The sequence below is a fragment of the Sylvia atricapilla genome, chromosome 5, assembly GCF_009819655.1.
Source record: "Sylvia atricapilla isolate bSylAtr1 chromosome 5, bSylAtr1.pri, whole genome shotgun sequence".
NCBI classification, from domain to species: domain Eukaryota; kingdom Metazoa; phylum Chordata; class Aves; order Passeriformes; family Sylviidae; genus Sylvia; species Sylvia atricapilla.
Window position 1 is genome coordinate 50,679,517 of NC_089144.1, and position 130,482 is coordinate 50,809,998.

General features: G+C 41.5%; 1 protein-coding gene across 1 annotated transcript; it reads right to left on the bottom strand.

The window, feature by feature from the left end:
• Positions 1-22,946: 22,946 nt before the first annotated feature.
• Positions 22,947-120,849, bottom strand: ST8SIA1 (ST8 alpha-N-acetyl-neuraminide alpha-2,8-sialyltransferase 1). The gene is made up of 5 exons (XM_066319518.1): positions 120,574-120,849; positions 95,342-95,486; positions 66,121-66,230; positions 62,056-62,148; positions 22,947-25,116 (listed from the first exon to the last, which is right to left on the bottom strand). Exons 1-5 carry the CDS (start codon positions 120,816-120,818, stop codon positions 24,627-24,629), a joined length of 1,083 nt encoding a protein of 360 aa, XP_066175615.1. The 5' UTR covers positions 120,819-120,849; the 3' UTR covers positions 22,947-24,626.
• Between the last annotated feature and the right edge of the window lie 9,633 nt (positions 120,850-130,482).

A 130,482-nucleotide genomic window follows, 5' to 3' on the forward strand; every position in this document is an offset into this window, starting at 1 on the left:
CTCTGAAGCCCTCTTAAAATATTAAAGGGGAGTACACAGTATATAAAATATAGAGAAAGTAAGGTGCTCAAGTTCTTAACTTGTCATTTAATTCTGAAAAATAGCTTAGATTGATACACTGATTGAATCATAGTTCCTGAGACAGAGCATCTGTAAGATATTTTTTACAAGTAAACATAAATTCCAAGTTATCCTGTCACTAGAGTTATAAAAAAAGAAACATTTCTGCAAGCTTCCTTGTTGATCTACAGCCCCATATTTTGTACACAGCCCTCTGCTTATTAGATTTCTGATTTAATTGAAATGTATTAGTTTAATCTATTTCTCAGTATTACCTGATGATACCGACAGTCAGGATTTACAACCTTAACTATTATTTGAGCATTCAGAAATCCCCAGAGGAGAGAAATCCATCTCTTCTGCTATTTACAGATACAGCAAAGAAACCCAATAACTGTAAAATGAACTATAAAATTTTCTTTGTGGATTTCTGGGACAGAATAATGTAATACTTTACCAAATCCAGAATTCTCTCTGTGCAGAGAGTGTAGAAGGAATCAGGAAGACTGGGACCACAAAGGGACCCACTGGTGTAGCCACACAGGAGTGTGCAGGCTGAAAGCAGCAGATTTTGTCACTGGCAGTGGGAAAAGAGGAGATGCCACTCCCCTGTGGAACAAACTGTGAGGCTAGAAAAATGTCACTTGGCATAACTATGGCAACTATTTATTAATTGCTGTAAGGAGCAAAAAGGGAGTCCAGACTTCATACATCCCAGCAAAACATTGACAGTAGAAATGGTGTAGATCTGCTGGAGAAAATCCTCTATACCAATGCCTGAATTTCAGGATGAGAGTCAGGGGACTGACTTTTTTCCTCAGACTTCTTTCCAAAGAGCACACAATGAGTAAGAAGAGATTCAAGCACCTGTGTGGGAGATTGTCTTATCATACAAGATAAAATGCATGTGTCAAATTAGTCTGGAAATGAAACCAACTCCTCTCCATCTTAGGTCTCAAGGCAGAAAAAGAAGTGAGGAATAAGGAGGGGCATGGGCAGAGGCGGTGGCAGGGAGTAAAGAGATGAATGTCAAGGCTCTAGGGAGCTGTAAAAAATTATCCTCTTGAAAGTTGTCTCTTGGCTACAGAACAGAGCATGTGGAGGTAGGGCATGTAACCAGTAATACCTATCCCTGTTTCTTAGAAACTAAGAACTAGGTGCTTCTCTGATCCTACCAGTCCACAGCAGAGGTAGAAATGATCTCTAAACGTCCCTTTCCACCCAGGCCATTCCATGATTCTCTTTGCCTATATGTTCTGCTTACCACACATATGCAACCTGAGGAGGACACCAAATACCTTCCTGTTCATGGAAAGCCCACAGAGCAAGCCCTGGAATCCCTGACTGCGTTCAGAAAGCTCCTCTATGGCCACTGTGACATATTTAGAACCACTTTTAGGGAGGAGAGTAGAAGAAATTCTTCAGAGAGAGAAAATTTCAGTCTCATCAGAGTAACCTTGCAATAGCCAACAGTAACCAAAAGCAAGCTGGACATGGGGGTAATTTTGATTTCACTCATCTGTATTGAGGCTACACCAAAACAAAGCTTATACCATTGTTTTCTCTCCTTCTGCCAGCCCAGCTGTAAACAAGGAAGAAATCACAACGGCTTAATTGTCCTTTTAAAGAACAGACCCCTGCCACTCACACACATGCATTTCAGGACTCCTTCAGAACAAAGGCAGGTTGCTCCAAGTCACTGTTTTCTGTACCTACAGTCCCGTGTGAGGTGTTTTTCCCTGGCAGAAGATGCTGATGTTGGCAAATGCTCCCCTCAAAGCTCTGTTCACCCTGGCAAAGATCACCACTGCTCTGGTGTGGGAGCAGGGTGGCTGACACATCCTGGGAGCCGTGACAGGGCTTGCCAGCTTGGAACAAAATCTGGACACTTGGAACCCAGTCTGTGCTCTAAACAGCTGAAAAGAAATAAATAAAAAGACCTGGCTGAGCACAACAGCCACGTTGGGCTTCAGATCAGCAAAACTCATCCCATTTGCAACGTGGGAGGACAGTGTTTCCTTGTGAGCATCGGGGCTGCGGGGAAATCCAGCTGCAGATAACCTGGAGGTGAGGACATGTGGAGATATTTTATTTTTATGCTAGGAACCATTTAACTTCATTAAAGGTAGCAACTAATTTAGGAACTGGAAGGAGGCAAATTGCAACTTTGGTCACAAAATAAATCATCTCAGTAGTGTCCACTGAGCTGAGCAGTCATGATGTGGATGTTATGAACAGAACAGCAGTGGACAAACTCAGCTTCTCAGCTGCCTTTGGACCAGCACTCCAGGGCTGCTATCCTGGCATTTTAACAGAAGGGAGGGAAAAAAAAAGTTACAAATATAAGCTGCATCTGGAGGAGATAAAAAGAGGAAAAAAATAGTAAGCCAAAAATTACAGAGAGGTATATACAAGAAAGATAAGCTGCAAAGTGCCAAACTGAAACAAAGATAGATAAAGACAGATCATCTTGGCTGCACAGCACTGTGACTTTAAGAGAGAAAATGAGTGCAGAGGTTTCAGCTTTTCTTTCACTTCCTTAAAAGTTAGTTTAAATCAAGCCAAATAATTCACTAATTCACTTCCATGGATTTTCCCCTCATTTTCTCATGGGAATAGAACATTCTACTACATATTTTACTCTGTTCTGCAAAAAGTATCTCAGAGGAACTCAAATTTATGTGTTGTTTTCAACAGTTTGACATTTCCAAGCCAGTCACTAGGAAACAATCCCCGGCTCAAGAGCTTCTCTGTCTTGAGCCAGTCCCAAGCTGCAGTTCCTGTCCTATCCTGGAGTAGGGTGTTTAAAAGCTGCTAAAATCTCTTGTTTTCTCACATGGGTAAGGCAGGGGGATGTGGGTAAGCTCTGACTGACTCACTTCAAACCAAGTGCTGTTCTTCAAGCTGAGTCTTGGCTGTCTGAGGGAGAAGAGCAGGAAGCCCTGAAGGATCTCTCCACCTTGTCTCTAATTCCCCTGGAGCTACCAATGGGCTGACTGCAAAGGGCCAAGGGGGGCTGAGCCTGCTGCAGTGCACCCAGGTCTCAGCAAGGCATCTTCCTGCACTTTGTCAGCTCCAACACTGCTATTGAGAGACCTGTCAAAATCAGAGTGACCTAACTGTGGCCTTCCAGTGCCTGAAAGGAGCTTCAAGAAAGATGGAGAGAGGCTAGTTACAGGTTCTGGAGTGACAGGACAAGGGGAATGGCTTCAAAATGATAGTATATTTGGACTGGATATTAGGAAGAAATTCTTCCTTGTGAGGGTGATGGGTCACTGGAACATGTTGCCCAGAGAAGTTGTGGATATCGCACCCCTGGAAGTGTTCAAGGGCAGGTTGGATGGGGGTCTGAGCAACCTGGGATAATGGAAGATATCCCTGCCTATGTCAGGGGGTTGGAACAAAATTATCTTTTAGGTCCCTTCCAACTCAACCCGTTCTATGATTCTGTGATCCTATGATACAGACCAAAGTACAAATGGGTCTTTTGAATATTTGAGAAGAAAGAAAGAGATATTCTTCATCTTCTATAAAGAGAAAGCCCACAAGCCATGAGAAGCTAATGCTTGGGAGTCAGGGTTTCCACCTGTGCAAATCCTGAGTCAGTCCTCGTGGCTGATAATTGTGGTGGTCCACATCTTATCATGGAGATGTCAAAAGTCCATCTTAGAAACTAAAACCAAGAAAGCTCCAGCAAGTCTATTGCTTCCTCCTCCCACACAGACCCCAAACTACTTCACCTCATTTTAAAAATGGCCTTGTTCCCAAGTCCTAATTAGAACACTGTGAGAGATTTGCAGATGCTTCTGGTTCACTTTGTCTATCACAGCTACTGACAACAAGTTTCTTCACATTTACAAAGCGAAAGGTATTATCCATTTCCAAAACCTTCTTTCAACAGATGGATCCAGAGACTCCACCTATAGCAATAAATTATGCCCAGTGATTCCCTTGAGCCAGTTTTGCCCACATGCATAATTAATATAAACTTTTGTCCAAAACAAGCCTGGCACACAAAGTGCTTTTAAGAATGGTGCCTGGATTACCCTAACTTCTACACTGTGCCTGGAAAACATTTGGGAGACCCCCAGCTGGCAAAGGCATGGGAACCATGCTGACAGCTTCCCTGTGTAAGTGGTTGTGTTTCTGTGCTGGGAGGCAGCCCAGGCACTGAGGAGTTTACTGGAAGGGATGTGGGCCATAAAATCTCTGGCAGTGACAAATCGTGGATCATAACTCATCCTCACTTCTCCAGCACGGGAATCCACAGAGGACAACCCAAAAGAGCAGGAGTGTTACACTACACTCAGAGCCATCTCCTCCTGCTGAAGTGATGCTCTTGCTGCTACAGTCAAGTCACTATCAGACACAAAAGAGGTGATTAGACAAAAAAGCTTTGTGCATGGCCCTCTCAGTGCTATACAAATGCCCCCATACCAGTGTTCAGATGTCAGCCAGAGTTAATAGCTGGTGAATGATGGTTCCATTAAACACTTCCATGGGATTTGCCCTCCTGGGCCCCTGTGTTTGCTGGTTCCATCTCCCCCAGAACCACACGAGAGCTCTGCAAGGGATGTTTACTCCTTTCAGGAAATCAAAACCAAAAGTCATCTCCAGAGCCAGCTGTATTTTCAGTAAGCTTGAAAGGATCAATTTTTGCAAGTTTAGGAGCCTGTCCAAGAGCAGGTCTATTCTCAAAAAGTGTAAAGCAGGCAACTTTACAACTTTTCCTGCAGAAAACCAGGACCCACAAATGCACCAGGCTGAATTTAGGAACTTCCCAGAATTTAGCTAAACTATCACTGGTTGCATTTGAAAATCCAGACCATAATATTTGGTTGTCATAACAAAAAGCCAGGATTAAGTATTTAGCATTCAGATTCTCACATGTGGAAAAGGAGATGTCTAGAGAGTATCAGTAATTTCCAGCTCTAAACTCTCCTAAGGATTTCTATTTCACATGTGCTTCCCCAATGCTGCTCAGGTAGCACTTGAGTACAATTTAATCTTCCTCTGGAAGTCTGTCTTTGAATGGGTGAATATATATTAACCCTTTATGAACAATAATCTGAGTCTGACAGGAATTTTAAAGGCTTGGAGGGACATTGATGATTCCCAACAATTTTACCAGAAATGTATCCTGCTAGCAAGATTTTTCAATATTTATTTCTGGGCAATTTTATTTCTGTCAAACTGAAATAGAGTTTCTAATTCTTTCTCCTTGAGATTTTTAGTGAACTGAGCTTGATTTGTCTTAAATGTTTGTTAATCCTGTGTAATTTTTCTGGAAATCCTGCTACTATTCCCTTAAAATTCAGATCATCTGCCCACAAGTTTCTTTAACACACAATTGAACTTTTCCCCTTACACATCCATCTGAAATCAGATAAGTCTGGTTCATATTCTGTTTCGTTAATTGCATGGCAAAAGGCTTATGAACTATTGAAAATGGATTAAAACATGAACACATTCCTTGTAATCACATTATATCTTGAGACAGACTTCAACAATAATTTCTTAATGAGAAGCAGAAGGGAAGAGAAAATATTTTCTGGCACATTATTAAATAGTAAACACCCTGCTCTGTAACCTAGAAAAAGAGGAGCCTGTTCCTTCATGTTAGGAACATTTCCACCAACATAGCTGGTCCTATATTAGTCCATTATTAAGGAAAAATATATGTGCAGATCCACATATAGCAGGCAGGTTTGATAAAATATTTTTAAAAGAGGATAAAAAGAAAACAAAAAGAAGAACAGAAACATAATCTAAATTATGCCTGAATTGTTTCCATCCTGCCAGAGCACTGCTGATGCAATGTCCACACAAGGCTCTTGTTCTGTGGAATGGACCAGTGACACAAACCTGTCCGAGCAAGCCCCATCACTGGTTACTCAGTCATTCAACAAATGAAAAAGGAATTATTACCTAGTTTGAACTTGAACCAGAGTACTCTAATCTAGAAAACCAGCCAGCTGAGACAAGAAAAAAAAAAAAAAAAAAAAAGGATACAGAAGTCAATCAGCTTTAGTTACTGGACTTGCAGAGCTCTTTTCTATTTACATCCTCTCTGACTCAATTCCCTGCAGTGCAGATACCTTCCCAAACTTTACCTACTAATCAGATCTATCCCACTAGCAATTTTATGCTGGATCTTGGTGGAAAACAACCCAAAAAAGCCAACCAATAAGGTGGAGAGTCCCTCTTTACCAGGAGTCACATGTAAAAGATGAGGGGCAATGAGGATAAGTTACATGTATGGAGATTCCTATCAGACACAAGAGGAAACTTTTTCACAGTTAGATCAATCAGCCATTGGAGTTATGTCCCCAGGTGGTGGATTCATCAACACTGAACATGTATCAGACTCACCAGGACAGGGGCTGGCCCAGCTTGTCTAAGCCTTGCTTTTACCAAGAAAAACTGGACCAGATGATCTTTGACACACACCAGATCACAGGCATCACCTGTGATACCAAACAACAACAACAATTTTAATTTACAGTGCTTCTTTTTCTGCACAGAGATTTTAGATCAGCAATCCCACCGTGTTCCACAGGTTTGTGTTGCTGTCAGTAAACCCTGAACATGGGCAGCCTGTGGCAGATATTTGTGGAAGAGTTTGCATAATACTTGTTTCCATTTTCTAGGCACATCTGTTCTGAGCCGTGCTGGTGCCAGCAGGGTTTGCAGAATTAAGCCATGGGGATCTATGAACTCAGAATTGCACATGCTTTTATGAAGATTAAGTTTCATAACAGGCTTAGGCAGTAGGTAATACCCATTTGAATTATGGATGGATACCGGTATTTGTCAGAAAGATGATGTTGGCATCATCTTCAAAAGCACTTTTTCAGCAGTATTGGTTTTTCTGTACTCCTTTTCCTCTTTTGAACTTTTTTTTTTTTGTCAAACAGGAACCTCTTCTTTTTACACTGAATAAATAGTTATTTATATCTCTTTTATATTCAGTGAGGTTGCCATGAGCTTGCTAGAGTTCAGAGCATCAAAATATGCACTGATGAAAAAGCATTTGCTTCCTCCAGGCTACTTTTGTGGAATATTTCTCTATAGCATCTGCCTTGGTCTGTCAAATGTCTTTAATGTGGAGCAGCAGCTTTAGCAATCCCTCTGGGGATCTGAGTGGGAACAAGTTTGGGGCTTAGAGGGTTCCCCAGAGCAGGGGGGAGTGGGTAGGGAACACCACAAACAGCAGGGCCCTAAAGGGAAGTGGAAGTTTGGGGACTAGAAAAGGAGCAAAAGTTAAGAGATTAAATGGAAGAAAAGAAATGTGAAGCACTAAAAAAACTGGGAAAGGGGAAAGCTCTGAGAGGGCTTGGCCAGAGCAGGTGGGAGCAGGAAGGGATCTGGAAGGCAAAGGGAAACCAGCCCTCACCCACCATGACCCAATCCCACAGAAACACGAAGGGAGATGCTCCAGCTTCCCATTTTCAGCTACCCTCCCACTGTCCCCCCAGCTGAGGACACAACACACCTTAACACTTCCTGGTTGTCCTCCTCTGTGTCAGTCAGAACACTGGGATTTGGAAAAGCCAACAGTGAGGTCCTTGGGCTCACTGAACAGCCCCAGTGAAGAAACAGCAGCAGTCTCACCATGTGACTTGTTGCCAAGCTGGCAGGGCAATGGGATCAAAGGAAGTAACCCTAGTTTGAAGAATCATAGCTGGAAAAATCATCGTTTTGGTTGGAAGGGACTTTTAAAGGCCATCTGGCCCAACCCCAGCATCAGATGTAGCATTCCAGATGCTGATTCACTCACTCAATTATATGGGACAATGCCCTGTCTCAGCCTCTTGGCCACGCCACACGATCACTGGCCATGGCCACATAATGGACTCAATACCCAGTCTGCTGCCCTCCCAAGCCCTCTTGCCACAAGCACTGTCCCTCATAAAAAACCTTTGCACTTGCCATTTTCCTGTTACACATGAGCTCTGAGGACACCTGGTAACTCTAACAACCATCCATCCCAACAGCTGGTAATTCCAAGAGCTAAACCACAACTGACAGGCCACGTCCAGTCTAAGCCCAAAGTGGAGTGTCAGTTAATGGGCCTAAGGCCATGGTGCTGTCACTCGTGATTTCCTTTTGTTGTCATGTTTTTGTCACATCTTCCCCACCCCCAGACATGTCTGGTGTGCCACCAAAGCTGCTTTCTCTCACTTAGCATTTGCCAGCAGCTAGCTGGAGTCCCAGTGGCAATGAGATTTGGAGTTGGGGAGTGTGAGGAAAGCAAAACACCTGATCCACCATGGATGGGTTATAAAGTTTGTTAAACTACTTTTCTGAACTGCTGAAGCCTTCAAATGAAATCTTAGTTTTAATAACTTGAGTGAAACAACTTTTGGGCAATCTAGATTCTAAATGAGACTCTGAAAAACACATTAAATCAAGATAAAAATGCTCTGTTATGGCACAGGGTTGTTACAAGAGAATGTATCTGAACTATTTTGAACTTTGTCTTCTCTCTCACAGGCATATTTTCAGTTTCATCTCCTTACTGGAAAAACTCACACTCACTTGATTTTCAAGTACTTAGTTTTATTTTAGAATACTTACTTTTAAATTTAAACACCACACAGAGTCTGATGGTAATTCAGCATATACAGTTGTATTTTATTTTTAGTATCATGGCAGATAATTTTTAAAACAGGAATTCTGAATAGTTTTTCCTCATTGTCTACGTTTTTCGGTAGTAAGCCTGCATAACACAGTATAAAAACATTCCCTTTTTGGGAAAGTACTCTTATGTCTTATGAAATATTTTTGCATTATAACACGGGTATAGATTAATTTCAACAGGTAGGTCTGCAAATATCACCACTTGTAATTCTAAATAGTGAATATAAAGCTTCAAGAAGCAGATGCATAAATCCTGCCTAAAAGTTATCTAGAATATTTTTTTAGTGTTATTGACTTCTTCTTTGGCAGTATATACAGGTACTTGATTTTTTAAACCATTTTGTAAGATCTATGCATTGCTGGTACTGGTTAAGAAAACCCTGGTTTTTTGCTCAGTTATGGGTATATAATATAGGAAAAATACAAAGTGGATTTCAATCAAAAAATTGAAAACACTACAGTGATCTTTTTGAGAGCTGGATCAAAATTTTTGAGACAAGGACAGAGTCTAAACCACATTACAATCTTACCCCTGTTAAATGCCTACTAAATAAAAGGAGTCTGTGGCAGAGTGGACCAGAGCAAATGATTCTGCTTCCCAGAATCTTTCAAGATAATTAAATTAGTTCTTTTTGTTCTTTACAAAAGGGGCCCCTGCACACTTTTTCATGGAAAGTAGTTGAGTCCTAACACTCTTTCTTAAAAATATCCAGATATCCAAAGGGGTTGCATTTAAATCCCTCTTTAATCAGAAGTCAATTTTAGAAATCTGAAGCCGCCTCACCAAACCCCAGGATACATATGTGTGTGTGTATATATATAGACACACAGACATATATATATATATATATTTATATATATATATATATATATATATACACAGAGAAATTAAATAGAGCAATTAGATTAAAGAAAATGCAAGAATGTTCTACTTTTAAATTTTAATGTCAGCTGCTTAGCCCACCAGACTTGCACATCTTGAGGCTCTCAGGGAAGAGGCTAAAAGGTGGAGATGAGTACGGCCTGACTTGACAACCACTGAGAACAGTGAAAAGAAACCTTGTAATTGAGATTCTATGGAATTCTAAGCCTTTTATCCCAAAAAGAAAGAAGTAGGACCAGACAAGACTGCAAGGAAGAGCAAAGAGCAGCAGGGATAATAATCACAGCTGCTGGATGGCTTTCACCAAAAGCAGTAAGTAAAGAGGGAGTCCTGTCTGGAGGAGAGAAGACTCAAGGCCTTTGTATTGACAGATGGAGGAAAAGCCACACTACATGAGGGGGAGTTTAATTACCCACCTGACTGGACAATAGAGGAGGATATTTTATGAAGTAGCAGTTTAATTGAGATGGACATAATGCAGTATCTCATGGTTGTGGCACACTTAAAATACTGTCTAAGCAGATATGGCAGCACAAAATGTCACGGTGACCTGGGACTAGTGTTCAGCTGAAGGAACTTCTGGGCAGGGTGGTTTGTTTCTCTGGAGTCTCCAATGCTCTCTGCCAGAATTTTTGAAGTACATTAATATTTTACCTTAGTATCTGAGAGACTGCGAAGAATTGGTCCTCATCAACAAACAGCAGCAACTTGACACAAAGTGGCTGATCAATTTGAGGGGTTAAGGAGGGAATCTGCAGCAGTAATCACAAATTAAAGTTTTTGTACCAAGTCCCACATGTCTTCTCCTGAAAATCTTCTGCTTGAAGTCGTTACTCATGTTACAAATGATTTCTGTGGTCATTAGAAAGGCAGAAGGTGGTACCTGATGGAGGCTGAAATCTCACTGTTGCTGAATGGGCTCAAGCAAAATGTCCCAGCCACCTAACAGATCCTGGTATGCCTGATGCATCAACTCCACAAAACCTCTGAACAGAGTCAGGCAAAACTGCACCAGATGGGAATATCTCCATTAACTCATCCTCATCAATACTGCAGCTGTCTCTGCCAGCTGACCTCTGCATTTAGGAGTGCATTTTCTACCAGACACCCAGATCAAACAATAGAAGATGTGCAACACTTCTGCTAAAATGCCACGAATGGACGAACTGGAAAAGCACACCAGCAAAACAGATACTCAGAAGCCAAAAATGCAACAGCCATACCAGGCTGTCCAAGCTGGGTATGTCATTGTGGGCTGGAAATCTGGGTGGAAAAGGATTTAAAGTGAGATACCAAGAGAATTTCCTGCATTGGATGTGCTTCTCTTGTCCTTCCCTATGACATTCAAGCATCTCTTGTCAAAGCTAGACAGAGGGAGTTCTAAGGCCCTGATACTGACAACATTTTGCGTTTCACAGAACATTTTTATAAAAGGAATGAATGTCAGTGCATCAAGGTTAAAGGGTTAGGAAGAAGAGGTACAGGGCTAAACAAAAATACGTGGGATCAGTGGCGTAACTAAGGAAGGATTCCTTTCCAGAAGGAAAAACTGCAAGACATCATTTTCAAGCAGCACTTCACCAGCTCAAAATGCAATGTACCTTCAAGGACTTGGGTATTTGACCGAGTTTCCCACATTCCAGGGCAATTTTGCTTCCACAAGAAAGCACCCACAGAGAGAACCTGCACAGAAGTTTCCACCCATAGAGAGCTCCCCTGGCAGAAGTTGTCAGAGGTAGGGAGCTCTCATTTTCTGAGCCCTCTCTCACATGTGACTCTCCTTGCAAGAGGAAGCAATCTAGAGACTGACCTTGATAGAGAAGGTATATTAAAAAATAATAAGGAGTCTTAACTGAGAGAAATGAGGAACTGTCATTAAATCATAGTGTAGGAACATGCATTTAGAGAAAAGGAAGTGAATGTGTGAGAGAGCCAAGGAAAGTCGAGGCATAATCTGAGGATTTCTAGCATAAACATAATTGCTCGGATATTATCCTTGACTGGCTTCAGCAATTAATATCTGCCCACACCTGAGTAAACTGGGTTAAATGGTCTCTGACCCATCTTGAAACTCAGGTTTTTGAAAAAGAACCATTGGCTAAAGGAGAGGGAATGTCTGTCTCTCACCCTCTTACCTCAGCAGAGACCACCTTTGCTATGGATAATCCTTCCAATAAAATGAAGACAGAGGTATTTGCTTGCTGGTACCTCCCAAGCTGAGGAATCCTGCTCCAACTGTCCCTGCAGTGGCCTGGATCATCTGACCCTTTATCCTCATTGTTTTTAAAGGGGGCTGAGGTGGGGAGGTTTAAAAGGTAAAGAGGAATGGGAAATTACCTCGACCATTTGGACATACTGAGTTAGAGAGCGAGGAATAGAGAAGAAAAAGAAGCCCCGCAAATACTCTTTTCATTTCTTTAAAACGGCGATATTTATTTGTTAAGATAATTAATTTCAAATAATGAGTAACATAATAGTTGACTTTGAAAAACTTCATCAAAATTAAATGAAACAATGAGCCTGTCCCTTCTGATCATGCTCATTAAGACTCTGCAGCTATGAAAAAAGGCATGGCTACTATAAAATCATTATTTGTTTCCATCCACTTGCACAAACATTATAAATAAGACTTTCCTTATAAAAATCACATAAGATGCTTGTGGCACATTTTGTAAAATGCAACTAGAAAAAGACAAGATACTGTTAATAAATAATACATTCAATAACAAAGCAATTTTTGCTACTGAGAGACATCTAGACATCTTGGGGTACGGTCACCATGAAACCACCTGAAAAAGGGACATTCTTCAAAGAAGCACTGCACAGTACTTGAAAAAAAGAACAAATTCTACTGACATAATCATAGAAAATACATTATTGCAGGGCAAAGAAAGAGATTCCCTTAGTCCTTGTAAAAGTGTTGGCTGACAGCAAACATTTGCTACATTGGAGAGTGAATTAGATCGAAGCCCTAATCACAAGACTCAGAACAATACCACACTTTGGGATGTTTAACACACTCCACACAAGTATCTTTGCCCCTGAGTGTGCCAAAAAACCAAGGATTTGAGATGTTCACCCAAGTGCTCCTGTCATTTGGACACAACATCCAGCCCGTAAAGCTTAGACACATCTGTGATGAGACAATGAGTATTACATGCTGGGCACTGGAGGTAAAAAAAATTAATGGAATTATGCAATCTCAGAGGCATAACGATTTGCTTATCTACTTTAAAATCACCTCAAGACATCAAACTACCACGTTACCATCACATTTTTTCAACACACTGGGCAAGAGAAGAAGGAATGCAAATAAAAGTACTAGAATTTAACAGCTAACACTGACATCCCCACATCACATGACTCCTTTGGGAATATTGTGTGAGAGAGAGCAAAAATGGCAAGTGTGCCCAGTCCCTAAAGAGCCAGGAGAAACCTTGTGTCTATCCTACCAGGGCTTTGAATAGCAGCATTCCTGTAAATCACAGACTGATCCCAAACCAGCTTGTTTTATCCAAACTCTGAGGCCCTTCTCAACACCTGTGTAAGTTTTGGTAGCACCACTGATCCAAGCACCACTTCCTTGAGCACTGCCCCAGGAGGCCTTGCCTCTTCTCACAGCCAGTCAGCTACAGAGCAGGAGGTCTGAGATATACAGGTGGTAGGTCAGGGAAGGTGACAGCTAGGACCTGGCAACTACAGGGACAAGCAAACAGAAGCTTTCAGGCAGTGTTTCCTGGGCTGCTTGCCTTCAGATAGTCTGTTCCCAAAGTAAAACACCAGAGAGCTGGGATAACCCCAGTGATATTCCCTGGTCCCCTGGCTGGGCAGATATTCAGGATAGCTGCAACTCCAATGACAAATATTAGTGCCATGTGAAATCACTGACTTCTTGTAACTACCTCAATGAGGTAAATGCAAAATTAACAATTTTGAAAAACCTTTGCCCAGTCCACTTCTGAGTTGGTCAAGCACAAAACTTCCCCAAGCTGTGGCTGTGCCTACAAGAGGTGGAAGGGAATTCACAGAGTTTTAGTTTGCACTTCAGCTTCTAGCCGTAAGCAGCAGAATTTAGCAAACCACAGCCACTTATCTCCTGGCACAGGCACGGATATTGGATGCAGGATTTGGGATGTGGGCAGGGAACACGTGGCATGGCATCACCAGTGAGCCTGACTGATCTCCCAGCCAGTGCAGCCCCGTGAGCCCGTGCCTGGGAATAAATCAAATGTGCTGGAAATACAAACAGATTGTCCCTTACAGTGCTGGAAAGAAGCAGATTTAACTTTAGGAACAAAGCAGCTTGTTTATTACCATCCTAATGGTAAGGGCCACGTTAGTAAATCTGAGTCTGAGAGGAAATATAGTCAAAAGGGGATGTGGTTCACAGCAAAACCTGCCAGAAGTATCTTCCCATTTCTCTTCCCCTCTCTTTTCAGTATTTTTACACTACAGAGCTCATACTAATAATCCATCTCAGGGACACAACATTCAAATAAAAACACATGCATGTTTTTACATTCATCATCATCCACATGCTACATTTCACAGTTCATTATCAGAGCAATGTACTGCTCTAGAAAAACATCACAGCAAGGCACCTTTCATTTCCTTGGTGTCTTTGTTTGCTTGCTTTTTTTCTGGAGCTTTGAGAAATAGCCAGATAGGAAAACAGCATTACCACAGGTTAAAGACAGGTGTCTGGTATGTGTAAGAAACAAAAGAGTTTAGAAATCCTTGTAACTTCCACAAGACATAAAATGAAAATAAAGAATATTTGTATTGATGCAGAATTGTTTTAGCATTTGGGGTTAGGGTTAGCTTTAAGCTGCACTTTGCAGAAGGGTCCAGAGATTCACCATGTTACCCACACCAACAGGACTGGACCCATCTGCCCATCCATTGCAGTCTGGAGACTGGGTCTATGTGAAATGGTGAGACAGTTCCCCTTGCAGACTAAGTGGAGAGGACCATCCAAAGTCCTGGCTACCCTCGCTCATGCCAGGGTTGAGACCCCTGAATTCACTGCTCCAAAGTTGAGACCTCTCTCCTGAAACAACCAGAAAACAGAGACTGATGCAGATCAGGATTATGGGATTTAAATGGTTCTTTTGTGCCTGTTATATGCACAGTTGGTAACCATGGCTCAGATTTGGTCCCAAAATTTGCACTGAGTTTTTGTCCAAAATGTATCCAAAAGCTCTTCATCAGAACAACTTGTCAGGGTGGTATTGGATATGTGAAAACGAGGCCTCATAAGTTTTGCCCCTAGATAAAGATTGTGCCTGTGCCCATGGGGTAATTCCAAACATAATATTTGATCACATTAAGGATTTTTGAACATATTGAACAGCAAATTTCAGATGCAATTTTGGCCTTACAAGTAGAAGTCCATCATTTGTCTGGTATAGTTTTACAAAACAGAATGACTCTCAATTTCCTACTAGCTGCAAAATCATTAACACGACTTGTTCTTATGTAGATCAGAGTGAAAGAATTATTAAGGATTTGGTTGAAATTTGAAAGCAAATTCAAATTCTACATCAGGTAGCTTTCAAAAGGCGCACTGAACTTTGAATATATCTTTGACATTCTCACCTCATGGTTACTGAACTGGGCCTGGATAAAAGGAACTGTTCATACTACTTATATCTGTAGCTTTTAGTAGTATTTAAATAATAGAATAATATTCTTTAAATAATTGCTGTATGATACAGCGTGTGGTTAAATATGGAGTAGAGACTAGACAAGGCAGAGTCTTGTTAGTCTATAACAGGGGGAAATGATGCTGAATTGATTTTTGCCTTTTTCCTTTTATATATATTCTCCATGTTCTTTACACATCTATTTGTAGTTCTGTGGCCTTTTATTGTATTCTAGATAGTTTCCCCAGTACTCTTCCCTGCCCTGATAAGCAGAAAGACAAAACACATTCCAAGATATCCCATCTTGGTTCTCTCTAGGAACCAAGGTTGAGACCAGCTCTTTGAGATGTATTTTTATAAATAACGTTTAGCTTCCATCTAAGAGAGTGAGGGAGGATTCAGAGAGAACTGAATTGAGGGAAATTGCCTTACCACTTATGTCTCTAATTGGTGATTTTTGTCAATTATGCTAATTTGCAAAACTTATTAAATTGTATTCACCCTGTAGGGGGATGTGGGCATTTTGTGGACATTTTCCGTGTCTATCCTGGAGGCCTCCAAAAAAGACCAGCCTTTTTATTATTACCTCCAAAACTAACATTATCTCAAAAGTGTGTTGTTTTCTTTCTAGATTCTTTAAGGCATCCATATCACCAAGGAAGTTACAAGCCTTTATTAAGGAAAAAACTCGTGTTTTTAACTGAAGCTGAAAGCTATTTCAGTAATTAATTTCTATTGTATTGACAACTCATCGAGTATGAGTGTATTAAGATATACTGAAGATTCAAAATGTGACTAATTTAGGATAAAACCCTAAACCATAAACTGGGGTTTATGAAAGCCAGAGAATCTTTCAGTTTTTAAAGAGGAAGATAATTTGTTGAGATTTCATTACTGAAAACATAAGTACTGTTAGGAAAAAAAGTATTGTGCACAAAACAGAAAAAAGCATAAGACCAACTTTTTTAAGAAAAACAGCATTTGAGATTAGAACAATGCCTTAGACATAAATTGTCATTTAAAAAACCAAGAGAGAAGAAAGAAGGATTTCTTCCTTGCAGATTCTATCAGAAAAGACGAATTGCAGTTGAAAAGCAGGGGGAAAAGATCATCCCATTCCATCAATAAAATCTAACAAAATTATCTGATGAGTGGAAACACTCGCAGACACCAGATCCATCAAGAATAATAAATTACTTGGGGATATCCAATTCCTAGTTACAGTGAATGGTGAAGCCTCCCAGCGTAGAAAAATCCTTTTTTCATTTTCACTTGGCTCATCCAACACATTTGACAGATAGAGCAGCTCATGGATCACTTCCATGAAACAAGGATGTGACACAGATCATGATTTGATTTCAATCTGTGACACCTTCATGGGCCAGAAGTTTGAAATGCAGTGAGATACTTGCCTTACAAAAGCAATCAACAAACAGTATCATAATCTGGCAGTGCTTTAAAATAATTCAAAATTTTCACAAGATGAATTCCCTCAGGTTTGAGAACAGTCAACTAGTTAAAATCCAGGCAATTCTATTGATTTGATTGAGTCAGAACAGTGAAAGACAGCAGAGAATCTGGTTTATAAAATGAGGACAGAGATGAGAAAGCCTTTCCTCAGTAAGAATGCACAGCTTTTCCCTCTCCTGCAATCCAGGTGTTCCCTGGACATAATGTTCCTATTGTACTTCCTAACAATGGGGGAGGATTTTAACACAAAAGCATAAATTCACTCAGATAAAAAGGGTAGTTCATTTACTTGTTTACACTGTTCAAAACAGATAACCTTAATAAAATTTCTGGGTTTTTTTTTTCACTTCAGTTCCCAAGCATGAGTTAATTAATTCTCACGACATCTGAGCTGAAAGTAATCTCCAATTACCTAACAGAGAAATTACCACAGGAAGAAAGACTTCAAAACTCTGGGATGAGTAGTAGTTTCCACTACTTCATTTAATTATGAGTTAATGGAGTAACTAGTACCAGGAAGATGTAAAATGCTGCATACAAATATTGATAAACCTGAAGCAGTTTTTGTCTCTGTTAATTCTTTAGGTTTCGAGCCAGAGAAAGGTTCAATGTAGTGCAGGGAAAACTTCAGGCAACTTCTGAACACAGCAAGTTTGACCCCAGTACAACAAGAACGGAGAGAAAGAGAAGCAAAAGAATAAAGACCTGACATCTATTAACAACTTTGGGTTCCAAGCATTTAAACCTATCCTTCCATCCCTTTATCTGTACCAGAAATACTGTGTCCTTTTGTGCATTTTTCTCCTTTCTGATATTTGTCTACTTCTTTGGCCATCACTACTAAATGGCAGCACAGAAACAGTCACAGATTTCAGAAAAGCTGAACCTCCGTCCTGAACTTGGTTTTTTTTCTTTTTTTTTCTACTACATTTGAGTATAATTTTTTTTTTAGTCTAGGGACATCACATGGGACAATCTAGAGTTGGAAGCTTTGCAGAAGTATGGACTTGAATACAAAGGAATACAAAGCTAGAGGTCAGAATAAGCTGGAAACCAGGGAAAATGTACAGATTTTTTAACATGGATTCTTTAGTCATTAGTGCATTTCAGGAGAAAAAAAATAAGGGATATTTTTAATGTGTAAAATTTTTGCAATTTTTTTTCCTCTAAATGATTTGAAAGTAATTCTTCAAGATACTAACCAGCATCAGAGCTGTAAACTTCAGGCTATTTTGTTTATATTTATGTAATGTGTGCCTATCTATTATTTAGGGAGTCTCCAGACACCTCTGAAAAGGGTAAGAGCTCTGATTGACCTTTTGTTCCATTTCAATGCAAGGTGACATACATGAACAAGGAAAAAAAATCTCCTGTTTCTGCTTTTGCATGGAACAAGTTTTGGAAATGCTTATGAAGTGGGAGTTTCAAGAGCACTGCAAGCTGACCTAATCCAATATTACCTCAATGGGGATTTCATTATTGACAGAAATAAAACCACATGGTTTTTGCACTCTGCAGCATCAGTCAGTCACCTTCCAGTGACCTCCTCCTATATGCAAGTCTCATACTCACGTAAGATGGCTTTTGGACACTCAGATAAAATGATTTTTATGCCTGTGTTTTGTAACAGGCCAAACCATGCAGTGACCAAATGATAATACACTACAGGACAACATTTCCAGGCATTTTCACGCTCCTTGTAGTTTTCAGTACAAAGTCCAGGCCTTAAAAACCAGTCAGCACATGATTGATCTGTAGGATCAGAGTCCTTGAAGGGCCCTCACACAATGAAGAAATATCACTCAGCAGTGAGAGACATCAAACAGGCAGAGGCTGTAGCTAAAACATCTTTTTTTTTTCCTGTCAGTGCAGCACACTCTGTACCACCTGCCCAAACTCTACAGCTCAAGAGGCAGCAATCAACTCACATGGCTCAAAGGAGTCCTGCCAGACTACTCCAAACCAGCATTTTCCTGAAAACTGGACATCTTCTGGCACTTTTACTCTGCATACAATGGGTACCCAAAAAGAAACTTGTGCTCCTGAAGAAGGAGTGTTTATTTTTCAGCACACAGGGGGTTATTAAAAAAAAATATTAAGCATTTCCTATAAAAACACATGCACAGAAGAAAAAGCAAGATTTGATTATGGCACTTTTGCAGAACACCAAAATCTTTGTTGGAGATATCTGAGTAGAGACTCGAATTGGTGTCTCCGTACTCCAGATTATGCATTTATTTTCAGTGAAGGATTTTCATTTACTATCAAGATAATAACACAATAACAAAGCTTCCTCCAGAAGGAAGATTCCTTAAGTTGTTGGTAAGAATTCAGCTTCAAATGTAATACAATTCTGTGATTGTTTTCTTCCAGCAAACAGAAGATGATGCAACTCATCTCTGCTATGGGTCTGACTGAAACAGTTCATTGGATATATATATATCCAATATATATATATATTGGATATATATATATAAATCAGAATAAACTGTCCAAAAGGTACTCCAGTGTTTTATTGAACACCATCTTATTCATAAACCCAGAGAACAATTACTAGTGGTGCTGCTTTCTTAAAATCACTCTGGATTCACTCACAGGAGTTAAATCCAGGATAAAGGGGAGGGGGAAAAGGGTTTGTTTTTTTACTTGGAAGGTGAAGACATCAAATAACACAGTAAATTGCGCATGGTCAGAGTGCTCAAGGTTCCCTTGCCTTAGAGGGTCCCAGACAGAATACACACTCAGCTCAGCAGAAAGCTGACCCCTCCACAGCAGAGGGAGTACATGATCAATAATTTAGGATGCAGCTTTAACAGGCCTTTCTGAGACTTGCCAGGGATTTCAAGTGCTGCTAGAAGCAGGCTGATCTCCTAAGGGATGAGCTACCATCATTTCCAGGGAGGAAAGGACTGTGAGGCAGGACAGGGTCCACCATGCCATGGGGAATTGCCTGGGATCACGAGCTGCTCATGGAGCTGCTCTCCTGCTCCTGAGCCCAGTCAGGGTGGCATTGGTGGGCACTGGGAAAAGCCACAAGGAACAATCAGCCTTTTCCACCAGGGAAAAAGCTGCAGCTCCTGCTCTGCTGGAGTGTTTTCACAGTCCTGCAGTGAACTCAGAATAGCCAGAAGAAGCCTGAATCTGGCAGTGCCTCTCTCCTGGTTGTATCCAACCAAGCATTTTCAATGAGCAATTCTCTTTCTGCCCCCACTGTAACAGCTGAAAAGCAGAGTGGAATTCATTCTAAAGCACATGCATTAAGCTGAAGAGGCTGAATACACCAGGGCTCAGCCTGCTGCAATAAAAACTGATGAAAATGAATAATCAGGGAGGAATGAATAGCTGTTTAAGTTCTCACTGCTGCCAAAAAATATCAGCTGTGGAGGACAGGTTAAGCCTCCTGTTGGCTCTTTGCATTCCCCTTATGGAAATGAGTTTGTTAATATTTAATAAAAGAACTCTAAGTTTTTTACTAATTGTTCTGTTCAAAAACTACAAAAAAGTCAAACATATGATAGATTCTAAGAGATAAAATACGGGAATTCAAAGAAACAGGTATTATTTTACAACAACTACCTTGAAAAATCCATCCTCCTTCTACCTTCTTTCTCTTCTCCAGTGAGGGAATTACCAACACCTGGCTGAAGCTGTATTTTTTTTTTTTTTTTTTTTTTTGGAGCTATTTTGAACTCTCGGTGGATATGGCAACAGTTTAAAAGAAAAGCTTGTTCAGACAACAAAACATACGAGCTGCCTTATGGCTGGATTTTAAAAAATCATATCTCTATCCCCAAAGGGAATGGTCATCTGAAGGACAGGGAAGAGAGATCCTTTAGGATGATGGTTTGGGGCAGAAATAGAAGTCAATGTTAAGAGGAAGACTCTGCACACTAGGACAGCTACAGTACCCAAAATACCCCTCAAACAATCACGGAGATGGGAAAAGGGCATTTCTGGACAATGCCTGATGAATTCTGCTCACTTGGAAGTATCAGCTAATGGAAACTCCACCATATGAGTTTTTGAAGGGGGCCATGATTCAAGACAGCAGCTGGTTAGTCCATTTTATATGTGTTGTGATGGGAGGGGCAGAAAAGAACAGCTTGTCCTTCCTATAACCTGGACTCCTTCCAATACTTACTAATCTATTAAACTGAAGAAGAGTCAGAGAGGCAGGAAATGGTGAGATTGCTGTCACCTCCTTCATTTTCCTCACTTCTAGATCAAAAGTTCCCTTAAGCTTTAATTACAGGCAAGGGTGAGCCTGATACTAAGTCAGTATTCAGGAAGCTGCTTTCAGGAATGGTTTTCCATAACTACCACATTTCAGGACACTGAGTTTCAACAGGCAGATGCTTAGCTTAGTTTCAGCTCTCACAGAGGTAACAATATGAATTTTCAGCTGCCTAGATAACAATATAAATTTTGAGGAAAATAACAAAAATACTAAAGTAGTCAAAAAATCATCCAATATTTCCATATTCTGTAAAACTTCAGCTGTAACAGAGGCTTAGACATTTGACTTTAGTAGCTGCCTCACACCACACTTGTTATCTTCCAGCAAAAATAAAAAAATACAGCATTCATGAGCAAGAGTTCTTAGCACTGTCACAAAGTCTGTGCCAAAATTAGAGATGTTTTTATTCTCATGAGCACACCTCCCACTCCCTTCTCTAGGATTTTGCTTTGCTGGTTTCTGTTTTGCTCGTCTGATCTAGAAAGAGCTCCAAGAGGCTTCCTAATCAACAAGGAGGGGAAGTTTTACATAGTTTTGTCACAAGTTCAAAAATTGTTCTTGGTTTCCCCAAGAACATACACAGCCCCAGAGAGATTGTATCAAGAGGGATTTCAGTGCATACCTTTCCTGCAAAGGTATTCAATTTATTCCTCTTACAAACATGGGACAATGATTCCTATGCAGGCAGAGCAATATTCCAGCACTCCTGTCCCTTGTCAGGTCTATGATAAAATGAATAACTATGAGTATTAACAAATAATTTGGCAAGCCTGAACCAGTTTTTATTGAAGATGAACTTTCAACCTGTCAGATTTGTGCAGCTTTAGCTACATCAGGGAAATCCAGAGACTGGCAGTACAAATAGAGGGAATTTCACTAACAAACATCAAGATTTCAAAAGACTTCACTAAAAATAGAGCAACACAAGCAATGACATCCCTCCTGAATGTGGATAAATTCTCAGGCCCTTCCATACAGTGCCATATTTCATATCAGTGATCCTACACATGGATTGCTCTCCTCCGAGACATCCACAAGGCAAGCTCCACACTCTACATGGATGGAGAGCCTCCACTCCAACATTTCTGTCAGGTAACAGCCACTCTTATGTTCCCAGCTGCTTGGTTTGGTCTTTTTGACTGCTCTGGCCACAGAAGACTTGCAGGGCTCTCCTGCATCCCTTTTAACCTGCTGGGCAGAAGGCTGATTGCTGGCTGGTGTTTCCATGGACTGGCAAGTCAGCTAAAACACATTTTGCCTCTCAAAAGCAGCATTTATTTTTGTTTCTCTCCTTTTCTCAACTCCCAGTTTTCTAGAGCTTATAGAGAATTGTTTACCTTTGAAGCCATTACTTCCTCATCAAACGTGGTTACCTTTGTGCTGTGTGTCCCAGTTATACTCATTGTATGTAAATGTGAACAGAACCAGAGTTATAGATTTCTCCAATATTAGCCACATATCACACACAGCCTGGGTCTCTCCTGCCCCCATAATTCCTTGGAAGCATCTCCTAGCAAACATCAGGACTGCAGACACCGGAATGGACTCACAAAGGTCTCAGGTTCAGCCTTAGAGAGGGGGGAACACAACAAGCAGCAAGGAAAATAATTTACTTTCAAATCCTTCCTCACTGAGTCCCCACATCATAGATAATGCACTAATGAAATGGAATCAATTATCAAGTGATGTTCCATCATTGTGCTGACTGTACTTTAATGAAAAAATGGACAAAGATAACATGGGCTATGAGGTACATTCAGATTCTATCGGAACAGTAACTAGAACACTCCAAAATCTCCACATTACCCTTTAGCATTGCCCTGTAATCCTATGAAACAGTGCCCACTTTATGCCTGGAATATCCATATTCCAAAACAAAATTTTTATTATGAAACATAGACTTAAAAAGAAAAACATGATTGTTTTTTCCCCAGTTTCCTACACAGAAAATTGAACTATTTGTACCTAAAGAAGAGCCATGGATTTCATTTTTGTTTTTTTCTTTAAATTATATCTATAGAATTTGCAGCTGGTAGTCTACAAGGAGAGACATTATCAACACTTGAGAAGACACATCCTCCAAAATACTACAACTTTGGAGCTAGAACAGCACAAGAAGTTGTGGAAAATTGATGACAGTTTTGTTGTTCCAACACCTTGACTAGATTTTCCGTAATAAGATAATAAGAAAGAGAACATTGATCTGGATTTTCCAAGTTAATGGTGGTAACATCTTGCAGCCTAAATTGCACTGCAGACTGAGCAGGGATTCTCCTCTTGTCCTCCAGTGCTAAACCAAAGCAAACAAATAAAATGATTTCTCATTTCCATGGTGAGAGGACCATCTGCTGCCCAAGTGATAACCCAAAATAAAACATTCCTTCAGGCACCGTGCACACTGACAGAATTCACCACTGCGAGCAGCGAGCAGGGCTGCCTTACATCAGGCATGCCCTTCTCTTTTTTCCTTTTTCTTGCTGGCTGTGCAGCTTTTCAGTGTTCCCAAAGGCTGTTTTATTTCCCAGACTCTCTTTAAGCAGAGACAATCTCATGTGAGAAGTACAAGTCTTTAAGGCTAACGTTACAATCCAAGCAGAAGAGCAAGTCACACACAGAGAAACGATTTTCAAAGCTTCGACTAATTTTAAATGACACTTACATTCATTTCTGCAATTTTCCTGCTATGAGCACATGAAGAACCTCATTCTGCATTCTACTGAACCCCCCAAATACCCTCAACAATCCATGAACATCTGGAGTCCAAATGAATACAGAATTAATCCCTAAGGCTGGACAGCAAAACAGGTCAGGAACCATCCCTGCTATAAAAGTCACTGTGGAAAATCTTGCAGGGTCACTGAAATCAGGCTGCACTTCACTGCTGGTTTTGTAACATGCTTTCTTTCCAGACCAATTTGCCTTAACCAGCTCTTGCCCACAGTACAGCACTGGCATAGCTGTGAGTGCAACGACCTGAACTATCCTGATAAAACCTACAACACATAGGTCTATCCATCCCCAGCAGCAAGGCATTCCTATGACATTCTAACCAGATTCTTAGCACCTTCACTCTCCCCAAGAGTCTTCAGAGGAGCTGACGTTACTCAGCTCCTTGGGCATTCAAGCCCTTCCTTTTCCTTCCTTTGGAAGAAGAGAGGGGAGTGGGGGGGGATGAGACATCAAAAAAAAAAAAAAAAGGAATAAAAAGAAACAAAGAGTCAATGACACACACATGCTGTCCTACACATACACACCCCCAAATAGAGGAAAAAAGCAAGGAAAAAAAGAAAGTAATACAGGGTGCTGATCTGGAATGAAATGGAATTTGGAACAGATAGTCATGTTTGGCACTGTCAGCAAAAGCTTATGAGTGACCTGGTGACTCTCTGAGCCTTAATGCCCTTTTTACTCTTGTCACTTAAAAACGTCCCTAGAAAGTTCAGCTGTGCTGCTTCTGACTTTTTTTTCCCCACTGCTGCTGAATGGACTTGATGGAGAGATACATTTCATCCCCTCCCAGTTCCATAAAGCACTAAACAATAAGGACATATTCCACTTGGCCTTCAAGTAGCATTTCTATGGTCCATGCAGATCCCTTTAAAAACAACCAACATAAAACAGAACTCTCTGCTGGAGAGCATGGAAATTAAAAAAACTATTGGATCTCCCAAATTGACTCCCATGATCCTCAGGCTGAAGGCTGGATTAGAGGAGGGTCCTCACACGGTTCTAGCTGCATTCTCAGTACCCCACTTTTATGAAGAAACCAGAGCTGTAGAAACTCCTCTGGCATGGCGTGGAACCCGGAGTCGGGCAGGACATTGTCATAGTAATGATGGCTGATAAACTTCCCGTGCAGGTCCACCGAGAAGGGCCAGAAGCCATAAATTGTCACCTCCTCACACAGCCCCAGGGCAGCGCTGACCAGGAAAAGCCCTGTGGAAAGGCGCTTGGCGTGGATGCCTTTGCTCTTCCAGAACTTGCTGATGTCCCTCAGGAAGTTGGGGTTGGCAAAAAGCACCTCCTGCTTGGCACCGAAATCTGCCAGGGTGTAGTAGACACGGAGGGAGGGCCCCGTCCCTGTTTTCATGGAGAAGGCTGGCATGTAGATGTAGCTGTGGTTGTAGACCTTCACACTGTCCACAAAGGCTTTTCGGGACCACAGCAGATTCTGGAACCTGGGAAATCACAAGGGAAAAATGAGCTAGTCACACATAGATTTTCCCAGATGTTTCATAATCCACCTAAGGGCTGCTCCTCATACCCATGTTTACGATTCACTGCACACCTCTTCTGAGCCCAGAGAAAGTCCAGACAAATTTCTGGCCGTTTGACACTGCCTCTCTTTTGAAAACAAACATCTGAATGGACAGTTGAAAACAATCTGGTATCCCGCTAACTACAAAACCTTTCTGATTTCACGTTTTTAAAAAAACCTAAAGGAACACTGACAACATTCCACAAGACTCAATCCTTTTTAGCAATGTTTTTCATCTGCCCAAAAACCAACTTAGACTTTTCAGGTACAGGAATCTATGAAAGAAATTTTCAAATCTGTGTTCTTGTTTGTTAATGGTAGACTAAAACAAGAACCTAAGTTAGATCAGGAGGGCAAGGTATATGTACAGATTATTTCTTTGATATGAAAACAGCACATTACACTTTGTTTAATTTTCAATAGCTATTTGCTGATGGCTGTTTTATTCCCGATGTTTGACTGACAAACTACTCCACAACCAGTATCATGGACTGTAAGCCTTCCTTGCCATAGGTTTCCTTCCTCACCTTTATCACTTGACAATATCCAAAGCCTTCCGAGTGTGAAGCGTACTACACTGAAAACGACTTTTGCACAAGCCTCACACACTCCTTTCACTGCATCTAGGCTACTCCCCTGCATGTGATCTCTAATTTTTTCCTCAGCTCTCAAATGCCTGTGTTGCTGCCTCCTCTCCTTGTTTCCTGCAGCCAAGGCAGATGTGTCATGACTAATTCCCTAGTCACACACCAGAACAATCAGAACAAGAAAGTTAAGTCAGCAGCACTGGATTTTTTTTTTCCTTTCTGTTGTGGAGGCAGAAGCAGGTGTAAAAATATGTTTTTAAATGGTTATAAAGAGATCAATTTTATGCATAAACTTCTTTGAAAGCATAACAAGAATGACATAAACAGGTTTAAATAGAAGGCCAGATGACCTTAAGAAGCATTAAACAAAATTTCAGCTGAAATGACTGGAAACAAACAAAACAAAACCAAGTAGCTTCAACAGCATTGAAATGTCTCATAATATATGCTAGGTCTTTTTGTAGTCTTTGCTTTGGCAAAAAAAGGCCCTTGAAATATTCTTGATAAATTGAAAGATTTTATTGACATTTTTAATATGAAATATTTGGTATCTTGATTTGCTACAAGATTCTTGAAAATCTTCCTGCACATGGTGTTAGAATGAAGCTGGTTTGAAAACTGAAGTCTGTCAGAGTCTTCACTGCTTCTTTGCTCCGCAGGTCTGCTCCTACTGCATGGTGTTATTTGCTAATGGAGACAGAGCCACTGGCTTCCAAGCAAGACATCAATTCAACCCCAACCTACAAAACAAACCCCAATAATTTCATAACTTATTGTATTTGGCATTCTTTTCTGTAGAACCAGCCAAGTCACAGCTTAGTGTAGAAGGCCAGCCAAGACCAAGGTGCCTTGGCAGAAATTCATTGTCTGCCTGTACCTCTTCACATGGGCTTCTCCTTCCATTATGATCAGACCTATGACTGTTCTCCAAAATAAGCTCTACCAGCCTCTCTTCCCAAGGGGTAGCAGGACAACCTGCAGATTACCAGGTACATGAGTTGGCTCCATCCTACCAAGCTTATTTTGTTTCCATCAGGACCCTGTCACTGAGGGGGGAAAAAAATTTAAAAAATAAACTTCAAGCTTAATACTTTCAATATTCACCTAAGTGCTCTCAGAACCTCAGCACCCAAACATTGTTCTAATATCCCTAAAAGTCCAAAATAGGATTTTTAAAAGGTCCTAAGGTCAACAGCAGGCTTTCAGTTTCCATTCAGTCATTGGGCATTGCAGGCTCAAACTTCCTTCCACAGTCAAGGGGCGTTGAGCAAACAGCTTGATGTTGTGGGGTCCTTGCACCTTGGCTGAGGAGAGGCCAGAGGCATGTTCACTCCTGAAGCACCATATTCTTTCCCACTTAAAACTAGTCCACAAATTTTACTTCAGAGGGCAAAAAGTTGTGGGTATTCTATACCTGCACTTTCCAGCGAATTTACCATTCTTAGAAACACCCCACGCAGCTCAGGATGAGCACATTAAAATTCCTCAGTCTCAGAGGGCCAGAGACTGAATATTCATTTGCTGTCATTGCCACAGCATTTGCAATTCTTCTGGATAAATCTTCCCAAATGCCTTGAAGTAACAAGAAGTAAACAGCAGTGCCATGAGACCAGTGCGTGGGAGGGACTCCATGCAGAAGGGACAGCAGCATTTGTCACCCTACTGCAAACTGTCCTTCAGGAGCATCATCACCTCCTGGGAACCCATGCCACATTCCAATGACCTGGATGACAGTGCTGGTAGGCAACCCACCCAGTTCAGCAGATGGACATTATACATGCTGGAGAGAAGCTGAGAAATCTGGGAACAAATGCTGTGCATAAGCAAGTTTCTAAGAGATGGTGCTGGAAGCTCAGGTGTGTTTTCCTGTGACTCCCAATCCAGACAGGGAGTCCTGCAGGCTTTGAAGGTACCACACCACAGCCATCCCAGCAGTTAGGGAGAAGGCTACAAGGCTTTTCCCTTGAAGCCTTGTACAGCCCACAGGAGCGTGACAGTGTTTGTCTCCTGCATGTCCTGGCACTGACACTGCCAGCTTGGTGCAGCCCTTGCACCCACAGGGACACAAACCCCTTTCCTTGTGCAATCCTCACCCAGAATGAGGAGCTGCTGGCTCCTGGCTAGTGCTGGCCTCTGCTGAGCATTCAGTCCTCCCAGTGGCACAGCCCAGAAGCTGTTCAGCTCCACCACACACACACAGTTTCCAAAGAAATGCATCAAATGATCGAGTGCTTTGCACAAGAGTGCATCTCAGGCAAAGTTACCTCCCCAGTGGAGCCTGGAGCAAGAATCAGCTGAATTGCTTTCAGGGTCCTCCCCTGACCTTCTGCAGTCAAGCTCACCCAGACATGTGATGAGTTGCTAGCATTTGGATAAAACTGGAGCTGGAATCTTCCAAGCCCTGAGCAGCACCTGGAAACTCCACAAGCAGCTTGGGAATTTACAGTGATGTGTTCCAGCTGCTCTGCAGCCCAGAGAGGCATGAGTGACTGTGAACCCACGTGAAAACAGATCACAGCAGGTCCAGCCCAGACAATTCTATTTCCACTGCACTCATCAGTGGACAGTGAACAACTCAAATCGTCAACACCACATTTTTCTGTCAGGTTCCTAGGAAAGATCAACTTAAATCCAGCAACTTTCAGCAGCATGTGGAGGCAGAGCTGCAGAGGTATCAAAGAAATAATTTCCTCTCTACCAGCTGGAGGATTCCCTCAAATGCTCTGCTTTTCCAGAGAGAAATATTCGTCCAAGAGAAAACTGCCATGGCACATTGTTATAGCAGACCAATCAAAGACTTAAGAGCATTAAGTGTTTTAGGTTTTGTTTTTAATCTGTTTTTAATGTTCTTATTGATGTTCTTTAGCAGATATTCAGGACAGGGCAGCTCTCTGGTGCTGAGAGAGTTCTCAGAGACCACAAGGAATTTGCTGCAGTGACATTGAGCTCACCCTCTTGCAGATAATTATGGCAGCATTCTCTTGCATCTTGGTTTCTTTTTGATCTCCCCAGAGAGTCACTATCTCATGCCTGTGACGATATCCCAGGCACTGATTCTGTTGGCATCTGCAAAGTCACAAGTTCAGCATTCTGGATTAATTGGGAGTTGACTTACCAGAGGGGAAAAAATAAAACTACATAATGAGGGGAACAGCTCAGATGCCAAAGAAATAGTGTATTATTTTAAAATTACAGCAGATAGAGCTCAAGGGAATAGAGCAGAAGGTGTAAATACTTATGTTTGTCATGTCCCTATTACAAACAATAACCTCACAAAAACTATTTAGATAATTTGATGCCAGCATTATCCAAGAATGATTTAGCAATTTGCTGCAGATGTTGGACTCTGCTTAGAGCTGGGATCATAAGAAGTCAGCTTGCAAACACACATCTGAGCCTCCTCTGCTGTGTCAGAGGGGTTGTACTGCACTCATTTCTCAGAGAGCTTTTCAAACAGCAGTGCCCTCCTCATGCCCTGTGCTCCCTCAGATTGGTCTCCTCTTGAAGATGTGCCCCTCTGGGGCTTGTGCAGACAATCTTACTGACACACACACTGCGTCTCAATTAACAAATTGTTTCTATGTGCTCATTCCACATGTGGCCACTTCTAGCTTCTATGTTTTAGGTGCAAGATAGACTTTATACTTGTCCACGCCGGGTGCCAGAATTGAGCACTTAAAGGACTATAAATGGACCCTCTTTCTTATCTTATCCTAGCTTCCCCAACTACACAAGCCACTGTTTACTCACCTTAAGGATCTCTACCTGACTTAAGAATCAATTATAATCCCATTAAAGTCAATGGCAAAATCAACTCTGATCCCCAGTGCTCTGTCCAACCTCATTTCAAACACCTTCAGCAGGAGGGATTCTCTCCTGTTCTCTCTGTGGGTCCCTCCACAGGCATCATGATCACCCAGCTGAAAGCTCGTGGCATGAGTGGGGTGATGCTATTCCAGTATTTCCCTTCCTCTTTGCCCTTCTTCCCTGCTGGCTCTTTGTGGGCCAGATGCTTGGTCCTCTCAGGGGGTGACTGCCCCCAGACTCACTCCAGCTCATCCTTTCCATGCATCCTGCAGCCTGCTGAGACCCTGTCTTATGGACAGGGGTGTCCAACCTCAAAGAGCCTGAGTTCTTCCCTGTCCTCTCTGACACCAGTAATTAAAGAAAAATTTGCCTCATTCTCCTTTTTATAAACCTTTTGAATGGTGTTCTCCAGTGCAGGGATTTTTGGGTACTTCCACCATCATCTTTAAATACCCAAAAGCAGGGAACATCACTCTTTCCAGTGACAGTCTGGGCCAGTCTCTTTCTTAATGAAACACTGTCCTTAGTGCGTGATCTTCAGAATAATCTGTTGCATTCAGAAAGTCCAGAGAGACATGGCAGAGGTATGTTGTAATCCCCATGAAGAAGTAGGCTCCTTTTCTGACTGAATTAAGCATTAATTAGAGCTTTTTTAAAACCTCTACCTCATTACTGCTCTGGAAGTACTATATATAGTGCCAATGGAAAGCTGACTTTTTCAATGGAACACAGAGCTATCCTGTACAGCAAAACAGTGAAATATTAAAATCAGTGTTCACTGGTATTTTGGGACTGTGTGTGATCCTTATTCTGCCAACTCAAATTAAAATGTGCTTTTAATAACTACTCTTTCCAAAACCAGCAGAGGTAAATGTCAACCCATTCTGTTATCTGACAACTTGGATCTTAGCCTTCAGAAGATGAGCTGCTCATCTTAGCCTCACACTTTGAAAATTGTGGCTGCTGCAGTCACACACAAGTGGAAATAATAAAAAAGGACAGGCAGAACAGCTTGGATGTAAATTATTTGTGCTGTTAAAATTGCTGCCTGGTATTTCTAAGCCTTCTGAATACTTCCAAACCCTTACAGCTGGAAATCAGGAAGATGGGAAAGTAGGAAAAGCCATGAAATCAGCTAGGAAAAACCCCAAACAACACAGAACTAAGTCTGATATCTTTGGCACTGAATTTCACTGGACTGCGTGCCGGAGAGAGCTGAAAAGAAACACAACCAGATCACACATTTCCTCAGGTTTTAATGGAAAAAGAATCACAACAAATCCCAGAGAGAGACTTTAGGAGATTTACTTTAGATTAAGACAGTGTCCCTAAGACTGTCTGCTGTGTCTTTGGGACAGCAATAAAACAGGAAGAGAACAGAGAATCATCTCCTGGATCTTTCACTCAAATACATTCCAGACACAGATCCCTGTGGATCACTGCCTACAAGAGCACTGCAGAAACACAAGGCTAATAACATTATGCCTTCTTGATTGTGCTGGCCTCCTGTGCTTTGCAACCCAAACATAAAATCTACCAAATGACTGCAGTTATGAAAGACCTATTCATAGCCGAGAACACTTTTGCTGAGTCTTTGAGTTCTCTCTTTAATGTCATGACATCCTTCACTCATTAATCATTTGCAAATATCAGTGAAGGTGACATTCAACTACATCCTCTCTTCAGACTCTTGGAGCTCTCTCCAGAAAAACTGGGAAGAGAGGAAAACAGCCATGTCTTGAATGTGTATTCTTTTTAAAGGTGCTCTCTGCTACAAAATTACAGACTGAAGGAAATTATTTAAAACAGTAAATGTTTCAACAGGCATTATGGCAAGAACTGTTAACTAGGATGGGCTCTCTTCTGAGTATATAAGCACCCTTTCTAAACTTTAGTATATGAATCATGCCACAGCTGCAGCACAAATCCCTCTTAAACACTTGGTAAGAAAAGAAGCTTGGTAAGAAAATCAGAAGTACAGGGCCCACAGGAATATGTGGTGAATCTAAACTATTTAAAATGGGGTAAAATAAATTCACATAACTCTAAAAATACATAAAAGAAAACCTCTGTATTTTTTTCTGTTAGCTGCTCCCACTGGGCAGCCTCACCTGTGCTCCTAAAGGGACAAGAATTGCAATTAAGCAATGAATGAGTGGCCACCTGAGTATAAACAGAGCAGGTGACAAATTCCTCTTGATCCAAACATGAGGCTGAAATGATAGAAAAAAGAGAGAAACAAACACCTATTCAACAGACAAGGAAGTCCCTTCCAGTCGTTGGCACACAAGCTCAGGCCATTAGTAAAATTCCTGGAAATAAACCAGGAGAATTCATACCAGCCCAAGGACTGCAGCTTCCTCCTTCCATCTAATATCAATTTACAGCAATCTTGGTGCTGTTCAGTCATGGCTGGAAGCACTAGATGCTCCTCAAGGCTTCCAGCAGGGTCTGAGGTGTGTTGATTGCTGCATACTGGGTCTTGGAAAGAGCCTTCCTTCTCTTCTGCAACTCATACACAAAGCCTTAAGGAAGACTGAAAACAAAGCCAGTATATTTCCAACTGCACATCCAAGTATTTTCAGCTCAGATTTATTGATACTGGTGGTTAATCAATGCAGTAACCCCAGTGAATGTTACTTCCAAACACTGGCCTACTGGCCTAGTCTGTTATCCTCAGCATCATCTTAACCTATTATTTTACCAATACTTTCCCTCTTACTTCATGACTGCCTCAATCCCTTTGTCCAAAGACTTTTAAAAATTCAAATGTACTCTATCCACCGGATATCCACATGGACCTGTTCAAAGAACCTCCCAAGTTTTACAAGACCATATATATTTATCCAGCTGTTCACTAATATTATCTTCTACTGTAGTCTCCACCAAATCAGCTGGAAGAGATGTCAGGCTTACAGATACACTTGAGCTATTTTTAATTTGGACTGTTTTTAAACACTGATCCCATTTCTAACACCCTCCATTCTTCAAGCACCAAGACAGTTTTCAGTGAGGATGTACACACACTACTCTTCTTTCATGAGTGAGCCCAGTTGGGCCTATAAATTCATATCCATCCTGTAGCTATACCATAAATATTAAAATTATCTCAGTCTCAGCCTGATAAGTCTCTCCATGGGCACAGGGGCTGGATCTCAGTGTCTTACACAGTGAGCAAAGATGCAAATAACTCATACATCCTCCCTTTTGTACCCGTTTTTTATAGCTGGCCATTAAGTAACCATACACACACAGCAGGTGGAGGTGTTTTCTGCTCCTTTCTGGCATATGTGGTTTCTGGAAAGAGGTTGTAGCACTAGGCCTTCGTCCCTCTGATTAGTTGTTCTTGGAAACTTTTTCTACCTCCCATGTTGATAAAATATTTAATCAGCCAGAGTTTATTATAGATTTAATTTCCTTTGCAAACAGTTCCAGCTTTTGGTAGGCTGTTCCTCTGTTTCCATTAATCTCCTTTTTCTCTGTCCTTTAGTGATATCAGCTTCCTGTTGCCTTTCCTTAAGGCTTGACAGATGCTCCTGGCACTCTGTCCAGTGTGATACCCTTAGGAGAGTCCATTATTCTGGGTAGCTCATCCAGATGAATTTTTTAAGATGCTTCTTGGTGTTTAAGGCTGAGAATGCCACTTAAACTTCTTTTCAATGCAATCAAACTGCCAAGGTTTCCCCTCAACTCTCAGTAGAGCCTGTACTCAATTTAAATTGCTAGAGCTACAACAATCTCGACCAAAATAATAGAACAGAATCAAAGTACAGATAGCTGAAATATGCTGGAGCTTTTTCTAATATCTTCAACTATTTTGATATCTGCGCAAGTTCTAGTTCCCACACACCTTTTTACTCTTCATTAACTCCATTTAAAGGAGATAAAATGCAAAAGAAGTAAAAAGCAAACTTTTTTTATAAGGTAGCAGGAAAGAAGTGCTATTTGCTAGGATAGCAAAATGATACTTTTGAAAGCCACTGAGTACTTTAGAGCCCTCTATGCATTGCCTGAGGAAAGTGGAGCAGAACATTCAATTCCCAATTTCTCTTAGTTTCCAAAAGCCAGTGAAGATTCTCTGGCAGAGATATTTATAGTATTTAGGAGCAACTTGATAATTGTGGTTGGTGGTTTACCCTGTCACACATCTAAAGATGCTATGGCTGGTTTTTTTAATATAATATGCCACAATTCAGATGTGGCCCCACCTTCTCACAATCTGGAATACCATGCAAAAATATCTTTTTCCTTTTTGCTCTCTACCTCAGGGAATGGTCAATCCCAAAGAATTGTCAGAACTGGATGGAGCTTGACTCCAGAAGAGAGCATTGGCACTTCTTTCAGATTCAGGCAGCACAAAAATAAGCTCCTTTTCTTTAATGCTCAGGGCATTAAACCCTGAATTACAGCAGAAATTCTATCAAAGGACTTCCGAGAGGCACATAAATACTAAATAAGTTCACATGCTTTACGTGATTACAATAAACATCGAAGATACAAACACAGATTAGGCCACTACTTTAAAGTGTTACTGACTAATCAAAGGAACAAAAGCTACCATTAGTGCCTTGGCTCCTGCAGCAGCAGTAACATATTACCTAAAAAACCCCATAGATGTGGATCTAAAAACCAGGCTGAGGATATTTTGAGGGAGGTATGGTCTAGGGTGTACAGCACAACTCAGACAGAGGAAAAGAGAATACCTTAAGGGCACCTGTTAGAGAAGGCCACAGTATTTTTCAGACAAGTCCAAATTATAGGTTTGAAAATAGCTATTAATATCAGCAGCTGTCTGTCAGCAGCTCCAAAAAAACCTGAGGTTGGCCATGAATCACTGGAACAGTCACAGCCATGAACTCCCCCTTGAGGAATCAGTCACACTCCCAGAAGGCTTCCAGATATTGGAATGATCATTCAGGGATGATGCCTGACAGACCTTTATCTCCCCAGCAGCTCATATTCCTAAAGCAGCAACTCAAGCAGCACAAGTGGTGAAATCCAGCTCCACATTTTCACAGACCGGGACCAGAATAATTTGTGTGGTGATGTGCAACACTGGGAAGCTCTTGCTGAGGCTTCTTCTATCCACAGGCTTTACCCAGATAATGATTTGGAAAACAAATACAGTTTCTAACAAGTGACATATCTTTATCTGAATTTGTCTCAAGGCCATAATTTCCCTTCCTTAATCTGCTGCTCCAGCAAGCCACAGTGCACAGTGCTGCTCTGCTTCACCAGGCTAGGCAGTAACCTTACATACTCCAGTAAATCCAGCACTTTGCTTGCAACACCAAGTCCTCTTTAGACTGGTCTTGTTTGTTCTAAAAGCCAGACCATTTTTTCCTACTTTCCTCCACATCTGCATTTCTCTGTTAAAAATGGCCAACCTAAGGAGCACTGTCAAGTATGACAAATCCTTTACTTTGAATATACTTTGAGATGGGAGTAAAAATACAATCATAAAGATCCTGTCTGGAGTCTTTAAATTGACACAATTCCCCCAGTGTCAGTGGATTTACACCAACTTCCATCACATTAGGATACAGCTCAGTCTTGATGATATCATATGCCACATAATTAAAGTTTCAGGGACCACCAGCACACTGCATTATTCAAGAAGCACACTGTGAACATACAAGTAAAGACAATGAAATCATCTGGATGCACAAGGCTGTGGAGATGGATTCATTCAGCATAATCATTTGCATTCCTGAACCAGGTTTAATGTACCAGGAAAAAGGAGGGATGGCAGCAACTATGCTGGAGCATGAAGTGAGAAAAATAAACAGAGCACCAATGCACTGGCAAAAACAGCTCTGTGTGTTGGGCTCCAGAAGCCATTCCCAGTTCCATTTCTAGCTTAATGGGCCTAGGAGCATACAGTAAAAAGCAAAACAATTTGCACCACAGCATGTTAGTGTGCCCAAGGAATTTCCTTTCCCAAAGCCAGTCTGCAAAAGCACTTCAGCCAATACACATCATCCCATTCCTGGCTTGTTTCTCCCAGTGCCTCCTCTGCATTCCCAAGTGCTGGGCCACCAGGCAGGCAGGGGGCAGATGATGGCCTAGTTCAGCTGCATAAACCAGCACCTCCCCAGGTCCCCTGGGTAAGCCCAGCAGTTGGATCAAGCTTTTTCAGCACAATCTAACTCCCATTGTTTGGGAACAGCTCATTTGCATGTAGCAGCAACACGTACAGATTTCCCCAACAGCCAGGGAACAAAGGACCTGGGTTAGGGTTTCTGCTAGGGCTGGGTCAGGGGCAGACATTCTGCCAGAGCTGAGATGCCACAAGGGAACCCAAGGAGGGACAGAGAAGATGCAAAAAAGCTCCTTGGAAATCCTGCAGTGTCAGCACTGTAAGAGATGCTGACTTCAGAAGGTTCTTTGTGAGCTCCCAGCAGTCCTGAAATGCTTCGTAATGTCCTGTAACTACCACAAAATCTGAGATAAAAAAATCAAATGCTTGACTGTCAGATGCTAAAAAAAAAAAAAAAAAAAAAAAGAGTGGAAGAAATCAGGGATACTACCAGTGTCCTCTTTCCTCTAAACTATGATATTTGCTATACTAAAAGCTCGCAGATGATTTTAAGCAGCTATCTGTGACTATACTGCAAAATCTGAGTAGATTCACAATTCACATTCCTGACATGGAAAAAGACTTCTTGCTCAGCCCAGATGCAGAGAGCATTTTTTTTTTTTTCCAAGTCAGATGTCCAGACAACTGAGTGCCACACCTGAGCCACACCACCTTCACTCTTAAATCTTGCTCTAAAAATTCTTCCTGAGAGAACAGCAAGAACTTGTGCAAGTTCTCATTTTCAGGACAATGGTTTTGTGCAGCCTTCCCATACCACAGCTAGAGACACACTGCTGTGACACTGCTGAGAAACTGATTGTCCCCTCTCCATTCAAAAGGACCTTGAAGCCAGCAGAAGAGCTGGATTCCCAATTGCTCCGGGTACTGCCTGCAGGAAAAAAGGCCTGGGGATGGGGCAGAGCAGCGCTGTGCCTAGCTGTCAGCTCAGGGAGACAGGACCCAAGGAGGGGCAGTGACTCAGAGTCTCCCTGTGAAGGATCACAGTAAAGTATTCCTCACGCTCACAGGAGGGGATGGAGTATTGTGTAATACTTTTTACAGCGCAATCTGTGCACCGTCCACAGTTTTTTACTTTATTTTTACATTTATGCTGACTGTAGTGCTGTAGGCTTTCACATGCTTTCAACTTCCATACGCATACAAATTTCCTCTTAAAATATCCTGCTTGTCATCCTCCTGAATCTTGTTTCCTTTGGGAAAACTCCTGCAAGATTCAAGCAGCCACCTTCTGATTTACTGTCCTGAACTGGGAAAAAAGCCCTCAACTTTCTTCTGCAACATTCTGACACTTGGGAGCATATATATATTTTCAGATATAAATGTGATAAACTAGCAGCCCATTCCCTCCACATAAAAACCTCATTAAAAAAACATTGCCATGTTTGAAAACTAATGGTGATAAAGAATAAAATTCTAGGATCACGATATCCAAACACACATATAAAATAGTTACGTTACCAGTTCAACATTTCTAAATATACAACAATATTTTAAATAAAGCTCTCAAATAACTTAAAAACCAATTTGCAATAAAAAGCTCCCTGTTTACATTTCTTTAAAATTTTCCCTGAGTATTCACAGCTAAGCTGTAATGTAACAAGAAATCCAGTATGTAAGAATAGCTTATCACAATCATAATGGAAGAAGTTACTTCCTCATTTTCCTTCCACAAATCCTCATGTTTCAGTGCCATAAAACTTTTTACCATGCTGTTTGCATGCTTGATGCAAGGTTAGTGACTGTCATTAGTGAATTACCTGTTAGCTAAAAAGTCAATGAAAGCTGAAGAGAGAATTTTGCTAAGGGTTTTCACCTCGAAAAATTCTCTGTGTGACCCACATGTCAGGAATTGGCTACAGAAGAAAAAAAAAAACCTCTCTAATCTATTTTTCCATCTTCATCTATTCTCAAAGTTCCTTGAAAATCAAAGTTCCTTGATTCTTGTAATTCTTTAATTGCTACTAAAACGAGACGCAGAGATTGAGGTTCTACGTTTTATTCATTCTGGGGCAATTTTTCTGCCTTGGGAGCCACTTTATTCTCTGCCCTGTTGAATTGCACTGTACATCCTGACAGCTCAATTTGCCCCGCCCTGCTTTAATTTTTCAGCAGTACCATGTGGTTCTCGTTCAGCACAATGACAGCTTTTGGCAGGTTTCTGTTTCCCCTTCCAACAAACCAGCTATTGTGGAAAAAGGATGAAACCAAGATGAAGAATTCCAGTGGATCAGCTTTAACCTACCAAATTGCTCCTCTACCTTGAAAACCACTGTCCTTTCACCATTTACTCTTTCAAATCAGGAATTCAAAAGGTATCCTTACCAGAGGCAACCCACCACCACCAAAAAAAAAAAAAAAAAAAAAAAAAAAAAAAAAAAAAAAAAAAAAAAAAAGGCAAGAGAGCGAGTAGAAATTAAGTATTAAGGTGGCATATTTATCACTTAATTAACTAATTTTGTAGAAGTTCTTGCCTGTAGTATATTCCAGCCCTGATGGCAGAAAATTGGCATGAAAAACAGATTAAAACAAACTTCCTCAAAAAGAGAGGAAGTGGCTGAACTTAAGGAAAGTCTGTGCCATTTACTATGATATCCAAATAAACCAGCCCAAACTAATTTCAGTCATTCAACTTTTCACCAAATACTACATCCCAGAGAGGGCTCTTGCCATGTTCTACTATAAAAACATCACTTGCTGATCTGGGATCTGGCTGACACACGTTTTTGGTGTTTATACTTGGACTTTTTTATGTTTGCTTCTGGACTTTCAGTTATCACCTAATTTCAGTTATCACCTAATTACAGTTATCAAATAATTTTTCAATTGAAAAAATACTATCCTGAGAAGAACTTGTAAACTGCTTTTGAAAACGCAAAACCTGTAAATCTTTTTTTTCAGCGAATGATTATTCTTCTGAAAAACGTACCCCAACACTCAAAACACCTATAAAAATGGATTTTGCTGTATTAATAACTGTGGCTGGAGCAAATTGCACACACATCTGTGATGATCAGTGTGTTAATAGGAAATGTTAATGAGCTAACAGTCCTGGTAACCCTTGAACTGCTGAACCCAGCTGGAAACTCCCCCATTCTGACTCAATGTCAGGGCACACACAGCGAGGTACATCCTCCCAAGTATGATGTATCTCCAATGTATTTTCAAAATGAAAAACCACTGCATAAACTCCTTGTCTCATCAGCCCAATTGGGGCTCCAAAAAAGCTCTAATGAGAGCAAGGGAAAACAGCCAGAAGCAGTCATTAAAATGCAAATAGAAATAAACAGCTCAGAGGTGGTGAAACAGGGAAAATGCCAATGTAGTCTAGAAACAAATGTTATCAAAGAAAAGAGACTTTTTTCAAACAAAAGGGTATGATCCCACTTGGACAGAGCCCCAAAAGAAACTCCTGTTGACTTCAGCATACAGGAACATACAGCACAAATCAAACGGGATAAGAATTTCCTGGAAGGGAAGCTGCTATTTGATGAAAGAGGACTTAAAATACAGCTGCGTTATTATAGCAAGAAACTCACTGGGATGAAGTTATCTAAACCTAACAAAGATTAATTCAGTATCACCCTGATATAGATCCCAGATGCATTTTTGAAATGACATATATCACCTTAGTGTGAGGGATTGCATTTATCCTTGTAAATTCAAGGCATGACAGATGGGTCTATTAGGCACCAGCAGTGCACCCTGAACGTGTTATGACAAGTAATGTGCTTGCAAGCAAGGAATAATCTCTTCTCTAATGCTAGGATCTTACACTGAACGTGCTGCTTAGACAACAAAACCATCGACAACAAAGAAGTCCGCTCTGTTTCTGCAAGTGCAAACACTGACCACATCCAAATCCCTGGAGTGCTGAGGCTGCACCTTTCCTGTCGAAAGATGGTGATCACTGGATGTGGTTACACACCCCATTTGGGGCTAGGGAAGTGCGTGTGGCACAGGAACAATGGATGGAACTCGCTGCCTGGGCAACGCTGCTGATGTCATGTCTGACTCCAGTGGAGTCGCTCCAGGACTTTCCTCAATTAGGGCACAATTATCCCAGCAGCAGCACTTTGAAACGTGCTCTCTCAGGGGAAGGAGTAAAGGAAAGGAAGAGGGACTTATTTCAAGCCTTTTGGAGTCAACAACAGTCCACCAGCCTCAGCTAAACCCTGTGCAAGAAACAAGCCACAATCCCTGAAGGATGACCACTCAAAAAACTCCCTTGACCTTTAAATGCTGAGGCCTGAAAATAAATAATGAAAGGACATGTGTGGAGATGTCTATCATGCAGGAAGACACTGGAATGACGAAAACAATTTCCCCACAGTTCAGGGAAAGGACTGCAGCTGCGATTGTGGATAAAAACAAAGCTCCATCAGCAGCACAGCCTGAAAGTCTGCTTGTACAGCACAAGTGCAGGTGGCCAAAGGAGTATAGGATAAGAATGTCTGACCATTTTTTAACTCTCCAAGGCTATGTCTTGCCTAGCAGATGGCTCAGCCTTTTGCCTTTTCATAGTTAACACACTTCTTGAGCTAACTTCCCTCACTCTGCAGAAGAAAAATTAAATTAAAAATTGCACTGTGCAAAATCATCTTTACCTTGGAGTACTTTGAGAAAGTTATGAAATGAGGTGGCTGTATGGATTTACATTAGCCAGCAGATGCTGGCTATTCACACTGTTCATCATGCCTTCGTTGCAAAGCTGGGGTTGCAAAACAGTAAGACAAGCAAAAGGCAGGGACAAAAACAATGCAAAGGCTACTCAGATCACCCAGGAACAGCTCTGAGATCAGAGCTTTGAGAGGTCCTGCCTAAAAACAGAGGTAGGAAATTCCCAATAAAACATTTAAATACAATTATGTGGAAATAAATTATTAGACCTAGCAATGTGCAAACCACAAGGGAGTCACAGATTGAGTTCACAGTTTATGAGAGGGTAAGAAAGACAAAGGTGACCTAAAGTGACATAGGTTTATACAGAAATATAAGCACCTTTCAAAAATCTCTCCATTGCCTTCTCCAGGCTATGATTCCTGCCCAGAGGAATAGGGTTTTTCATGCTTTGCTAACATCTGTTAGCAAAATCTTTTCTCTCTCTTCTTAATGAACATTAATCATTAATTAAGGAACATAGACCCCAGAGATCACCACTGTCCCTAGCAGCCACCTGCTGACCCAACATGGCACAGTCAGCTCCATCATCCACCTGCCTCCTATTTCCACGATCCCACACTACTCAGCTGACAGCTTCATTAAGAAAAAGACATGCTGGTGCCTGTATTTCGACAAAATTGTTAATGGAGAATTATGACATTCCTTGTTTTCTAGCTTTATCACTATTGCCATGCTCAGTAAAGGTGTTTGGAATGGTTGGCACAGTATGGCCCCAGTACAGGCTCTGCAAGGAAAAGTTTACAGTTTAGGAAGGGAAATAAAGCAAATAAACACTGTTGAGACACCAAATAATATCAAAGAAGCATACCTCACAGAATATGAGGCAGCTCACATATATTTATGCTCTTTTATGACCCAGCACAAACAGAAGCCAAGGGAGTAGCTACACTCTAAACCCTATAAAATACTGCAACTACAGAGACATGTGAAAAAAACCACATTTTCAGGAGACTTTGCAAAGAACTTTTCATACCAGAGCTTTTCCAACAGGTCAGGTGTGTAGCAGGACAGTTTTAACCCAGGTGTGTCTCTGCTGTGTTTGTGTATGTGATGTGATAATGTGGTTTAATCACTACAGATGAGGACCTGGCCCAGCCTGTGTTTTTGCACATTCTCTACTCCCATTAATCTCCTGCAAATTCCTGCATGGATGGCCAGAAGAAAAAAGACAGATGAGGAGGAAGGAAATGTATGGCTTGTTCTGGGGTGTGCTCAGCTGCCCAGAGGAGGGGCCCATTTAGTCACAGGGAAGAGATGCCAAAGGAAATGCCAAAGGGAATGAAGCCTCTTGAGGAAGGGCACTGTGTTTAAACACAGCATGTGGAAAAGGAAAAGATTAATCAGGAAGAGGTAATGAGTGACTGACAGGTCATCACCAAAAACAAGGACAGGGCAACTGGAACAGCAAACAAAAGGAAGGAGCAGCAGAGGTCGCAGGCTCATTGCCTTGTTGTTAAATGATTTAAAAGGTAGAAACAAGGAGAAGAAAAATCAGTCTGTTTCTTACAGGCAATGAGTGGGACTCACTGGCATCTAAACACAATTTATCATCCAACATCCATGCTGTTCTCCACGGAACCACGTGGTTCCTACTAAGAGCAGAGTTTAGCAAGGAGTAAAAACGTCCTTTGGAGAACCCTGGAGTCCCTTTACCACATCAGTGAGATGGCCTGGTCTGTCCTGCAGAGCTTTCCTGAACAGTTTTAATGGCACAGTAGCAATTCATCACCCCTTTGATTCAGCCACTATCTTCCACACCACAAAACCTCTCAAGACCTTCACTGTGACTGACTACAAGGGCTTCTCCTCATCAAAGGCCAGGCAGGCCCAGGACATCCTCTATCATTAGGCTGATGAGAACAACATTTCTGTAGCTAGGTTGATGAGGACACTGATTTTTTTGGTGGTTTGCTAGAAGTTTCAGGTTTTGATGAGTGAACAGCAGTGAATCCACACAAGCTGCTTCCATTTCCCATTTCAAATCTTTTGGATTAATCTGCAGAGTGCTGAAACTCGCACCTGCGTCCATGTTCAAACAGATGATGGAGCTTGTGAAGGTTCAAATTCTGCAACATCCATTGCAGAGGAAAGTTCTGGGGAAGAAAAAGTAAGCCTAGCCATTATCTCAGATGCCTAATTCTGCAAGACTTGGATTTATAAATACATAAATGAATACTCTGATTTAATTTCTCACATTTCATTCAGTGGTAAATAGAAGTTGCAACCATGACAGCAAGAGCATTTATTTTGCTTATGGGAACATAAGCAGAGTAATAATTAAACTGAGGCAGCTCAGTAACATGCTTCCTTCCGCACAAACCTCTCCAAAGGACCCTTGTCAACTGACTTATAGCATAAAGTAAAATCTCATAATGTTTCCTGATAAATTATTTTGTAACAAGTTGTGTTGGTTTTTCAGGGCCTGGTGTTTGGTAGCAGGGGGCCCACAGAGGTGGCTTCTGTGAGAAGCTGCTGGAAACTTCCACCACGTCAGGCAGAGCCAATCCCTGATGGCTCTGAAGATGGACATGCTGCTGGCCAAGGCTGGGCCAGTTAGAGATGATGGTAATGCCTCTCTGGTAACAGATTTAAGAAGAAAACCAAAACAAAGACAGTGGGGCTATTTAAATTGCAGATGGAGAAGAGAAGGAGGGAGAATGTGTGAGGGGAACAACACGGAGACACCAAGGTCAGTGCAGAAGGAGGGGCAGGAGGTGCTCCAGGTGCCGGAGCCGAGATTCCTCTGCAGCCCATGGTGAGACCGTGGTGGAGCAGCTCTGCCCCTGCAGCCCCTGGGGATCCACAGGGATGCAGAGATCCACCCACAGCCCCTGGGGATCCACAGGGATGCAGAGATCCACCCACAGCCCCTGGGGATCCACAGGGATGCAGAGATCCACTCACAGCCCCTGGGGATCCACAGGGATGCAGAGATGCACCCACAGCCCCTGGGGATCCACAGGGATGCAGAGATCCACCCACAGCCCCTGGGGATCCATGGGGATGCAGAGATCCACCCACAGCCCCTGGGGATCCACAGGGATGCAGAGATTCACCCACAGCCCCTGGGGATCCATAGGGATGCAGAGATGCACCCACAGCCCGTGGGGAGGTGCCCAGGCTGGAGCAGGTGATGCCTGGAGGAGGCTGTGATCCAGTGGGAGACCCTGTGGAGAGAGGGGATCCTGCTTCCAGGCTGGAGCAGCCTGTCCCTGGAGGACTGCACCCCGTGGGACAGTGACCCACCCTGCAGCAGCTTTGGGAGGATTGTTTGCCCATGGGAGGGACTCACGTTGCAGCAGTTTTGGGAGGGCTGCTGCTCGTGAGAGTGGAACCACGGTGGAGAAGTTCACAGAGAACTGTCTCCTGTAGGAAAGGACCCCACGGGCTCCCAGGGGAAGGGCTCCTCTCCCTGAGCAGCAGAAGAACTTGGGAAATGAACTGACCAAAACCTCCACCCTCTGTCTCCCTGTGCTGTCAGTGGGGTGGAGGGAGGAGCTGGGAGGAAGAAAAGGTGTTTTTAAGGGCTTATTTTACTTCTCATTATCTTCCTCTGATTTTGTTAGTAATAAATTCACTTTGTACTTCTAAGCTGAGCCTGCGTTGCCCTTGGAGTGTTTTCTCTCAGTCCTTATCTCAACTCATGAACCCTTCATTAAATTTTCCTCTCCTCTGCCCAGTTTGGCAGGGGAGGGTGAGTGAGTGACTTTCAAGGGTGCCTGGGGTTTGGCCAGTGTCAAACCACGACACAAGTACCTACATGGCACAGCATTTCTCCCTATTTCCCTCCCTTTTAATCTCCTATTGCCTTTCCTTCTCACTTCCCAACAGTCACATGAGCTCTCAGATGTCACCACAAGACCATTGCCCAAGACTTCCTCTGTTATTTTTGACATCCCCCACAGTAGAGTAACAGACAGATGGCTTTTACCACAAAAATAATGCACAGCAACATGCACAGTGTTTGCATCAAGTGATTTTGCTGCCTGGATGGAAACAAGACCTCAATGAACATGAAGGAGCTGCCTTATTCCCTGTGGAGCCAAGGGTATTTCTATCTTTGCTTCCCAGGAAGTAATGCCTGACAGGAACTAAAATCTACTATTGTAACTGAGTCCAAACTCAGTGAGGAAATAAGCTTTAATCATCTCTGGGATTTCAAACCACAGCTTTTGCTCTCAGACCTCTTGAGCACTCATTTATAAACTTCTTTCATTTAATGTGTGCTGGGAACAAGAAGCGAGTGCAGAACAGCATGTAAAAGGCCAAGCAGCTCTTATGCTTTTCACCTTCATCATTGAAATATCACAGAAAATATTTCTTTCCTGGAGGTAGATCTACACCAGAAGCAAAGCAGACACACCATCCCTTTCTTTGTGACTCTTCTAAATGCACCAGACTTCTTACTTGGGCCTAGGGCTGGGGGAAAAAAGGGCTGCTTGTAACAGAGGAAGAAATCAGCCAGGACCTTGAGCCCTCTTTCAGTGCTGGAGCACACTGAATCATGTGTTTGTCCCAGCTTAGCAGGGCAATAAAAAAAAATTACATTTTCTTTTTTGTGAATGAGAGAACATTTTTGGTTATCTGGAGAGCAAGCTCTTGATATTGAAAACAGCTTTTTCCAATCCATTTTTAGCTGGCATGGCTGTTGTGTAATTCAGGGATCAACTTCCCCTTTTTGCTGATTTAAAAAAAGCTTTACTGTAAGCCCTCCCTCTCACTCCATGCCAGAGAACTCCTAGAACTATCATCTGAGCTTTTGCAGTGCTGAGGCAAACAGGCTGATGCCACTTTACTGAAAAACTTATCCTCTCTGTGGAGCATTCAGAATTTGGACTGTGTTCCCTCCAGAAATCACAGCGTGTCCCAATCCATCTGTCCTTCTAGCACTCTCTGACCCACTTGAATTTCCCTGCACCTGTGGGGTTTTTTCCCACAAATCACTGCTGATTTCTCACTCTTAAATGCACTTCAGGGGTGATTCTTTTTAAAATCCAGGGGTTATGATATTAAGAGACACTGATGCTGGCAGATGTGACAGACTCACAGCTCCACAAGAACAACCCTCCCAGGTCTGATGTGTGACTGCAAGGACAAGACAAAAGGATGTCTCTTCAAAAGGGGTTACAACTGACAGTGGAAAACTAAACAGAAACAGCTGGAGGGATCTTCAGAATTGCTAGAGACTCTGACTCACATTCATTTTAAGATGGTTTAAAATGGAATGACCTGTTCTCCCAAGTGTTTGTTCTCACCTCCTGCTAGGGGTTACTAACTCCAAGGAAAAATCAGGAAAATGAAACTTGTGGAGGCTGGATCAATCCAAAGCTCTGCAACTTTGGTAAAGCCACACCTGGGGATGAATTGAGCTATGGAACATGCACCAAAACCCACAAATTCTATCTCAAATCAGTAGCAAGCAGCTAGGAATGAGGCACTTAAATCAATCCACAGCATTGGGTAAATAAATACATACATAAGACCCTAGTGTGTCTATGGAAAGGGGGCAGAAATTAAAAGTTTACCTGAAGAACAATCATTCTGAGAGATTTCACTAACTAGAGAAAAAATACTTTTTCTGAGACAATGATTAATCACTCCTAAATTAGTTAATTATCTTTTTAATCAGATTTTTTTAAAACATCAGAAGTTAAAGACGTAAAAGTTTACTCATTAGCCTAATTTTAAATTGTTAAAACAGTAACTAAACAGGAAAAACTATTTTCTTATTTCAGCCAGAAGTCAACAACCAGCAGGTAGAGATTAGGATCTCCTAATGTCCTACAGGGAGGATACAAACTCTTGTTTCACTTCTGCTAGAACAGGATCAGAGTAGGTAGGCACTGCTGTCACACATGAGCTGTCTGTCTGACTGTCTAACTCAGCCACCAGCCCTTGGGCTTCACATGGTTGCTCTGTCCGAGCCTACAATTACCAGGTGCTATTTTCAGTTCTCAGTGCTCAGCTAAAAGATTTGTATTTCTCACCTCACATTTTGACCAGGTAAAATTCTTCTCACTAACAGTGAAGCTGTGAAACTGCACCCATGCAGGACATTTACATCCAAGGAAAGGTTAAGGAGCTTTTTCTCCTGCTCAAACTGCTCCAAGCATCCCCTGGCAAAAGCAAAATGAAGCAGCAGGAAATTGAAAATGTGGTAACAGAATCCTTTTTTAAATAATAAGCTGCCACACATGTTACTGACTGGCTAATCTGTAGAAAAACAAATGTTAGTGTTTTGGGGGCCAAAAGCACATTGCTGGTTTATGGATAGTCATCATAACTTCAGGTTGCAAAGTATGAGGCAGCCTGCCCTGCCACCCAGCATAAAAATATCCAATCACACTCTAAAGAAATCACATGAATTTAAAGGAATAGACATTGGAAAATATATAGCAACTGGCAGTGGGATGATTTTGGAAACATTAAGGTTTCTACCAATGTTAATCATTGCCAGAAGGGCTGTCTTAGTCATTCTGTAGTTGAATAAAACCAATAAAATCATTGAATAAAACCAAGAAATTACATTTTCAGCTATTAACCAGTAGCTTCTGGTTCCTAATAATTGAGGTTTCCTACAAAACAAACCCAAATCCTGCTTTTAATTACATAATTGCAAATCCAGAGTAACTGATTTTGGAGACAGAACACTATAATGAGAGAGAATAAAAGGCTACCAAGAGATTGATTCAGAGTTTTTCTGCTCGCTGACCTCAAGTGATGGGAATTAGGCAACATTTTTCATGAGCCTTTCCATCCAAAACGTCGAGATGCAGATATAGTTAGCAAAGATGATACAGAAAAGTGCAATACAGCAGGCTGCAAACATTGTTAACCAGGTAAAGCAGCTTCTCCTGCCTTTGAGTGACAGGAGAGGATTGGTTTTGGAGGAGAGCTAAGACAATTCAGGCTACTCCTTTTAATACATTTGGCCGAAACCACAAATAATGCTGGAGTGCAGGATTGGTTTTTGCAATTACAATTTTCCCAAGGACTAGGGAAAGACACTTGTTTTTCTGAAAAATAGTCAGAAATTACTGACCTGCATTTTTAAGAACTACAGGCTTGTTTATGTAATAGATTTCTGTAATAATTTGTATTTCGCTATATTTGACCGTGGACAGCTGGAAAGCAGACACAAGCACAAATAATTTAAATGGTAAAAGAAATGGTGAATCTGCCTGTAATTAAGGGCTATGGTATGAAATGGGCTTATAAATTGCTAATTTAAATAACCAGCCTAAGTTCAATGCTACCTCCATCACAAATGAAGGGTATAATGAAAAATACAATTACCTCACATGTGACTTAAATCTGCTCCTCCAGAAGTGCTGCACACCCCCCAATTTTGAGGAAAGGCAAAGGCAGCTCCCAACACTAACACTCATGGATTCAAAACAAAGCCTGTTGTTTATAGAGTGCTCTGGCCCATTCAGGCACAAGGAGGGATATAATTCAGTTCTGCTGGAGGAGCACAAAGGCACAAACATAAGCTTTGGCAGTTGAGAGAAAGAGAGCAATTGCAGGAACTGTAGCTGCTCAGATGGTGAGAATTAGTGTAGCTCCCATGGCTTCCCTAGAATTATATGGAAATAATACACCAGCTGAGGATGTTATCCATTATCTGTAACTCCAGCTGTGCCTGCATGGCTAATCCAGCCAGATCTTTGAGTCAAGGCTTATATGGCATGAAGCATGCTGCTTAATATAATATAATTTATCAACAAGATAGGCAATTGCTGCATCAACTCATGACTCAGAGCTAAGTGAATGTGGCAGAGCAAATAAACCAAGATCAGAGTGATTAGGAGAGCTGCTGAGTGATCCAGAGCCCACTGAGTGATCCACGTGCGCATCAAAAAGTCATTGAAATTATTTGATTGTTGAAATGACCCATGTTGTGCAATTTGTAAGTAGTTTGTTATGAGCACTGAACACTCCATATTCAAGCTGTTCTCATTCATAAATCCACAGCTGCTGCAAGATGGGAGATAGTTGATGAATTCCTACCTTATAAAGAGTTTACTCTTAAAATTCTTTATTCAGCCACTCTTTGTTCCCCCCTCTCCTTAATTTGCCCTAGAATTCAGGGCAAATTTACAGCAAATATTTTAAAAAGAAATCTTCTCATCTCTTGTGAGCAAGCGTACAAAGGGAGGGAAAATCTAGGTTTGAATGGATTTTTTCTCACCAAATGAAACAATATGCACACAAAAACAGTGACAACATACTGGCTCTTTTAGTGAGCCACCCTTCTGAAAGCTTATCCCTTCATCATGTCCTGGGATGTCCTCTTTTTGGAGGCTGCTGCTGTCAGAGCTACCTGAACAGCTTGCACTCACTGATCACAGTGTAGGCATGCAATCCCTGTGTCACTTTGCATGGCTCAAAACTTCTGGCAAACTGCACTAAAAGAAATGGCAAAGCATCTCATGAGCAATTCAGAGATGAGTCCTTGTCCAGAGGCTGCAGAAGGATGTTCATGGCTGGTCTGTCTGCAGTACAGAGGGAATATGTGCCTTCTTAAGGGCACACATTACCCCTACATCAGTCCCATACTTTATCCTGGCCAACTGTCCTGAAGCACTGACATAGTCTGCCTTCCCTCCACACAGATCTGGTGTTACACCTTCAGTGAGGAAAAGGGAAAACACGATGCAAGAAAGAGAAGAAGCAGATCTGGGTTTAAATCTTTGTTATCTGCCAAAATCCACTCCTCAAACTCTTCCTGTGCCTTGTCTGTGCCTGCCAGTCCACCCCATTCCTCCCTGGTCTCAGCAGCAGCAATTTTCACTCTGTTGGGCTGGGAAGGAGTCACTTGGCTCCTCAGACTTTGGTGATGGACCAGCTAACCCCCATCCCCTCCACTGAAAGTGAGACCGGACAGAAGGTTTCCAAAGGCTGGATTCAGCCCCCATGCACATTCTCAGTTAGACAATGTTACTTTACACTGAAAGCCAGAATAAAGCATAAACCAGAAAATGGGAATCAGATTACCTAATATTCCAGCTCATCTTAGGGACTTCACCCTGTTTACAAAGGCAAAAGGAGTCTCCCTTCAGTTCTAAGTAGAGGATGTTTCTGAGTTCTAACTGAGGTCATCAGGAAGTCCATCCACACCTAAAAACCGACCTCCTTCCTCGCTAGTAACATTACAGCCAATTTCTCAAACAAATGTTCTAAAGCAAAAGATCTTTCCTGACATCTGAAAATTAGCACACAACATAAACCTTGCTTCCCAGTTTCTGCCCTGACCACTGGAATGTTGCTGCCACTATGAGCACTGAGTGTCCTTCAGGGAATGAGAAACCTTTCTGAATAAGTGCAAGAAAAGTAAAATTAATATGGAAAATTCTGGTTCAGGGCTTCAGCTCTCACACTTCTGTGATCTAAATATTGCCAGCAGAGCCTCGGTAGAGCCGCCTGAAGACAAAACCCCAGAATTTGGAAGCTGTCAAACATGAATTCTCTTCATGTGAAGAAGAAATCAGTCCCTTAAAAGGCAGTTCACTCTATAGGACATAATTTCCCTTTGCAACTGCTAAGTACAGGGGGAAAAAATTGATATCTCACACCCACTTTATTCCAAGTAAATAATTTTAAGCAATTAATCACTACCACTATTATTTTGTTGGGTTTTTTTCCTTGGGATATCAGGACTGTTTCTAGTGGTGATTATCTAAGGCTTCATGTCACAGAGACATATTTTCATGCAAGGCTGCAAAGGGCAAAATGAGAGGAAGGACAAACCACTGCAGAGCTTAGCAACATCCAGGAACACTGACAAAAATAAAAGGAGGATGTTGAAGGTCCTTCTCTGCTGTGGCTCCTCAGTGATTGTGGAAAACTAACAGAAAGAGACACGTAACTGATGGGCATCATTTATTCCTAGGAAAGTAGGATGCTCAGGGTCCTGCCGCTCCATGCCAGAGGAAAATTTCTTAGACAGTAAGTTTGTCACTTGATGTGCACTTGAGGAAGAAGCATCAGAGATGAGAGCCAAACACTGCAATATCCTGACAGTGTGTGAACAGCAATTAGCAGCTCTGGGGACAGAAACAGATTTTCTGGCAGGTCTCATTAATCTCTTTATGCAGATTTAATACTCATGAAAGAAACTCTGTGAGTGGCCAAGAACATTAAGTCTTCTTCACATGAGGTACCTCAGCAAACACCTGTGATCAAAGGATGGGGAAAGAACCAGGGATATGCTGCTCTGGCCTTCACCGACTCGCTGCTGGACTCTGATGGCTCCCCTGTATTTCTGTCTGAAAATGAGAGATGGGTATTTTGTCCACCTTCCTACATGTGTCTGCACCAGTCTGTAAACAGCAGCTTGACTTAAAACTTACAAAAAACACACCTTCTAAAGGTGGGAGGGAGATCAAATCTTTTCAATCATGCCCCACAAACAAACCTTTTGGTCCCTGCTCTCCATTACAGAACCAGCAGTCAGAAGCCCTTCCCAAAGGCCAGCTCAAACCCTGCCTCTTGCTGTCAAACATGCCTCCATCCCAAAAGCTCCACAGCTTTCCTGAAGATTCCTTCCGGCCTGACACAGAAGGATGAGGTTCAGTTGTCATTCCCTGGGAGGCTGACTGGGGCAAGGTGGGAGTGGATTTCAGCCAGGAGACAACCTGTGAAGGAGCTGCATTTCTGAGCTGCCTCTAGTTTTCCTTAGTGGTATCCAGGCCCCTTTGTGCCACTATGAACACCTGGATTTAGTGTTTTTCTATCTCCAAGAACAATTTAGTATTGTTTTACCTCCATGCCTGGGTCCCATGGGTGGATGACCTGAGGGCAGAACACAACTAGGGCTCCTGGGATACCATCTGTTTGGCACATTCCTGCTAAAGCTCCAGCTGGGCCACCCCAGAGTAAACTGAGCTTACCTGATCCTTTTAGGGTTGATGGGAAGAGCCTGAGCAGATGATAAGCCGCCCATCTCCTGGAATGAACCATTTAGAGAACAAGGAGCTTGGCTGGCTAACACGGCTGTGCTTTACATACATGAAAGCACTTGGATCTGTGCATGCAGCATGATCATATTCTGATCAGCACAGAAGCTCCACCTTTGACTCACATTGACAAGGCTTTCCCCTGGCTATTCATCCTTCCTGTCTTCCACAAATAACAGAAGCCTACAACAAACCTGGCACTGATGCCTGGCCTTCACTGTATTTAACTGGCAACCTCTGATCTATATCTGAGTAAATCTATTTCTTGTGTTGCAAAGCCCAGGCCTTACAAAATTCATCACTGCAACTGCTGTAACAGAATGGTGTTTGGTTGCAGGGCTTTTTTGTTTGTTTTATAAGTCAGTTGCTTTCTTAAAAAAGGAAGCTTAACTCTTACTGTTTTCTTCCCATTACTACTGCTCAACAAGCCCACTTGTTGAGGATATGTATCTGGCTACTTCTTGGATTGCCTTCTTCCCCAAACATTAGTCTAGCACAACCATAATGGAAGGTAGGACAGATTGGTCAGAAATATCTGGAAAGCAACCCTTTACCATATCAAGAGCAAGTTTAATTAGCCTAATGAATCTAAGCATCACACCCTCTTGCCTCGTAGAGTGTAAGTAGATCTTTCAGTTACTGAGCTGACCTTTATGAAAACAAAAGATAACTGTGTCATGTTTCATCATTTTATCTGATTACTCTGTTTTGCCTTTTATTATTTTCGAAAGTCTTTAGTATTGTCATTGGGAGTGAGTAGAAAGGTGCTATGAGTATGTCTACAGACCAGATTTCAAGTTTTTTCTAAAAATCTCTAAAGGAATATACTTGGGCTGGCAGGACTAGGTGGCCTTGCTTGAGCAGAGGCTGATCCCCAGGGGTCCCTCACAATTTATGCCATTCCATGATTTTGTGAATCCTCCTCAAGCTCAGATTTAAAAAAAGATTTCAACCCAAACCTGCCAAGGTGGCAGCTGCTTTCACTGGGTATTTGCAGCGCTGCCAAGACTTGGATAAGTCATCTCAGCAATGCAAATCTCCAGAGAGTAAGAAGAATTTTACAAATTACATGGTTAGATGTGGGGATTTAGAACTCTACCTACAGTGTTTAGCCAGTCTCTGCCTGGAATGGGGTTGGAAAAGGTAACATTAGATGACTCCCTCTTAGATGGATAGTAAATACAACCATCTGGTGTAAGTCTGCATTACTGATTTACAGTACTTCATTACTGATAGTAGAAGAGAGCAGAGACACAAACTGATAAGAGATCAGGATGAGGAAGGAAATCTTGACTGAAGTTTTAAATGAGCCACAATCTTTTAAACCACAGGATGAACTTTTGCCATGGAAACAGTGACAGGCTCAGCTCTCTGTTCTGTACTGTGCCTCTTATCAGTGCTACTCAATGCCAGCCTGCTGTATGAAACAGGCAGGCCACTGAAAAATTCAGCTGAGAGTGTTCTGAGGACAAATTCACCACTGCTACTAATTAGAAATGCTGCTCTGGGCATAAACCCAGGCAGAAACACTCTCTTGTTTGTAAGTAAGGCCTGCCAATAGTAGCAGAAATAGTAATTACCACACAATCAACACCCTCCCACAATATAACAGAATAAATTAATTAGAAATGTAATAATAATGTATTTTTAGAGAATCACAGAATGGTTTGAATTGGAAGGGACCTTAAAGTCATCTGTTAACCCCACTGCAATGGGCAGGGATACCTTCCACTAGCCCAGGTTGTCATTTTGCACATTGTTTGCTGTCCTTGTAGAAAAAGCAGAAAAGGTAGGAAAGTCACAGTGGAACATTCTAATCTGAAAAATTAATCTCTTTTTCCCTCTAAATACAAAGAATCCATACCCCTATAGGCAAGTCAGTTATAGAGGGTGGCACAAATGAAATTAAAAACAATGGTAGGATTTCCTTGTACAAAAATTTCATAAAGTAGCTAAAATTTCTTGTTTTAAGACACTTGAGAAATCTCTTGTGCATTGTTTCAAAACTCATGTGAAATAGACCCTTAATTCTAGTGTGCAATTTGACTTAAGGAATCAGAACCTTAAGGGTCTGATTTTAGCACCCATCCTGCCTCAGTGAGAAGTGCACTAGTGATCCAAATGCATAGACAACTGCCAAAATCAGCAATGCCAAATCTTACAACTGTATGTGCACGTACTCAAGGGAAAGTGTTAAAATTACTGTATTGGAGACCTTTTATAGTCCCACTTTACAACTCCATCTTTTATAAGCTGTTAATAACACAGTTCAACATTACAAGCTGTCTACACACTCTGATCTAGCTTTGTATTCTCATTTTTCAAATTTTAACTCATGGAAACCTGAGCTTATTTTATGATTATTCCCTCGATATTCAGGCTTTAATTAATGGAAGTAAATGCACTGGAAACTTTCAGTCTCACAGGGATGACAAAACTGACCGGTGGTAATGCTCAAATCAACCCACCATCCCTTGATATGCCCTGGGTCCTGATGGAATTCATGAGAAGCCTTTGTGGTTCTTCTTAGTCAGAAAACAGAAGCAGAAATTGAAATAACAATCTTGTTCACAAATAATCACAACAGCCTCTGACATCCCATCCTGAAATGCAGACATCTCTACTTAGTGTTTTCTCCATTTTCATTTGGGACAATTGAAACACACCAGGAGCATCACAGATAGGATTTCTTTCTGCACTAAACTGTCTCCCCTGACACCACCTTCCACATCTGAGGTCCTCTTGCCCTGTTGCAGAGGAATTCCTGCTCTTAAGCTCTCTGGTGGAAGATGCAGATGAATTGATGCCCCTTTAAGCCACATATTACACATTTATTTGAATCCCTCTACATGAAAAAATCCCACCTGAGGCCCAGGGAAACCATTAGAGGAACACCCTGCAATCACAACTCACTGTCTTGGCTGCTCAGAGACCACTTCAAAAATTCAACTAACTCAGAAGAGAAAAACAAAGATTTGGGGTAAAAAAACTCCAAAACTTGTTTTTTTCTCCCTGTTGTGTCATTTTGAAGTGCTGGCTTCCATAAATATTCTATCCATTTTGCATTTACATAGATACCTAATTGTTCATTCTGCCAACCTGCATACAAGTGAAACAGAGACATCTGTAGAACAAAAATCAGAGTATTTCCTCCTGAAACCTTTTAATGAACAACAATGAGCTTGTGCGTAGAGCTGCTCAAAACTTTTTTCTCCCACTTGCCCGTAAGTTTAAAAACACATTCTAGAATGGTCAGAACTAAGGTGTTTATAAGGATTCTTATGGAATATAAATCAATCAGGATCAGCAACTCACAGCTTTTTGAGACAGACTTGGAAATTTTGTTTTCATATCTTGCACAGCTTGGCTTGGCAATACTTCTCTCTCAATGATGATGCCATTTAACTTCTCTGTTGCCTCCTAGGAAGGGCCTTCTGAGTATGGAGATATTTCTTCAACATTTAACCATTTCCACTCTCTTTCTATGGACTAAACTAAGTCAGAATAACTAAGTCAGATTTCTTCTGCCCTTGATTTCAACCACCCCCTGCCCCTGACAGAATCATAGAATTGTTAAGGTTTGAAAAGACCTCTCAGATAATCAAGTCCAGCCATCAACCACCACCCTTTTCACCATTAAACCATGTCCTCAAGTGTCATATCCACACATTTATTTAACACTTTCAGGGATGGTGACTCCCCGTGGCTATCTGTTCCAATGTTTTAAAACCCTTTCAGTGAAGAAAAAAATCTTTCCTAGCATCTTCTCTAAGCCTCTCCTAAGGCACTACTTTGCTTCTTTTACCATCTCCTAAAAACATGTGGAGAAAAGTCCATGAATTTCTTCCTTAGTGGTGCTGATATTGCTCGGGCTATTTATTTATAAACTCCTGAAAAAACATTTCTCAAGATCCATTTACCTTCTGGTTTACCTAAAAATGCCTTAAGTTTGTGAACCACTGCAGTGATTTACACAGGAGAGAGTCTATTCCCCTAAAGGACTCCAGATGAGAGTTTCTCTCTCCATTCATCCTTTCCTTCAGCTACTGACTCAGCCTTCTCAGGTGGTTATCTCATTCTCAGCAATCCCCAGCTGCTTAATGAGAAAACAAACCCTAATTAATCCCTCTGCCTCTGACATCTATGCTTTAACCTAAAGCTTTTGGCCTGTTATCCATAAGGATAATTTCTACTCTCCTGTGCCCATCTCCTGAATTTGCAGCTTTCCTTTGAAGTTTATGGGACCACATGGCTGCAGATGCTGCAAACCATGGAAGTTATTTCGAGACAGGAACAAAAGAAAAAAGTGGGAATGTCACAATCTGGCAGACTACAGAGAAGTAGCAGTTTTCTGTGTTCTCATTATCTGCAGTCATTCAGATTGTAGGATGCCTTGTATCTTCATTTAAAAGATACATATATGTATATATATATGTTTGCCTTCCAATCAGTATCTGAAAATATCCAAGAGATGCAATACTGGTAAAAAAATCCAGGTTAACATTAAAGACTGTAAAGAAAGACTGTTTATCTAAACATGGATTAGGCACTTAAAAATCTTTGGAGATAACACTCTGAAAAAACTTGGGTTGTCCATACAAGACATTAAAGTGTTCCACTGACTTTGAAGATACTAGTCACATACTCAAATATAAGGCACTTAATTAACTATTCCATATATTGGTAGTAGGATTCAGAAGCTCTCATATCAAGTCCTACTGTAGGTAAAAAAGGATTAAAAAAAACAAACCTTCACCTTAATTAAAAGCATTATTTGCTCAAGGACATATATAGCTTTCCCATTTCACAGACCTAATAATAAAAAATCAGACATCTGGTTGTCTCTCTGTTTGGTAGTGCTAGCAGACTATTGGATACAGTGGTCTGAAGAAGACACCAGGAGGTGGGAGAGGGGGGAGGAATGAAAAGGAACAGTCTTCCTGCCATAGCTTGCCAAGAAAATGAAAATGTGTGAGACAATCTGTTAATGAATATCCCCACAGATGAGCAAGCACTGGTGATTTTGGTAATGCAGAGATTTTGCAATTAAAATGTCATTCACAGTGGAGATAAGGATGATTATTATCAAAATCCCAGACAAGAAACCTACAAATGTGTGTGTAAAGTAATAAATACATCCTATTCCTCTCCAATCCTACAATAAATGCACAGTAGCACTGAAATTTGAGGATATTTCAATTACAAATCCAAATGGATTCTTTTAATCCTGGTATCTTCTACCTCTACTTTATGACAACTACTAATGAAACATTTATTTTTATGAAAAAGCATCAAAGCATGATTCCACGAGATCTCATTTATAATTTCCCATTTCATCCCCACATCAATTTGTCCTTTAAATTACTCAAAGATGGAGACTTCTGTAGGTCCTCTGGGAAGTTCTTCCTAACATCTAACAATTGCTTTCACTGATGAGGTATCACCCTAAATGTATACGCAAAACTCTTACTGTTCTCCTCAGTCTTTCCTTCTCCCTTCTTTTCTCCTCCCTGATTAAGTAACTTTTCCTCCAAGTTCCCATTTCCCTAACCCAAAATTTCACCCCATTGTTTTTTACCTCAGCACCAGCACCTGACCTTTCTCTTTGGTGCATTTTGAGACACCCCTAAACCAAACAGTCCTTTCCTTAAGGCTGAGGGTTCCTGGATCTCCTTCTTCCTGCTCATTGCTGGATCTTGTGGTTAAGAGGAGGTGGGTAAGAGATTAAAAGCCACTTATTCAAGTGGGGTCAACGATGACTATAATTGCAACAAACTGTTCCAATCACAGCAAGACTTTTTTCCTACTCCATGTATTTCTGTTCATCAGCTATGAAAACACAAAAGCAAACCAGAAATTCTGGAATTTTTATTTCCTGGCTCGGCCTTTGGCCTGGTGGTAGCACAGGGCCAGTCCTGTCCATCCCCTCAATTTTCTTCCTTTTCTGTTCAAACAAGGACAAAAACAGATGTTCCACACAAAGAGAAAGTAAGGCATCATTCATAAATGGAAAGGTTTTTAAAGGAACTTTGTATTAGAGGAGGGAAAAAATTGATTACCAACAAATGGGGCTTCAAGCAACCTCCATACACAGAAAAGTTTATCATAATCTTGCCTCTTAAGAAGTACCTCCCAGAAATATTATCTTATCCCCTTCCTGTTGGCACAGATGTTCAGAGACTCTTGCAGAAGAACATAAAATGTGAATTTAAAGAATTATTCTTATCACTTTGGACTTCTTATCAATGAAATATTCTGAAATCTATTTAGACATCAGGAATGAAAAAAGAACCTCTATATGAAGTATTTAAAATCTGGTGAGTAATTGACTTTACAGGGGAAGATCTTCCCATCTCTTCACTTATACAGAAAAAACAAGAAAACCATGAAGGGTTTTCCTTCAAGAACATATTTTATGGGTGGTTTCTACCTTTCTTTTTCTGATCTTTTGCAATTACCAAATAATAATGTAACTACTTAGGAACTGAGTATGTAGTTTTTACATGGAGACACACTGAAGAGGAATTCTCATGAAACATTTTCATGAATGTAAGCAACAGGCATAACACTGTACATTTGTTTAATCAAAGATGAAGGAAGCTTTTATCAAATTAAATTATTGCTTCAATTCCATCTTTTTATTCCTAGTAGTCTAAGTCAGTTGGATTCAAAGATGTCTTCAGGACTGAATCCAGGAAAGAATATTAGTTGCCTCTAAAATGTAAGGTGTAGGAGTATCCGTGGACGGCAGGGAGATTTGTAGGCTTTTCCTGTCTCACCTTTCCCAACAGTAAGGGACACTGGAAAGCAAATTTAAGCCCACTCAAAATCCATGGGAACCTAATAAACAGCAGTGATATTTAACTGGCATTTCCAAGCTGAGAGGCAGAATCATTGCATGTGTTCGTCTTTAGTCTCATTCCTTCATCATGATTTAGTGCAAGACACTGGATGCAGCAAAAGCTTGTCAAATATCACAGAGATCAAAAAGGTGAATTAATTTACTGAAAGGAAAACATTCCCATTCAGTGACGGAAGTTCAAACTTCCACACAGGCCATAAACACAAAGCTCATGGATAAAATACTCACCAAAAGAACATCAGCTGGTCTAAATCTCCCTGAATGCTGGGAAACATCTATTTGGAGTATTATGTCCATGTTGTAGGTGATGTAAGTGTGCATAGGTTAGACAGATAAGCAGCCAAGGCATTAGTAAGGAACATTGCTTCAAACAGCATCTGTTTGCAGATTTAATTAGAAGTTTAGACAAATTATTATTGTTTGACATTTGCCAGAGTTGTTGAAGATGATAAGAAATTCACAAAATTTGCTTCTCCTCAACAGCCCAGATGCAGTGACTTTAGAAACAGATAATAATCTACATACTCTTTGTGTTTCTTAGTTAAAAATCTCATTCCATTGGTCAAAAGTCATCATTGCCTCTTGAGAATTTTTATGTTCACTGACTCACCCCTCTCCACAGCTGGAGACAAGGGCTCAGAATATGGAAACAACCTCTGTAAGTGACATAACCTTGTTGATTTTTCCCAGAGTCTTAAGAATGGCTGTAGGCACATCACAGGTCTGGCTACTGCACTGCCTCTTTCCTAGGAGGGGCTTACAGCAGCTACTCTTGGAAAAGAAATAAAACCCAGGACAAATATAAAATACCCTTCTGCCTACCAAGAGGTTCCCTGCAGATGAAGCCAGGCTGAGTAGGCTGGTAGGAGAATGAACTGGAAACATCAAAGATGTGGGATTGCAGTCCCACAACAATACTCGGGGGTAGAGGGTGGGAAAGGTCACCTTGGCCCCAGGAGCTTTAGGCAACATTTCAATCCCAACTGCAACCTTAACACAGGCTTTGACAGAAAAGTTAAGTTTTGAATGCAAAGTGGAAAAAGGAGTTTCACTCAGGAGTGAAAGACTGTGAGTTCCAATAATAACTGAAGTCTGTGAAAAATTTCAGACAGAAAAAGAAACTGGGACAGTCTACACACATCCTCTTAGACTGGAACATTTCTACCACAGTACATCTATCGTCAGTTTCCTGTATTATACTAACTGAAGTTAAGGTAGGGCATTCAAATCCAAATGAGAAAAGAGCAAAATATTTCACAAGTGAAAAGTGTACTACCTGCACAGTTACATTTCCTGCTGAAATCAGAGTAGGAATTTGTTCTCTAAGTTTTGCAAAAAGCAATGTTTACAAGTGCTAAATCGAGAGGGAAATGGTGGTATCTCTGCAATAACTACTGCCAACAATTTGATTTTCTAAAGGCACTAATTCTGGTTTTAGAACCACACAGAAAATTGCTTTCACATCTCTGGTATGAAAACTTTGCCCTGCTCAACATGTGTCACCATAAATTATCTGGGATAAGGGTAAATCTTTCAGAAACCATGAATGATGTTGCAGGACCAATTCACTAAACGTGCCATAAGACACTTGAGAGATAATTGAGATGTCAAGAGTCATCAATATCAACATACTTCAAGTAAGGACAAGAGGAGAGGGGAAGAATGACAATGAATAATCCCATTAGGTGATGCTAGCTAACTCACAGCTTAGAAACAGATACATCAATCACAAATCTGAATGTCTTTGAATGTCATGAAATCTGGATTTACAAGCAACCTTAATTCCTAAAAAAGCTTCTTTCCATAGGACTGATGACGGAGTTGTAGTCTTTTTTTTTCTGTTTTAACTTTCAAGATATAACCTTTTCTCTCCACTCTAGCTTAACACACAGGAGATAAAATAATTACTTTGGGCAGCACACAGGAAACATCAGTCAATTCATTTAAAAAAATTAAAAATTAAAACATTTCTTCCTGACCAGGCAGAGGAAGCAAAGCCTCAAAGGAGATTTCTGCCAATTTTCAGTGCTATGAATTTGTTCCCTGTGTCATTCTTAGTTTTTGGCCGTGTATCTCCCCCTAATTAATACACATGAACATACATTTCACAATACTCTCTCATCCAAGGTCTTGCATCACAGTTACTGTCCACTCCCTTTGAAAGCTGACATTAATCACAATCCTGTTTCCTTCCCCTCTTTTTTTCCCATGTCCCACCCCCCTCCACTCCTCCTTGTGATCCACCCCTCACAAAGTAGCACCTCACTCTCTCCGTCTGCTTCTTCAACCATCTCCTCATTCCATCCTTCCCCTCTTGCTGGAAAACTCCATAGTCTCTCCAGTGTGGCTCCACAGTCTCCTCGAAGCATCACTAAAACTCTCTGCCTTTTCTGTTCCAAAATAGTAACCACAGTCAGCTTTCTACTCCAGACTCTGATGGAGGGAAAGGCGCGAAACAAATACGCCTGAGTTAAATAATACTCTGTCCTGAAAACTGCAAAACCCTCTGAAAGGTTGTGTTTCACACTGCTCCTCTTCATCTCATCCCAAATGCCATGGCCAAACTGATCCCTCATTGATGGGATGTTCTGGCCGTTTCATTCCACTTCAGAAATCAATTAGCCATCTACATACCACAGGATTTTCAGATTCCCTGTCTTCAGATACACTGCCCTGAGTAACTCCCTGATTTTTCTCCTGGTGCCATCCCCTGCCAGTTCTGCTTGGTTTGCTTTGATCTCATCCCACAAGCATTTCTGTGCCTTCTCCTGCTCAAGCACTCTCTGCCTGCAAGCAGCTCTTGAAGCTCACTATTACTCCATTTCCCTCTTGCTCACCCTCTCTTGTTCTACTCTGTCAAAGACTGTCATCTCTTCCACACACACAACTAGAGAACCCTTCAACTCCTGTAAGAGAGGAAAAATATTACATTTAAATACCATCAAATATCCAGTTCCAAGCCAGTGCCTTTCTTTTCAAAACACCTGGCTTTCTACTGTGTATTTAATTTCCCTGCTTTGCTTCCTTTCACAAACCTTCACCTCCCAGTACTCACATTTCTTTATGCCTAATCATTTCCTGCTCATCCCCTTGGTTCATATTTTGTCTCTTATGTTTTTCAGTGAATATGGCAGGTTTCTACTAGGTCTTTTTCTATCTCAGAACAACCTGAGATAGAAATCTAGATCTACTAGATCTACTAGATAGATCTAGTAGAAAATCTACTATAAAATCTACTAGATCTTTTTCTATCTCAGAACATTCCAGATGATAAACAAAGAACATGGCAATTAAAATTCAGGAGGACAAAATGAGAGAGATAGCACTGACCTTTTTTCTCCCCACTTCCTCTTCCCCACTCTCATCAGTGACTGACATTTGGAAAATTTCAACCAACTCTAATAAGCAACACAAATTTGTCCCAGTTTCCTAAGAAAGCAAAGCTTGTATGATCACACCCTGCCAATTCCATCCCAACCCCTTTTATACTCTGTAAGTCAGTATCAAACAAATAAAGCAAAGGCAGTGAGGACTCAGAGGCTATCTCTGCTAAGCAAAGAGAAACCCAAATTAGCATATTCCTGAACTGTGGGATGCAGCAGCCAGCTGGCCTGACCAGCAGAGTAGTTTGGGGTACCCATCAACCTCCCTGAGCTTCCCTGCTTATACTGAAAGGATCAGAGGTTTAGCCTTTATTATTTCACCTAACACCAAACCATTGCCTATTTCACCTTTTCCAGATCCCCATTCAGGATCAGATTATTAAGAACACAACTCTGATGCACCAATTTTTCTATAACACTGGTGAAACGTTTTTCTTTTTGTCTCCCCCCAACCAGAAAAAGAAAAAAAATCTAGTCTCTACCTTTTCTGAATTATACTGGGATTTGCAGTCACCAGCTGGGTTTTGGATCCAACGTCCTTGCTGTATTCACTGGATAGAGGAGGAAGGTTGCACCTGCACACAAACACAGTCAAGATTTTAAATGACATTCAGGACTGATAGGCTTCAGAAAATGTAAAAATGCTGTATTACTGGACCAGGCTACAACTGTTCCCTACTGTACCACACCTATAAGCATTTTTGTACCAGATTGTGGGGAAATAAGACTTTTTGCAGAGATGAGATCTGTGTAGCTGCTAAGCAAAACCAATGGCATACACCTGAAATTTCTGACAGGCTGAAAGGCTGTGGAAGAGACTATTACTATCTATAGAAGAACTTTTTTTTTTAATCCAAACTCTTTTAGAAGTTCTGGTTTTCATTGTGTTTTGTCTTGTTTACCAGTATCAGGCTCCAGATTGATAGTACCACTCTGTAGTATTACAGGCATTATAACTGGCCTTTTTAATACTACGCTGTGGGGTACCATCATCTTATAGAATTTACTGAGAAAACAGAGAGAAAAAAAAAATAGGTGGCTTTTAAAATATGTGTGTCTCAGTTCTGCTCACAATCTTATTCTGGTGGGCAGGGTGATAATGGAATAAAGCCAAAGCAATTGAGCAAATTTACTCTGGGAAGCAGAGAATCAAGCCTCAAAAAACCCCAGAAGGAGAGGGAAACATCCACACAGTGAACAGTCCTAAAAGCTCCCTTGTAAAGACCTAGGAGAAGGAGGAAAGTGCAGGAGACAAAGATGAAGACACATTCAAACAGTAGCCAAACTTATGCACTGCCTCAAAAATTAGTCAGGAGAAATCTACTTAAAACATGGAAATTACACTAAAAACTGGTTTCCAAACATTTTTCGTTTCAAATTTCTCCTTTAAAACAAAGACATGAACAGTATTTGTAATGCTTAAAAGGCAAAAATGAAACCATGATTCTCAAAGACGAGCAGAATTTGGAAATATTTTTCAGAAAAAGGCTTTTAGGTGTTTATGTTGTTGGGGTTGGAGGTTTTCTCTCTGCAGTTTATGTTAACTCAATCAAACAAACAAACCAAACCCCAACCAAACAAACCAGAACCAACAAAACAACAACAAAAACCCAACCAAAATCACAGTGGTACTGTATCAGCCTCTATCTATATCTAAATACCAGCTCTCAAAACCTTGAATTCTCATCACCAAGAAATGCCAAGGAAAAGGACAGCAATGTCCTACCTACATGGAACACGGATGAATTAAATCACATTCACCAAGAAATACAAAATTTCCAGGAACATGACTTTGCATGACTGTATTTGTCAAGATTTGTACATTTGTACAATGTATTGAGATTTCAGTCAAGGAACAGCTTCAAAAATAATCAAAAGAAGAGGTTTCAGAAACTGCAATCATTGAGGGAAGGGAAAGGGAAAGGAGCAAACCTAGAAGCATAGGGAAGTTTTAATTATCAGACATAACAGATGATAAAATCTTGACAAGAAAGTTCTTTAAAATGAAGTAAAATAAAATAATAGTCAAACAAATATTTGTGAATGAAGATTTATAGCTGATTTGCTTTAAGATAGAGAGGTGGATAAATACCTCTGGCATATCACAATTTAATGCTCTCTGCTCTGAATAAACACAAGCTCATAGGGCATGCTTTTAAAAAAAACATTTTTGGTTAAAGTTGATTTAAAAGTACTACGAAGGACTAAGACATCCTAGTTTTTATCATCTCAGCACCTAAATAATGACAGTTCTTTCATAAGCCAGTCACAGATGCATTATTTAAAGACATCTAACTCCTTTATTCTGTAAGTCTGACTCCCACCTAACTGTGCAGGAAACATTAAGAAATGGCCTGAGTATCCATAGGAAACTGCAGGGAAATCTGTTGCTTGACCTTCCCAATTATTTTCTTGGATAGGTCAGCAGAGTGCTGAGTGTTCTGTAGGTGAGGAACACACTGAAGCACAAGACTCACACTAAGAAACTCTATTTTTAATTCTCTTACTGTTACATCTGGTACTGAGAACTAAGTACATGTTAAAATCATGGCTTAGGACTACTACCCAACATTTCTCTCTTAGAATAAGCATTAGAAGGTAGGGAGGGGTGAAATAATTTTTTTTCTTAGACATAAGAATTACCAACTTGAAAATCAGAAGGAGAGCCCATTATAACCACAATACCTAAACATGTAAACCATATGCACCTTTCTCATTGCATATGCAGCTTGCTATGCCTTAGGGGCTGAAAATTGCTGCTCTTTTCATCTCAGTGCTGGAATAACTGTGTTTGTAGAAGATACTTAGCAACCAGATGAGTTAAAATTCATTAAATAACCTTAGCAATTACAACATATGACTGCAGCCATCTTCTCTCACATGACAAAGCTTATGGAAATACACATAAGTGAAATTAAAACTCACGTGAAGGGAATTAACAAACAAGGGCAAAAACCAGGCAGGCCATTTCACACTGCAGAAATACTTTGAAGATATTACACAAATTTCTTTTCAAGACAATGAAAAGTGTTATGGAAGTCACCATTGTGTTTTTTCTCTCTCAGATTATAGAAATGAGATCTAGAAAATATCAACTAACTTTTCCACAAATATGATTTCATATCACTAATACAACAGAGCCTGCAGATAGCAACTGGAATTTTTGCAGGATTCTCCCGATCACTTATTTTTAAACCAAAACAAGCTCTGTACATATAATGGTTGCTTTACCCTCCCTGCAGAGAAATGAGGTTTTATGATCAAGCTAAAATAGCTGCTGTTTTGTTGTGGGTGTTTTTTTAGTTCTGTTGGGGGGTTTTTATTTTGGTGGGGGGGTTGGGGTTTTATTTTGGTGGGTTTCTTTGTTGCTGTTGTTTCGGATTTTTGGGGTGTATTTTTGTTGTTATTGTTGTTTTTTAACTTCTGTTGTTTTTTGTAATTGATTGCTCCTGCAGCATTTTAATTTCTAGAAAATATAACCGCGGTATATACTCTGCAGTTTCTTGTATTTAGTCTATGGAACACCTAAGGAGATTTGCAGTAATGGCAATCAGAGTGCTGCTCTCTCCCCCTGTGCTTTACATCTTCTCTTCTGTAAATGCTCAAAGTATGTATTTCCCTTTGCCTTTAGTTTGTTCTATTTCTTTGCGTTAACAGGCATTTAATAATGAAGGCGTTTTTGGTCTTTGAGATGCAAACCCAAAATTACAGTAATGGTTTAGAGCAAATTTGTATGGCTTTATAATAAGCCATCAGGATCTAATAAGGAGACTTGCAATAGTGGGTGTTCTTTATGCATCCATCAGAAACCCAAAGAAACTCCAATTCTCATCGCTTTTGGAGCATTCCTCCAGTTTCTCCCACACAATGTTTCTCTTGTTCGTGTTTATCAGGGAGGAACTAATGTCTGTCTTTCTTCCTTAAGGATCACAGACCTAGAAAGTGCCAAATTTAATCACAAAAGCAGTAGCTGGTTCAACATCCTTCTTGACAGCTTCTTATAAATTAAGGAAGGCTGGAGGGAAAGGAAATGTGAAGAATCACAAAAACCTCACATGAAGGGAAAGAGGTTTGGCCTTTCCTCAGACAGTCAGCCATAGTTCAGTCTCGAGGTAAGATAAACAAAGGAAGATTTTAGCTTGTACCAACTCAAGCCTTCCCTCATAAATCAGCCCCCACTCATTCTGAGTTCCAAAGGTTGCACAGGTGGCATTTAGTTTCAGAGGACAGAGCACTCTGTGCAGGATGAAGCACTCTGGCTATCACTGCATAAATGATGAGAAGCAGCTCCTCAGTACCTCCCTGAGACACTGCACAAGCTGTCACAACTTTACTGACCAGCAGACTGTCCCTCTGCAGAACCAAGCCAAAACTCCCTTTTTGCCTCTCATCATACTTTGACCCAAATTGCTTGTGTAAAGCATCCTGCAAAGGCTGGGCAACAAGGCAAACTACCATGGATTAATCCCAACTGAACAGCTTTGAAAAGCCTGAGGCTTAGCAGGTGGAAGGCGGGGGACAACATGTCTTTAGGGTTTCTGTCTTACCGCATGACAAAATCTGCTTGATCTATTTGTTTGCCGCAGCCACTCTTTTTCAGGATCCCACCGTTTCCCACCACGGAACATCTCTTCAGTGGCAGCTGGAAGGGAGTAGCCTAGCAACACAAAACAAGACCAGTTTTACAGGGGAGAACACAAACATCTTCGTAGCAGCCACACCCGGAGAACCCAGGGAGCTGTTTAGGGCTAAAAGTGACAGAAAGAAAAAGGAGAATTAGGAATGAAGAAAGAAAAAGTACAGAAATTAGCTGGTAAGTAAATGTAGAAGCAGTCTGATTCCCACTTCCCAAACCAGGATGCAACAAACATGATACAGAAGATGACTTTCTGCAAAACCAGAACTGCCTGAAGTCCTGGTGCAGGCACTGACCAATGTCAGGAAGTTCACAAGCCTTCCAGGCAAGCTGCAAGGGCACAGAGGAAACAAGACAACCAGGAAAACAAGAAAAAAATAATCCATGAGAGTGATCTTCCTGAGCTGATATACAAAAGACACCTCTGGGGAAAAAAGGAAGGAAGGAACACAGGGAATGCTGTGATGACAGAAATGTACTGGGAATCTGGAGTCATCCTGGCTCTTTCCATGGTTGTGTTGATGGGACAGGTCAATCCAAAGATATTTGGAGCTTGACAGCAGCTCCTTAAACAGCCAGTTGCCCAGACACATTACAAATTAGTATTTGCATAAATTAAAATTAGAATGGGATCATTTTAGCTGGGGAGCTCTTGTAGCTGCTTAAGAGGGCATGAAAGTACAAAGTCAAATGATCATGGGATCCTGTGCACCAAACACAGTAATGTATTAGATCTGTATAATCCTCTTTCCAGAGGATCTCAAAACTATGGATGGGACACATTCCTGTCAGCCTCCTGTCAGTTTGTGAGCTTGGAGCAGTCCTGTAAGCAGCACACAGCACCTCAGAGCAGCCCAGAGCCCAGCATATGAGAGAGGAGGGAAAAAAAAAAAAAAAAAAAAGTCTGGTGAAGAGACATGTGAATTTAAAGCAGTGTGATTTAGTTACAGAACGTGATTTGTCTACAATACAAGAGTTAATATTCTCCTCAAGCAAAATAAAAAAAACGTGCAGGGATTTTTATTTATCAAACCTGTCAAAGCCTGACTTTGCAGCAGAGACAGGAGTACTGCACAGGACTCAGAGAATACAGATGCCAGGGACAGAGGATGCAGCATCACAGAACAATTCTCTCTGGGTGGCCTCACTTGCATATACAAAGCAACATCTGACATTGCATCATGTATTCACTAGGCATTGCAATACAGGACATGGTCCAGAAAACAGACCCAGGATTACAGCACAGACTCTGCATTTTTTAGAACTTATTCCTGCGGTCTTATTTCTCTTTTTTCCTACATTTCCTTGCTTTGTCTACCTTTCTCTGCAAACTAGACACCATTCAGCTTGTAAAACGTCACAAACTGCTTTTTAAGGAAAACACTAACTCTGGATTAAGATGTGCTTAAGCAGAAAAGAAAATTTTAGTGTCCTGAGACCCAGCCATGGTTAGTAATGTACTGATAGCACAGCAGAGCAATACTGAATATGCAGCGGCATTTTTGCCCTGCATCTGCCTTCTCAAGAACATTTTTTAATTTACAGTTATTGAACCAGGAGCATATCTTGAGATTCAAAGGACATCTCATCTCTGAGGTGACCCTGATCAAATGAGAACTCACATTCTCTGTAAAGGGGTGGGGGTGGGATGCGGAGGAAATGTAGACTAGATATGTTCCATAAATAACAGTACCTTTCTTAAAGATACATCAAAGCTCCTTTCAAGACGGTTATTCAGAGGCAGTGCCAAATCACAAAGGCAGCATACATTAACTCTTGCCTTTAAGAGTAGTGGGCACTGTTACATAAATTCTGTGCCTTTAAGACTCCCCCAAATAGACATTTAGCAGTTACTAAATGCTTCCAAATTCTGTGAGTTGCAAGCAGCATTTAATATTGCTTGAGATGACTTGCTGTCCTTCAAGTGAGGTTTATTTCCTGTTCTGTTTAGAGACGATAATACCAGCTCTTGATTGCATACATACTTTGGTTTCCAAAAGCTGATGAAGTTTTAGAACTCCTATCCTTCTGTTATCCTGAAGACAGGCTTGCTACCTGGTGTGTACAGAAAACTCCCACACCAAGGTGAGGTAGTTCCATTTTTTTTTAGTTTGTGCAAAGTAGGGAGCATGGTGGGAATCCACAATCTGTGTAAATAGACACAATTTCCACATTCTAACAAACAGTGCTATCACACACATTGGTTCCAAATTACACTCATTTTTCCTTAATCAAATCCTTATTTGCTACCTATATCTAGCTTATCATTCTAATTCTTCTTCCTCCCATTTACTCCTTAGTCCTGTTGACTTAACTCCTGGTGGCTCTTGTCCAAACACTCTGTTCATATCAAAATAACACCCTCTTTCCCTAAAAACAAAGGATTAGCCAAGTCTATAAATTTCCACAAGTTTTCACAATGCAACTACTTAATCACACCTGCCAAGCTGTAGCTACTGATTAAGGACAAAATAATTCCCAAGTCTGCATCACATCATGGACTAGGTATCACTTCAGAGAGTCTAAGAAGCAAAAGAACATGATCAGGGCTGACAAGGTGATGTGAAGAAGCCAAAGGAAAGTGGAAGGAGCAGATTATATCATCATGGTGGTTGTCTCTCTGCCTAATCTGTGAAGATCCACTTGCTCTATGGACACAGGAGGAAAAACAGGCTGGACACAGCTCTTTGTGGAAAGCCAACCCACCCACCATGCTCACAGACACTTTTACCTCCCCCAGAAAAGCACTGAAGATTCAGGACATGGCACAGATATGAAAGTCTACACACCACCCTTTAGCTTAAAATGTTCAATGGCCTGTTTTTCAGAAGACCACACTTTTAAACTTTCTACAGACATTAAGCAATAGACATAATTACGGTGCCATTGCCAGCACATAGGGGGTTGCCAAGTCTGAAAGATTAACTGCCTCTGTTGCTTGGTGCCATTTCAGGTGCTTTGAGCTTAGTGAAGAGCAATTAGGACGACCTGGGAGAAACCTGCATTTGTTATCTTGCACATAACTTTTTTTCAGAAGCTCAAACCACGGATCTGTGTTACTGCTCAGATTGCAGAGACATTCCAGGAACCTTTTGTACAAACAAACACAAAACTGTCCAGTCACACAAAACTTACACAAGTCCTAGACTCAAGTGTTGCCCATAAGCAATTACGAAACATATGGCATTTTATTCTCTCTCTAGAAAACCTTCTAATGTTTCCTTCTTTACTTTCTACATCACAACACTTTGCTAGGCAAATTATCAGTTCATAGTTGACAGTGTGTAAATTCTCACATTAAAGGCATCCAGCTGTCATTTATGCTAAATGGTCACAAAACTCAGCTTAGTTCTTCCCCTTAGAATTCGAAGCTAGCCTAACAAATGCTGGCTTTAGGCAGCATATTTATAACAAAAGCATTTTCACTAATATCAGCTTCCTGAAACTCATATTCACACTAATATTCAACTTCCTGAAAATTATTTTCATTGTCGACACATATGCTATTTTCTTCATTCATAAAATTTTTATCAGTGGCCAGAGTCTTGTGGGTGGACTGGAAAAAAACAGCCTCAGTTTGTTTAGTCTGATAGAGAAAATGTATCAGAAAATGACCAACTTATCCCCATTATTAAGCAATAATTACCACGGAATTTACAAATACTTGTAAATAGTTTGGGTATTGGAAATAAGCAGGATGAATTCTCTTGTAAACATAAGTCAGGTAATTTATTACATTAATGGCGTAAACCAATTTTTTTTAAGGTATTTGCCAAAAAAACCAAAGACAGGAAGCCTCATTTTCTCATTTTCCCCTTTTTAAACAATGAAACTCTACTGACAATCAGTGAAGGTGTGAAGGTTCATGTTCATGTAAACAAAAGAAACTGCACATCCCCCTGCAAATCCAATGACAAAGAAGCACACAGAGCAATAGATTAAAGACTCCCAATTGAATAGGAGACTAATTTAACAAAGCATCTCTCAAGCAATTCACTGATTAGTTTCATCATTCATCTAAGTAGAAATAAACCATTGTCATCAGTTAAAAGAACATTACACATACTAACAAAAATAATTTTAGATAATGCTACTCTAAATCACTTTGATTTCATTGTTAGGTTGTTAATGCACTAATTGTTTGCCCACTCACTGCCAAAGACTTTAATCAGAAACCAAGTTCTTACTGGAAAAACAGGGGAAAAAAATACAGTATTCAGCCTCTGATTTAATGCTGAAGATACAAAAATCATTGAAAACACTGGGAACATAAATTAGAATAATTTATCTTTTAAATAAGCATTTTGAATTTGAAAGAGATGTCATGATTTTGCTGTTCTTTTTTTAGAAGGCAGCATCCTGATGAGAAGGGTGAAGTTCTACAGAATTTTCTAAGGAGCCAACAAAACCCTGAGAGCTCACGGTGATTTTTCACACTGCCAGATGCTGCAGGGTGGCACAAGCTCCTTCTTCATTGTTTACAAATCGTGTTCGGTCTGCTGCCCCCCTTTGTTCTGCCCACAGAGCTGTCAAGACGTGACAGCTTGACGACAAAAACCCATCAATGTCAGGGCAGGCGTAGTCCCAATAGGGAAATGTGGGGGCTGAGTTTCTTTCCATTGTATTCACTCCTCTCCAGCCAGTTACCAACTATATCCTAACCGGGTGCAGGAGCCCAGGGTAAGGAGTGACCCAGTGACAGCGAGGTAACACAATCACAGAGTGGTTTGGGTTGGGAGATCTTGTTCTAACACCTCTGGTGTTCCAACACCTTCCACTAGACCAGGTTGTTCAGGGCCCCATAAACCTACCTGGCCTTGAACACTTCCAGGGATGGGGCACCCACAACTTCTCTGGGCAGTTTGTTCCACTGCCTCACCACCCTCACAGAAATAAATCTCATATTCCACATATCTAGTCTAAACCTACTCTCGCTCTCTCGCTGGAACAGGTGAGACTGATTAAAATGTGACGATTTCAAGAAGAAATGGTGGCAGAGACTATGAAATTAGATAAGGAAGAGATCCTACACTGGACCTCCAGCTACCTTCTTCTGTTTATTTTGGCGCTGCCAACTAGTGCATGTTGATACCTGAAGCTCATAGTTTGTACTAAAGAGTTGTCCAGGTGCAACAGGCTCCTCTGTAGGTCCTCATGTCTCAGCCATGACAGCAGTGTCTTTATTCAGCCCTTAACTGGAATTCAGCATTCAAACTTATGCAAACTTTATGTTCATCATAAATATGTACTTTAAGCAGTATTGTTTTTCATGACATTAGAAACCTCAGGAACTATTTACACAGGGACACAGGGCTACAAAAGACACTTGGAAGACTGAACACGTTGCTGTGCTGCTGCAGGGAAAGCTCTGCTATCCAAAAGGATCCATGAACTGCAGAGCAGCTACACACTAAAGAGAGAACAATTTGCGATATTATTCACATAAACCAGGGAGCAGCGGTGACTAAGCTGGCAGTCACTTTCAGTTCCAGCTGCACTTTAAGTAGGAACTTCAAAATGTGTGATCTTTAAGAGCTTTCTACCCAGCATGATGTCACTGCAAGGGAGCACCTGCTTGGAATTAAAAAAAACCTTTCAAATTGCTGATGTGACATTCAATTCAATAGAGTCAGCCTCCATACAGCCAGGACAGCAGAGTGTGGGGATTATGGAAAAAATAAACCAAAAAAAGCACATTTGTAGACTGGAACAGACTATTGACTGTATATCATAGACAAAATACTCTGGAAAATATCAAGGGTATTCTTCCTGACAAGACAAAAAGAATAGTTGAGAAATTCCAAAGATCTGCAAAATTTCTGGATCCAAACTTCACAACCTGCTATGCATTAGGACCCCAAATTTTGGGTTAAAAATTATAAAAAGAAAATATTGTTTGGTGATGATGTGGGTGTGGGGAAGATGTCTCTTATTCCAGGAAATGTTACTGTTTCCAACATTTCCACAACTGGGAAGCCTCAAGAAGAACTTAAGTTTCCTCCTAAACAGCTGCATTTAAATGTTCTGTGGAGTCACTTAGTCCACATAAATGGTAGAAAACAGAAAAATAGTGTAAAAATTCCTTGAGGAACAGCATGACCAGAATCCATGAACAACTGCCTCTGCTGGCTTCCCTCACCATCTTCTCGTAATCTTGAGTGGCTCCTTTGATTTCTGCTTTTTAAATCCTATGTGGTAAGGCTAAACCTCGAGTCATAGGACAAAGCACTAAACTCTTCCAACATCCACAGGAACACTCAGCAGATCCTTCCTTTTCCCTAATCTCCTGACAACAGCAGATGCCATGAGGCCTGGAGGACAACATCATCCTCTATGTGGGATTGTCAGTCCTGCTGTGCTTTGCCAGCACCTTTGGAGGCAGGTACACAACATTTATATACACAACTCTTACATTTCAGCTGATTCAGGTTAAATTTGGGCTCTGTCCAGCATTTACACAACCTCCCAGATCGCTGGCATTAGATGGCAGAAAGACATGTGGGAACAGCAGGTATTCCAGCACTTATTTCCCTGTTTCTTAATCTGCTCTAAGTCTGAGCAGAAGAGAAAAAGCTGTTTATCAACCTGTAAACACCAGGTTGCATTAATAAAAAGTTCTAAATTTAAGTAAAAAAAAAAAAATGCACCGAAACCTTTTCAAGTTTTGACTGTGTGTTTCGTGGAAACAAGGATGAACACAAATCATCACTTCTGGGGTGGGAAACTACTTTTTTAAGGTCATGCAAATCTATTAAACAACACAGTAGTTATGACAGTTTAACAAGTTTTTCTGCAGGTCTGGGAAAATGCAGTATAAACTTCAAGGCAGTTAATTTCCTGCCTTGCAGTGCTGCCCTGGCTGAGGAAAATTACTCTCTGTAGGCACACACTAACTCTCATGTCCAAAAGCCTTTGTTAAAGTAAATAACTGTGACATTCCAGGTGGAGAAACAAAGACAAAACCAAGTAGTATGACTGCCAAGTGACGAAGGCCTCCAGCTCTGCCTGTACTTTCTCCCTCAGAGATTCCACGATGCACAGTTTGAGCAGCAAGCAAAAACCAAAAGAGAATAGGGAAAATCACAGGGTATCTGCTTGCTTGTGTCTGATGTAGGAATAAATAAAAAACGTTGAATTGTTCTCTTGTGGCAGTGTGGGACAACACACAGTCAGCAAGGAAGATATCTGGAAGTTTTGCAAGACCAACTACTGCTCAGTAAGGGGTAGTGTCTAGTTTTCTCAGTTTTACAAAGAGTTTATCAATAATTTCATGTTCTTTGAAATCTTATTAGCAAGACACAGTATATGCAATAAATAAGGCTAGTTTCAGCTCATAAAATTAAAAAGGGCTTCCAATCCTACTTGTAGAAAGGACAATAACACTTATACAAAGGAATGGATCTCTGAATTCCTGATCCCATTGATATGAATAAGCAGCTACAGCAAAGGTAATCAATCAACTTATATAGGCATCAAAATATGGGTTTAGTTATCATGGAAAGTATCAAAGTAGCAACACACTTCCATTTTGACAGTACCTCAGACAATAAACCTCTACAAGGAAAAGATCCTCTTATTAATAAGTGATCCTTGCCTTTCCATTACCTCTGAATATTTCAGAGAAATCACTGATGTCTTTTGAGATCCACTGGTTAAAAAGGCATCAAAGACAAGTAATAAGGACTGAGCTCTCCAGGAAATTTGCAATTAGAGTTTGAGCAGAGTTTAAACACTGAGACTGGTCTCTCAGCAGTGTGGAAAGACTGCTTATGTTAATATTCGCACACTTCCATTTTTTTCTCCCCTATTAATGAGAAAAATTAAGCATCTTAAGAAAGTTTCATTTACCTTATAGATCAGGAAGTAAAACATAACTTTTAAAACAAATTTCAGACTTTGAAAACTCCAAATTTTACAACACATATGGAGATACATTTACCAATGTATCAATCTGCGTCTTACACCTTTAGTCTATCTATCCTTCATGCAAAAAACTATATGACACATGACCTGGCTCATGTAACAAGACATGAAAAGTTGACATGTAAGACTTCAGAAGCAAATAACACCACACAGAAAAAAAACCACAAAGAATTTCAAGGACTGCACATTAAGCAATGGTACAGGTCTACATTAGAACACTTTCTTCAGGGCAGTCTTTCTGCAGAAAATAGAGCCCAGGTTAAAAAGCCCTTGCTGGAAAGTCAGAAGGAGGTCAGCAGCATCAAAGGATTTACATATAATGAGTGACTACAACGTGTGTAAAAAGCCATGTTTACCAAATAAGGAAGCAATTAGAGGGAAGTGCAGTGCCATTGTAATGTCATGTCTAAAGATTATGAAAACAGACGTTTAGAAGGCCAAGGAGGTAAAGAGGAGTAACTACTGCAATTACAGAACCAATGAAGTTTCCATTAGCTATTTATTTTTTCTAGTAATGAAAACAAAACTCCTTTAAATGTATTTTCACACAGAGGCTTGAGAATAATTCATGAATAACTTATCGTGACTGATTTGAATAAACAACAGTCACTTCTACATCAATAATAAAACACTTAGCAACCAAAGATTAAAATGGAGAAAAGTGTAATTTCATTATATAAGAGTATAGCTTCCCTAAAAAGTAATCAGGAAATGTCATTTGTTGCAAGCTTACATGAAGCCTTGTCCAGAGAAGAGCAACAGAGTTGGGGAAGGGTCTGGAGCACAAGTCCTGTGAGGAACAGCTGAGGGAGCTGGGGGTGTTTAGCCTGGAGAAAAGGAGGCTCAGGGGAGACCTTATCACTCTCTGCAAGTCCCTGAAAACAGGATGCAGCCAGGTGGAGGTCGGGCTCTTCTCCCAGGTAATAAGCAACAAGACAAGGGGAAGTGGCCTCAAGGTTGCCAGGGAAGGTTCAGGTTGGACGTCAAGATGGATTTCTTCACTGAAGGATTTGTCAGGCACTAGAATGAGCTGCCCAGGCAGGTGGTGGAACCACCATCCTTAGAAGTGTTCAACAAACACCTGGATGTGGCATTCTGGTCTAGTCAACAAGGCGGAAATCATTCAAAGATTGGAATCGATGCTCCAGGAGGTCTTTTCCAACCTAAATGATTCTGTGATTCTGTGAAAGTACTTTTGGGGCTCACTCCTCTAGTGAGAGTGCAGCCAGCCAGGTCTCAGGGACACAATTCAACCTAGAGACCAAGATAGCACAATTACGCTTTAGAATCTGAAAACTAACTTCACACAAAGGCCTTTGCTTACTGACTCAGTGCTTCCCTTGCTGTTAGCATCCTAGAATTCACATAATCCACCTCCTGCTCTAGCCAGGGCCACCTTGTCACTCACAACATGCAGTTCCTTACGTGTCAGAACCATGGACAGCTCTGGAACTGGAGCTTTCCCTGCCATCCTCTGCCAGGTGTAATTACATCCCCTGAGGGAAGAGGCTAAAACAAAGGATGTTTGATTAAAAGAACCTCTGTTCAAGGTTGCAATTTGCAGATGACAATGACAAGGTTCAACAAACTGCAACTCTCTTCTGCCAGCTGAACAAACAACCATGGAAATGAAGTTTCAGAAAGAATTTCTCCACGGAAAGGTGGTTAAGTCGTGGAATGGGCTGTCCATTGAGGTGGTGGAGTCACTATCCCTGGAGGTGTTCAAGAAATTACTGGACACAGCACTCGGTAGTGACCGCTCAAAGATTGGACTTGATGACCTTGGAAGTATTTTCCAACCTTAATGATTCTATGATTCTGTGACATCACAGTACCTGCTAGGACATCCTATTATTTTGCTATTTTTTAAGATATTGTCAGACCCAGCAAGTAGGGTTTGAGCTTCCTATCAAGCTAAAACAAATTTTATTTTTCACTTAAACCAATTCCCAAACATAATGCAAATCCAGGGCAAACTAATGAACGTCCAGAGCAGCAGGAAGCTGTTAACACAATAGGAATGCACTGGATTGAATACTCCCTGAGTTATAAGCACTACACAACAGCAAGTGACTTGAGTCTAGAGCTCCTCCCTCCACTTTGTTTTTGGGGCATGCTTCAGCCCCAGTTTAATGGCTAGGCTGAGGAGGGACAGTTTCCCATCAGCAAATATTCCAGCTTTGTGACCTGGAAGAGGATGAAGTAAAAACAGCAAACAACTTGGAGTGTAGCAGCAGGGAATATCTGCATCCCCAGTAGGGATGAGAGGTCATTAATGTACCCACTCTCAGAATTTGCTAACATATAACAGTAACACTGGGACGTGATTACTGCAGTTTCCAGGCAGCATTTCCAAAGACATATCCTTGGGCCGATCTGTTTCTCTGGCAAAGAAAATTACTCCATTCTGTCTCTTATACTCACTCTGCTGCTTTAGTTTTCATCCTTTTATCAAGACTTGTCATGCAAGAATTGTCATGATCTTTCACCTTTTGAAAATTGAGTTGCCTGATTTTTACAGTCCCCAAAATTAAGCTTGAAATTTTCCTTTATCTTTCTTTATTCACACAATGAATCTCATGGAAGACATCACAGGTTGGTTGTCAGCTTTTTGATAAGAGATATATAAAATCAGAGAATGGCCTGGGCTGGAAGACACCTTAAAGGTCATCTTGTTTTAACAACTTTCACTGCTCTAGTTTGCTCAGAGCCTCAACCAACCTGGCTTTGAACACTTCCAGGGATGGGGCATACAGAGTGTCTCTGGGCAACCAGAGCTTTCCCCCTCTCAGAGTGAAGATTTTCTTCATAATATCCTATGTAAACCTACTCTTAGTTTGCAGCTATTCCCTCCTACCTATGTCACTACATATAACTGTGCCCTCTGGTTTCATCTTCCCAAAGTATCTCTACTTTTTTTTATGAGCTCTCTAAGTCAATTAAAAAGAGATGTTCAAGTGGTGTTGCTTTCCACATGTCCAGATAGCCTTTAAAGGGCAGACAAAAAGGATTGCAAAATGATTTTTGAATGTTGCACAATATATTCTTTCTCAATTGTGTCCAGCAAAAAAAAGTCACATTTACAGAAAATGCTTTTTCCCCTAGGTATAAAATTGCTTATAATATGACCTGTAATTAAAAAATCAGATTAGATTATTTTCTCTTTTACTAGTATCACTAGAAAAGATTCTACACATGTGGACCACCTAGACCTTCCATTTTTGTCCTGGTCCTCTAACAATGCCATTCACAACACCTGGAAGCAGTAGATATTAGACCATCCCACTGCTAACAACCAAGTTAGCAATAATTTAGTGCCCTTTTTCCCCCAGTAAATAATTTTTATTATTTTAGTGACTCTAAGTAAGAAGTTTTAGTGACTCTAGAATATGCAGAGAACAAATAGATTAAACAGATTCCTTTTAACAGCATCCCTAAGGTCTTACTTACTTTTTCATACCTTTCACATAGATCTGTACTCTTTTCACCACAAATAAATGTGACTCTGTCTCGGACTGCCAGAGCCTATATATCCTCATCTTTTTGATTCAGTTTCTCCTTTTTGTCAGCAAAGCAATGGTATATTTGGGTGTTTCATTTCAGAGTTAAATCCCAAAGAGAAACCTTACCAGAACTACTGAGTTTCATTTAGCTTTTGTATGAAAATCTTGGAGGCCTGCAAAGTTTGTAATCTTTCATACATCAAATCAAGATTGAACGAAAAATTTATGGATATTAATAAAATAACGGCCCGCATTTTTCATTCATGAAATAGTTTGGTGGCAAAGCTTCCACTTAAGCAGTGAGAATTTTCACCAAGGTTTCATTAAGCCTGAAGAGGACATTTGTAGATAAAACTGACTGGCAGACTCTGCACTCCAAATATTCCAGTGAAGAGGAGGTTGTTTTACAACACTCTGCTAAAGATAAATTAGCAATGATTCCACATCAGAATTCAAAATGGGCAAGTCTTTCACAGTGAGTTTGGCAAAGTGGTGGGTCACAGGCTACACTATTTTGTTTAAATCACTTCTCCCACTCCTACTTAAAATTCAGACATCCAAATTCAATACATCAAAGAAATGCAAGAGCTCCACTGAACTTGCAATAATTCATATGTAACAGGACTCCACACAGAGCTCATCCCAGTAGAGAACAAGCACAAACCCCATGTTTTTCAGAGCAGGAGCTCTGCTCTGTCAGGTCGGCCAGGGGTAGAGATTAAACATTCCCTCAGGCCTCTCAAACCTCAGATACTGCAAATGCCACTCATCCCAGGGAGTGATCCAGGGAATAGCTCAACACAGTTTTCATATATGGGGTGAGTAAAAGGTGAAAAAAAATCCCCTTTCCAAGAGCAGTGCATAGGAGGATGCAAGATTTCAGGCAGCCAGCACTCAGCACTTCTCCCTTTCTCGTGGCTGCCACACACAATGACGTATTCCAATAATGAAGGCACACAGGCAGACAGACAAAAAAAAAAAGGCTTTTTGTTTTGTCTGGCAGCCTGTGACAGAACAGGTTGCCATGAAGGACAGACCTCTAAGGCAAAATTTCACACTGTAATCAGATAAACCACCCCCCTGTAATTCCTAACACAAAGCATGTGTATGTATGAAGAAATATCAAGCCCTAACATGGAGAGTTTTCAACAGAGATTTCCTTGGTAGGGAGAATATTTTCAGTTACTTACGAAGTGCTGAATGATGTAATTGTATATTGTTATGTGTCACACACATACTTCTACAAAGAGAGACTATAGCACAAAAATGCAATTAGAGACCATAACATCTGGGACTAAGTAATAAACAGAGAAAACAACAAACTCCATACATGAATGAAAAAAATACTGCCATGATTTTGTAATAACTATATGAGAAGAGCAAGTGCTCAGTGCTGACCCAGCAGATGAGGTAATAGCCTACACAGCTGATTGAACAACCCTGAATTCATTTTCTCTAAACACTATCATAATTTATATGCATTTTCACAGTCACAGTGGTGCCTTAAAGAACCTAAAGCAAAAGACTAAAGCTCAGTCATTCAATTAACAGCCAAGGCAGCTGCAAGGATAGAAAATAAAATTATTTCTCCATAAAAATCTGTAATTTCTACAGTGAATTTTAAATTTGAGATATTCCATGTATGAACTTTAAATTGAGGGTAATTTAGGCTAGCATTTCTCAGTATTCTGATTGCAATCAGGATGTGTGGTATGTTTAATTTCTGGTTGGATTGTTCACGGGTTTCCAGGATTTGGCTTGGGATTTGATCTTCCAGCAGTCTTTCCATTGCACTCTAAGCACAGAATTCCAAACCCCAGAGAACGTACCGCTGCAGCACAGCCTCTACTGCATCTGCTTTATTTTTTCTTCCTTCCCTCAAATGAAAGTTTCTCTCCTCCATCCAATGAAACTACTGCAATCCCAAAAGAGTGGAAGAATATCAAAGTACAGCGTAAATTGCTCTTACACACGAGCAAAGTAAAAAATAATTTTCACTCAGCTCATCATTTTTCAGAGACAGCTTTTTATCCTTCGAATAACTAGCTAGACATCCACTGAAGGCAAAACATAAAGACAGGGCAATCAAAAGACAACTTTTAAAGTAAAACCTGTGGTTTTTAAATTTACTCTTTCTGAGAGGAATTTGGAGTGCACTGCCAGTAAGTGGTAGTTAGGCGTATGTTAGTGAAAGGAAAAAGACTCTGAAAGCATAATTTCAGAGAAAATGCTTTTTGAAAGACCATGAATTCTGGTGAAAAGGCTACTCATCAAAGCCAAATACATATCTTTCACATTTTTGCAAGTTGTACTGTATTTAGCTTCTTTAAAAGTACAACAGGATATTAACATATTTGCCAGAAGATGGAAGAAACTTCTTAAATTTACAGGGAAAAGGGCTATGAAGTGAGTGACCTGGATTGCTGCCAAATCAGGAATCCTGCACAACTTATGTTTCCCATATTTACTCAAGTTTTAAGGAGATTTCAAAAATTAACCACAACCAAAAATTAACCACCCACTAATGAGATATTTAACAAAATAATTGTATATGGCTTCCAAAACCCTGATCTGTACAGCACTAAAATAACATCACATTAACTTGGGAATCCCACAGACAAATACCATCACAACATGCTAATTGAGAATGGAACCAGCGTATTTTTGTGATCTGAAAAGATCAAAACAGCACACAGAAACAAATGGAGGGAGCAAAGGAAAAACATCATCACAGAACCATTTAGGATGGAAAAGACCTCCAAGGTCATCAAGTGCAACTTTTGGCCATCACCAGCTTGTCAACTAACCCAGGGCACCGAGTGCCACATCCAGTTGTTTCTTGAACACCTCCAGGGGCAGTGACTCCACCACACTCTTTACCATCTGAGGTCCTCTTTCACCACTAAATTTTACTGGGTAAGACTAGAAGCAGCTGTGCCTTAGATCACACAAATACAGAATGTACCAAAACCTCATACAGGCATTCAAAACCTCAAAGAATTGTGCACTTTTTCCTTCAGATATGGCAAACCAAACACAGTTCATGTAACTTCATTCCACTGGAGTTCTGCTCTAGGTTACAGATTCACAGCCTGGCTGAAGTAAGGGTGGCTCACAGTGGCCATCTGGTCTCACCTCCCTGCTCAAGCAGGACCATAGCAGAGCTCATGGCACAGGATTGTGTCCTGATGATTCTGGGACATCATCAGTGAGGGAGACTCCTCACTCTCTCTGGACAATCTTGGTCACTGCACAGGGAAGAAGTTCTTCCTTATATTCAGGTAGAACCTTCTGGGTGTCAGTTCCTGCCCATTCCTCTTCCCATTGCTGGGCCCCACGGAGCAGAGCAGAGCCTGGACCCTGCTCTGAGCTCTCGCTGCAGACAGGGACACACAGGGATGAGGCACCCTCTTAGTGTCTCCTCTCAAGGCTGGACAGCCCCAGCTCCCTCAGTCTTTTCTCATCAGAGAGACACTCCAGTCCCTAAATCATCTTTGTTGCCCTCCAGAAGCTCCATGCCTCTCCTATCCAGAGGAGCCTAGAACTGGACACAGCACTCCAGGTGTTCCTCACTGGGGCTGAGCAGAGGGGCAGGATCATTCCCTGACCTGCTGGCACTGCTCTTCCCAATGCATCCCAAGACATCATTGGCTTTCTTGTCCTCCAGGGCACTGCTGGCTCATGGACAGCCTGTTGTCTGTCCACCAGCATGCCCAGGTCCTTCTCTGCAGAGCAGCTTTCCCAGCAGGTCAGCACTCAGCCTGTACTGGTGCTGGGGCTACTCCTCCCCAGATGCATCTCTCTGCATTTGTCTTCATTGAATTTTAGACAGTAGTACTCTGCCCATCCCTCCAGCCTGTCAGGGTCCTTCTGAAGGGCTCAGGATGTCCTCCCAGCTTTGTGTCACCAGTGAACCTGCTGACCAAGCAAACCTCAGATTCTGCTAATCCCTCAAGCAACTGCTTGCTACCCAGCCACAGAAGAGAAGTGAAACCTGTCTTGTGGGATCTGCAGGAGTGCCCTGCAAGAGCCAAACATACCTTGCTTTTATAAAAAAATACCACCTCTCCTGACAAGGTTTGTTTTATCTGTGTTCCTATACCTTCAAAGCCAGCACAAAGCTATCTGAATAACATGAGAACATTATTACACAGTGTTACAACAGGGAGAAAAAAGCCAAGACAACAAAAGAATAGGAAGCAGCAAAGCAACTGCAGCTCCTACCTGGAAACAATGATGAGCTAATCATTTTACTGTTCAAAAACTGACCATGAAAGTGAACACTTTGAATTTCAGTCCAGGTGTGCAGATTACTCTGGTACTGGACTAATGGAGTAGTACTTCCATGGAAGGGGGCTGTCTCATCTTTATGCAGGATTCATATGCCCACAGCAGGACAAAGCAGAGATGCCAGAAGCATTACGCTGTGGGAAACAGGTGCAAAATGGGATTTGTGCTCCTTGCCTGCATCCCTGCAATGACTCTCTGTCTCTGAGGTCTGTGCTAAGCTGCATGGACTCCACACAGCGTGACAGCAGCCCAGAAAGCATCAGTGGGGAGTCAATTGATCCCCCAGCTGTGATTAAAAGGCCAGCTGGAAAGAGATACTGACAAAGATTGAAAAATAGCAGCAGTAGGTGGGGAGGCCTGGGGGCTATCTAGGAGGGAATGCAGAGACAAAAATGTGGTGAGAACAGAAGGATAAAGAACTGAAGCAGCAGACCAGGGAACTGTCATCATTCTCCATCAGAGAAGGGGACACTGATCCAAAGGGATACTGTGGGTAGCAGATGCCTTTGACAAAAGGCAGCACAAAAGTACACTGGAATGAGAGAGTTTTGGAAAAAAACTGATTTCCTCTCACCCTCTTACCTGTAACACACAAATTATTAACCACAATAATTAACCAGAAATACACATTTAGTAGAATGTACGTGCTAGTTCACCTTACTTCTATACTACCAAAATATCTCTTGCTATCAACAAAAGGTAACTTGCTGTTATTTCCCAATTTTTCCCCCTCTCAGTCAGACACTAGGTCAAAGTTCAGCTCAGGCATGGAAAGATCCTGTCCTAGCTGACAGGTCAGTGTTTTGCTCTTACAGATTTCAAGACTAAGTGCGTATTATGAGAAGTTCCTGAAATCAAGACCTCTGTGAGATCTCTTGGCAAACCAGGTTTGATTTTGATCTGTCTTGTATGTTGTCATCTCCATGGAGAAATAAGGGTAGGAGAGTCATGTAGAACATTGAGAAATGCATGACAAAAAACCCAATTAAGCTGGTGATACTGTTTAGGAGCAGGGCAACTTACAGCCCAACCTGCTTTTCTGTAACTGAGGTGCTCTGAAGGAATAAAAATGCAGTTCATCAGCGGGAAGATAAAACTAAGTGGGATCTAAGAAGCAGCTCTGCTGAATAGAAAGGTAGCTTTTTTTGCAAGCGCACCTATCAGTAAATACCTGGGTGTTAAATGACTTGACAGAGCTGTTACACCAGATCCCCTTCACTGCAGCTCCCCTCAGAACCACCATCCAGAGTGGTACCAGCCATCACATTAAGGCCCCTGCCAGGTCAAGTTGGCCTTTCAGGTCACCTTACCCTGGGCAAATACTACCCTCAACTGAGCTGGCAGAGAGAATCAAGTGCAGTGTTCCGTAAAGCAGAGCACCAGCAGTACTGACCGGAAGGGGAAATAAAAGAGAAAATATAGCAGGGACATAGTTATTAACATGCATTTTACAAATTAAATGAGTGTGAAAATCAAGTTTACATGGTTATAAAAAGTAATACTGCACAGAGGTAACTGGCATGTCAAACTTCAGGAGTACAGGAGAAATGGAAAGAAGGTCCAAAAGCTTATATTTAAAAGAATAAAGCCAGTATCATAATTGCTGTGAATGAGGAGTTCCTTGCAAGATCAAATACTAATAACGAAACAAGCAGGAAGGGTCTAATTTACATTGGAGTAGAACCATGCCGAACCCTTTCTAACTGCCTCTATTTTTTTTTTTTATCTCTGATGAACAAAGACCCTTTGAAAGCACAAAAAGCAAGTTTCTGGTCTACTTGGAAACGTTATTTATTTTGTAGGCTTCATGTAACAGCAGGTTTCAGAGAAGTACTCAGCCTTACAAGTGCTCAATGGGAGCAGATATTATACTTTAGAGAGAAACCAACATTGCTAATTATCACTATACAGCATTCCTTATCTCTCAGATGGTCTAGGCTCAAACAACAGATATTCAATATGAAATTCACAAACATAGGGACTGCCTCGGCACCATGACAACAATCTGATGTAAATGCATACCTGAATGGCAGTATCTGATCATATCTCAAGAAATGTTGCAGAAAATAACATAGAATCACAGAATGGTTTGGGTGGAAAGGATCTTAAAGATTATCGAGTTCCAACCCCACTGCCATGGGCAGGGACATTGTCCAATAGACCAGGTTGCTCAGACCCCCATCCTTAGATAATTCCAGGATGGATATGCAGAACTATATTTCAGAATCTCACCACCCTTATGGTAAAGGATTTTTTCCTGATATGCAATCTAAATCCACACTTGTGTCAGTGTGAGGGCACTCCCCCTTGTCCTGTCACGCTAGGCCCTTGTAAATAGTCTCTCTCCATCCTTCCTGTAGGCTCCCTTCAGGTAGTGGAAGGCCACAATTAGGTCACCCTGAAGCCTTCTCTCCTCCAGGCTGAACAATCCCAATCCTCCCAACCTTTCCTCATAGCAGAGCTGCTCCATCCCTGTAATCAACCTTGGTGTTTCTCCTCTGGACTCACTCTAACGCGTCCATGTCTTTGCCATGAGGAATCCTCCTTCAGTCACACTAGACAAAGAATACTCATTCACTACATACAAACAATGCCTAATAAAGGCTGAGAAACTTGGGAAAAGAAAGAAAAAAAAAGAAAAAGGTTATAATTTGTTATCCAAGAAACCACAGTACCAAAATTATGAGTCCTCAGCAGAATTGCAGTTAACAAATGGGTACTGTTGGCTAAATCCTGGCCATGCTGAAGTCAGCTGAAACACTTCTGTTGACTCAGAAGTAACCAGGCTTCACTTCCTCTATTTTACCACATACTTGTTACTCATTTCGCCACCACAGTTTTTTCTGTACTTATATAATGGCATGAGTATCACAGGGGCTCTCTGGGTCTCTTCCTTTTTTTCTGTCCTTTGTGTGAAGGAAAAGGAATAGTGTCAGCATCTCTATCTGTTTACTGTGTGGGGAAAAGGGATTTTGCAATATTTCTTCCCCACAAACTCTACCTGAAGAAATCCTCATTTTAATCTTCTCTAGAGGTCTCCAGGCAGAGACTTACCTGTGCAATAACACCATACATTGATTCTGAATGACCATGAGTGCGCGGGGAATTCATATAAGAGCATCATAACTCATACAAAACTATTTCTCTTTGCTTTCTCATTTTGACTGGCATAATACTGGATCACAGACCAGATCTGTGTAGCTTGCATTCATTGTCTTTCTCACCTAAACTGTCTCCTATTCAGCCCAGTCCCAATGCTTGAATTTGCAGCATTGCTCCCGGTACCAAGCTACGCTGTGCATAGAATAACAGCTACACTAAATACAAGCTTGTTCAAGCAGAAAGGTGACATTAGGCTCTGCTTTGGAGTATTTGGTACTGATGTGTTGTACCATTTGAATGGATAAATCTGAGAATATATTTCCAAGGGCACCACACAGTTACTGGCATATATTTTCCTGAAAGACCATTAGAAAAGCAAAAACATTCAGAAGTTTAAAAAACCCCAACTATTTGAGTAAAAGACTTGTGGTTGTTCAGCCTAGAGAAAAACTTCCCTAGTGGGGAGACTTGATAGCAGTCATATGTGGAAAAGATAAGAAAAAAATCTCTTACTTATAGCCAGGGGGGATTTCAAGTCAGATGTCAGGAAATATATTCTGTGCATAAGGGCAAGCAACTTACTAGATTGGACAGACTAGTGAGTTGTGGAATTTTATTAGGGAAGTTATGAAAATGATTAGATAAATATTTCTGAAAAACCTGAAAAATGGTAGACGTAGATTAGATGTTAAAATTGATTTCCTTGCTATGAGCTGGTGAGATGCTGGGGGCAGGATACTCAGAGAAGCTGTGGATGCCCCATCCCTGGCAGTGTTCAAGGCCAGGCTGGATGGGGCTCTGAGCAGCCAGATCTGGTGGGAGGTGTCCTTGCCCATGGGGCATGAGACAATCCTTAAGGTCCCTTCCAACCCAAACCATTCTATGATGCTGCTAGAGCTGCCAGCCATAGGGCAGAGGCAAGAGGGCAGTGACCTCTGAGCATCCCCTCCAGACAATGACTGGGCTTGGGGATGCATCCTCTCTTGACAATGACAGGTTTCACTGTGACTCCACCATGAGCTGATGGTGCCTTGTGTTTTGGTGCAGCACTGCCCCGTTGTTCACAGTTTGACACCGGCCAAATGCCAGCACACACAGCTCAACCTCCCCTGCCACAGCTGGGCAGAGAGAAAAAAATCATGAGGGTTCATGAGTTGAGATAAGGACCAGGAGAAAACACTCCAAGGGCACACAGGCTCAACTTAGAAGTACAGAGTGAATTTATTACTAGAAAATCAGAGGAGGATAATGAGAAGTAAATAAGCCCTTAAAAACAACTTTTCTTCCCCCAACTCCTCCTTCGTTCTCACTGACAACACAGGGAGACAGAGGGTGGAGGTTTTGGTCAGTTCATTTCCCAAGTTCTGCTGCTGCTCAGGGAGAGGAGCCCTTCCCCTGGGAGCCCGTTGGGTCCCTTTCCACAGGAGACAGTTCTCTGTGAACTTCTCCACCGTGGTTCCACTCTCACGAGCAGCAGCCCTCCCAAAACTGCTGCAACGTGAGTCCCTCCCATGGGCAAACAATCCTCCCAAAGCTGCTGCAGGGTGGGTCACTGTCCCACGGGGTGCAGTCCTCCAGGGACTTTGCATGACTTGGGAGCTCCAAAACACCATTTCAGTTCTCAGAGCTAATGTTTGGGATAGAATTTGGGTAATTTCCTCCAGAAAGAAATGATTCTCATCCAGTGTCTCTCATCCAGATCTTCTGAAACTAGAGATCATTAGTCCAGTACATTTACACTAAGGAAAATACAGCCATTGGAGACTGCTTCCATGAGGCAATGTTGAAAGAGCTCTACTGCAGCCACCAAACTGGCATGCATAATCTCAAACCATGCATAACCCTAACCCTAACCCCATTCACAGGATTTTATAACTAATTTTCAGCTTATAGATCAAGGGCTCACCTAGGAAAGTGTGCAGAATTGTGCAGGCAATAAAGTTCCCTACAGGAAAATATCCTGGAAATGCCTCCTGCAGTCTCCCTGGGACTACAGTCAGTGAGCTTAAGCCATGGTCTTGGACTCAAGTATTCCTCCTTCAAACCATCTTCAGAGCCAAATATGTTTTTATGAAAATTGCTCTTCACAGCTTACCCAGACTGTCACTGCCAACTGCCCCCAACCCCAAATGCCCACGGTTGGCAGAAATCTCTAGGACAGTCTTTGAAAACGAAATTATAGAAGAAGGAAAAAAAAATAGATATCATTTCTGCACTAAAAAGAAATATTTCTTTCTGCACTTGGGATTCAGAGTCATATTACACAAGTCCAAATTCACTAGACCATTAAATGTCATATGTTGGCTCAGTTCACACCAGTACTTTTAGCTTCCTTGCCTTTGTCTGCCACTACAGACTAATCCCTTGGCCATCACATTCCAAAGTCACCTCAGGTTCATAGTTACTGGCCAGTAGACAATATACAGCACAGATTTAATTGCCAATTTTCTCCTTAAAGACTCCAAAAGAGTATAAGCTTTGTAGATCAAGAAGGAGAAAGCAGCCTGGATTCTTGATCTGAGCAACCTGTACATCCAGGATTTATCCAATGCATCCTGATGGAAGAAAACCACTGCTGCTTATTTTTCCTGTGTCCAAAATGTCACTTGGAAGCCAGTGTCTACCACATGGGAATCATTCAGGTGATAAAAGTAGTTCCAGAAGAGAACCACAGCCCTTCCTCTCCATGTCATATCAGGTTATAAGGACTCTAAATCAATAATGTCTGGCTACAGTAAGTCAATTTCTGAACTGTAATGCAGCAGAGCTCTCATTACATGTACAGCTGGACTTACACTCTCCTCTAAGCAAGAAGACATAAAGGATCTCTTTTTCTATATAATCTACTTTATAATCTTCCTACAAGATTTGTAACTTTGCTACCCCTTCTTAAGAGCTTCAGCAGTGGTACCACCTTCCTGACTTTGTCCAAGCCGGCAGACTCCAGTGAGCCACACTCACACCTGTGTTTAAAAATACGTGGGAGAAGAGAAGGGGGCTGCATCTCTGCTACACAATAAATACCTTCTGAACATAATCTGGTATTCTGCTATATTCTAGCAAAGTTTACATGAGCCATACCAAGAAACCAAGTAACAACACAAAAAATAGAAGTATGTAGTATTCCATAAATTCCTTCTCGTTCTTCTGCCAGGTTGTAAGAGCCGGTACAAAATCGACCCAAACCTAAGCCTCAAGTAAGATATTAAGCCTATATTAAGAAATATCTTACCAAAAAAGCCAACTACTGCAGAGAGAAAATTAATGTAATGTGGTAATCACTGAATCAAATATATAGTCACATATACAGTAAAAGATCTTTAAACTGAACAAGACGAATTCTAATAACAAAATTCATAAATAAAATGAAAGGCCAACAGGTGGACAGCATATAAAGATAAAGCTTTCTCAAGAAGCAAAGGTTTCACTGCACCTGTAGGTGGAAGTCTTGGTATATAAAGAAGTTCACTGCCAGAAAAACCTCTGCATGGAGGAGCAATCTCCTTTTAGTATCTTATTGGTTATATAAAACTACAATAAGATACTAAACAAAGCAAATCTAATTGTGTTGCCATTGGGCAGACTAGAATCCACTCTTATTTCTATTTTTACACCCCCAGCCAGGCAGCTCCTATGTCCTGAAGTCACTTACAGCCATCACAAGTCTGGTGTCCCTGTAGCTTCTCATCTGTGTCCTTAAGAAGCAACAGTTCCTGCTTCTGAAACAGTCCTTAAGAAGCAACAGTTCCTGCTTCTAAAGCAGCAAGTTTATGTTGCCATAAAGCAGATGAACATCGACAAAAAAGCCCATAAATTTCCCAGGGCCTCTCTGTCCCTCTTTGCTTGCTCTTCCCACTTCCTCTTCAAGTTCAGCCTTTTCAATCTGTAATTTGCAATCTCACATCATAACATGCACAAACGTAAAAATGATACTTCAGGGAGAACATTTCATCTGTGCAGCCAATGAGTAGAAAGATGATCTCCTGTATTACCTAGGAGAGAGAGTGATGGATGCTCAGTCACTTTGGATTTGGAACACAAAGGCTGAGTCAGGGCAGCCCATCCTCTCCCTGCCCGCGGGCCGAACTGACACTTTGCAGCCAGATCCAGCCCTTCCCTTTCTCTCTGTTACATTTGAAAAGGTCAGCGTCTATTTATGTGTTTGCACCGACTGAGACAAAGCTCGTTTTGGCATGTGCATTATTGCAGATAAAATCCACAAGAATCAGGCTCAGCCAAGACAGTCTGGCTGAGCTGCTTGGCTGGAGACATTCAGCAAGCCAAGGCTGACCAAAGCCCGCATCAACAGCGGACAGAAAGCAACTCCTTGGTCTGACTCAACTCACTTCAACAAGTGCATGTTGCCCATCCTTCATTTAACTACTTCACACTAAACACGTTCTAGCTCAAGTTTTTAGCATGAAGTTGATTTTCACCATCAGGTATGTTTGCATCCTCTCTCTATGGGGCAGTTTCAGAAAAAACTGTGGCTTTTGCTTAGCTGACCAGCCAGAGTAGAGCATTCTATTTTATAGCTTTCCTAACATGCCACACAAAGGGGTCCAATTAGACAACTCAGGACGGAATCACAGTGAAGATACAGGTTTCTCTTAACTAAATATTAAGCCACATTTTTGTTTTGAGCGCCCTGATGCCAGTGGCTAGAGAGAATCCAGGGGGATCCCTGAATCACTGAAGGTGATCCCTTAAGGTTTAGCTTTCAAATTTATCCAGATTCAGTACTGCATTAGTATATAACTCTGAACTTTATATAAAGTGTTAGCAAGTTCTTCTCAGAGTTTAGTCAGACAAAAGAATCCTTTTCCAACCCCAGAATCAAGGACACTGTTGCAGCTTCAGGCCCAAAAAGTTTAAGCAACAGCAAATTGAGAAGAGCAAACTGAGAGGATGGGACTTCATAAACTGAAGCTGTAATTGGACAATTAAGCCAAATATGTAAATGGACCAAAACTTATAAAAGTGGGAAAACTCATGACTTGCTGTCCATCTTGGGTGTAGCCTTGACTGGGTTCTTGTACTGCCCAAGGCGTATCCTTTGAAGACCTTTTTAATAAATATCTACTTTATTCCTTTAACTCTATCTAGCCTCTGTTCTAGGTAGCCTCTCAAGGCATCAAAGGGAAGACTCATGCCCCAAAAGAGCACAATTTGCCAGGTCTCTACAGACAGTATTTCACCTCCCCGTTTATGAAAAGCACTTTATAATACAATTGCTTGAATAATAAAAAAATATATTAGTTGCTTTCCCAAGACACAACTTTCATTTCACAATATTTAAATACCTCTTCACCTTTTAGTATACAGTGTTTCCCACATTGCCAATAACTAATGTTTATCACATTTTCATTTTGAGTCAATCTATGTAGCCCCAATGAAGAAGAGGGTTTGCATATTAAAGTAGGCATAGGGAGCAGGAAAATAATGAAGGAAGGAAAAAAAATAATGAAGAAATAAAGGGCCAAAAGGGAAAGCACCAAGAAATTTACCCAAATGCTAACTAAATACAACTCAAAGGCAGATAAGGAGGTACTATTTAGAAAGCAGAATTAGTGGAAATAGAAATAAAAGCTGCTTGATGGAATGTCTGTAGACCTAAAATTTATGTCCATATCCAAGGCATCAAGAAAAAATATCACAAATGACAGCCAATATTTCACTGTATTTCTCCAAGCAATTATTGATTACAGAGCATTACTTAGAAGAGAGCACACTGCTAGCAAAAAATTAACAGAGCACATCCAAAATCAACAGCAAGGGCAGTAATTCCTGCCTCCTGGCAACGCTGCAGCCCATCCATCAGATCCTAGCCCACATTGCTTCAGGCATTTTCACGTTTTTCACACAATTTTTGGATCACCTGGGTCTAAAATCAGTCCAACAAAACAGAGCATCTGCCCTAAGGAAGGAAACATTGTCCTCTTAAAGGGGTTGACTCTCTTTACACAGCTCTGGCTTCGCATTCCACCCTGGATCTGCACAGCAGCTGGATCCCGTCCAACCTTTCCCAGAACCTGCTGCTGCTACACCTCACCTTTTGCCAGAACCAAAGTGCCATTTCCTTCCTTGGGATGTTTTTCCTGTTATCCTCAGCATGCAATAAGGGAAAAAGCCTGCAGACTCCACACCAAACTCCCTTTCCCAACCTGATTTTTTTTTCCTGAAATAATTACAAATTATTCTACTTGCTGCAGGCTATAACTGTAAGAGCAGGGAATTTGCTTTGAAACAGCACCAGCAGGATGACACAAAATCTCTGGCTAAATGAAAGATGTTGTGAGCAACCAAGAAAAACCAAATAAGCTCCCAAAATTTAAGAGGTACCCTGAATAAAAAGCACAAATCACAATCATCAAATAATTCACTGTTACTCAATACACCATTCAGAAAATCCAGAAAATGTCAGAGAATGTCTCCATTTTACATTTACAATTAGAGCAACTTTTTCTCTGCCTTTACGCTAATGGAGGGAATTTAAACTTTAAACAAATATTTATAGTATATGTGTGATTTAGAAAGTATCATCTTCCTCGTGATCACAGAGTACCCGGAAACAGACGCCACTTTTTTTTTTTTTTTTTTTTTTTTTTTTTTTTTTTTTTTTTTTTTTTTTTTTTTTTTTTTTGTGGCTGGCAGTTATTTCCTTTGGATTTCTCCAACATCATTTGTGATGACTGTTCATGAGAAGCTCAGTGCAAGTAGCCACTCTTGTAACTGACAGATTCCGCAAGTGAAACTTTACGAGGGATCTGAGCAGCTGAGGAATAATATTTTAGTAATTTAAAATAATTTGCTGCTACCAAAAGTGCCTAACAGCTTCAAGTGAAATACAATGAAATCAGAATTTTTTTTTCAATTAACAGTTTTATTTTGCCAGATTAAAAAGTTAAACATTTGAAATGTATTCACCCCTCTACCCTCCAAAACAATAGTGGGAGAGTGAAAACTTACATTAGATTTAATTGGGTTTTTTGACCTCTTGGAGGGTGGAGAAAGTTGACTTCAGAAATATACCTCAGTTTTTCCTTGCTATAGGCTTTTCCTAACCAGCACCAAAAATCAGATATTTGCACAAAAAACTAACTATTGGGGTGAAAGGGTTTTCCTCTCTAATGCTAAAGATAGTCTGAAATTTGGTTTTGAAACTATAAGGAGGAAAAAGACAGCTAGGAGTGAAAAATTATTTTAAAAAACCATTTGCAACTGGGCCTTGACACATCCTCTAACTCCAGAGCAGATGAGTGTTAGCTCACATGGTTTTGAGTTACATCCTAGCTACTCATGTGGTTACATCCTGCTTACTCAGAGCAGCTAAAAATACTTTCAGGAAGATCTGGAAGCCTGGTTTCTCCCATTGCAGTCAGGTGGTGAGGGGTGGGAAGTGCTGGTCCTGCCTTCTGTCACACCTCAGCACAAGAGTGCAGGACCAGAGCCATGGCTGAACTTCCAAACTCTGGGAATGTGTGCCTCTGTCCCACCAGGGACAGCAGTGCTGGACACTTGCCAGCACACAGTTCTGTGTTCTATTTAATAAAGGTCCACTGATGTGTTTTACCTTCCTTTTGCCAGGGTCAGGATTAAATGCTCAAGATGTATTTCTTATTTCACTCAGATGTTTATTAATTCTTCTCTTTATTACAGTCTCACAAACCATGAGTTTTACAGTACTTCTAGTAACAAATTAAAAAATGGAGCCCTATCTCTCCCTCCGAGGCCTTTTAAGGATAAACAGTCCAATTAAGACATGACACCTAAATTATTTTTCACTTTTGACCCAATAACCAACCACCCCGTGGCCTGCAATGGGGAATTTTCTATCCAATTACAAAATATCACCCAGACACATGAAGAAGAAGATGAAAAAGAAGGACTGGCCTCTGCCCTAAAACCTCCATCTTGCTTGATGTATATATTACTACATTCTAAAACCTTAAACTCTGAGTTTTCCACCATGTGATATCACACTCTTCTATTCAAACTCCACACCCATAATCCCAGTTCTGTCATTCAATTTCGGAAGCCTTTCCAAGGCCTTGGGTCAAATGCAGCGTTTTCCTGGGGGTCAGTGCCTCTGTCAGCACAGAAAGTGAAATTCTTAGTGACCAGGGTTCCAACAATCCACAATGGTGATAAGTGATATTTACAAGTTACCAGGACCTTCAGTGGCCAGCCTGGCTTCTCCTGACTGCTGCGTATTGACCAGTTTCTCTGCAGGAGGGGAAAGATGGTGCAGCCAGTGCAAGATCTCATTTCTGCTTCCAGAAATTTTAATTCTCAAAATCAAGGGGTAAAATGACAGAGAGGGATAGCCTAAGAGGAGCTGCTTCCAGCATCATACAAATGCATCATACGAATTCCAGCATCATACAAATGTTGCAGAGTTTTGGTTCATACAAAACTCTGCAACATCAAATTTTGTTCTCATAAACCGAAATGGAGCACTTTTATTTCCACATAAAAGCTTTTTCTCTTCTGCAAATTTCTCCCTTGGTGGGTCGAAAACTTGAAAGAATAAAAGGAGTAATATAGTCACACAAAGTCTGAGGAAAAAAGAGGCCGCAGTGGAGCTGACAAAAAGAAACCCCAACAGCTAAAGTATTACATTAAAAAAAAAAAAAAAAAAAGTTAAAATGAAATGTCATAACACCACCAAAACCTTCTAACCTTTTCACTTCAAAGAAATATTGAAAAAAAATAATGAACTGATCCTAAATTTATATTTTCATGACATAGCATTTTCAGTGGAAAAGCAGTCTGTCAGAAAATGTTGACCCAGCTTCAAAAATTTTATCTTCAGACTGCTCAGAAGAAAAACAATTCCATTTTGTATTGCTCACATTCAGAAATAAGTGACATTTTACATGTTAATTTTGGACGTATTTATTTTTGTATAACATGAAATATAGCAAGTTCTCTATTTAGTTTTGGGTTACATTATCCTATAAGTTAGTCACAGGTTTAGGACTGAGAAATCTTCTGCAGTCACCAAATTGCTCAAGCCCAGCAATATGGACAGAGCCAATTTTGTTTATACCAGAGGAAATATTTTTTGATTATATCAACATTGCTGTGGCCCTTTACATTCCTGTTACATCCCCATAGCATTTCAGAGTACTTTGAGTTGTTTTAAGCTTCTGGATACTTTTGAAAGGAATATTCATCTTCAGGAAAATTGCTTGCAAGTGAACTAATAATAGACACCATTCTTCAAAGCAGGAGCCTGTGAAATCTGGGCAAGTACTTCTCTTGAAACAAAGAGAGAAGTAGAAAAATGCATTGAAAAAATTACTGCAAATAAATCCTCCTTAGCTTTTAAATCTACCAGGATTTTGCCTGATAAAGGCCTACAAAATTCCTCTGGGCAAAATGCATAGGAATTGTCCTAGGGTGACTTTATCATGTGAAACTCTAAACTAAAAATCCCATCAAAAACTCACACCTGCAACTTCTTGGATGTTTTATTTGCAGGATGAAGTTAACAAGTAAGAACTCTGCTACACATTTAACTGAAACAGCAACAAATGAGAAGCCTTGCGTGAATGACTCAACACTGGGAGGCTGAATAAATCCCTGTATCTTGAATTTATATAATTTATAAATAGATCAATTAATAAAGCCAGAAGTTCAGTTTTAAGTGTGCAGCCACATAAAATATTTGTACTCAACATACAAAATTCAGTAGAACAAACTCATTATTTAGTACCAATTCCTATATTTATTAAAAATACAAGAAGCACCCTAGATCAGTATTGCAAATTGCCAGCTCTCAAAAACTCTGCACTTAACACAAAACACCTTTGACAGACATTAACAACCAACCATTTCCAACATTTAAAAATACAACAAGAATCAACAAAGTCAAGCTTCTGGCTTCTCCTATTTGGCTTATGTTGTTTGCCATCAATGAACTTCATTAACCTGGAAGTACCTTGGGACACCTTCACACAAAGCACTGTCCCATCCTGGCCACACAGATCTGAACTAAAGCAGTTGTAGGTGAGGGATGGGGCTCACAATGACTGCAATCCCTGACTGAAATGCAGAAATCACCCTCTTTAGCCAGAACTAAACATTTTAAAAATCGAGACAGGTGACCCAATTTCATCCCTTGTGTACAGGCAAGTATTAACATTCATGCAACCAGAATGTTCGGAATGTGGAAAAGTAGATGCTGTTCGGTATTGAAAAATGAAGATAAAATTTCTTGATGACCCTTCAGCCTATTTATACTCATTTGTATCATGTTACCATTTAGTATTTTAACACTTAAAATTAAAATAAAACATGATTACTAACCTGCGGGAAGAGCGAGTAAGTTGCATTGTCAATTGTGACAGAATATAAAAATTCCCCGTCAAACCAGAGGTTCTTTCCCATGGGGGAATTCATCTTTGTCATAGCAAAGAGCTGCCCAGGGTCACAGCATTCTTCCAGCAGCTTCCTAGAGAAGGGAACAAAAAGAATAAGCTGTATTAGTTGGAGCTTTGTCACATCTTAGTTAATCATCACCCCTCACATCCCTTTTCCTGCTACTCTCAGGTGCTCCAAAGCCACACTTCCCAGCCAGAAGATGAACCATGAGACTCTTTTTTAGTTAAAGAGCCAGAAAACCTGCTTTTATTTTAGAAAATCTTAGAAATAGACAGAAAAAATCTAAATTTTCATTCAGACTCACCCAGAAACAAAATCAAGATTCAGCAAAAAAAGTCCGTCCTATGCAGCTCATTTAATAGTTAAAAAACCTGGTCTCCAACACATACAGAAAAAGCTCCTTTCAACATTTGATCCAAGGTACATAAATATTCAGTAGCAAATTCAGTTATTTATGAAGAGCAGGCCTCCTAAAACCCCACAGTTCCATACTTACTTATGGAAATTTTGGCATCTCTCTTCAGTTACTGAATGTCCTTGTCCTAAATTCCCAGCAGTATCAGAGCCTGCTTCCTAACTGAAGGCCAGCTTGAGTCATCCCAGTATGATGGATATATATAGACAGAGTGGCTATACTTGTTGGTGTCCCTGCTGAAACTCCATATCCTCTTACTCCTTCACTTCCCAAAAACACTACTCAACCTGAGTAGAAATCTGAGAGTTGGTGAGGTGGTTGTAGGTTATCCTGAAAATTCTGTGCCACAGCAATTCATATCTTAAAGCACAGAATGATGAAAAGCTCTACAAGTCCAGAATATCCCATCTTTCCAAAGCCTACATGGCACTAGGAAGGGTAACGCTCATTAATGTACGTAAGACACACATTGCAGAATTCCACCATTACAGCGTAATATTATGTCATCATATACATTCCTCATATATTTGAAAGGCAATCCAAAAGAGACTGGAACCATTTCCAGTGGCTGCACAGAAGCAGAAAAACATAAATTATTAGTGATTACTAAAATGCTTAATATAGCCATTCTCCTCTGGAAGAGAGGAAATTTTATTCTAAACCATAAAGCTATTCACAGAAATTTAAGTTTTAGCATTTTTCAAAGTTTTACTGCTACTTTTCATCTCTAAAAATTGGTATTTGAAAAAACACATTATCTTACCCTATCAAAAAATTGATTTTGCCGTAAGTTCATTTTTCTCTGCAAATGTGTGAGTATTATTTTTCAGACACACTTCAACAAAAGTAACAATAAGTTCTCAGCAACAAGTGATTCCCATTCCAAAAACACCAATGGCTTTATCTACAACCATCAAACAAAGGCTTCATTCACATTACCTTCATGCTGATGTCTTGTGGACTCCCCAACTAAATCCACACCTATATCCCAGCATGTGCATCCCCTACTGGAAATACTTCAGGGACTTATGTCAATAGTGGCTCTGAAACACATTGGCTTGACCACCTCTAACAGTCTCAGAATGTAATCCTGAAATTTCCCTCATTATGTCTTCGGTGCAACGTTTCCATAAGAATAACACATCCCCATGGTTTTGCAAAAAGTTTTGATGGCAGGGGAGAAACCAAAATCACTGCTTAGTAATATATTGTCTTTAGTAACCCTGATCAGAGTCTGATTTTTTTATAACTTCAGGTTTTGGCTGATTTTTAAATTATTTCTCCTCCATCTCTTAAGAGATCCTTGAAGGAGGCTGCTGAAATTTCAACTACCCCTCTGATGAGCAAAAAGGTTGGAGTTTCCTGAATTTCTTGCTATGAACAAAGCTTTTTACTCTTTCCATAATTCCTAGGGCTATTCTCTCTTTTTCAAGATCCACCCCTACATATTTCCTTCTAAATAAAGCCTGGAAATATTATTTCTAGGGTAGCTACCCCCCTGCCAACTACAGGGACAAACTGACCTCTCATTACTCAGGCATCCCATGCCATCCAAGAACAGACCAAAATTTCAGGCTCATATCCCATCTCCCAGAGCAGGCAGCAGTCAATGCCTGCAGTTCTAAGAGAGCTCTCTCAAACATCACATAATGGCTCTAGTTGTGGCCATTTTTTGCTCCAAGCTGGCAGTCCGGAGATTCTATGGTCCTACAGAATTCTACAAAGCCTTTCAATAAGAGTAAAATCTCTGATTCTGCTAGAGTCAGTGAGCTGGCAGCTGCAGCTGGCATTTGGCTTCTGAATATTCTGCGAAAACATTCTTGGGTTTGGTCACACACATTGAATTTCTCTTTCCTAAAATTCTCTTTTCCTAGAAAGCTCAATCTAATACCTGTAAATGGGGATTAGCTTGAAGAATTCAGTGAGACTTTGAGGTTTTCACAGTGTTTAAAGCACCTTACTACCCCAGGCACACCACTCCACTCTAGACTGAATTGAAAGTTATCCTCAGCACAACTGTTCAGGAATATGATCTTAAAACCTCCCTCCTAAGAAACATAACCTGGACAAGTACCAAATGAACAAGAGAATGGCCAGTGCACATGTTCTTGATAGCCACAGAAGCACACCAAATTGGGTTTTTGGGACAGCAGTCATAGTTGAAGCTCTAGGTAAAATTAAGACCTTTGCAAAATGCAACATCTAAATGAAGAATTACACTGCTGTGCGTAGGTCCACTGCTGAAAATACCCAGTTACCAAAGCTTGAAGAATAGGTCTAAATGCAATGAAAAATAAATATATAAAGAGTGGATAGCACAGAGCAGGACAGAGATAATCTGATTTAATCCGCAGTCAAGGTCTCTGCAATATGGTAAGATTCTATGAAGACTAAATTCATGACCATTTTCCTCCTCACATTTATTATTATATTGTTTCTTGATGTGAAAGTTTCAGCCTTTTTCAATGCTACCTGCAGCAATTTCTGGTGTCTGGGCTTTACAGGGTTCCTGTAATATTTCCCCAACTTCCTCAAGAGAGGAAAGTTGTCAGGACAATAAAAAGGTTGTGGATAGTAAATCATGCCTGGCACTGCAACCTGCATTAAAGGGAAGAGGTTTCATTTCAGAGACCACAGAATAAGGACAGTTCATGAAAACTATCTTCATTAGCAAAAGAGCTGTTGTGACTTTTTAAAGTAAGAAATTAAACTGTAAGTTTAATAAATGTTAACTTGCTGCAAATTACCAAGTTAACACTTGGGGAGGAAACTTTGAAATCAAGAACTTGCACCTTTTCTGCATCATCAGTATATTTTCAGAATTTTTTTCCAGCCTTTTTGGAGGTGCCCAAAAGGAAAACAAAGTATTTTATTTAACCCAAGAAAATAATTTTCATTACCTACTTCGATTTACCAGAGAATATTTGGGTTTTCATTACCTATTTTAAAATCACCCCCGCAGTAGAGTTCACAGTTCTGTTTCTCAGACTGCAAAAGAAATATAAAACTGTTTCTTTCATCCTGTGGGATGATATGGTTACCCTATCCTTGCTGCCTTGGCCTTGAACAAGCAAACCCTGCTGCCTTATAGAAGGTAAAATCTGAGTTGTCAGTCATTGCAGCACCTCCTCCTAATCTCTGACTGATTTTAACCCTGGGTTGTTTTCTTTAATATACAAGTGATAGATTTTCCTTCCAGACACATTCAAAATGTCATAGAAAATGGGAGATTTGATTTTGATTGTACATTTAGGCACATTTAGATTGGAGAAATACACATGAGGCCGAAACTTGCCAGGGACTACCTTTCTGATTGAACAGTATTTGTGAACTAGAAGAAATCAAGATATAAAGCTGACAGAATTGGGATTTTTCAGCCTGGAGAAGAGAAGGCTTTGGGGTGACCTGATGGTGGCCTTCTGGTGCCTGCAGAGAGCCTATAGGAATAATGAAGAGAGACTATATCAAATGACCTGGAGTGACAGGACAAGGGGGAATGGATTCAAACTGACAGGTTTAGATTGGGTATCAGGAAGAAATTCTTCCCTGTGAGAGTGGGGAGGCCCTGGCACAGGGTGCCCAGAGAAGCTGTGGCTGCTCCATCCCTGGAAGTGTCCAAGGTCAGGTTGGATGGGGCTGGGAGCAACCTGGGATAGTGGAAGGTGTCTCTGCCCAGAGCAGGGGAGTAGAATGAGATGATCTTTAAGGTTTGTTCCAACCCAGGCCATTTTATGATTCTGTAACGGAGTGAATAAAGTCTACCAGATTACCTGACAAGCTTTTAGTTTATCTTTCCCTCTGCCAATTCTTTTATTTAAATATGGAGCAGCTTTGATTTGAAAAGCTACTGCAACACAGAACCGTTCACTTCCTTACAGTGAAACACATTTTGATTTGTGCAAACTTGTCTCAAATTCCTATGCACAAAGCCTGCTTGCAGGCTTTGAAATACAAATTACAAGGTATGAATTATAGAGTATGAATTCTAGGACTTGGTCAGATGAAATTTTTCTAAGACTCTCATATCAGACATATAAAAAAGCTGTATTATAAGGAAACTCACCAACAAAACCACCACAAATTGTGACTAGCAATAGCAAATATATGCAAATTATTCATGCAGTAAAATCTACTGGAATGCAGTATGTCTCTGAGCTGTCTGTACTGTTCCAAACCACATCCAGGAGAGACAGCAGCAGTGACTTGACATCTCACCTGGGAGCTGCAAAGAACAGCCACATTCCCTGGAGAAGTGAGGAACCTGAGCACGAGGTCAAATGATGGTTTCTGGGTGGCAGACAGAAACCTCACACAATGCTGGAATCCAGCAGCTTTGCTAATGCCACCACCACCAGCCCCTAAATACAACTGTGTCAGAGAAGACACAGGGTTCATCTCATTTACAGTATTTGAAATACAAGCTGAGGTCACTCCAAACCTTCCTCATAGAGACCATGCCTTTTGGGGTGGGCTTCATCTCAGACTAAACACCTACCTCCCCTCTAATGACCATAAAGGAATGACTGCCTAAGATAAACACATGTACATTTGACAGCTTTATTCCAATCCATGAAGTCAAGCCTGCTGCTCCAGATCCTAGGAAGTCAGTGGAGGCTTCTGCAGCAGAGGTGAGCTGTGAGAAAGGGACTGCAGCTCTTCTGCTTGTCTATAGCATCCCATGGAAGGATTCGGTTTGCCAGCAGCCCCATCTGATGTTTTTTCATCTCTGCTCACACATCCCTCACCGTGTCAGAAAAAAGAAGTGGAACAGCTGCACTGACAGGTGATTTTGTCACAGAGAATTCAGAGGCAAAGGGGAGCGGGGCAGGGGAGGAGATTAATTGCTACATGTGCTATCCTTTTTTTTTTTTAATCTTTTAAACCTGGCGGGAGGAGAGCAGTTTTCACAGATACAAAATTAATGAACAGCTGTCTTGCAAAACAGCAGAACCATCAACTGAGACACAAAGTTACACTACATGAGGTGCTGCTGCAGGAACAAAAAATCAGTTGTTCTCATCACTTCCTTCCTTCAAATGAAATCGCTGCTCACTGTGTTCCACCGCAAGCACAGAGAAGTATTTGGCCTCAACAGGGGCACAGGGTGGCTGTTTTCTTTCAGAAGGAGATTCACTAAAAATTAATTGAGCAGCTCTAATCTTACATTTGAGCTTACACTATCTGAAGTGTTGATAGGTCCCCCACCTGCATCTAAGCAGTCAATTATCACACCACAGTGACTTCTCCACCTGCTTCTGCAACCCAGATAAAAGCCCTGTAAGTAATGCTCCCTGCAAAAGTGCCCCACTGCTCCAATCCAAAAAAGTCCATAGAGTGTTTTTCACTACTTTAATCAATTCAGTCATGCCCCTTGACAGAAGGAGAATTAGAAAGAAAAGACAAAAAAAATTCCTTCATTACAGAGACTTCCTAAAAGCTGAGACAACAGAAATGAAGAGAAAAGGAACATTCTTGCATTTGTCACTCCATGTCGTTTTTGAAGCAAAAAAAGTAGGTGACCTGGCAGCCGTCGCCTATACATGTGACAGAGACAAGAATATACAAAAGTATCACAGGAAAAGGCACGAAAATTCAATATATTTGCAAAGGCATATGAAGGTGCACATCTGGAGAAAAGTTTTAACCCATCAAAGACGGATTAATAAATCTGAAGGAACAGACTGAAGGAAGCCCAGTTTTGAAGAGAAACTTGCTCCTCTCGTTTCTCAGAAACTGCTTTCTGCATCTCACAACTGTCAATTGTTTAGGAGGTGGAATGAGTTTTGCCTGGTTGGGAAGCATCCATCTGATGCCAACCAGCCCAGCAGGATGAGCTGATTGGCCAAACAGGAGGCCAAACAAAATTGGAAACCTTGGGCTTGACCTCTCTCTTTTATCCAGTTTTTCATTAAACTAGTAGGAACTCACTACTCTTAAGACTTCTGTTATTCTGTTTAACTTGGATGAAATCTGCCAGTGAGAGAAAGTTCTCAAAGTGAGTGGATTATGATTTGAGATTCCAGTTACATCTCATCTTCTACTGATTGAAAAGGGGAAAATAATCCAGAAATGCCACATAATGCCTTGCTTTAGCTTCCTCGAAATGGACACTGACAGCACAGCGTGCTCTTTGTTGCTTCTGCACATCCAGACTTATACACCAGTTAAGCTGTAATAGTCTGATTCTTGGGTGAAAGCCAGGATTTAATGCATCACCAAGCACAGACACTGGACTTCACTTACAGCCCTAGCTGCCGCAACCACCAACATCACTTCTGTAAACAGCTGGCCATCAGCTGGCTGAGGATCCAGAGATATTTCTGAACTGAGTTCAGTGGTCCTCCTGTGTGCTGACAGATGGCTTCTAACAGATAAACAAGAACAGTAAAATGACCACAGATTAAAACAGAGCCATTTATCTGAAACACACCTCCAACTTGCAATTCCTCTGCTTGCAGGTAAAAGCCTAATTTTTGAGATTTTGCTAATGTGTTTTAAACCTTGCCCGAGTGCTAGGTGCTATAAAATCAGCTTTACTGATGCAAACACTTTGCTAAAGGCACTAAGTAGATTAAAATAAAGGAAAGAAGTAACCAAATTGGGACCTCTTTTTATTAGAAACTCCAGTTCCAAGGCTTTTAAAATCTCTTTCGGTGAAGCTACAGAAAAAAGTTAAATGGTAGGCATCTTGCACTCACACTGAACTCCATCACAGCTGAATTCTTTTGCCTCTTCACAGACTTACTGAAAGGAGTGAGATAAGATCTCACGAGCTCTGGGTTGAAATGAGTCTGTTCTTACAGGGAGTTTCAGCTGAGATGCTTTCACAAATCACCTCCAGACACCTGTTTCAAGAACAAGAGGTTCATATACCCTGTCTTCACACTTTTCTATCCTGTAGGCCCAGTGAAATCAAAAAATCTAGTTTATTGATGATCATCAGGAACTCTATTAGGGTGAAACAAAAGCAGAAGCAAATGCTGGATCACAGGATTTCTTTTGGCTACTCTCCTACTTCCATTGCCAGTGGCTGAGTGACAGCTGTGTGTTGTATTAATTGATTTGAGACGGTCAAAGCTCCATTTTGCACTCAGGAAAGTGATTTTTTTTTTTCTTCCTGAACATGTCTCAGTAACAAACACTGCCTTACTCCTGCTAGCACCACATTAGAGAGGACAAAATGCTGATGCAGAAGTAATCTTTTGCTATTTGGTCTCAACAGTGCTGCCAGCTTACTAACAACCTCTGTAAAATGCCTCTTGTGATTACTTAAAGCATTCTCCTCTCTGTCCAATGCCTACTGTGACAAAGAAACCTCAGGAGTCTCTAACAGGAGGTGGGGAAGAGTCCAAGAGATATTTTCCAGGTTGTCTCCCACATCATCTCATTTCTGAGTCACTCCACTCCTTCACTGGCAACCCAACCTGAGCCAAGTCCCTCTGGACAGAGTCACAGCACCAGCCCACTGCTCACCACCAACATCCACCTGGATTCCAGGCTATATAAAACACCGAGAATTTCCTGGGTCAGACTCAAGCAGTGGGGATCCAAGCACTCCTTGTTTCATCCAAACATGTAATCCACATTTCTATTACTTAACAGCTGCTTCCAAAGGACGAGCGGAGGCTTATCATCTGAGCTATTCCAGACCCTAAAATGAGCTGGCAGAACTCACCCCAACCTCCAAGAAAGAATTTTCCAGTGTAATCAAGGAACATAAACCTGGCTTTCACTACAAATATTCACATGGCACTGCAAACAGAGTTTCCAAAACTCACACTTCCAAAGCTCCCAGAAGTTTACAGGCATCTCCACTACAGCTTGTCAGGGCTCTGAAACAGTCCTCACATATTATACATTATATATTATATAATCCAAACAGCTCCAGCCATTAAGGTCATCACATATTTACAACTTTCAACCCACTGCACACTGTTTTGCCATCATCATTGAGCAAATGACATTAGGCAGCACTCACAACAAACAGGGAATTTCACAGCACATCACAATGTTTAGTGGTTCTGGGGTGGGGAGGTTTCCTGCACAGACACAGAAGAAGCAGAAGTAGAAAACAAAGAGCTGGCAGTGAAAAAGAAGAGGTGAGCACGAGACAGGAAGCATGTCTGAGTCTATCCTCATCTAAGCAGTTTGCTGTGCTATGTTCAGTGCTGCTGGGAATAAATCAGGAATGCACAAACCCCATTACCCAGAGCAATCAAACAGCTTCCTAGGGGATAAACATGATTTATGTACTAAGCTCTTATAGGCCTGAAGTCCTGGCAGAAAATGTAATTTACCCAACTTCCCCCTCTGCCCAATCTGGTGGCCTTTAACAAGCTAACACTCCCTGTGAGATTAGAATTCCTAAAAGCCTGTCAAACACAAACTACAGAGATTACTACATGCTATGACTTTTACCCATCTTGCCAAGATGTTTTCTTTTCCATCCACCTCTCCTGCCTCTGCCATCTGTCAGACCTCCCCCCAGCTATACAATCACATCCCCCCTGCACAGGCATGAGTGGGTGGGTCTGGGAAACCCTGGGCTTCCAAGTGCTGCAGAACTGCTACAGGAAATGTTCCTGGCAGAAATCAAGTCTGGAGTTTTACTCTCCCTTCTCCTCATTCTGACGGAGTTTCCCATTCTTCGTAGACTTGTTTATTCTGAGAGAACCCAGTTACAGGATCCATCAGAGTAAGGGTAGTAAACAGGAGACCTGTTGCTATTTAGGGAGCTGCCTACCATACTACAACAAAGCAAAACATGCCACCTAGAAATGCCTGCAAGAGTTATATATACCACAACACTACGAAATTCTAAATAAAAGCCAAGCCTGAAGAGTTTGACATATACAGCCACACACATCACAGGAAACTATTTTGGGTTGAAGTACTGTAGAATTCCTAAGTTAATGAGCTGCCATGCTCCAGTTTTCACAGACTACCCATAATCCAAAGAAATCTAAATATTAAAAATACTTCAGCTACGTTCTGAAGAGATCTGAGGGAGGAATTTTTAAACCAGCTCTTTCAAACAAGACATAAAACTCACAGCCATGCAGTCTCTCAGGCTAGTGTATCCAACCCGAGTTTACTTTTACTCAGGAATCCACATCCTCAGTTCCCGAAGAAACGAGGCAGAGTGCTGGGAACAGAAAACTCCTTTAAAAGACTCAAAGAAATCCCTGGAGCACAAACTCTGGGCCCACTGGGAGATTTTTATCTATATCTCCCTGACACCCATAGGAGGGGCAACACAGTGTGATGCAAGTAACCTGGGAGATTTGTGGAGTGTGTCAGGGATAATTTTTGGTACAGGTATTGATGGGTCAGCTTACAGCTGGATCTACTGTTCACTAACAAGAAAGCCCTGACTGGGAATATATAATCAATAAAACCACTGGCCCATGAAACACTGCATTCAGGATCCAGAGAGGAGTAAGGAAAGAAGATTTTCCAGTTTATTGCTTGATCTTGAACTCATCAGTTTGGACTGGAAGTAGCTCATAATCCTTTAGGAACACTGTGGAGACTACGTGTTGGAAACAAGAATCCCACAGTCCCTGGTCCCAAGAGATGGCCACCCAGGACGTTCTCTCTTTCTGACCCCTTTGTCCTCAGCTTCTTGGAGCAGCACTGGGCTTCTCTAACAATGAGCTGACTCGATCTGTGGTTTTCCTTCCTGCTACTGAGAAAAAATAAAAAGTGTGCTCTATTAGGAAAATAAATGTCAAGTCTCTTGACCTGCATGAGAAGACTCCCACATTCCTATCTACTGGATGTGTACTACACAAAAGTTAACCCAACATACTTTTTTCTTTGACAGAGTCTCAGCTCCCAGGCCTGAGACAGCTGATTTGAGAGCATCCACCAGCTGGGCAGTCCAACTGCCACCTTTTTAGGTCTCAAATTCATCTTGAAATTTCACCTTGCAGTTCAAGGATGCATGACAAGTTACAGAGCTCTACTGAATCATGGCCAGCTGGTCTATGCTACTCATTTCAAGAAACTTAAGCAGTGAATTGTTTACCAAAAAAAAAAAAAAAAAAAAAAAAAAAAAGGATCAGTTCAGAAGCAACAACTGAACCATTTTAGAGAGCAATAATTCAGTTTCCATAGTAATTAAACTGTTTACTACAGGGTTGAAAGATGCTATTTGGTTTTCAACAGCATGGTGACATTTTGCTTTCTGGTACAATGTCACAATCTAAAAATCAACCAGATAAAAAAGCAAATTAGTACAAAAAGCGAGTATGAGTCAAAGAGGAGACTTTTCTTTTTAAGTGATGAAGCAGTGTAGAAGAAAGCACCCATGAAGGATGTTGGGACTTCAAAATGCTGTTTATTGTATCAGAGATGTTACAGCAGTCCTGAGTCCTGAGTGACAGAGCCACGCCTAAAGCTGCCAGCTAAAGGTTTGGCGTGCCTGAAGCCACTTTAGCTCTGGTTACAATGGGTTTTATAGTATTCTTTGCTGAGCATCTCAATACATAAAAACCAGTCAGCATTATACAGAATACCTTTACATTTACCTCTAGCCTACCACAAATACTATCATTACCATATTATGTTACAGTTTAAGCTTAAAGTTGTTTCTCAGTTTTCTTGCAGTGGAAAATTCTTAGACCTTTCTTCTACTTGGTAAAAACATAGTTTTGTTTGCCTATAGTATTTTTTGCTTTTCTCAAGACCTCTTTCTGCTTGCTAAAAAACCTTCCTTGTTTGTGGTCAACATACCCTTTTCTCTAGCCCCAAAACCTCTTTCCAACTTGATTTAACCTTTGCCTTCTTAGTTGTCCGTTAACAACTGGCTCAACAATCCTTAATTTAGACATCTTTTATTCTTCTATATCCAAACTTGCTTCTATCTCTATTCTGCTTTCAGGTTCCACATGCAGAGAGCCTTCTGCTAAGCATTCGTAGCTGTAAAACTTTCCTGTAAACTTTCATCATTCCCAACAAAGCAGCAATCTAAGACTAAGACAAACATATTTAAGAACTAACCATTCCAAGAACACCTGCACTTTCCTAATTAAGCATAATGAAAGTTAAGAAGGAATGGATTGTTCATGTAAGCATCAAGAACATGAAAGGCTGTTTTAAGTAACAACAGTAATTTGGAATGAGGGGTTAAACTAAGCTAGTGAAGGCTAAATTAAGTCTCAAAATGCTAAGAACCTAAGATGTTGATTTATTTGGGAGATCATACTGCTGCTACATTTATTGCATGACTTTCTCAGCAGCATTTGGTGCCAGACCTTGACAGAGATAGGAAACTAAACTAAAAGAGCCTGATGTAGTAATTAGTCCTGCTAAAGACATTTCTGTGTTTTTATGTGCTGCAATAAACGTCCATTATCAGTTGATTTATACTGCATGTCTCTCACAAATCTGCAGGATTCCTACAATCATTGGGAAGTAGGCATATTAGGGGCAGAAGCTACATGATGGAAATGCCACAGAAGAGAAAGACAACACCCAAGACCCAGAATTTCACTGCTTTGCACTCTGCCTCCTGCACAGCAAGATCACTCTGGAGAAGATGCTGGCATTCGACAACCAATGAAGTGTAGAAGCTCCATGTCCACCCCCACAAATCCCTCACCTTCCCAGAGCTGCTCCAAAGCCTGGAACCAAAATTGGCCAAGTGCATGTGGCCAAGGAGTTCTGAAGTAGCTGAATATCCCCAGAAGAGTGAAGGTTGGAGTTCCTTCTAAATACACATTATGTATGCATCCATTTAATGCCAACAATGTGTATGATCCTACTAGAACATACAGTGAGAAGTCATCTCATCAGAAATGCTATGGATGGCATCCAGACAGAACAAAGCATGCCTTTGTTTTAAAGTCTCACCCCAAAACCATAGTAACCAACCCCAGTTTGAGATACGAGAAGTCAAAGAATTGCCTGCTGTAATCCATCATCCCTCAGCCTGAGCTGGTTTTGCCCCAAAGAACAATCCTAACCTTCAGCAAAGTTCACTAGATGTCAAGCCTTTGGACTGTCTAGCTGGCAAAATGCAATCAGAGAATGAAAAAAACAGAGCAACAAATGTTGTTTTCCTGTCTTTTTTGCTAACCATATGGACATTTTCCCTACCACAGCTCTTAAGTAGGACAGGTACCAGAGATAGCTGCAGTGAGTGGGCTGTACTCCACATATTTCATCACTCCACTTCCAAATCTCACCACTTCAACAGTCATCTCTAGAGCAAAATGATTCTCCTGTCTTGTGGCATGAAAATGCCCTCTCCTATTATGGTTTCAGAGCCTCTCTTATAGCTCTGGCCATTGAAACTGGACCCTCAATTAACTCAAGTGACCTGCTTCCATGCGATACCTGAGCTTCTTCACTGAAATTATAATTTACCTCACGCAGTTTTAATTAATTGTTACTTGCTTGGGTTATCTTGCTTAACCAACTGAGCAGCCCTTAAATTGTCCACTTCACTGAATGTTTTGCCCTTAATTGATTGCTTTTCTGATTTAGCTGCATACTTGTTCTCAAATTTCCTAACTACAGCCATTTTCTGCTATTCTGCTTCACATAAATGTTTCTTTATTTTACTCTCTGCTTTTTATGTTTCTTCGTCTTCATTGTCCCTGCTGCTACAACCTCCTTGTCTCTATTGTGTCAAGCCCTAGCAATTTTGCACCTCCCCTCCAACCTCCCAAGGCTTCTCCATCTCACCACCTTCCCTCCTGCCCTCCAAGAGTATTTTCTTTCCTTCTGGAGCACTCCATTGTGCAACCCTTTCCTTTCAGCCAGCAAGAGGGTTCTGACACTTCCCCCAAGAGAAAACTCAGCTTTTAAGTAAGAATAAGAATATATAGAGGAAGACACCCTGCTCCTGAGAGCAGCCAGCAACCAGGACAAGGCTAAATGCTGGAGAGCTGTGCCCCCTGCCCTGCCCAAGCTGGATACTGGGGCAGCACTTGCTGCCTCTCACTCCACAGTCCTGTCACCGGGAACGAAAGAAGTTGAGGGATCTGGGACACAACCAGAGCCTAATTCACACCACTATTTATAGAACATATTACTCCTTGAAGTGGGAAGAGCTGCTGGTGACAGCTGAGGTAGTTCTGGAAATGATCCAGGGCATTAAGGCAGTCCTTTTCAAAAACACCGGGGCACAGTTATTTTGGAGCTGGCATGCCTACGGTGTCACCTGTAAATTCCCAAGGGACAGCAAGCATGGCCACCACCTCCAGGCAGGAAGGGATGCAAGACCAGCACCAGGAAAAGGAAGGAAGAAATCACAAGGGTGCCTCCCCACTCCTCTTTTCAGAAAGGGTGCATTAGCTTGCTCAGGGAAAGCATAAGCCCAGAGGCCCCTGAGTGCTTTTCACTGTGAATTAACTTTCTGAACATTTGTGGTCATTTATAGCATCAACATTTAAAAGCTGCTGCTAAAAAGAGCAAGCAAAAATCCTAAATATCCTTCAAGAAATTTATCCAAGATATCTACTCAGTATGAGGATAAAAGTAAAAATTCACTAAAGAAAATGTTCAGCCTACTTAGTCCTGCAACAAGGCATTTTAAGACAGTAAATTGCCTGAAAGTTGGTTTAAAAATACTTTTAAAATCATGTTTATGTGCTCAATCACTCATCCAATGTTTTGGGAGATCTTCCTCTGCAATACATTCAGCCCATTCACTTTTAGACCCAAAAAGGTGACAATGAAATGACAGTGCCTGGCTATTTTTTCCTTGAGCTTGTTTAAAACTAATCTGTTCTTAGCAGTTTTTCAGGTTTTTGAGAAATACCTGTACACTGGCAGCAATTCATGGGTGGAAACAACTTATTTCTCAGGACTTTGGTTTTTTTTTTTTAATTTCTCTAAGGCAAAACAAGTTATTGATCTTAAATAGAAAGGAGTAAGAGTCTTACCTGACAGACTGCAGAGCCAGTCTGTCCATGAGACACCACCTGAAACCAAATGATTAAGCTAAAAATTCTTTGGGAAAGAACTGATCAAGCTCTAAAGTGCTGAGCAAGCTCATATTCGTCTAGGTTGATTTTAAGTGACAGCATACTGCACATACTCTCCTGGTTATGCCGCAGAGAAGAGAGCCCACACCCCACTGGAACCCCAGTAGCCCATTTCCCTCCACACCAGCAGAGGGAACTTAGCTTTTCTCTGTGATGTAGATCTGCTGTTCTGCAGCAGATGAGAAAACAGAATTTGTACTAAATTTGTAAAAACAGCTCCACATTTTCCCACAAATTAAAAAACAACAACTGGGGAAAAACAACAAACTCAACCCTTTCAGTACAAGACTTTTAGTAACAATGGTCTGTTAGACGAGTGAAGCACGAAAGAGTTTGTTTTGTTTTTTTTTTTTTAAATGAGAGAAAGCATTAAAGACCCAACGCAAAAATAAACATTTTCTCAGATCTAGACCCATTAGCATTTACTGAACTACACTAAATAAGTGTTTTCCACTTGTTCTGTTGTCTGAACAGATCTATCAAAACACATGATTTCTCTACTGATATTAATTTCTTTGATGTTGTTACCATTTGTGGATCAGAAAGCTCCAACAGCCCATTCTGCCATTCCCTTCTGGATACACTTAAAGGCAATGGGTTAAACAGGATAAAAAAATAAATGTCTCATGTGCATTTTTACTGCTTCATCCAGCTGGGCATCCATAAACCTGGAGATGTTCAGCATTTGTCCATAAGGCTCAGCAAGTGTGCTTCTGCTAGATGCTTGCTGCCTGCCAAGACAAAATGTTCAATAATATGACCTATGAAGGAATGCCCAGATTGGGTGTTTCTCCTATTCCCTTCACTGTTGCAGTTTCCCTAATTAAAAAATGTGTCTAATTATAGGCTGATATGTAATTCTCGCTATAGCAATCCCTAGCACTTAAAAACTGTGAGTCAGGCCCCCAAAATGATGATTAAGCACAGAAATTAGGCATCTGAATTACAACAACCCACACTGGATTTTTACTTGCCTTTTGGGGGCCAAGCCACCACTCACATTTACAAGCACTTCCCTGTAGCTATGAGGATTGAAACATTCCATTTCTATCCCACAAAAGCAAGACTGTCACAAATGCACTTGATTGCAGGAGCTGGCACAGCTATTACAACTGTGGGGCATTCTCCAAGTCATATTAATTGCTCCTAGCCTCAAAATACATTGTTCATCATCCTTTCCTGCTTTTGCTCTGAGAGAGGAGTAAGAATTCCACCAAGCCAGGTGAAATTTTGCAGGTGGACATCCCCTGGCCTGCTGAGCCTCAGAGCTCTAGAGCCTGAAAACAACTGGAATCCTGGTCCTTGGCAAAAGGTGTCCTCCTCATACTCCTGAGTTAAGATCATCACAGTGATAAATCTTAAACCCCTCTTCATGTAACTGAGGAATAGTGGTAGATATATGGATTTTTCTGAGAACTTACAGGTGAGCTATCAGCTTTACAGACTTATGTAGACAGACTGAAGTTTCTCAACCCATTTCTTATTTATATCATAAAAATTACAGAGGTCTATAAGCAAATAAAAATTAAATACAGGATGTATTTATATCAAAATTATTTTTCAAATCAATCTTTAAGCAAACTGAGACAGTGTTCACTTCATCATTTCCATTCTTATCTGATCCACCAGCATTCCTCTGCTCCTGCCTCATGAATAGTGCATCTCCTTTTTATCCCATATTACAGCCACACCCTGTATGGATTTATTCTCATGCTTTTTACATTGCCATTAATTACTAACTGGCACAACACAGGACATTGCAAAGAGTCTGAACCTCGCTCAGGCAAATAAGAAGGTAATGTTGCCTGAGTGGATGGCAGTAAATCATCCACAATGAGCAAGGATAATCTAAAGGCTGCATTCCAATCAGGAATGTCTGCTGCAACACTCGCTACTGTTGTCTAGTGACAGAACTCACAGATGGAGTAGAAGCAGAGAATCTGAATTTCACCAGGAGCTGACGATTCATTCTTTGTACTGTAAGTAACAGTGAGTTACTATCCAGGAACAGGGATTCATACCCCTAGTGAATGCTACATATGAAATAAAGAGTTCTTCTATTCTCTTTGAAATAGGCAAGTACTTCAATGGAAGTCATGGAAAGAAGAAAGAACTAAAACAAATGCACTGCACACTTCACAAGTAGTAAGCTGGTACCCCAGGTTCTAGCAGCAGGAAGAGGCAGTACCCACCAAACCTTCAGCACAAGTATTGGATCACTCCTCCAGGGAATATTCCCACAGCCTTTCACTTTACCAGGTATTCCTTCATATTAAAAACTGCCCTAACAGATGGAAAACCCACCCCATTAATCAAAATTCCCAGTCTGCATAGCTGGGATCTTACTGCACACATTCTTGGAAGGAAAATCCTTCAGAGCACAGAATGTCTCTCTGCAAGTGATGCCTTCAGTTTTAGCTTTCATGTTTTTCACATTCTGTGCTGCCCAGGGGTGCAGTTCTGAGCCTCACATTCAGCGTCACTCAGCTCTCTTCACAGAGCAGGGAGACAAAACAAATCCTTCTCCTGCTGGAGACCAGGGGCAACTTTCAGCCCCAAAAGCACAAACAACGGTGGGCTGAAGGGAGGAACAAGAAGGATGGGAGCTCACAACCTGGAGCTGTAACTGGACAATTAAATCCCATATGCAAATGGACCAAAAGTTATAAAAGTGTGAGACCTCGTGACCATTTGTCAATTTTGTGGCCATTCTTAGTGCACTTTGGATGTAGCCCTGGTCAGGTCCTATCCTGCCCAAGGTGCATCCTAAAGGCCTTTCAATAAATATTTGACAATAAATATTTGACAATAAATATTTGACAATAAATATTTGACAATAAAAATTCAACTTTATTCTCTTAGCCCTGTCCAGTCTCTGTTTCAGGTCAGTCTTCCCAAGGCATCACAAGCTTATGGCACTGTAAAAAGAATAATTTATGGGCAGTGACAATTATTCACAGAATTCCCAACTGATACCAGTGGTGACCTAGACCTGAAGTTCAGTTACAAGAGAGAATCATGTCATGTACATAGTTTCCATAATTCCCTTTATAACTCTGCTTCCTTTGCTGTATAGAAGTACACGGGGAACCAAAATCCAGTGTCTCATGACAGTTAAAAGTAGGAGGGCTGAAGCCCAGATGAGTAACCTGAATGGTCTTCATCCCATTTGCCATTAGACCTTGTCGCAATAGGAAATGAAATAAAAGTGCTTGACTCCAGTCAGAAGGCAGCAGAAATCAGAAGGTTTTATTTACAATTCATTCAGCCCTTTTATAACATGCTGAGCTAAAAAGGCACGTTATTGGTCCATAGGACTGACACCTCTCCCATTGGCTGAGTAACAGAAATAGCAAACAACACCTGTTATTATGGGAAAGGAATATTGTTTACACAAGGTTGTTTTGGTAAAAAGAAAACTGTTGAAAAATTTCCCTTGGGAACAGCTCAGCAATTCTCAAGCTCAGAAAACATCAGGTCCACAAGGCCTAAATCTTACTGACTCACTGAGAAAGGCAGGAATCAATCAGACAGCTTTGGGTTTAACATCAACCTCTCATTGCATGTTTTCAGCTTTTTGGACTCCTTCCCTCAAGTCTTTTGGCATTTCTAAATTCTACCTACAGCAATAGGTCCCTCATCACCCTGCCCAGGGGTACCACCACAGTGCAGGACCAACAGCATCAGTAGAACATGGGAACCTCCAAATACTGCGGCAGATGAAACAGAATTCCCAGAACTGACATTTGGCCAGATGGACCACATAGGAAAATATTAAAGTCTTTTCACTGGGGAAAATAAAAAAAAGTTTTGTTTGTTTGTCTTCCATCTCTGACAGGAAATACAAAGCTGTTATTCCTCTATTACAGCAACAGCCACTCCTGGCAATCCAGAAATATGCAGAGCAGGTTTTTCCCACAAGAAAGCAAGGAAAATAGCTGCTGATCTGTTTTCCCAGCACTTCTTAAAAATATAGGATAACTATATAGCAACTTTTAAATTTAAGCTGGTGGTGCTTCCTTGTTGGATCGCATAAATAATAATGGGATGGGGCAACTGAGAGATGTTTCACGAGTTTTTTATTCCATTATCAGCCTCAGTGAAGGAGGAGACATAAAAGATGGTAAAAATCATGCCATAACAACAGAAGTCAAAGTTCTCTTTGTTACAAGGCCTTTTAAATTTTTTTTAGCCAACAGAATAACACTAAAAGCTTACAAGTGTCTCAGAGCAAAGGCAACCTGGTAAGTAAAGCCTTTATCTTGCCAATACATGAAGGCAAAGTCTGCAATTCACCTGGAAAGCCTGATAGCCAACAACTGGAACATCAAGGATGCTAAAAAACAGATGCCCTGATCATCAGTGGGACATGCAAAGCTCTGGAGGAGGGTATTGGTTCAGATGGGGAAGGAGATAAAGGAATAAAAAATTTGTATCAGTGCTGTGGATGTTCATTGGACAATTAAAAAAGGAGCCACTCCAATAGTCTGGGGCTCCTCTTAAGGCTGAGGAGTGCCTCAAGCAGCTTAAGAATGGGAATAGGCTGAAGAAGAGCTGGAGGGGAAAAAAAGAAAGAAAAAATATAAACACAGTGGTTGCTCAGGAAGTGGTCAGGATGCTCTCAGCAAACACGAAAGACATAAAAACTGTTAACCATATCTATTCAGCTGTTCCCAGCATCTTTAAAAGCCTCACTGTAGCCACATCTCCGTTTGAAAAGAGCATCTCTAAACCAGGAAATTAAGGAGGGCATTTTCCAGCAAATGGAACAGATGTCAAAATAATAGTCTGTTGATTTAATGCAACAACAACAAAAGCCCCACACCATTCTTCTAGCCGTAAAATATTATTTAACAATCTAATTTCACAACTTTCGCCTTCATCTCAAATGGAGCAGCAGGAAAGTGACCTCCAGAACCCTGGTGAAAGCCAGGATTTAGTTCTCCACAACATAATTCACCTTGTTAAAAACTTCAAATACCACTAAAGTCAAGAGAACAGGCACAGCTTCTTCATGGAGCTCAGAGCTTCTCTAGCAAATACTTTGCAGTATGCTTTGCCAAGATCCAGGGACTTATCAGTGCCTTGTCCCCCTCCCATCTGCTGTTCATCTAATCAGGTTAAATTCCAAGACCTGGGAGAAGAATCTCTAGTCTTCTGTACGTAAAAATTGTGACATGACAAAACCTGAATCTACACCGAGGTTTACAAACGCTACTTAGCTTGGATTAATGCGCTTCGGTCTGAATTTAACTGTATGCTATATTTTAACATAGGTGTGTTAAAATGATTTAGCATTAGAAGCAATTTCCTTGCATTTTGAGAACAGCATACAGAAAAAGACTAATGTATATCCAGGGATTTAAAATGTAAGTGGTTTTTGGTGCACAGAAAACTGGAACAACAGAAGACTGCAGTCCAAACAGCTTCCTCATTTCAGTGAGGTTCATCCACTCTGGGGAAAGACAAATTCTAAAGGGTGAAAGACAATTAATCTTCCATGCATTTACTTACTAGAAACTAGCCTCAAAAATAGGAAATTTCATATATGTCATTGAATATCAAATGGGAGCAACACTCTTGGCTACTGTGAAGATGAAAATTACAGCTAGTGGAATAAATCACTCATTGCTACATTGTACGGATGATTCAGTGCCCATTCCACCCATTACACAGCAAAGAAAGGGAAAACATAAATGGGAAAATACATACATCCAGCAGTGTCTCGGTATGTACATACCAGACTTCTGGGGGCCCAGCTGGGTAACCTAAATTCCAACAAAGTCTCTGCTCCCCCTGTTCCCCAGAGCCTGGCTGTGGGCCTTTGGCTGCTCCCAGCTAACAGGAAAAGAGCTTCAGGGAGCTGGCTACATCTTCCCATATACACTGGCAGACTGGGGTTTGCACAAATCCAAAGGAAAGCAGCAATCCAACACTTTGCAAGATATTAGGGATCTCAACAGTCTGTTTCATTAGGATTGCAAATCAAAGTCAGTAAGAAAATGCTACTTAGGGTCAAGGAAGGAGGAGAGCAGGAACTGGAACTAAGGAATTTAAAACAATTCCTATCTTGCCAGCACAGCTGTCGTCTGCAAAGACACTGTGAGCTAACTCAGATAACTATTTCTCATTGTTTTCATGTCATTCAGGTATCCACCTTGAAGATATGGAGCCAAGCCTCTCTACAGTTTGCTTTCTTCATCACAGCCTCCAAATAATAACATGCAATAAGAACATTTCTTTCCTCTTTAACCCTCTCTTCAAAATTGTACCTCTTCACCAAAACAACTTCTTATCTCAGCTGGAAACCACAAATGGCAAATACTCCATTTATCCCCAATGAAGCAAATACAACAGCAACAACAACAAAATCAAGTGAGATATTGATGAAAACACAGCCAGGCAGTATCAACACCTACTCAGGACAGAAAAATGAACTGGATTTGGCTCAACATGCGGGCATATCCATTCATTTCAGGGCAGGGCTTCTCAGGCCATAGAGGCAGAAATAATCCAATCCAGCATGTCCCATACGCATCTAGTGAAAACAGGAATAATTCTGTATCTGGTGAAGCTGTTTAAGAAGGGCCAAACCCTTATCTAAAGTCAATCTGAGCAATACAAAGTCTAATCTCAGATTTGACTTGAAATAGCCCAACGAAAATCACAACACTCATGTAATTTGCAGTGCTGACATAAAAAGAGAAGGAAAAAAAAAGCCATCTGAAGTAAGGGAAACCTTGCTGACTCTGCAATAGCATCTGTCATACCCAGCCAGGGAAGCGACCTGGAATTCCAGTTCTGTGTTAATGCAATCCAGAATGAACAATGATGTGCACAGGAGGACTCTCCTCGTGCAATTGCTCTCCAGGTACAGACGGGAACAGCCGGCAGAGAGCAGCTGGCAAGAGGAAGTTACAGTGGGGAAAGCCCCTCTGGCACACTGGGAACAGAGCAGGATTTTTGCAAGGCATGCAAAGCCAGCAGTAGGAGAGGATCCACAGTCTGTTCACATTCACACTGCAAACACCAGAGCCTGGATACTCCATCCAATTCAGCCACTGACCCTGCTGTGTGATTTCACAGCTTCTCTGCTGTGTCCATGTAAAATGGACAAGAGGAAAAGCCTGGTGGAAAGAAGTGGAGAAGCCACCAGCCAAGGTGAGCATAGTCAGTTTGGCCATGTCAGAGGGGACATCACTGGAGAGCAAGGACAAGTTGTAGCAGATGCTCTGGACTGAAGTCATGATAAGTGAGTTCAGTGGAGACATCTGCCACCAGTTTAATCAAGTCACCCCCAGAATAACCCCTGGTGACCTTTCAGCATCACACAAAACTGAAGCAGCAGAAGCAAGAACACAAGCTAAATCTCAAAGGAAGCCTTTCTGTTGCCTTGTAGGGACTGTCTCCTCTCTTCCTGAAGAACTTTTAAGACCCTAACCATCATCCAACCCATTCAGTGGGACTGCTGACAGTCCAAAACCGACTGCCCCCCACAAGCATATTCACCCCCTAGAGGAGGTCCACCCTCTACAAACAAATTTAAAAAGTGCCATATCAACACACAGTGCGTGGGATTTGTGGTTGTATGGAGCTTGTAAGGCAGATAAGAAGATCCAGTTCTGCCTTTAATGAATTGCAGTATTTCAAATCAAACCGTCCTAAAGGTATTAGTGTATGCAATTTACTTTAGCAAATAACAGACAATTAAAACATTTTTGCCTAAATAATCTCAGCAGCACTAGGCCCTAAAAAAATCCCCTAAGCAATCTGTAAAACCAGTTAGGGCTCAATAACATTACCCACCTCAGAGGATGACAAGCCATTATGTTGTAGGCAGATTAGACACATTAGCTATTAGTGGCTCTAATAATGGTCTTACTCCTATTTTGACCACTTTGCGGTTCAAAATTGAGTTTTACCATCTGACAGAATATTCAGCATCTGTCAGACAGGAGATGCTCTCACAGTACGACTACCCTGAACCTCCAGTGTCTTGAAATTTAAAGGCATGAATGGCTAATTATACAGGTATCTATACGTGAAAACCACTCCTGTAAATTCATTCAAACACAAACCCCCCATTGAATCGTTCCACAAGAACCAGGCCAGTCTGGGTTCTTGCATAAGCACGGGTTTACAGGGGTCAGATCTTCCCATAAGGTTTCTGGCTGTACGGAGAGGAGAAAGCAGCAGCAGTGGAGACTGAGGAGTTACCAGCACTTGGTTGCCACAGTTCAACCCAAACTACCCCAAATTACCCAGATGGTTCTGTTGAACTTGCTAAGTCACTTAGTGAATTGTCCTCAATCCAAGTACAGAAGGCAAAGAGCAAAGACTTTCTGAGGTTTGAAAAGTATGGTTTCATCAACTCAATTATCCAACATCTACTTCAGCAGTAAGAATCTGGTGAGTTTAGAGGCGGAAAAAGCTCCAAACCTATCAGGTGTTTGCTCTGTGTAGGGAGAACCTGGCTATACAATGCCACAAATGCCACTGTATCACACAGAGCAGTCCTATGAATATTTGCATATGGATTTTTAGCCCAGATTAATTCCAATTTATGCTTCAAACTGAATGAAATCAAAGTTGTTTGTTAACCAGAATGTGGCAGGAGGGCTAGGGAGAACAGCAATTAACACTGTTCTTAAATAATATTTATTAATAATACATTAAAGCATACTTAACATTAGACTATTATGGAAAGCCATATTACTTGAAAGTTCACATGCAGGTTCTCTGTGAAGCTCTATCCCTCCTTTCCCATTCAAATAGAGACCAACATTCTCTGGAATTTTCCAGCAGAAAGTTGAATTTGGAGTTTTTACAGCTGGCTAGCAGGACCAGAGCAAAGAGTTTTTGCAGCTTGCCTGACATGAGCTTCAACTTCAAAGTCTTCTATCATGAAGCAAATTTAAGCAGCAAAAATAGAGTTCTAATTCACAACTGTTGGAATAATTATTACACCCATGACATATTTCCAGCACACAATTTCTCTTAAAAACTACTTTTAAAGCAGATTGATTTAAAGTTCATTGTATTTAGTGCTGCACCAGCTCATCAAGAGACTCAGACAAGAAACAACAGCTCCTTTTATTTCATGAGGCTCTCTTCAATAGCATCTCTGAGATAATCACTATGCTTAGAGAGTAGAAAAACATATGGGCAAGTGGAATAGCTGATAATCCACACAGAGTTTTTGTTACTAAACCATGTGGTGGAAATGGTCTAAAACTGTTTTGTAAACTGAAACTTCAAGCTTCAAACAATGTTTGGTTTACTAACATGACAACTAATAGACCAAACTCTTTCCTACATAACCTATGGGATAATTTTTTTAAAAAACTGGATCCATCTACCCCCCAAAATGGGACTCTTTGGTGCACAGGATGAAGATTAATTAATATTCAAGATGATCAACATAGCTTCTAGTAGTTTAGTGTTTTAGCAGAGGGATCCTGCATCTGTTTGTTAGTTCTGTATTAACAGGAGGACTTCTTCTAGGCTACCTAATGAGATAGTATTAACACATACCTGCTGCTCACCTATCATTGCTCAGATTTCCTGTAAGGTTTAGGGGCTAACAAATGTGCTTCTCAAGAACCGTAAAGTTTCTGTTATCCCAGCAGACAAGATATTAAGCGACCACATCAGCTCCAGTCCGTGACAAAGGCAAATACATTCAGGAAATACTGAAGAACTTAAAATAAAACTGTACGCCACTTGAAAACAAAAATATTTTAAAAAGGGGGAAAAAGTCCCTTAAATTTTGGATGTGATTCATTTTACTAAAGGGGGCTTTTCTGGAGGCAGTTGGATTATCACTCACTCTGATCTTTGATTTGCTACTTGGAGGACAGAGAGAAAAAAAACCTTCGGGAAAGGGAGGGAAATCTGCCTCTCTTCCAACTGCCTATATTTTACCCAAACATGTGAGAAATTTTTGAGGGGATGCAAATCTCCACTGCACACGCGTTTAAAGCGGAGCGATTTTAAAAAATCCTCCCCACCGCAGGGATCCCCTTCGGTTTTCCACCGCTCGGTTGCAACATTTCTCCTTCTCCCGTGCAGCTGGGCAAGGTGAAATGGGCCCCAAGGATTTATCGCCATTTCCCAGCCACGTCAAAAGCAAAGAGGAGAAAAAAGGTGCCTTTTCACGTGGCTTCTATAATAAACCGCATAGAGTCAAGGAGCGGCGCGGAGCTTCTCCAAGCGCGGCTCGGAGCGGGCATGCTGACACGAATGCACATCCACGCAAACCATTCCCTTGCGCATCCCGGGGAGCTCCACAAGCCAGGCTTTCTCCTGGCAGCAAGCTGGCAGTGCCCAGCGCCGAGGGAAGCCGGGCTGGCAGCCCCGGGCTTTGTTAGGGGCTGCCGGTGCCGCTGATATCCGGGCAGCGAGAAGCATCCCCATTGTGCGGGCAAGCGCCGCAATCTGCGGAAACCTCATCCCCCTTGCGAAGGTATCTTCTCTGCGAGGATAAACCTCCATCCCCCGCGCCGAGCCCCTTCTCCTCCCCGCAGCGAACGGAGCCAACCCCCCAAAAAAAAGTTTTGCTGGGCAGAAGGGGCCCTGCCTGCCTGCCGCCCGCTGAGAAAAAACAAAGGCTCGGGGAAGAAAGAATAAAGTTTGGGGCTCGGCGGGGTAGGGAGGGCGCCCGGGTGGGCTCTGGCCCGCGGATTAGCGCGGCTGCCCGTCCCCGCTGCCCGTCCCCGCTGCCCTTGGGCCGTGCACGGCGGTACCTGAACAGAGCGACCGCAGTCTGGTTCCTCCTCCACGCCTTGCCCTGCTGCAGCAGCACCCCCTGCACGATCTCCTTCTCGTCGGGCAGCCGGTACACGGGGAACACGTAGAGCCAGCAGAGGACGAAGACGCCCAGGGCGCTGGCGCCCACGGGCAGGCGGGTACGCGGCCACTTCCACGCCAGCCCCGCCATCCTCCTCCTGCTCCCGCAGCGCCGCCGCGGCACCGGGCCGCGCTCCGACATCAGGCCCGCGCCATGCGGCGCCCCGGGCGGGGGGCCCGGCTCAGCTCCGCTCAGCTGCGCTCAGCCCCGCCGCCCGCCATCGCCGCCGGGGGGAGCGGGGCTGCCGCTGCCGCTGCGCCGCGGCTCGCTCCTCTCTCGGCGGCGGCTACCGCCCTTGCTCACAGTCATTTGGTCCCTCGCGTTCCCCGCCAGATGATGCTCCGCCGCTCCCCGCCCTCCCTCCGCCTCCTGCCGAGCCCCCTCGCTCGCAGCCTCGCCGAGCGGCGACCCGGTAAATTTCCACCCCGCCCCGGCCGCGGGGCGCTCGCCGGCCTCGCCGCCCGGCCCGCAGCCGCCGGGGGAGGGGGAGAGCGCGGAGCCGGCCGCTGAGGGGCTCCGCTCGGCGCCACGCCCGCTCCCGCCTCGCCGCGGGCACCGAGCGGAGCGCGGCGCGGGCAGGAAGACAGGGAGGGAGGGAGGTCCCGCTCCGGGTGTCGCCGCCGGCGCCCACCGACCCACCCTCCCTCTCTTTCTGCTTCCCTCCCGGCGCCTGGCTCTGTTCCCCGGCAGAGGCCGCGGCAGTCTGCAGCTCGCCCTGGCGGGCACAGACCCCTGCCCGCCGCCCCGCTCCGTCCTGTGCTCCCTCCCCGCGGCCGCCCCCGGCGCTCCGGATCTGCCCCGGCTTCAGGCCAAGAGCCCCGGAGCCGGCACCACCGCGCCCGCCCGAAGTCTATCCCTCACAAAGCGTATCCTGCAAAAAGCGCACAGAAAAATCTGTGGGTGAAGGTACTTTTGGGAGAATGCAGCAAACCGAAGGTAGGGCAAACCCAAAAGCAAAGCGTGCTCCAGCCAGCAGAGCCGATTCCAAAGCAGCAACTCTTACAAGGAGCAGCTGAGGGCACTTGGTCTCTTCAGCTTGGAGGAGATTGAGGAGTCACCTCGCAGCTGTTCTGCAGCAGCTTCCTTGTGAGGGGCAAACACTGATCGCATCTCCGTGATGATTTCTGAAAAAACCTGAGCAGTGTCAGGGTTAGGGTTGGATATTAGGAAGGTGTTCTTCACCCAGATGGTGGTAGGCTCTGTAACAAGCTCCCCAGGGAAGTGCTTATGGTGCCTGACAAAACCAAGAAGCATTTGCACATCACTCTCAGGCACTCGATGGATTCTTGGGGTTGTCCTGTGCAGCAGCAGGAGTTGGATTTTGATAATCCTTTCGGGTTTTATTCCAGTTCAGGATATTCTATGATTTCTGTGCCCACTGGCGTGGTTGGGTCTTTGAAGAGAACACAGTGAGGGTCATAGCCCCGGTTGGAGTGTGGGTGGCTGATGGGTGCTCTGGCCCTCAGAGGTTGTTGCTGCAGTGCTCAGGGTGAGGGAGAGCTGGTAGAGAAGCCACCTACAAACCAAGGAGCAGCAGCATGAACCTTGCACACACCTGTGGCAGTGCCCAGCTCGGGCTTCCCACTGGGAATTCATCTGCCCACCAGGACGAGGGTGCCACATTCCCAGCCCTCAGCCCTCCTAAATCACCAGCGTCATCATCTCATGCCAACAGAGTGACTCCAGCAGCAGAAAGCCCTCTCTGTGATAATCAGGTGGGCTGAAACATGGGAGACACGTTCAACTCCTCTCAGTATCTCAGTTTCAGAGCCCAGTCTTTAGTCCCTGGCATAAAAGGCAGATAAAAAGCCCAAGTTGGTACCATCCATTTGTGTTCACCATTTTCCAGCCCCACTGAGAAACACTGCAGAACCCCCACATCACCTTAGGAAGAGTTTTGTATGAGTTAGTAGCCAGCTGCTTTCCAGACTTTCAGCACATGGAGGCTTGGCTATTTTGAAGCAACTTTGAGGGTGGAGTAGTAATTAAGGGAATTTGAGTGAAGGAAGGAAATCAAGAAGAAAGTTTGATGCAGTTAGTTTAGTATCTCCTGGCCCTAAGGCAGCAATAAAAAAACCATAAATATTAGCTGGGTGTTTCAACAGTGTTTTCAGCTAGAGATCCCAACATACTTAGTTCTCAGTGAAAAAATAAACCTGGAAATCTCAATGCACTTTAAGTGCGTGAGAGAAGGAATAACATTCTCATTTAGAGTGTGTTGGTGTGTAGAAATATACACTGACAAATAGAACATTTAATTCGTGATGTCTAATGAACATAAAAATGCCAGAATCATGTAATTGCATAAGAAATATTATTTTCATTCATCTTTGATATACTAAAGCTGCCTGGAGTGTTATAGCTGTTTTGTCTGGGGGAAAAAAAATGGGAAAAGAAACTGAGCAAGGCATTTTGGTTAACCTTCAGAAAAAAAAATATTTAGAGACAGATAAATATTTTTGTTTTGGTGAGGAAACTATTTACCAACAGCAAAATAAACCAGAATCTGTTCAGTCATATCTATTAAAAAGAAACAGAACCATTCAGTCTCTGCAGACTAATTCAAAACTTAGTTAGCTAGAGCCATTAAAAGCAAAACAAAAAAAGTGACTGAAAAAAAGATGTACAGAACTGTATCCCAAATTAGATCCCGACTCTTTGCTCACCTTTGGTTGAGAAAAGAGACAACCTAGAGGCTCTGTATTGCTTTGGAAATAAAGTGGAAAAAAAAAAAACCAAGAGAAAGTAGGAATTACTTATTTATTCAATATGCAAACTGGTTGCAATGAATTAAGTTAAAGTACACCCAGTATACACAAGATTTTGGGACATCTTTCATTTGTGATCCTGTGAGATATTCCTAAGCATTTGCTCCTTTGTTTTCTAAATCTATTTCAGCACGAAGCCCCCAGGCTGTTCAGTGATTTCGTAGCTGTCCCTGGTCTGTCTGGCACCACGGCAGTGACTCCAGCACCATATCCTGCCTGCCACCCTCCGGGAGCCACATGGATCAAGACAGACATGAAGTAGAGTTTGTTATGTTTCCACAGACTTGCCACGGGGAACTGAAAATGCCTGGCCTTGCTGAGCTCTTGCACAGGAGGGAATTACAGAATTCACAGCAGGACAGGCTCAGGTCTGTTACTCTGGAGTCAAACGTTTCTGTGCGGCGTTACCAGTCGCTGTCCTTTTCCTCTGTCAGTGAGCTCTGAAGAACAGCACACCCCTCCTTTCTGCTGGGAATAACAGCTGCAGGTGGAGAATAAACAGGAGGTAAAGAATATACCGCCAAAAATGAATCTTGCTTACAAGCAGATAGCCTGAAGTACTCTGCTGACACTTTGCCATTGTTGAGAAGACGTAGAGATGTGGTGATCAACAATCCATATCTTTAAATCTAAGCAGAAAATTGATGTCCAGACATGATTCTACTCTGTTGAACTCCATTTTAGTGAGAATTGAAGGTGAGTTTAACCTTACCCCATTAGCTGGTTCCAAGTAAGATCCCAGCCAGAAGGGCCAGGTATCCTGGGCAGGGTCTGTCCACTACGGGGGAAAAAAAAAGGTTCCTGAGAGATACCTTTAAAAATCAGCACAGAGAAAAGCAACGAATGACAGCATGGAATAAAATGTCTTTTAAACTCTCAGGCGAAACAGCGTGACTATTCACGGATGGGAAGCAAAACGCTTTTTTGTGATTTTCCCTGTTTTCCCCCAAAAGGCACCAGAAGGATTCCCGGCGTTCCCTGTTGCATTCCCCCGCTGCCCCTGCGGGTGGAGCTGGCACTCTGCTCAGCTAACACCTTTCCCCAGCCACAGAATCCAGGTTTTCTTCTTCCCCTTGCTCCCAGCCCGAAACACTCGCGAAGATTACAACTCCATCCTTCAAAATACCCAGCTTTTGCCTGCTCTCATTTGAAGTACGTGTACTCCTACAGGCATCCCCCTGTACCTCGTCTTTGCACTCTTTCAGCTCTCTCACTTCCAAAATAACAGGGAATTTCCCTCCACTTCAGCATCCCACACACTTTCTGTTCTGCAGAATACATCAGAGGAGTTGCACGGGAATCAGTTTTCAGAGTATGGCATCTTTTTAGCTGATGAAAATGTTACCGTGCAACTCTACCTGGCAAATCCATTATCATCCCAATGCACTCAGTTACCACCTCACTGGGATTCCTTGCTCTACGCTTTGCCCTCTGTTCTGCAAGTATTTCGTGCTACATTAGTAGAGTCTGTGTGAAAATTGGATTTTATTTTCCAAGGGAAAAGGAAGCTGAAAGAAAAGTAAGCATTCTGTGTGGAACCCCAGCCCTTACTCCCCACTGCCATAAATAACCGGGGCTCCTTTGGTAACTTTTTTTTTTTTTTTTTTTTTTTTTTTTTTTTTTTTTTTTTTTCCCCCGCACAACACAAAAATATTCAGAAACCATCACCTTTCTGAACTATTATTGTCGGCCAGCTTTTGTGTGGTGTCACCTGTGAACAGGCTGGTTTCTCTGACTTCCTTCTGTTCACACAGATCTAAACATTGGCATCTGAATCTCCCTCTGTAAGAACAGCACAAACACTGAAAACTGCATGAATGGATGCACAGTTGCCCTGTTGGCAAATTCCCATTATGCCTCTCCCTATCAGAATCTACTCTGCAGCTCTGTTGAAACCACCCACAAATGCATATTCTCACTGATAAAGCATTTTAAGCCCCTAATTTGACAGACAGTTTTATATAATCCTACTAAAGGGAAGAATTTTAGCTACAATATCAAATTAATTCCTGCAAAGTCATGGTGTCCAAAAGCTAATCAGTTTTTACCTGGCTTGTACCAGTTATCCTCTGAAAAAATATTACCAGTTTTGCCACGTTTTTCCCCTTAGATGTCATGCTGTAGTAGCATCATTACTGTGACAACACCTACAGTCATCCTTCCAGCTGCAGAGAGGAGTGAGAACGCACAAGAATGAAGCATAAAATGGGGGGGAAATGATTTACTGATGAAAGACAGAGCTCATTCTCTAAAACAGAGAACCTCATTTATGAGCAGTGTCAAAAGGAGTTTCAAAACATCTTTTTATGCAAACAGTGATGTTGGCTGGTAAAAAGGTGGAACAAGAATGACTGAAAACATGCAGAAGTGGGTGACAGGGAATGTATCAAGGCATTAGCCACAGGCACTTTGCTTTTTGGTTTTGCATGGAAAGAAGGTTTTCTCATAAATGGAGGAACACAGGCAATTTTTGGCAACCTTACCATGACTGCTGTACATTATTACAGTACCTCTGGGGAAGCCATAAAAACCAGAATTCTGTTCTACAGCACTGGCTTCAAGATGCCTCTTTAGTGTGTTTTAATGCATGTAAAAATGCCCATGCAAGACATGAATGGGCAGGATAGATGGGCAGGAGCTCCAGTAAGGTGAAGGTAAGTAAGTACAGTGAAATTCTGGGTGAAATTCCTTGCTGTGCAGCTCTATGAATTTGTCCTCACTGTTAACAGGAGCAAGCTGTGCCGAAGTTAATAAAACAGTAACTCAGAAGGGTAAGGGACTTGCTAGATTAGTATAAATTGAGTTCTGTTCAGCCCAGAGAATAGAAGGTTGCATGAAGATCTCATGGCAACCTTCCTGTACCTGAAAAGGCCTAAAAGGAAGCTGAAGAGGGACTCTTCATCAGGAACAGTAGTGGTGGGAAAAGGGGGAATGGGTTCAGACTAAAAGAGGGGGGAAATTAGGTTAGATTTACAGAAGAAATTCTTTACTAAGAGGGTGGTGAGGCTGCCCAGAGAAGTTGTGGATGTCCCAACCCTGGAAGCTTGAGGCCAGGCTGGATGGGGCTCTCAGCAACCTGGTCTGGTGGAAGGTGTCCCTGCCCATGGCAGGGGGTTGGAACTGGTGATGATCTTCTAGGCTCTTCCAACCCAAACTATTCTATGACTTTATGCATTAGAGCTAACATGCCAAAGGTATTGTGGCTGAAGGTCCTGTTGTATAATGTACAACTTAGGAAGGAAATAAAATGCGTATAAAAGGCACAATAGAACATGCACACCTATGTGCACAGAGACTACAAGCATATCTCTGAAGTGAACAGGCTCTTCCCTTGTAAGTGCAGTTCCTTTTCCTTGGGGACTCAAACACATTCTAACCTCATGTCTGACATTTTCTGAAGTTTCAATCTGAGCAGTTGCTGTCAGGAAGCCATCATTCATAATTTAGTGTTGGTTAAGAATCCTGTTCATGAGAAGGTTGTGTGTGATATAGAGAGGGACATAATAAATTTGGTCTCACAATAAGTAATCCCTCTAGGCCAGGATGAAGTTGATAGAAGAAAAGCTGGAGAGAGGGAAAAGCTTGTTAATGTTGTTGCTGTATCTTTTCTCCTTATCACAAATGATCCTTAGTCCTGACTAGGGAGAAACTCGAATTTGTGTGAGAATCACATCTAGGGGATGTGATTTGTTCAGCTATCCACCCTGGAAAAGGTGATGGAGAAAAGGATGAAGCAAAAAAAGAGGATGCAGAAATGAGTTTAATGACAACTTTCACCAAGAGTGGCTGAAACTCTCAAAGCCTGGACAGACAAGTGTCTAAAAAGAAGCCTCACAAACACTCTGGCTGTTGGTGTCCTCCTCTGGCAAATAGTCAGGCCCTGAGCAGAAGCTACTGCTCTGAAGGGTGCAGGAAGTCATGGGCAAAACCACATCCAGCATCCACACTGAAAATCGAAATCTGACTTAAAACTGAGCAAAAAACCAATCTTCAGGCACAGACCAGTGCAGACTGCTGAGTTCTGTGCAGAGCTCAGTATGATTGTCAGGTTTGCATTAGCCAGATTTTTCCATTAACCCATATATCTAAGGCAAAATTTACATACAGGCTCCATAACACTCTTTCCAAATATATTGACTGACATAGTTGTGTGCAGCAGAATATGCATACAGTAACTTTGGTATACAGGAACCAGAACCAGGACCTCCTTGCATTTTTAAGTAGGCCTCAGAAGTGATTTAAAATTTCTCTGAAAAAAAGTTGTAATTACCCTTATCTCGATTCAACAAAGAATACAGAAACAGAGACTTGAAAATATTTTGACTGATGGCTGAGGTAGATTTGTAACAGAGACTTCTTCAAGCCTGGTGCAGTGCTGTGGGACACACATTCCAGACAAATTCAGCTGTGATTCAAACTGTTGGATGCACCAACAGCTAATATTCGTGAAGTGCTTCAAGATTGTCATGATTTTTTTTAATGGCCTCCAAATTTAAGCAGCATCACTTCAGGGAGAAAATTTAAAGTTCGGTTAATGGGTAAACAATAGTGAAAATTTATTCAGTCTCTTCATAGATATAATTAAGATAAAAGCAAGGCTCAGCACAGAAATTGTCCACCATAGGACAGAGATGAAATCGAAAACAGCTGGAGTATTATTTTCTGTGCAGGGTGAAAATTGCTAGTGAAGAAAGAGGAAATATCCTGTGACTGACTGTGGTTTCCAAGGGAAAGCAGCCTCCCACAGGGATTTGCAGTTATTGTGCAAAGACGATGTCAACACCATGACCAAAATCTCAAGAAACACAAGACCAGGGACCAACTTGCACATTCCTCTGTTGAACTTCAGCCACACTTTGCATCCCAGACCAAACAGCTCTTACATAGTTGTCAAATAATGTGATCCCATCATGAACTGCGGGATGGATGGACACGTGTATGATGGATACAGACATCTTTAGTTCTGGAGCTCTGTCATTCTTACTTTTCTCAAGTTACTTATTCAAATGTGAGTCCCTTTGAAAAGATTTGCGGGGCTGTGCTTCCACTCTGTTTTGAAATTAGTCCTATAAACTATTTGAAAAGCAGGGAAGAACAGTTTTCTCTCTTGAGAAGAGACCCAGGAGATGGATGGCTTTGTCTTACAGAATGTCACACTGTGATGCCTGTCATGTTAGAGGGGAAGTTTCACAAGTCATTAATTCAGCCAGCTGGTGGGAGTCTAATAGGTAACATAAACTGGATGGGAGGATAAATACCAACAAAGCCCTCTCATTTGGAGACTCAACATACTTTTCAACCTGCCTATTCACTTTGTGGGAAATATGACATCATAACTATATTATATTTTAACATTGTTGCACAAAGCATAATTTTTAAAAGGGTAACAGAAAATTGCCAGTGCATCAGAAATTTGGCAAAGAACAAAACCTTTGATGTACAAATAATCAGTCACCTGGTAGCAGATGTAATTCTACCATCATTAATGATTTCTGCTGAACTGTTTGCTGTGTAAAATATACAGTCTGAATTGAGATAACACATTATTGAGTGCCATTCAAAAATCAATTATTAAAATGTAGTCCTTACTTGCATAGTATAATGACTTTTGCAGACTTGAAGATTCAAACAGACATGATACTCCTGAAAAAATGCTGGGAAAAAAAATGCAGAGTGAAGTGCCAAGCAGTGCTTTGAAATAGCTTTGAAATATAGGCCATTTAACCAAACTACATGAAACCACCAAGCTCCTTCATGTCAGGACACCAGGAAGCTGTAAATTGTAGTGAAAGCTATTATTTTAGTCACTGTAATCACAAATAGAGAGAAAAAGAAAGACATGGATATCTCTTTCTAGAGTTGTGTTCAGCGAGGAGAATGGAAATGAAAACATTATCTGTGAATCCTCAAACTGAAGCTGCCTGGACTCTGCAGAGTGTAAAAGAGGAGTCTGTCACTCCAAGTGAACAGAGAGCTCGTGATTTGCAAGATGGAGGGTGGATTTCTCTAAGCTGACCCTGGATTCTACAGATGCTTGCCTTCAACTTCTGCTAGGTTTGAATTTGGTTTAGATTTGGCTTCCTGTTTCTAGGTTGTGAGTTGTAAACAGGAGGTCTCACACATCCTGCAGTGATGGTTGGGTGGTTCCTGTGTGGGATGTCAGCCTACACCATCACCTACTTTCTCTTCCCAAACAAGAGGGGAAAAGTCTGTCGGAGAGGTTGTGTTGCAACATGATGGGCTCCTAGGGTGCCCTCCCCATCCCAGGGGTCATGATTTATAGCAGCTGGAGCCAGAAATGGGTGGAATGTGCCCCTGGAAAAGCCTAATGCAAGCTCAATGTCTACATCCAAAGGGGGCTGAGCAATGGAAGGGTGTGAGGGAGGCTCACTGGCTCCAGGCTCAGAGTTGAATTTTATCTTGCAATCCCAGCTGTCACAGCTTTGTGACGTTGTGGTGTCCCACCAGGAGCAAAGGGAGCATTTCCAGAGGGTGATACTACCAAGCACCAACGTGTGTATCAACTTCCCTCCCTTGTGAGTTAGGGAGAGCGTAAGAAGGTATTTTAGTAGGAAAATGTGCTCACATGCCCAGGATTTGTGGCAAACTTGAAAATCTCTCTTCAGCAGCAAAAAGAAAACACAACTCTGCCCACATGTAGTTCCACACTGTGGATCAAACTGTCAAAATACTTCCCACAGCTGAGACCTGGAGGACTCCATTGCTGCTGAGACTTATTACTGGAACAAATAATGTGCTGTATTTTGCAGTTACAATAATTAAAAACATCAAACATCTTGTATTTCTTTTCCTTCCACAGATTTTCCAAACTCTAAATGTTGAATAAACAGAAAACTCCTCAGAAGGAAATCTGGGAGCTTTGTTGGCATCTGTTTGTAGTTTTACAAGGATAAATTGGTTAGTGGAGGCTGAAGAGGAAATGAATGTGGAAGGACAGCTGGATAAATCTGCAAGTGATGCTTTTCACCAGCACAGAACTGATGTAACAAAGGCTGTTCTGTCATTGGGGTCAGAGG

Excerpts from the sequence above, each read along its gene's own strand:
- ST8SIA1 (XM_066319518.1), bottom strand. The coding sequence starts at position 120,818 with ATGTCGGAGCGCGGCCCGGTGCCGCGGCGGCGCTGCGGGAGCAGGAGG. Across the intron at positions 66,231-95,341 it reads CTTACTCGCTCTTCCCGCAG|GCTACTCCCTTCCAGCTGCC; the intron begins GTTAGTAATCAT and ends TTGTGTTGCTAG. Across the intron at positions 25,117-62,055 it reads CCCAGTATAATTCAGAAAAG|GTTCCAGAATCTGCTGTGGT; the intron begins GTAGAGACTAGA and ends GTGATTTCCCAG.